Here is a 144179-nt window from a genome sequence, read left to right as displayed (position 1 = left end):
TACAATTTAACATCTGCATAATGGCACAGAATTTTATAAACTTTACCGTGGGAAAGATGATATGTTGATGGCTTCAGTTTGCTGCCATATGACTGGTTTCACATTTGTCTCCAGCAATTATAAGGTAAAATATTTTTTTTTGAAGTACTAATTTACCTAACTCTTATCAATAGCTCTTTCAAGTTTTAAATTACAGTGCACGGAGAATGGTGTTATTTCTATCGGAACTAAATGAAGTAGATGCTTTTTCCACTTGGAACCGGTAGGTTCACAAGACCCTATTCATGGTTTACTCGCTCGTAAAGGTGATGGAATTACTAGGGAATTATGTCAAGGGCAGAATATGGCGTATCTATAGACACACCTCCACCACACCTTCATTTATTCAATCTCCACCCCAAACAAATAGCAGATAAAAAGCATGATATTCTCATTTGTATTTGTATTTATTATGGATCCCCATTAGTTCCTGCCAAGGCAGCAGCTACTCTTCCTGGGATTCAACAAAATTAGGGCAGTTATAAACTCAGCAAAAAAAGAAACATCCTCTCACTGCCAACTGCGTTTATTTTCAGCAAACTTAACATGTGTAAATATTTGTATGAACATAACAAAATTCAACAACTAAGACATAAACTGAACAAGTTCCACAGACATGTGACTAACAGAAATGGAATAATGTGTCCCTGAACAAAGTAGGGGTCAAAATCAAAAGTAACAGTCAGTATCTGGTGTGGCCACCAGCTGCATTAGGTACTGCAATGCATCCCCTCCTCATGGACTGCACAAGATTTGCCAGTTCTTGCTGTGAGATGTTACCCCACTCTTCCACCAAGACACCTGCAAGTTCCCGGACATTTCTGGGGGGAATGGCCCTAGTCCTCACCCTCCGATCCAACAGGTCGTAGACGTGCTCAATGGGATTGAGATCCGCGCTCTTCGCTGGCCATGGCAGAACACTGAAATTCCTGTCTTGCAGGAAATCACGCACAGAATGAGCAGTATGGCTGGTGGCATTGTCATACTGGAGGGTCATGTCAGGATGAGCCTGCAGGAATGGTACCACATGAGGGAGGAGGATGTCTTCCCTGTAACGCACAGCGTGGAGGTTGCCTGCAATGACAACAAGCTCAGTCCGATGATGCTGTGACACACCGCCCCAGACCATGATAGACCCTCCACCTCCAAATCGATCCCGCTCCAGAGTACAGGCCTCGGTGTAATGCTCATTCCTTCGACGATAAACGCGAATCCGACCATCACCCCTGGTGAGACAAAACCGCGACTCGTCAGTGAAGAGCACTTTTTGCCAGTCCTGTCTGGTCCAGCGACGGTGGGTTTGTGCCCATAGGCGACGTTGTTGCCGGTGAAGTCTGGTGAGGACCTGCCTTACAACAGGCCTACAAGCACTCAGTCCAGCCTCTCTCAGCCTATTGCCTAGTGACTTGACACGATGGGCCAAGTAAGCTGTACAAACAAAACGGAAATGACACAGGACGTCTTATTTAATGAAAGGGGTTGCAGTCTGCCGTGAAGCGGTCATCCATGTATACGGGTAAGAGTCTAGCTACATTTTCAGATATTATATGTTTCTAATTTTGTCATAAAGTTGTTTTCATTGCAAGTTAAAACCTCTTGAAGCTAGGGGGCAGAATTTTTATATTTGGAAAAAATAACATTCCCAATGTAAACTGCCTATTTCTCAGGCCCAGATGCTAGAATATGCATATAATTTACAGATTAGGATAGAAAACACTCTAAAGTTTCCAAAACTGTCAAAATATTGTCTGTGAGTATAACAGAACTGATTTTGCAGGCGAAAACTTGAGGAAATCCAACCCGGAAGTGCCTCTTATTTTGAAAAATCCCTGTTCCATTGCCTGCCTTTCCTTCATTTAAAGGGATATCAACCAGATTCCTTTTCCTATGGCTTCCTCAGGGTGTGAACAGTCTTTAGACATAGTTTCAAGCTTTTATTCTGAAAAATGAGCGAGATTTATCAAAACGCGTCAGTGGATAGCTGAGTGTCCTTCGATTAGTTCATGCGAGCGAAAGTTTTAGCTCAACATTTTCTTTATCTCTTTTATTGAATAGTTTACCGTCCGGTTGAAATATTATCGATTTTTTTTGTTAAAAACAACCTGAGGATTGATTATAAAAAACTTTGACATGTTTCTACGAACTTTACGGATACTATTTGGAATTTCCGTCTGCCCTTCATGACCGCTCGAGCCTGTTGATTTCTGAACATAACGCACCAACCAAATGGAGGTTTTTGGATATAAAAATCATATTTATCGAACAAAAGGAACATTTATTGTGTAACTTGGAGGCTCTTGAGTGCAAACATCCGAAGATCATCAAAGGTAAGCGATTAATTTTATTGCTTTTCTGACTTTCGTGACCAATCTACATTGCTGCTAGCTGTTCGTAATGTTTTGTCTAGTGATCGATAAACTCATAAACGCTTGGATTGCTTTCGCTGTAAAGCATATTTTCAAAATCTGACACGATAGGTGGAAAAACCTCTTAGCGCTAGGGGTCAGAATTGTGTTTCTTTTTAAAAAAATAACGTACCCAACGTAAACGGACATTTTCTCTGGCCCAGATCGTAGAATATGCATATAATTTACAGATTAGGATAGAAAACACTCCAAAGTTTCCAAAACTGTCGAAATATTGTCTGTGAGAAAAATAATACTAATTCTGCAAGCGAAATCCTGAGAAAAAGTAACCCGGAAGTGATATTTATTTAAAAATATATTTGTTTCCTGACCTGTCTAACCTCCATTTAAAGGGGTACCAACCAGATTCTTTCCCCAATGGCTTCCTCAGGCTGTGACCAGGCTTTAGACATAGTTTCAGGCTTTTATTTTGAAAAATTAGCGAGATGTTTCAAAAGAGGTCAGGTGTCCTCTGAATATTTCCTACGCGCACGGGAGGAGCTCACCATTTTCCTTTTCTCTCTTAATGAATAGGTTATGCTCCGGTTGAAATATTATCGATTATGTTTGTTAAAGACAACCTGAGGTTTGATCATAAAAAACATTTTAAATGTTTCTACGACCATTTCGGATACTTTTTGGGATTTGTCGAACGGAACACGGCTTTAGTTTTCACAGCATAACGCGCAACCCAAATGGCGTTTTTTTGTGATAAAAGTAATATTTATCGAACAAAAAGAAGATTTGTTGTGTAACTGGGAGTCTCGTGAGTGGAAACGTCCGAAGATTATCTAAGGTAAGCGATTCATTTTATTGCTTTTCACACTTTCGTGACCATGCTAATTTGGGGCTAGCTGATGTAGCATTGAAAGCTACACTCACAAAAGCTTGGATTTCTTTCGCTGTAAAATATATTTTTGAAATCTGACACCATAGGTGGATTAACAACAAGCTAAGCTGTGTTTTGGTAATTTTCACTTGTGATTGCATGAATTTGGCGCCCTGCAATTCAGCGGTTGTTTAGGAAAGTGAACCCGTATTCGGTATCCGTAGATCAGAGAAGTTAAAGGAAAAAGCTTATTCCAGCTCGTGGTGAGTAATCGCTGTTCTGATGTCCAGAAGTTATTTTTGGTAGCAGCAACATTATGTACAAAATAAGTTTAAAAAATAAGTTACAAACAACGCAAAAAAAGAACAAAATTACACAGTTGGTTAGGAGCATGTAAAACGTCAGCCACCCTCTCCGGCGCCATTCTATTACTTTGGAGAGCCTGTTTCTGCAATGCACTTGACTTTGGTGCAGGGCATATGATGTCCATAGCCTCTTCGTCGCAAAAATTCCTGATCTAAGTTTGTCTAGCTGTGTCCAGTCCATGTGGTGCTTGTACAAGCAGACCAACTACGGGAGGAAGGATGTCAGCGTTGCGCAGCAGTTGAAACCTGGTCCCGACTGAGTCCAAACGCTCCTTGGCGACAACAACACCAGGCTCCAGAGCATCGAAGCTGTAAAACAGGAAATAACAAAAAATATGATGTGAGATCAATAAAAGTTGTGCAAGTCATGTTGGAGGTAAATTAAATAATCAAAAGTGTTGTTTATGCTTTACATACCAATTGTTGTCATCGATTCCTTGTAGAGACGCCACACTGATGCTTTTGTCACATGGGATAGCAGCAGCTTTCCACCAAGTGTTTGTGTCCTGGGTGGCGTTCTGGTAATACTATTGCATTATCCTCTGCGTATTAAGTTCACAACTCACTGCAAGTCCTCATACTTCAGGTGTAACCTGTGCTTGCTTGGGCCAGCTCTTTTTTTGATGGGAGGCATTAGACCATTCTCCTTGTATGACTGGTGAAGAAGAGTCAGGCGTTATTATAAAATAGATTTAAAAAAAATATATATATATTTCAACTTTATTTAACTAGGTAGGCCTGGATAGCCGTAATCACTGTCAGACACACTTGGCTAACTTGATGGGTCATGTAATTATCTGGCGAAGTGGAGTATTCTGTTTAGAAATGCTAGCTAAACAATTAACCATAATCCTAATCCATAGAGAACTAGCAACACAAACCGATTGTCATAGCTAGCTAAAGTTAACCAAATAGATTCAATGTTAGCCAGTTAGCTAGCTAACATTAGGCTATAACTAGCAATGCAAATGGCATTCTTAGATAACATTACTACACAGATCATACACATAATGTTAGCTAGTGAGCCAGCCATCTAACGTAAGATAGCTAGCTAACAGTAAGCTTTAACTTGGTGTCTTTTGTTTAGACATGTAGCTAGCTAGCTAAACAATGAACCATAATCCCAATCCATAGAGTACTAGCAATACAAACCGATTGTCATAGCTAGCTAAAGTTAACCAAATAGGTTCAATGTTAGCTAGTTAGCTAGCTAACATTAGGCTATAACTAGCAATGTGAAATGGCATTCTGCGATAACATTACTACACACAGATCATAAACGTAATGTTAGCTAGTGAGCCAGCCATCTAACGTCAACTAGCTAACATTAAGCTTTAACGAGTCCGACGTGAAGGATATATTGCTTTCCCTGGAACAGGCCCAAATCCACGTAATTTGCACGAAGAGAAGACAGAGAAAAAGAGGGTGGAGGTTGGGCGGCCTTCTGAGAATTCGTAGATGAGCGAGTAAGCCCCCACTGCCATCCGTCCTATTGGCCAACGTGCAATCATTGGGAAATAAAATTGATAACGTACGAGCAAGATTAAACTACCCACAGGACATTAAAAACTGTAATATCTTTTTTTTTCAGAGTCGTGGCTGAACGACGACATGAAGAACATACAGCTGGCGGGTTTTACACTGTATCGGCAGGACAGAACAGCAGCCTCTGGTAAGACAAGGGGTGGCGGTCTATGTATATTTGTAAACAACAACAGGTGCACGATATCTAAGGAAGTCTCTAGGTTTTGCTCGCCTGAGGTAGAGTATCTCATGATAAGCTGTAGACCACACTATCTACCTATTTTTTTTTTGGAGCTGTCTACATACTACCACAGACCGATGCTGGCACTAAGACCACACTCAATGAGCTGTATACCGCCATAAGCAAACAGGAAAATGCTCATCCAGAGGCTGCGCTCCTAGTGGCCGGAGACTTTAATGCAGGGAAACTTAAATCAGTTTGACCAAATCTCTACCAGCATGTTAAATGTGCAACAGAGGGAGAAAAACTCTAGACCACCTTTACTCCACACACAGAAACGCGTACAAAGCTCTCCCTCGCCATCCATTTGGAAAATCTGACCATAATTCTACCCTCCCGATTCCTGCTTACAAGCTATAATTAAAAGCAGGAAGCACCAGTGACTTGGTCAATTAAAAAGTGGTCAGATGAAGCAGTTGCTAAAATACAGGACTGTTTTGCCAGCACAGACTGGAATATGTTCCGGGATTCTTCCGATGGCATTGAGGAGTACACCACATCAGTCACTGACTTCATCAATAAGTGCATCGATGTAACGGTCGTCATAGTCGTTCTCCTCCTCAGACGAGGAGGAGCATGGATCGGACCAAGACACAGAGTGGAAAGTGGTCATTATTTAATGAACGTAAACTGAACACTTACAAATACAAAAAACAACAAACGTGACAAAACCGAAAACAGTCCCGTGTGGCACGAACACTGACACGAGATACAAACACCCACAAAACACACGTGAAACCCAGGCTGCCTAATTATGATTCTCAATCAGGGACAACGATTGACAGCTGCCTCTGATTGAGAATCATACCAGGCTGAACACAAAAATCCCAACATAGAAAATCAACCATTGACAAACCCACCCAACTCACGCCCTGACCAACTAAAATAAATACCAGACAAAAGAAAACAGGTCAGGAACGTGACATAACCCCCCCCCTTAAGGTGCAAACTCCGGGCGCACCAGCATAAACTCTAGGGGAGGGTCTGGGTGGGCGTCTGTCCACGGTGGCGGCTCTGGCGCTGGTCGTGGTCCCCACCCCACCATAGTCAATCCCCTCTTCCGTAGCCTCCTCCAAATTAACCCCACTAGATTAAGGGGCAGCACCGGACTAAGGGGCAGCACCGGACTGAGGGGCAACACCGGACTGAGGGGCAACACCGGACTGAGGGGCAACACCGGAATGAGGGGCAGCTCCGGAATGAGGGGCAGCTCCGGACTGAGGGCCGGATCCTGGCTGGCTGGCTGGCTCTGGCAGATCCTGGCTGGCTGGCTCTGGCGGATCCTGGCTGGCTGGCTCTGGCGGATCCTGGCTGGACGGCTCTGGCGGATCCTGGCTGGACGGCTCTGGCGGATCCTGGCTGTCCGGCTCTGGCGGATCCTGGCTGGCCGGCTCTGGTGGATCCTGGCTCTGGCGGATCCTGGCTGGCCGGCTCTGGCGGATCCTGGCTGGCCGGCTCTGGCGGATCCTGGCTGGCCGGCTCTGGCGGATCCTGGCTGGCCGGCTCTGGCGGATCCTGGCTGGCCGGCTCTGGCGGATCCTGGCTGGCCGGCTCTGGCGGGTCCTGGCTGGACGGCTCTGGCTGGTCCTGGCTGGACGGCTCTGGCTGCTCCTGTCTGGCGGAAGGCTCTGGCTGCTCCTGTCTGGCGGAAGGCTCTGGCTGCTCCTGTCTGGCGGAAGGCTCTGGCTGCTCCTGTCTGGCGGAAGGCTCTGGCTGCTCCTGTCTGGCGGAAGGCTCTGGCTGCTCCTGTCTGGCGGAAGGCTCTGGCTGCTCCTGTCTGGCGGACGGCTCTGGTTGCTCCTGTCTGGCGGACGGCTCTGACGGCTCGGGACAGACGGGCAGCCCTGACGGCTCGGGACAGACGGGCAGCTCTGACGGCTCGGGACAGACGGACAGCTCTGACGGCTCGGGACAGACGGACAGCTCCGACGGCTCGGGACAGACGGACAGCTCCGACGGCTCGGGACAGACGGACAGCTCTGACGGCTCGGGACAGACGGACAGCTCTGACGGTGCTGTGCAGGCAGGCAGCTCAGACAGCGCTGGGCAGGCAGACAGTTCAGACAGCGCTGGGCAGGCAGACAGTTCAGACAGCGCTGGGCAGGCAGACAGCTCAGACACTGGCTGCGCTGGAGAGGAGGAAGGCTCTGACAGCGCTGGACAGGTGGGAGCAACCGGAGAGAGAAGACGGAGAAACAGCCTGGTGCGGGGGACTGCCACCGGAGGACTGGTACGTGGAGGTGGCACCGGAAAAACCGGACCGTGAAGGAGGACACGCGCTCTTGAGCACCGAGCCTGCCCAACCTTACCAGGTTGAATGGTCCCCGTAGCCCTGCCAGTGCGGCGAGGTGGAAAAACCAGCACTGGGCTATGCTGGCGAACCGGGGACACCCTTTGTAAGGCTGGTGCCATGTACGCCGGCCCGAGGAGACGCACTGGAGGCCAGATGCGTTGGGCCGGCTTCATGACACCCGGCTCGATGCCCAACCTAGCCCGGCCAGTGTGGCAAGGTGGAATAGCCCGCACTGGACTAAGCACGCGTACTGGGGACACCGTGCGCTTTACCGCATAACACGGTGTCTGACCAGTACGACGCCCTCTCACTCCACGGTAAGCACGGGGAGTTGGCTCAGGTATCCTACCCGGCTTTGCCACACTCCGCGTGTCCCTCCCCCCAAGAAATGTTTGGGTCTGACTCTCGGGCTTCCGTGCTAGGTACCTTCATACCGCCGGTTCCTCTCTCCGGTTGCCTCTGCTCTCCGAGCTGCCTCCAGCTGTTCCCATGGGAGGCGATCCTTTCCAGCCAGGATCTCCTCCCATGTGTAGCAACCCTTGCCGTCCAAAACGTCCCCCCATGTCCAATTCTCCTTTTTGCGCTGCTGCTGCTGCTGCTGCTGCTGCTGCTGCTGCTGCTGCTGCTGTTGCTGTCGCTGCCCTTTTACACTCCGCTTGGTCCTTTTTTGGTGGGTGTTTCTGTAACGGTCGTCATAGTCGTTCTCCTCCTCAGACGAGGAGGAGCATGGATCGGACCAAGACGCAGCGTGGAAAGTGGTCATTATTTAATGAACGTAAACTGAACACTTACAAATACAAAAAACAACAAACGTGACAAAACCGAAAACAGTCCCGTGTGGCACGATCACGATCACTGACACGAGATACAAACACCCACAAAACACACGTGAAACCCAGGCTGCCTAAGTATGATTCTCAATCAGGGACAATGATTGACAGCTGCCTCTGATTGAGAATCATACCAGGCCGAACACAAAAATCCCAACATAGAAAATCAACCATAGACAAACCCACCCAACTCACGCCCTGACCAACTAAAATAAATACCAGACAAAAGAAAACAGGTCAGGAACGTGACAATCGATGGCGTCGTCCCCACAGTGACTCTATGTACATACCCCAACCAGAAGCCATGGATTACAGGCAACATCCTCACTGAGCTAAAGGGTAGAGCTGCCGCTTTCAAGGAGCGGAACTCTAACCCGGAAGCTTGTAAGAAATCTCGCTATGCCCTCCGAAGAACCATCAAACAGGCAAAGCATCAATACAGGACTAAAATCGAATCCTACTACACTGGCTCCGACCCTCGTTGGATGTGGCAGGGCTTGCAAAGCACAGCCGAGAGCTGCCCAGTGACACGGGCCTACCAGACGAGCTAAATTATTTCTATGCTCGCTTTGAGGCAAGTAACACTGAAACATGCATAAGAGCATCAGCTGTTCCAGACGACTGTGTGATCACGCTCTCCGCAGCCGATGTGAGTAAGACCTTTAAACAGGTTAACATTCACAAGGCCGCAGGGCCAGACGGATTACCAGGACGTGCACTCCGAGCATGCGCTGACCAACTGGCAAGTGTCTTCACTGACCTTTTCAATCTCTCCCTGTCTGAGTCTGTAATACCAACATGTTTCAAGCAGACCACCATAGTCTCTGTGCCCAAGAACACTAAGGTAACCTGCCTAAATGTGCTTTGAAAGGTTGGCAATGGCTCACATCAACACCATTATCCCAGAAACCCTAGACCCACTCCAATATGCATACCGCTTTAACAGATCCACAGATGAAGCAATCTCTAATGCACTCCACACTGCCCTTACCCACCTGGACAAAAGGAACACCAATGTGAGAATGCTATTCATTGACTATAGCTCAGTGCTCATCACAAAGCTAAGGACCCTGAGACTAAACACTTCCATCTGCAACTGGATCCTGGATTTCCTGACGGACCTCCCCCAGGTGGTAAGGGTAGGTAACAACACATCCGACATGCTGATGCTCAACACGGGGGCCCCTCAGGGGTGCGTGCTCACTCCCCTCCTGTATTCCCTGTTCAGGCATGACTCCTACACCATCATTAAGTTTGCCGATGACACAACAGTGGTAGGCCTGATCACCGACAACGATGAGACCTGGCCGTGTGGTGCCATTACCACAACCTCTCCCTCAACGTGATCAAGACAAAGGAGGTGATTGCCCCCATTCTCATCGACGGGGCTGTAGTGGAGCAGGTTGAAAATTTCAAGTTCCTTGGTGTCCACATCACCAACAAACTAACATGGTCCAAGCACACCAAGACAGTCATGAAGATGGCACGACAAAACCTATTCCCCCTCGGGAGACTGAAAAGATTTGGCATGGGTCCTCAGATCCTCAAAAAGTTCTACAGCTGCACCATCGAGAGCATCCTGACTGGTTGCACCACTGCCTGGTATGGCAACTGCTCGGCCTCCGACCGCAAGGCACTACACAGGGTAATGCGTCTGACCCAATACATCACTGGGGCCAAGCTTCCTGCCATCCAGGACCTCTATAACAGGTGGTGTCGATGGTTCCAGCCACTCTAGTCATAGACTGTACTCTCTGCTACCGCATAGCAAGCGGTACCGGATTGCCAAGTCTAGGTCCAAAAGGCTTCTTAACAGCTTCTACCTCCAAACCATAAGACTCCTGAACAGCTAATCAAAGGGCTACCCAGACCCCTTTTTTTATGCTGCTGCTAATCTCTGTTTATTATCTATGCATAGTCACTTTAACTCTACCTACATGTTCATATTACCTGAATTACCTTGACTAACCGGTGACTCCGCACATTGACTCTGTACCAGTACACCCCGTATGTAGCCTCTCTGTTGTTATTTTACTACTGCCGTTATTTGTTACTTTTATTTTCAATTTTTACCTATCTATTTTTTACTTAATAACACTTATTTTTCTTAAAACTTCTTAAAGCATTGTTGGTTAAGGGCTTGTAAGTAAGCTTTTCAATGTAAGGTCTACAGACCTGTTGTATTCGGCGCATGTGACAAATAAAATTTGATTTGATTTGAATATAGATTATCTTTTTCATGCGTGATTAGGGTGGACCAGTTCATCACTGGGGGCGAGTTCCCAGTCATCAGCACTATCTGCAGTGCCTCTATTCAAATGACTTTCTCCTATTACACAAGTTGCTGCTACTGTGCATTTTTATCCTGCTGCTGAGCCACTTTACCCCTGATTGTATGCATATAACTACCTCATCAATCACTGATATCGTTATTGTTCTTGTACATACTGTATATTTTTTTATTTATATTGACACTGTTTCTGATGTTGCTACTATGAAGGTAATCATTCTGCTGTACCGTTTACACCTTCTGTAGAGACCCATCCACTTAGCAAGATGTGATAGCATTTCTTTCACATGACCCATCAAGTGTGTCTGGGTAAGTGTCATCTCATATTTAAAACATATTTTTATCTGGAGACTTTCTGTTTACCTGGAATTTTTCCTTATTGTAGTCTACTACCATTTTTAGTCTTAATCTTTACTACACTACTCACTGTTTAGCACATGACCTCACATGTGAACCCTTAAAGAGATGGGTGGGGCTGGCTTAAGAGGGTGTGAACAATACCGAATGGGTGTAGACAAAGGAGAGCTCTCCAGTAGGTACCAAAATATTCAAAGGCCATTTTGTCAAAACTGAGGTTACAAGTTTATCAACTTTCAAAGCAGAATTACTTTCCCATTGTTCCTCAAATGCACTGTATGATATATCATTTTGTAACTCTGTGTCTGTGCTTTTATCCATAGTAAAAAACACAATTTTAAATGTTGCTACATAAGACCGAATCAAGGCGGTCGGTCACAAATAACTTGGGTCAGAATCGGCCCCATACGGAATAGCCTACTGTCACGCCCTGACCATAGAGAGCCCTCGGGGTTCTCTATGGTGGTTTATGTCAGGGTGTGACTAGGGGATGTTCTAGTCTGTATTTTCTATGTTGGTATATTATGTTGGTCCCGTGTGGCTCAGTTGGTAGAGCATGGCGCTTGCAACGCCAGGGTTGTGGGTTCATTCCCCACGGGGGGACCAGGATGAATATGTATGAACTTTCCAAATTGTAAGTCGCTCTGGATAAGAGCGTCAGCTAAATGACTTAAATGTAAATAAAAAAATGTAAATATTAGTATGGTTCCCAATTAGAGGCAGCTGTTTATCATTGTCTCTAATTTGGGATCATATTTAGGTAGCCCTTTTTCCCACCTGCGTTTGTGGGATATTGTTTGTGGGATAATACGTTCGTATTATGTTTGTTTATTGTTTTGGTAGTTTCACTGTATAATAAAGTATGTGGAATTCAACTCACGCTGCGCCTTGGTTCGCTCATTACGACGAACGTGACACCTACATCGTAATATGAGAAGAATGCAATTGCTGAACTTATGTAGATATTCTAAAGATAACTTTAACGTGCAACAGTTCCATGTAGAATAAACCATCCTTCACATTATACAGTAGAAGCAGTGTTCTGCTAATATAAATAATTGTCTTTCATCTTTTGTTGTCATTCACAGCCGATGCAGATACTGTACCTATCAGCCTGGTGTTGCTGGGGCTACCTTGCCAAACATGTCAGTAGTCATAACTTCCTGTATGGTGTCCCCCCCCTGTTTATAGTACCATCCGATTCAATAATGACAAAAGTAATAGATGTGTCTTATATCATTTTCATGCTGAGTACTAGGTCTTTACCAATTCAGACATCAGTATCAACCCATCTTTCAGTAAGAGGACTCCATGACCAAAGCATCTCACCTGTCCTCGATCTGTAGAAAAACGAGGTAGAGTTGATGAGTGAAAGGGTGGTGTTATCTTGTCAGTATATTCCGCTTATTGTCTGTCTGTATATTCAGTTTATTGTGGCAATATTTCAGTTAAATTCCTGTACATGCAAATGTATTTGGTATTACTAAACACTTGTGATGTCCTGTCTTATTAGTAATAAGCTTTTGTCCCTTCTGAGGTGTTTGCAAGCGCCAGTAAATCAGCTCAAGGCCCCTCTCGTCACAGATAATGGTCATGAAGGAGCCTGACTTACCGATCAACTCAGCTCCTACCACAGAGAAAAGTTTTATCTTAATTTTAATTCATTAGGATCCCCGTTAGCCGACACCAATGGCAACAGCTAGTCTTACTGGGGTCCAACACATAATGAAAAATACATTACAGACAACAGACTTTACAATTGACATACATTTAAAAACATGAACATGTAGGGTGTGTGTGCATCTATGAGTTACACATACATGTCAGTACATACACACAACAAGTAGGTCGCATGGGGGAGAGGCATTGTGCCGTGAGGTGTTGCTTTATTTGTTTTTTGAAACCAGGTTTGCTGTTCACTTGCGATATATGAGATATGCAGTGAGTTCCATGCATTCATGGCTCTGTATAATACTGTACATTTCCTTGAATCTGTTCTGGACCTGGGGACTGTGAATAGACCAATGGTAGCATGGCTGGTGGGGTAAGTGTGTGTGTCAGTTCTGTGTGTAAGTTGACTAAGTAAACAATTTGGAATTTGCAACACATTCATGTTTCTTATAAAAACAAGAAGTGATGTAGTCAGTCTTCCCTCAACTCTTAGCCAAGAGAGACTGGCATGCATAGTATTAATATTAGCCCTCAGATTACAACTAAGAGCAAGAGCTCCCACTCTGTTCTTCTCCAGCTGCAGCTTAACAATGTTAAGCACTTGACCGTATTACCGGACAGTAATCAAGATAAGATAAAACTGCAGCCTGGCGGACTTGCTTTGAGGCGTGTGATGTCAAACAAGCAGAGCATCTCTTTCTTACAGACAGATCTCTCCCCATCTTTACAACCATTGAATCTATACGTTTTGACCATGGCAGTTTACAATCTAAGGTAACACCAAGTAATTTAGTCTCCTCAACTTGTTCAACAGCCACACCATTCATTATCAGATTCAGCTGAGGTGTATAACTTATATAATATATAATAACCTTCGTTTTAGAGATGTTCAGGACCAGTTTATTACTGGCCACCCATTCCAAAACAGACTGCAACTCTTTGTTAAGGGTTTCAGTGACTTCCTTAGCTGTGGTTTCTGATGCATACATGATTGAATCATCAGCATACATGGACACACATGCTTCGTTTAACGCTAGTGGCAGGTCATTGGTAAAAATAGGAAAGAGTAGAGGGCCTAGAGAGCTGCCCTGCGTTACACCTCACTTTACATTTTTGACATTAGAGAACCTTTCATTAAAAAAAACTCAGTTCTATTATATAAATAGCTCTGAATCCACGATATGGCAGAGGTTGAAAAGCCATAACAGATAAGTTATCAACTGTTTTATTTATTTCAACCTATCATCAGTCATTTTATGTCAGTGCATTACATGTTGAGTGCCTTTCTTTAACTTTTACTGCCTCAGAAACCCGGATCCGGGAGCACCCCCCACCCCCCACACACTGATTAGCATAGATAGCATAGCTTCAGAAGTAGATAGTAGCATCTAAATATCATTAAATCACAAGTCCAAGACACCAGATGAAAGATACAGATCTTGTGAATAAAGCCACCATTTCAGATTTTTAAAATGTTTTACAGGGAAGACAAAATATGTAAATCTATTAGCTAAACACGTTAGCAAAATACACCACTATTCTAACTCCATCAGTTTCTTACTCCTTCAGGTGCTATCACCAATTCGGCTCAACTAAGATATTGATAGCCAATAACCTATAAAAAAAACCATCAGATGACAGTCTGATAACATATTCATGGTATAGGATAGTTTTTGTTAGAAAAAAGTGCATATTTCAGGTAGAAATCACAGTTTACAATTGCACCGACCATCACAAATCCACTAGAATTACTAGATAGAGCAACGTGTATGACCAATTTACTCATCATAAAACATTTCATAAAAATAGACAAAGCATAGCAATGGAAAGACCCAGTTCTTGTGATTTCAGACCATATTTCAGATTTTCTAAGCGTTTTTCAGCGAAAACACAATAAATCGATAAGTTAGCATACTACATGTTCCAACGTTACCAGAGCATCGATTCCAGCCAAAGAGCGCTATAACGTAACCACCGCCAAAAGATATTAATTTTTTCACTAACCTTCTCAGAATTCTTCCGATGACACTCCTGTAACATCATTTTACAACATACATATACAGTTTGTTCGAAAAGGTGCATATTTAGCCATACAAAACCGTGGTTACACAATGAAAATACTAGGAAATCAAGCCTCAATATGTCTGACGTCATCTATCAGAGTGATCTAGTTTAATTAAAAGCTAATCATATACTTGACTAAAAAATACAGGGTTGACAGGAATCGAAAGACAAATTAGTTCTTAATGCAACCGCTGATTTACATTTTTAAAATTATCCTTACTTTTCAATACAGGGTTGGCCAAGTGAAGCTATACCAAACAAAATGGCGATGTATGCGTTTAAAATATTTCGACAGAAACACGGTTTATCATATTAAATATTGCTTACTTTGAGCTGATCTTCCATCATATTCTTGGGCAATGTATCCTTTCTATGTTATAAACGTCTTTTGGTCGATAGATGTCCTCTGTCCTTCGAAATGTCCATCACCAACGACCGACACCCTAAAGCGTGTCCAAACTTTCAGAGTGCACGACAAAGAAATTCCTCAAAATCGCACTAAACGGATATAAATTGATATAAAACGGTTAAAATTCACTACATTATGATGTTTTTAACAACTATAACGACTGAAAACATGACCGGAGAAATACTGCTGGTTAGAAAACGATTTGGAACGAGGCAGGTCCGATGGCCTTCACGCTTGAGGCGCACGTTGAGAAAGAGGGGTCTCTGTACATTTTTGTCATTTATAATGGCTGTGAACGTCCCATAGACTTCATTGAAAACGTGATGACGTACAGACACCCAGAGGAAGACGTAGGTAGTGTCGGTTTCTTCATAGCATTCACTGTGGCCTTATAAACAGACCCCAGATCAGAGGTAAAAATTTCTGAAATCTGAACCCTGTCATGAAAAGTGCTGTAGAAATTGTTCTGTACCACTCAGAGACAAAATTTCAACTCCTATAGAAACTATAGACTGTTTTCTATCCAATAATAACAATAATATGCATATTGTACGATCAAGAATTGAGTACGAGGCAGTTTAATTTGGAAATGTAAAAAAAAAAATAATGCTAACAGCTCCCCCTATTGACAAAAGGTTAAAAGCATACTGACAGTATGTTGTTCATTTGTTTTACAGAGAAATAGCATTGTATTGGGTCAACATTTTTTCCCAACTGTTTTCCAAGAGCAGGCAGCAAGCTGATGGGTCTGCTTTTAAAACCAGTTAAGGCCACTTTACCATTCTTGGGTAGCGGAATGACTTTGACTTCCCTCCAGGCCCGAGGACAAAGACCTTCCTCCAGATAGGAGTGGCTATAGAGTCAGCTACCATCCTTAGTAGCTTTCCATCTAAGTTGTCAATGGCAGGAGGTTTGTCATTATTGATCGAAAGCAATAATTTTCCCACCTATCTTTGCAAAATTCAAACTTAAAATGTTTTTCTTTCATTATTAGTTTTTTTATGCATGAGTACGATGGCTCACTGTTCGTTGTTGGTATTTCCTGCATTTGTTTGGCGACTTTGCCAATGATGTAATCATTAAGATAATTTGCACCATCAAATTGTTTTGTGATAAATAAGCCATCTGATTCGATGAAAGATGGAGTTGAATTTGTCTCTGCCCATAACTTCATTTAAATACTCCAAAGTTTTTCTCCATCGTTCTTTCTATCATTGATCTTGCCTCATAATACAGTTTATTCTTCTTTGTGTTGAGTTTGGTCACATCATTTCTCAATTTGCAGTAAGTCAGCCAGTCAGATGTGCAGCCAGACTTATTAGCCACTCCTTTTCCCCCGTCTCTTTCAACCATACAGTTTTACAATTCCTCATCAATCCATGGAGCCTTAACTGTTTTAACAGTCCGTTTCTTAATAGGTGCATATTTATCTATAATTGGAAGAAGCAATTTCATAAATGCATCAAGTGCAGTGTCTGGATGCTCCTTATTAATCACATCAGACCAACAAATATTGTTATTATAATCCACATCATTTTTTATGATCTCTTATATACTGTTTTAGGACCAGCTTTTGGAACTTTGGCTTTCCTGGATATAGCCACTATATTGTGATCACTACATCCAATGGATACGGCCACACCTGTTTTAGAATAAAAATCTACAGTATTAGTAAAAATGTGATCATTACATGTGCATGATCTTGTTCCCATAGTGTTTGTTTAGCTGTTGATGCATTTTATCGTTAACTGTGCACTGATAGCTGGGGTCATTCATTGTAAATTGTAATATATAGCTTTGAGTAGCATATGTAATTACACTACTATGGTGGGTATTCTGTGATGTGTTGGACAAATTAACAATTTGGTGATTTTTACATACCAGGTATGTCATTTGTACTATTCTTTTTGAATAGCTGTAGTTATGTATTGGTTTAATGGAATGAATATGGAATGGGAAAACATGGGAATGCAATTTTTTTAACTATTTATTTTTGTATGGATATTGAGAATGAATGATACTGTTGACCCTGATAGTTGACCCTGTTGCAACTTTTATAAGTTTTTTAAATTAAATTCAACTGAGAGAAGACCAAATCCAATTTCTCTGTCTCATTATTTTTCCTGTTTTACAGGATCACTACTGTCAGATCTCCTCAAGGAGATGTGGGTGTAGAGTCAGGTGCAGGAGAATCGAGTTCCAAAGAAAGGGCGTTTTATTTTCACAAGCTCAAAAGAAAACCAACAGGACTCAGGGCTACAGTAAAATACACTGGATAAATCCCCCACTCAGACACAGTCCAGGGAAAACCCCCCGTAGAACATGAGGGAAATAAAACACACCCCAACCTCACTGACAGTTCAAAGAAAATAATCCCGCACAATACCCCAAAGGAAATGTCAAATTAAATTAACCCCTAATTAACCAAAGTGAAACCAGGTGATACACAAAACAGACATAACCAAAAGAAAAGGAAAAGGGATCGGTGGCAGCTAGTAGGCCGGCGACCGCCGAGCGCCGCCCGACCAGGGAGAGGAGCCACCTTCGGTGGAAGTCGTGACAACTATCTGTTTTCTTGGTCTTATGCCAGAGGCCTGTAACACAAGCTGGCAACATGCATCAAACGTCATCAGGTTTGCTGCTTGATTATGAGCTAGTTAGCTAGCTAACGTTAGCTAGCAGGGATCAAACATGTCTTCAGGTTAGCTATGCAAATCTTCCTCTCACATTACACATTAAGGAGAGGCTATGTATTTAGCTAGTTACATCACAGTATCATAGCCTAGTATCATAGCGGCATACCCTATAAAATAATGACGTGTAACTAGCCAGCTGACCTAGCTATCTATAAACAAAATGTATCAACTTACCAACAACACAGCAGTCTCAGGTTTGATGGTTGACAGACCAAGTAGAAGCTAGTCGAATGTAATCCATTCCTGGCCATCTGGCAATGTTGTCCTATTTACCGAGTGAAAAGTGCATGCGTTGCACCCTTATGCAGACTTAAGAAATGTCCACATGGCAGCTGGCGGCGGGTTTTGTTTCTATGCTAGCCCAACTCACAGGAAGTTGGGCTATGTGTTGTCAACGTGTTGTCTGCAATTGGGCATCATTGGCAAAAGTGGAAATGGAAGTAATCCATAGCCAACTCTCCAGTAAGTTGTGACGAACTCACTTACAAAAATCTGGTTTTGGACGAGACGGGCTTTATGATCAAAATGAAACTATTTACACTTTAGACAATTTTAACACTAGAATGAATGTTGTGACTCATATCGGTGCCACATAGACTGTTTAAAACCAGAGAAGTTGGTTCTAATGGGCAGTTGACCTTTAACACATAAGCACTAACACAGCTGATTCAGATATAATCATCACAATCTATCATGATCCTTGTTCTGGGCCTTGATTACCTGAATCGGGTGTTGGAACTAAAACCTGCACAGTCAGAGTTGGAGACCTACATTATGACCTAGTCACTGTAATATGTATTCTATGTGTTCTGATTCTATGGTAGCCCAACTCCCAGAGTGGGTTCCCCATGGATGTCAGAGGTCAGAGGGAACATTGCTTTTGTTGGTAATTGTTTTATTTCCCTCGTCTGCTTTGTCTTGTATTTACATATTTAGAAGTGTCTTATTTATTCCTCATGTATGTTTTGGTTTACATATTAATTAACCAATTGTGGCATTGTGTTGTGTGACAAAACTGCACATTTTAGAGTGGCCTTTTATTGTCCCCAGCACAAGGTGCACCTGTGTAATGATCATGCTGTTTAATCAGCTACTTGATATGCCACACCTGTCAGGTGGATGGATTATCTTGGCAAAGGAGAAATGCTCACCAACAGGGATGTAAACAAATTTGTGCACAAAATATGAGGGAAACAAGCTTTTTATGCATATGGAACATTTCTGGGATATTTTATTTCAGCTCATGAAACATGGGACCAACACTGTACATGTTGCGTTTATATTTTTGTTCAGTATAGTATACTGTAACCCCATTTTAAACGAGAAAATATAATTAACGAACCATTCATTCTGACTGTCTGCCTCCTGCCTATGTCTGTAACCTGGTCTGAGAGCATTTCGTAGGATTTGGTATGTAAATATGACCCTCCATTTAGTATGATATATTACATTACATTAGGTTACATTATGAATGGAATAGTGGTCGCACAATATCATCTGAATTATAGGATGTATAGTATTATATGTCTTACCTGGTCGTACAATAGAATACGAATTGGATGTCGTAAGGGCTAGGCATCCCGTCAGCAGGATACCTGTCGACAACTTCCGATGAAATTGGAGGGCGCGCAATTCAAATAAATAATCATAAAGGTTATGGATATTAAACATCTAGGTACATACAAGTGTCTTATATCGGTTAAAAGCTTAGATTCTTGTTAATTTAACTGCATTGTCCGATTTTCAATAGGATTTACAACGAAAACTTGACATGCGATTGTTTTGAGGACGGCGCTCCACATCAAAATATTTTTCAACCAGCACAGGCTTCGTAAAATCACAAATAGCCATTAAATATTCACTTACTTTTTGAAAATCTTCCTCTGATTTGCAATCCCAAGGGTCCCAGCTACAACATGCATGGTCGTTTTGTTAGATAAAATCCTTATTTATATCCCAAAAAGTCAGTTTAGTTGGCGCATCGATTTGAGTAATCCACTCGTTCAACATGCAGAGAAGGGAATCTAAAAAGCTACCGCTAAACTTTGTTAAAACAAGTCAAAATACATTTCTATTCAATCCTCAGGTACCCTATAATGTAATTAAACTATAATATTTCACACGGAAAAAAGTATGTTCAATAGAAAAGCGAAATTAGCAATTGCACATCCTCTTACTGATTTCCAACTCTGACTCCCTGTACCAAAACTCAAAATTCTTCCTTGTTTGGGAAGAAACAAGCCTGAAACCTTGAACAAAGACTGTTGACATCTAGTGGAAGCCATAGGAATTGCAATCTGGGAGCTGGACATGCATAGGACCCATAGCTTTCCATTGAAAGAGCATGGGCTCTCTAATTGGTTTTTCTTTGGATTTTCTCCTACCATACCAATTGTGTTATAGTCTCATACATTATTTTAACATTTCTACAAACTTCCAAGTGTTTTGTATCCAATGGTACCAATTATATAAATATCCTGGCTTCTGGGCCTGAGTAACAGGCAGTTTACTTCAGGCACGTCAGTCAGATAGGAAGTGGAGCAAAATAGACCCTAGACTGAAAAAGATTTATCATACATCTTGGAGGAGGTATAGTATTGTACGTTATACGTCTTTCTCTGAGACCAGGTTGCTTGTTGCGTAGCAACAACAAAGGAGAATTTGGAGAGAACAATGGTGGTCAGGAGAACTAATGACAAAGGTTAGAAAAATGTCCGTAGCAGGGTATGCGAATTGGGTTACGGTTAGAATTAGGGTTAGGGGAAGGGTTAGCTAAAATGCTAATTGTCACCTCCAGGTGATGCATCTCAGTGTGTGTGTTCATTCATCTGTGAATGTCTGAGATGTGACTACTCTTCAGAGTAAATATGCCTATAAATCAGTCTCAGTTGATTTGAACTTCCAGGAAGTTCTGTAGGTCAATCAGTCTCATGACAGAGGGTTCGGGGTAATGTTGATCAGCTGCTTAGCGCTGACCGCAGTCCATTGTGTGTGTGTGTGTGTGTGTGTGTGTGTGTGTGTGTGTGTGTGTGTGTGTGTGTGTGTGTGTGTGTGTGTGTGTGTGTGTGTGTGTGTGTGTGTGTGTGTGTGTGTGTGTGTGTGTGTGTGCGTTTGTGTGTGAAATGTGCTGTATACTGTAAGAGGATCAGGTCTGGGTCCGAGGGTCTGACAAAACAACAGAGCCATTAACAACAACACTAATCTATCTACCAACTACAATACACGCCTGCGTTACCGATTGCTGTAGTCTCTGTTATACATACCGTACACTCGCTCACTCACACACAGCGCACACACAGCACGCGCGCACACACACACACACACACACACACACACACACACACACACACACACACACACACACACACACACACACACACACACACACACACACACACACACACACACACACACACACACACACACACACACACACACACACACACACACACACACACACACACACACACACACACACACACACACACACACACACACACACACACACACACACACACACACACACATACTGGAGAAAGGTTCAGACAACGGGTACACGTACACATCCATACGTCATACACTATAAAAGTGTGCTGGTAGATACCCACAGACTTCCAGTTATTGTGTTAAAGCTAGTTAGCGCTGGCTCACGAAACTACCTCCAACTTTCTTCATACTGGACACAGAGACATAAACATGGTATCAACACGTTCATCTGACTCCGGGAAAATAGATAAAGGTCTTCATTGGCAAAATCCTGAAGTATCTCTTTAATGAGGTTTACACAAGTGATTGAGTTCCATATGCCAATGTCTGGATATGTAAATAATACATATCTTAACATTGTATCTCAGGGTCGGCATATGTTAATAATAATGTGAAATTTAGATTAGAATATGTAATGTTGAAAAATATACAAGGGAAATTATAATTTGCAGTGTACAAATTTAACATTATGATCAGGAATTATGTTTACTCTCACGGGTGGCCAAAAATAACTAGTTGAAAGCTACGCCCCTAATAGGCCACGCTTCCTGAATATAACATATGGATTACATAATAAAAAACGCAGCTGCTGGGTCAACCCAACTGATGGTTAAAAAAACTACTGATTGTTAAATTAACAACAACTGATAGTGAAATTAACCCATGTTTGGCTAATCCAAAAAGCCTGGCTCAGTCAAAATAACTTGGCGTGTGTTCTGTCCACTGTTTAGCCAGCACTGGGTTACCAATTAATCCAAATTGGGTTGTTTTTAGCCCATAATTTTTTAGAGTGTAGCGTCTGTGGTTTGTTTGTGTTTTCTACAGACTCCCTACAGAGACAGAGGGGGGGGGGGAGGGGTGGAAGAGGGAGACTATTATTATTTATAATTGTGATTACTATTCCTTTCTCTTACAATTACTCTAGTTTAATTTAACTGACAGAGACAGCGGGGGGAGATATTAAATTAATCACCACATTCTGTATCGGTGAATCACAAAACACCGCCTAGCCCATACCAACTCGCTCAGAGGGCCCTCTGTTGTCACCTGTTGCTGACCAAAATCAGAGGATGACTTCAGAGTCAGAGAGTAGCGATTCGGGACACACTAGGTGTTTGAATGATGAAATTCAAGTTTCACTTTTAAATAGGAATAATACGGCATGAAATTCAAATGAACAAATCCCCCTTGTCGTTTTACAAGATATACACCTCAGTAACAGTTTAACATTTCATTTGGGAGGTATTTCATCTGTTACATGTATCAAGTCTCAAAATCTGACATAAACAAATACATGTGGCATATAATTAGGGATGCTTAAATTGTGCTCAAAAATAACCTCAAAAATAACATAATGCCTTATGGCAGGGTTCCCCAACTCGGGGCCCACGAGTGGTCTCATTTGGCTCCAAGTTTTCTGAGCAAAAAAATTAAATACAATTTATTTGTATTTTTTATTGTCGGACATAAAAGACTGTATAAAAACACCAGGAAATCAGCTCCAAGTGATTTTAATTTAATAAATATGTTCCCAAGTATTCCCACATGTAATCGAGAGACACATGATAATATACAAATGTATGCAAGGTTTTAAATTGTTATGTTTTAGTCAAATATTATATGTGTTTGGGCTTCTAGCGGTCAATTAGCAGTCTACAAATTATTTGTAATTTTGGATCGGTCCCCACCATCCACACATAAAAAAAAATCGGCCCTCAGCTGAATCTTGTTAATTATCCCTGCCTTATGGGATTCCACTTCGCAGTTGGCTGTATATAAGTGGCCATCAGAGAGTCTAGTCCTGGCTCCCTACATCATTTTCACATTTCCACAGCTTTGGGACATTTCTTCACATGGCGGAGGCGCACGTGAACGTGTAAATAGAGAGAGGGAGAGGGTGAAAGAGAGTGAGAGAGCGTTAGTGGGTGAATGTGAGTCCTTTCTCACTCCCTGGTCTCAGTCTGTTCTGTGTTTATGGGAGACAGGGTCGTGATGCTGTGGCTAAAGGACTGAAGCAGAGCACTCTACTACTAACGCGGTTTCCCTCCTCCCTTTCTGTCTCTATCTCTCTAGATTTTGACTGACACACTTGGCAAGAATGAGCTCGCGCTCGCCAGTCAAGGCGGACAGCATCCCCACGCAAGACCCGTCTCTCGCGCCTTGGAACATCAGCTCTGTAAGCGCGCATCGCCTGATGGAGCTCCCGCCCGCGTCCACCTCAGTAAGTTAACGGCAGACGCTACTTTGGCTGGATGACTGTTCAGTGATTTATTTAATCTAAGTTCTTTATCGTTTCTTTGGTTATTCTCTTTTAGGAGACCTGTCACTAGAAGGCAGTGATCAAACACGCGTTAGGCTACATACCATAACTTGCCTAGCCTACATACATAAAATCCACATCCTAAATAGAGGGGTTGATGCGGGATGCCCGTTCTCTGCGTGCACCGCTTGTCCGCTTGTATGTGGTGCGTTACAGTGTGTCCCACGGGCAGCTCTGGAGATTGGATTGTTTCTCGTTTTTTTGTTCATATTCTATTTGTTTATTTTGCACGGGTGATGGTTCTATGTGGAACAATCGTGATTTAAAGAATCCTTTGAGCCCTTCAATGGTTCTTAGCAGTTTTTAAAGGGATTTATTTTCTATTTTAGTGATAATTCAAATGTAGGGTCAAAGGTGGCTCAGTCGAATATTTAGGGGGGAGGTGGTGCTCGGCTCTTTTTGTGAGAGTGTTATTCCAGTTGATCTAATCGGTTGTGTTATGCCATTACATGATAAATGTGACAATGGCCAGTTGTGGTGTCTTGTGAAAACCTCAGGTATAGCCTTGTGCCAATGAACAACATAATAATAATGCCTAAGTAATGTTAACAATAGATTATGGCTAACCAGAACACCCCCCAAAAAACTATATTGTTCCTCAAAAGGATCTACGAAGAACCTGTGAGATTTATAGCACGTGTTTTTTTAATGTTATAAATAATAGCCTAAATATGGCACACTGTGGATTTACGGTATTTTAACATAATCATTCAAGTGATTCAATCAACTGTATAAATACTTAAGATAAATGTATTGGCTTACCAAATAACATGCAGACAATTCATGACGTTTATGCAAGTAGCCTATGTTTTGTTTTGTGAATGGCTCCAGCTTGACCCACATCTGGCAATCTTCATTCAGCTGCGCACCTGAATGAATGAACACCAGAGAGAGAGAGGGGGGGGGGGTAGTGGTGCCGGAAATCAGAGCCTAGGAATTATCCACGAGCGCACCGTAGGCCAATATACGCTCAACAAAATGCTGGGTAAATAGTGGACAGAACACACACTGGGTTATTTGAAACTTTTTTTAACATGGCAAGTCAGTTAAGAACAAATGATTATTTACAATGACAGCCTACCGGGGAACAGTGGGTTAACTGCCTTGTTCAGGGGCAGAATGACAGATTTTTACCTTGTCAACTCGGGGATTCAATCCAGCAACCGTTCGGTTACTGGCCCAACGCTCTAACCACTAGGCTACCTGCCGCCCCCTTAGTTGGGTGAGTGAGCTATGATCCACCGGGTCAGATCAGAAGACTGGATATTGGTTTGGCTTTTAGATCGTTCTTTTTGAACTCCCGTGAGAGTAAATGTAATTCCGGTTCACCTGTTCTGTTGTATTGGCAACACATGTTTAGGTTGAAAATAGACACTTTTGTAGCTTAATGAGGATTACTCAAGTTGAGTTTCTCAATGACCAATCTGTGTTTTCCAAATGATACACTACTGTTCAAAAGTTTGGGGTCACTTAGAAATGTCCTTGTTTTTGAAAGAAAAACACTTTTTTTATCCTTTAAAATAACATGAAGTTGATCAGAAATACGATGTAGACATTGTTAATGTTGTAAATGACAACTGGCAACTGGCAGCTTCATTAAATAGTACTCGCAAAACACCAGTCTCAACGTCAACAGTGAAGAGGCGACTCCGGGATGCTGGCCTTCTAGGCAGAGTTCCTCTGTCCAGTGTCTGTGTTCTTTAGCCCATCTTTTTATTTAAAAAAATCTTAAGGGTGGATCAGCTTAATATTGCGGAAAGAATGTTGCTTCCAATGTAATTGTCTGCATCATTTCCAATCCCCCGTATTTTTTGGGGTAAATATATATATCCATACACGCATGCATACATATACACATATATACATACACATACCTATATAGACATACATACTTTTTTAAAGAATATACCTTTTTTATTATTCCCCGCAAACCCTACCACCGATCCCCCAATTGGAGTAAACTAATAAACACTTCTGCTTTTACCTTCAATTTATACATCTTATACACATTTTACAGACACAGTCTACTTTACAATAGTTCTCTCATGTTTGTTCCTTCCTCTATTTCTGATGTCCATCCAGTTTGATTTCTATTTGTAACTGTGCTATTTCACAAAAGTTCCGAACCTATATACAGTGGGGAGAACAAGTATTTGATACACTGCCGATTTTGCAGGTTTTCCTACTTACAAAGCATGTAGAGGTCTGTAATTTTTATCATAGGTACACTTCAACTGTGAGAGACGGAATCTAAAACAAAAATCCAGAAAATCACATTGTATGATTTTTAAGTAATTAATTTGCATTTTATATGCAAAAGTGTTTTCTAATGATCAATTAGCCTTTTAAAATTATAAACTTGGATTAGCTAACACAACGTGCCATTGGAACACAGGAGTGATGGTTGCTGATAATGGGCCTCTGTACGCCTATGTAGATATTCCACTAAAAATCAGCCGTTTCCAGCTACAATAGTCATTTACAACATTAACAATGTCTACACTGTATTTCTGATCAATTTGATGTTATTTTAATGGACAAAACATTTGCTTTTCTTTCAAAAACAAGGACATTTCTAAGTGACCCCAAACTTTTGTACGGTAGTGTATAATCGATCAATGATGAACCAAATTAATTATATTATATGCTAATTAATGTAGAGAGGTGGTGCTTTCCCAGTACAGTCTGGTCCACTATTGACAGTGTGTGTGTGCCTGTGTGCGAAACCTGTGTTTGTACCCAAAGCCAACAGCAAAATGACCTTGAAAAAATGTATTAAACAACATCTCATGGAACGGTGGGGACTGTGAGGGGACACGCATACAACAACACGCGCACACTCTAACACAAACATGATTTTTTGGTTGTATTGTTTGTTCTTTTTTAGTGGTATTGTTTGAATGCCGTTGTGTTCTGAATTTGTGTAACTGTCTTTGTCTATCAGTGTATCAGCATTTTGTGGACCCCAGGAAGAGTAGTCACTGCTTCTGCAAAAGCGAATGGAAATCCTAATATACCAAATAAAATGAAAAGACCTGCGGCTGAGTTCTTTATTGATGTACTGTAATACAATACAATAACACTCATCTATCTACCAACTTCTACATAGTTAGTATGGACATGGCCTATAAACAGTCAGGGTTATGGGTGAATCCAGGTAATGCAGTCTGGGTCAGGTTTAAAACATGTTGTTTTTCATTTAATTTCATCAAATTAAATCAAATTGTATTGGTCACATGCACATGGTTGAAATAATGAAATGCTTGTGATCTAGTTCTGACAATGCAGTAATATCTAACAAGTAATCTAACAAATTACACAACTACCTTATACACACAAATGTAAAGGGATGAATAGAATATGTACGTATAAATATATGGATGAGCGATGGCCAATACAGTATATACATATGAGATGAGTAATGTAGGATATGTAACCATTATTAAAGTGGCGTTATTTAAAGTGACTAGTGATACCTTTATTAAGTCCATATATTAAAGTGGCCAGAGATTTGAGTCTGTATGTTGGCAGCAGCCTCTCTATGTTAGTGATGGCTATATAACAGTCTGATGGCCTTGAGATAGAAGCTGTTTTTCAGTCTCTCGGTCCCAGCTTTGATGCACCTGTACTGACCTCGCCTTCTCGATGATAGCGCTGTGAACAAGCAGTGGCTCGGGTGGTTGTTGTCCTTGATGATCTTTTTGGCCTTCCTGTGACATCGGGTGCTATAGGTGTCCTGGAGGGCAGGTAGTTTGCCCCCGGTGATGTGTTGTGCAGACCGCACTACCCTCTGGAGAGCCTTGCGGTTGAGGGCGGTGCAGTTGCCGTACCAGGCGGTGATACAGCCCGACAGGATGCTCTCGATTGTGCATCTGTAAAATAGTGTTTTAGGTGACAAGCCACATTTCTTCAGCTTCCTGAGGTTGAAGAGACGCTGTTGCTGTTGCGCCTTCTTCACTACACTGTCTGTGTGGGTGAACCATTTCAGTTTGTCCGTGATGTGTCCGCCGAGGAACTTAAAACTTTCCACCTTCTCCACTACTGTCCCGTCGATGTGAATAGGGGGATTCTCTCTCTGCTGTTTCCTGAAGTCCACGATCATCTCCTTTGTTTTGTTGACATTGAGTGAGAGGTTATTTTCCTGACACCACACTCCGAGGGCCCTCACCTCCTCCCTGTAAGCCGTCTTGTTGTTGTTGGTAATCAAACCTACCACTGTAGTGTCGTCTGCAAACTTGATGATTGAGTTGGAAACGTGCATGGCTACGCAGACATGGGAGTACAGGAGAGGGCTAAGAACACACCCTTGTAGTGGCCCCAGTGTTGAGGATCAGCGGGGTGGAGATGTTGTTTCCTACCTTCACCACCTGGGGGCGGCCCGTCAGAAAGTCCAGGACCCAGTTGCACAGGGCGGGGTTGAGACCCAGGGTCGCAAACTTAATGACGAGTTTGGAGGGTACTATGGTGTTAAATGCTGAGCTTTAGTCAATGAACAGCATTCTTACATAGGTATTCCTCTTGTCCAGATGGGATAGGGCAGTGTGCAGTGTGATGGCGATTGCATCGTCAGTGGACCTATTGGGGGGGGAAGAAAATTGGAGTGGGTCTAGGTTATCAGGTGGTGTGGAGGTGATATGATCCTTGACTAGTCTCTCAAAGCACTCCATGATGACAGAAGTGAGTGCTACGGGGCGATAGTAATTTAGTTCAGTTACCTTAGCTTTCTTGGGAACAAGAACAATGGTGGCCATCTTGAAGCATGTGGGGACAGCAGACTGGGAAAGGGATTGATTGAATATGTCCGTAAACACACCAGCCAGCTGGTCTGCGTATGCTCTGAGGACGCGGCTAGGGATGCCATCTGGGCCGGCAGCCTTGCGAGGGTTAACACGTTTAAATGTTTTACTCACATTGACCATGGAGAAGGAGAGCCCACAGGCTTAGGTAGCAGGCCATGTCAGTGGCACTGTATTGTCCTCAAAGTGAGCAAAGAAGTTGTTTAATTTGTCTGCGAGCAATACTTCGATGTCCGCGATGGGGCTGGTTTTATTTTTGTAATCCGTGACTGTAGACCCTGCCACATACGTCTCGTGTTTGAGCCGGTGAATTGCGACTCTACTTTGTCTCTATACTAACGCTTTGCTTGTTTGATTGCCTTTCGGAGGGAATAGCTGAACTGTTTGTATTCGGACATGTTTCCAGTCGCCTTGCCATGATTAAAAGCGGTGGTTCGCGTTTTCAGTTTTGCGCGGATGCTGCCATCAATCCACGGTTTCTGGTTAGGAAAGGTTTTAATAGTCACAGTGGGTGCGACATCTCTGATGCACTTGCTAATAAACTCGGTCACCGAGTCAGCGTATTCATCAATGTTATTGTCTGAGGCGATCAGGAACATATCCCAGTCCATGTGATCGAAGCAATCTTGAAGCATGGAATCCGATTGGTGAGACCAGCTTTGGATAGACCTGAGCACGGGCGTTTCCTGTTTTAGTTTCTGTTTATAGCTGGGAGCAACAAAATGGAGTCATGGTCAGATTTGCCGAAGGCAGTGCGCAGGAGGACTTTGTATGCATCGTGGAAGTAAGAATAGCAATGATCCATAATGCTACCAGCTCGTGTCGCGCATTCGATATGCTGATAGAATTTAGGAAGTCTTGTTCTCAGGTTAGCTTTGTTAAAATCCCCAGCTACAATAAATGCAAACTCAGGATGTATGGTTTCCAGTTTACATAGTAGTTTCGATGCGATGGGTGCAGATTGGGTCGTCAGTGGTGGTCCCTCGCAGTCAGACCCATTATGGTGGTAGTGTTGGTCTGTGATCCACTCCAAACTGTCAATGAATGAAAATTGTGTCGATATTTCAAGAAAACATTGTCATTACACATAACCATACCACAAGGCAGCTACTCTACCTGCTTCATTCATGATGAGAAAACTAACTGGAACTAAGTTAGCTAGCTAGCCAAGTTGCTAGTTAGTTAGCTAGCTAGTTCTCTTATATTAACCAGTAATACAAAATATGCCTAACCGTTTGAAAATGTTAGCTGTCACCTTGGGACTAGATAGGGTATAAATTATTGTTATTTATTGGCTAGCCAGGCTACCAGTTCACTTTTATCCCCCTATGAAGCCTAGCTAGCTGGCTATCCCTACTGGCTACTGGCTACTGGCCAAATTAGCTAACGTTCTTGATTCTAGTTACTCAGATAAATAAAACATCTCAATTAGCTACTCACTTTAGCGTTAACTTCTTTTAGGTATTTTCAGAACAGCTTCACACTTCTTTGTCTCTCCAGTTGTCAGTTCGACCACACCGTTTACATAGTTGGCAGTTGGAACTCCGCAGCAAGAAATATGTCATTATTGTTGCTAGGCTACCAGTTACAGTGCTTTTAGCTTGTGGTTTGTGCGAGTCCTTTATCCAAAGGGAATACAAAAATGATTGTGTCTGAAAGAATGAAATGGATTGAATATTTGTAAAATTATTGAGCATATCCTCAAAACTCAAGTAACTTATTTAGCATATCAAATTAAATTGAATTTGTCACATGCAAACCTTACAGTGAAATGCTTACTTAATTGGTTTAAGGCCTAAACCAACAATGCAGTTTTAAGAAAAATAAGTGTTAAGTGAAAAATAGATAAGTAAAACATTTAAAATAAAAGTAACACATAGTTAAACAGCAGCAGTAAAATAACAATAGCGAGGCTATATACAGGGGGTACCGGTACAGAGTCAATGTGCGGGGGCACTGGTTAGTCGAGGTAATTGAGGTAATATGTACATGCAGGTAGAGTTAAAGTGACTATGCATAGATAATAATCCGAGAGTAGCAGCAGTGTAAAATATTCATATCAAGATCCTATGTAGGCGTACTGTCAATAAGATGTCTACATAGGCCTACAGTATCTCAGGATATCTAATGAGTCAATATCCAGCTACACCATGTATCATATCCAGAGGGAATCCAAAAATGATTTGTGCATATATGTCAAATTATTGAGCATGTCCTGAAAACTCTGAAATGCATCAGAAATCGTCCTTATTTTCAGCATATCAAAAAGCATATCAAGATCCGGAAATGGACCTCAGCCAAGAGAAGCATTTCTAGAATCAATATAGCTTAATATCTTGAATGTGCTGAGAAAACACAGATACGTGATGTATACAGTAAGCATTTGTCAACATGAAGACAGACAATAGGATGTCGCATATCTCAGGATATCGAATGAGTCCATATCCGGCCATAGGAAATGTCCGTGTGTGATATTCGGAGTAATCCCAGTATCATATATGTCTAAAAGACACATCTGGATTCAGAATTTGTCAGGATATGGAGCATATCCATAAAAACCCAAAATATGCATTGGACATGTTCTGTATCCTCTAGAATATAAAAAACATGTCAAGTAAATATATCCCCGACGATGGACACTATTCACCCAGTGGGTGTTACAACACATCATGTACAGTTACAAAACATTTCAGGAGGATGTGTTTCAATACTCCATCAAAGTTAAGGTTCCGTCTCCTTTGTGTTGGTGGCACCTCACTTAGCAATAGTTTTGGTGTTAAAAAGTACTTACAAAATATGTGTGTGTGCGTTTTATTACACACACACGCACGCACACATACACACATACAAACACACACACACGCGGTTCACTGTGAGTTACTGACAGACTGAAGCCCTGCCGCATAGCTCGTCCCTCGGGCTACATTCACAGGTTGTGTGTGTGTGTGTGTGTGTGTGTGTGTGTGTGTGTGTGTGTGTGTGTGTGTGTGTGTGTGTGTGCGTGTGCGCGTGCGCGTGTGCGTGCGTGCGTGCGTGCGTGTTTGGCAACTTAACCTCAGGTTGATATTTGACATTCATCCAACAGACACAAACATTGGATTTTTGGAACAAAGAAGTAAGCTGTACCCAAAGGAACATGACATTTACTTGTAAAAAATAAGGCTTTCAGTGACGCAAGAACCTTGACGGGTTAAGATTGGGTCATAACCCATGGGCGGTGAAGGTTAGGGTAGGTGTTAGGTAAAGGTTAAAGAGGTGGGAGATGCAACAGTGTGACAGTAGAAATTCAGCTCCATCAATCATCATCCTCTTCCTCCTTCCTGCCCTACTTCCTACTCTACTTCCTGCTCCTCTTGTTCCTCCCTTTGTCTAAGCCAATTAGCATTTTGGCAGCTCACGCACTAACATTTACTACCTGCCGACAAGGAAAAACACACATGCATGCATTCACAGTGCACACAGACACAGGCAATCTCGCATACACAGGGTTAGGGAGTAACTGATTACATGTAATCTGATTACAAAAAACTGTAACTGCAATCAGTGAAATTACCAGCAAAAATATTCTAATCAGATTACAGATACTTTTGAAAAACTAGATGATTTACATCTTGGATTACTTTCAAATTGAGAAAGGATGTTTGCAGGGGGACAACATTGACAGCTTTTTGTTTTCTCAATGGCATTCAAATCAGCATTAAAAAAAGGTGCAAGTTTAAGTTTGTTCCACCTGAGAGAGTCTGACCACAAATCAGAGACCATTATGATGACACACCAAATAATGACCACCAATCAGAGACCGCTATGATGACACACCAAATGCTTTTGATGAATCCTTTTTGTCTTCTTCTAATTCCTCTTAAGGTAAAAAGGTAAAAGTAGTAATCGAAAAGTAATCAGATTACGTTACTGAGTTTGGGTAATCCAAAAGTAATCAGATTACGTTACTGAGTTTGGGTAATCCAAAATGAATCAGATTACGTTACTGAGTGGGTAATCCAAAAGTAATCAGATTACATTACTGAGTTTGGGTAATCCAAAAGTAATCAGATTACATTACTGAGTTTGCGTAATCCAAAAGTTACGTTACTGATTACAACTAGTAACTGTAACAGATTACATTTATAAATTAAATAAAGACACACAGACACACAGGCCCCCCACACAGGCCCCCCTGTAGTCTGTCTGGTGTATGAATATATAGTGTGGTCAGATGTATATATTTTCTTGTTTTTCTATCCTTCTGTGGACCTTGGGGGATTTCCGGTATCCATGACGATAGTAATACAAGCCCGCACACACACACACGCACGTTTGTTTTACTATCCTTTTGGGGACCAAATAATTTTTCCCCTAACCTTAATCCTAACCCTAAACTCCTTAACCATGTGTCCTCCAAAACACGAACCCGCAAACTTCATGACACACTGCCCGCTTAACCCAGAAGCCAGCCACACCAATGTGTCAGAGGAAACACCGTACAGCTGGCGACCGAAGTCAGCGTGCATACATGCACCCGGCCACCACAAGGAGTCGCTAGAGCGCGATGGGACCAGGACATCCCAGCCGGCCAAACCCTTCCCTAACCAAGACGACACTGGGCCAGTTGTGCACCGCTGAAGCCGGCTGCGACATAGCCCGGGATTGAACCCGGATCTGTAGTGACGCCGCTAGCACTGCGATGAAGTGCCTTAGACCGCTGCGCCACTTGTGAAGACCCTAACTCTAATACTAATTTAAACTAGCCTTGTTACTTGTGGGGACCAGCGAAATGTCACCAATTGCCCAAATGGTCCTTGTTTTACTATCCTGCAACTTAACACACACACATATACACACACACATTTGTTTTACTATCCTTGCGGGGACCAAAACAATTATTCCCATTAAAAATGATATTTTCCCTGACCTTAACCTTAACCCTAACCCTAACCCCAAGCCCCTAACCCTAACACTAAACCTAACCCTAAACTCCTAAACCTAATCCCTAACCCTAACCTTAATTCTACCTCTAATTGTAACACTCACACACACACACACACACACACACACACACACACACACACACACACACACACACACACACACACACACACACACACACACACACACACACACACACACACACACACACACACACACACACACATACACACACACACACACACACACAATCATTCCATTGTCTTTAGAGTTTCTACTGTGGGTTTAAAGGGGCATTCTACAGTTGCTACATCACATTTTGGACTGTTAAATAATGAATTATTGACATTGATTCTTGAAGAATATAACTTATAAATGCCTCATGAGCATAGTTCAACTGTCAAACCCAAAATATAAGCTTTTTTTTAATGTCAATGTTTCCAAACAAAGTCAACGTAAACTAACACTATAGCCTCAAAACAAAGTTAAAACTATAGTTTTGATCTCATGGATGGTCAGTCACTGCATCCACAGGTATGAATTTGAGAGGGGTTATATTACTCAAGCACCGACCCTGTTTACCAAAACAAATGATACAAATTTTTTATTGTATGAAGTGAAGGACACAGATGTGGGGCAGTTGACGATATACACGTGCATGCATGTGCACACCCTGTAGACACGCACAAACACACACACAGAGGGATTAAAGAGAGGAAGTGGGTGAGTTCCGGCTGAACTCCTAGATATTACAGAAAGCAGGGATTGTGTTGTCGACGGAATGGGAAAGAGGGCCAACAATAGTTGTCCTTGCCCCCACAGCCCCTTAGCTCTTCCTCAGACAAACACGTAGATATTGGAAATTGATTTCAGCACAGTCACAGCTGACCGACTCATTCACAGGCACCCTGCCTACTCTAGCACAGAAGAATGTGTATATGTGTTTACGTCTGCACTTGTGTGTGTGTGTGTGTATTCATGGAGAGAGAGGGCGTCGACCCTAGTTCTTACTAGAGGTTAGAACAGGTCAGCAGTGATTATGTTTTGGAAAAATTCCAGTCTTGTTTTCGTACCCACCAAAGCAAAGAGACGGTACTTTCAGATTAACACTGATGCTACAAATCTCTGTCTTCTACTCATTGGCTTAAATGCAGCTTTGCATACTATAGAATACACGCACAAGAGGGTTCCTCAGGGGTTCTTTGGAAAGGGTGATGGTTCTATTGGGAACCATACTGACTCAAATAACCTTTTGGGTTCTTTGGTCTTTTAGTGATAATAAAAAATGTGGGGGATTATAATAAATTATAATAAAATGTGTCTCTTTATAATATATGCGGGCATAGTTTGTTCACAGCACTTTTTGTGCAACCGTGAGTGAGTGTGTCATTCCATTTGATCTAATCTGTTACATTATTACATGTTGTATATGACTATAGCCAGTGACGGTGTCCTGTGAAAGACTCGTGTATGGCCTTGAGAACGGTTGACAAAATCAGTCTTAATTCTCTCGTCAGGATCAAAAGGCTTTACAAAGAACCTTTCAGATTGAAAAAGATTCTTTATAGAACCATTCTCCATAAATGTTCTATAAAGAACCATAAAAAAGGGTTCTACATAGCCCCAAAAAGGGTTGTAACCAGCCCCAAAAAGGGTTGTAACCATAGGGGAACCCTTTTCTTGGTGGTATTTACAGTATAACCTTTTTAATGGTTATTTATAGAACCTTAGGAAAGGGTTCTTTATAACATCATTATATATCACATATATCATATCACAAGCCAGAGAACCCCTATCTGGTACTATTTACAACCATCATTTTTTAGTGTGTAGATCATGGTATCCTCCTGGACAGACTAGAGAATTGGGTTGGCCTCTCAGGCTTAGTGCTGAACTAGTTTAAGACATATCTGACTGACAGAGACGATTTTGTTGCCCTGGGAGACCATGCCTCAGGAAAACTAGAGATCTCATGTGGCGTACCTCAAGGATTGATTTTGTTGCCCTGGGAGACCATGCCTCAGGAAAACTAGAGATCTCATGTGGCATACCTCAAGGATTGATTTTGTTGCCCTGGGAGACCATGCCTCAGGAAAACTAGAGATCTCATGTGGCGTACCTCAAGGATTGATTTTGGGCCCTGTACTTTTTAGTTTTTACATGTTATCCCTTGGCAGCATTATTAGGTACGCCAATGATACACAGCTGTATTACTCTGTGTCCTCAGATGGCGATAGCCCGATTAACACCCTGCTTGAATGTATCTCTGACATAAATATATGGATGGCACAAAACTTCCTACAGCTGAACAAAAACAAAACGGAGGCTCTGGTTATTGTTGCTAAGAGCCAATTCAGAGAACTTGACAGCACTTTTACAATCCCCTGGCACTAGATACAACCAACCAGGCTAAAAACCTAGTTGTGATTTTAGACTCTGACCTACATTTTGAGGCCCATTGTGCCCACATCTGTAATGCAACAAAATCAGCTTTTTATCACTTGAGAAATATTGCCAAAGGGTGTCTGTTTCTCTGCTGGGCCATCACTGAGAGACCAAAGCATGCTTTTATCACTAGCATGTTTGCAATGCTGTCCGGTCATCCCAAAAACAACATTAACCAACTCAATTCAGAGTTCAGCACCACGTGTCCTTACAAAGACCAGAAGGAGATCACACCTAACAGGTATTTTAAAGTCTCTGCATTGGTTGACTGTTAGTTTTAGAATTGATTTTAAAATTGCTATATCGATTTTTTTTAAGCACTATGTGGCCTTGCACCCAATGGCATATCTGCTTTTAAGATACAGTATATGCCCAGTCGATCCCTCAGGTCCTCTGGGTTAGGCCTTTTAGTCGTTCCAAAGGTCAGAAGAAGAATGTTTGGTGAGGCTGCCTTCAGCCACTATAGTTCTGGCCTTTGGAACAGCCTACCGGAGGATCTGAGTGCTTCAGAAACTGTCGACATGTTCAAGAATGAACAAAATGAATGAATAAAACACACCTTTTTAGCCGTGCTTTTACTTAGAGTGCTTTTAGTCATACTATCTCTTTTATTTATACTGTATCTTACTTATTTGTATTTATTTTAATGCATTAGTCTCTCAGTCTCTCTCTGTTGTTTTATTATTGTTTTACATTTTTCATTTGTCTAATTTAGGAAATATATTGTGTTTTTATCTTTTGCACCTTTAGGTATTTTATTTATTAAGCACTTTGAAATGCATCCTCTGTAAGAAATGTGCTCTATAAATCAATTTTGCTCTATAAATTAATTTGATATGTTTAATGACCTTTGACTCCTCAGACTGTAGAGGAGTGGAGGAGGAGGGTTCAGGTCATGTCGGAATACAATTGTATCTGAAGGTAATAGAACCCTCAAACGTCCACTGTGTTCTATTGGTTAGACAATGGAAGTAATATAAACCATTATACAACGGGTGGGTCTAATCCTGGACGCTGATTGGTTAAAACTGCGTTCCAGCCGTTGTCTATTCCACAAGTTACCATCGGCTAAAGCTATGACATTGAAATGCTTATTTACTCTGTTCCATCTCACTGCGCAATCCACTGTCTCATCAGCACAGCCAGGAATTTTCTAAACTTGATCTCCACTGTAAAAAGCATCTATACATTATCTCGCATTTCTTTTAGACTAGCAATTGGTTTTCAACAGCAGAGATGTGTATAAACCTTGCTTTCTGTCTCTCTGACATTTGCAACATTGTTTCAATATTGAAATTCGATCACCAGCTGTCCCATAGTAATGAACATAGGCAGGCAGCTTTTCTCAGCCAGTCGAAATCATGAATCAGCGTCATTTTATGGGTATAAACAAAGAAATGTCAATAGAAAACTGGCAAATCAAAACAAAATGCAGCTAGTTTGCTGTCTTTCCAGCTTCAGTGTGAAGTGATTGTGTTAGCTGTGTGGTTGGCTAGCTCCTCTGAACAACAGTGTCCTGACGAGAGAGCACATTTTCTATGCCAGGTGAAATCGCGCATCATTCGCTCATTCTTGTGAATCTATCCAAAATAAATGTCACTAGAAAACAGCTTAAACATGCAAATGCAGCTACTGTTGTTATTTTGTCTGCACTGATTGACGTGACTGTAAGTTAGCTGTAGTTGGCTAGCTAGCAAGCAAGGGATAAGAACGTTGCCAGCCAGTATGGCAATAGAACATTTAGAACGAACGACTGGCCCATAGACAAAAATGCTTAACGACTGGGTCGCATCTCTGGCTACCGAACCGACAGAACAAACGACCAGCCGGCTTGGGTAGCAACCCTAGATTTGTGTCAGGACAGTATCTCTTGGAAGGATAAAATCGTATGAATAAATTCATCAAAATAATGTTTTTAATGAAAATATGGCAATAATTATTTGAATATGTTGGTAACCTGGTGCATAAAAGTGGTAATGTTTTTGAAGGTTGTGTTTGGAGTATATATTGACACGGTTTGCCAGTATACACCAATATATCCTCCGAACACCAGCTTCTCGGGCATTATAAATTCACTGAGTTAATCAAGAGTCTTTCGAGGGAGAGAGAGACATAATGACAGTTTTTTGTTAAAAACGCTTTATAGATATGCCATTATTTGATATTTCACAGCTTTATAGTCATGTCATGATTTGATCATTTGATAATTCTCAGAAGTAGTGTGCACATATTCAACAATTTCCTGGGATCCCAGTTGCTGGGTATAAATATGTAATATAAAAGGAATATCAATTCTTAGAAATACATTAACATGGTTGTCTACGCTCCCGGCTAGTCTCCCTCTACAGACTCATGGTGCAGTGAGAGAGACTAGGTTTCAACTGCCTATACCTCTTTTACTATCAGCCTGACGAAGACCTACTGGGTGAAACGTTCAATTAACTTCAAGTAACTATATAGGAACATTCAACATATAGTACAGTAACTATATAGGAACATTCAACATATAGTACAGTAACTATATAGGAACATTCAACATATAGTACAGTAACTATATAGGAACATTCAACATATAGTACAGTAACTATATAGGAACATTCAACATATAGTACAGATTGGGGCTACTTTTATTGGTTTCATAATTACAATCACATCTATCTATCTATCTATCTATCTATCTATCTATCTATCTATCTATCTATCTATCTATCTATCTCTCTCTCTCTCTCTCTCTCTCTCTCTCTCTCTCTCTCTCTCTCTCTCTCTCTCTCTCTCTCTCTCTCTCTCTCTCTCTCTCTCTCTCTCTCTCTCTCTCTCTCTCTCTCTCTCTCTCTCTCTCTCTCTCTCTCTCTCTCTCTCTCTCTCTCTCTCTCTCTCTCTCTCTCTCTCTCTCTCTCTCTCTCTCAATTCAATTCAATTCAATTCAAGGGGCTTTATTGGCATGGGAAACATGTGTTAACATTGCCAAAGCAAGTGAGGTAGGTAATATACAAAAGTCAAATAAACAATAAAAATGAACAGTAAACATTACACATACAGAAGTTTCAAAACAATAAAGACATTACAAATGTCATATTATATATATGCAGTGTTGTAACAATGTACAAATGGTTAAAGGTTAATTAATCTCTCTCTCTCTCTCTCTCTCTCTCTCTCTCTCTCTCTCTCTCTCTCTCTCTCTCTCTCTCTCTCTCTCTCTCTCTCTCTCTCTCTCTCTCTCTCTCTCTCTCTCTCTCTCTCTCTCTCTCTCTCTCTCTCTCTCTCTCTCTCTCTCTCTCTCTCTCTCTCACTCTCTCACTCTCTTTCTCTCTCTCTCTAGGCTGCCATGTTGGTGCGATGGCCCTTCCCAACGGTGGATGTCCCAGACCACCACCACTACACCCTCGGGTCCGTCATCCTCGCCGTCGGCATCACGGGCATGGTGGGAAACTTTCTCGTCATGTACGCCTTCTGCAGGTATGAGATCGACAAATCAACCAATCAATCAATATGGGTGTTATATTCCTTTTTGCCGAGATTACCCTTCCTAGGGTTGTTATATAAAACAGGTACCTGCCTTCATAATGATGTTCATGCTTCTTTAAAGCCCGATAATGTTTGATTGAATGTGTTGTGTGTTCATACACATGAGTGTTCAGGCTACAACAGCAGTAACAGCAGGGCCATAACTGCTATTGCTAATGTAGTCCTTCCCTCTTAATTACATTCAATTCAAGGGGCTTTATTGGCATGGGAAACATATGTTAACATTGCCAAAGCAAATGAAATGGATCATAAACAAAAGTGAAATAAACAATAAATAGTGTTCCAAAAGAATAAAGACATGTCAAATGTCACATTATGCCTATATACAGTACAGTGTTGTAACGATGTGCAAATGGTTAAAGTACAAAAGGGACAATAAATAAACATCAATATGAGTTGTATTTACAGTGGTGTTTGTTCTTCACTGGTTGACCTTTTCTTGTGGCAACAGGTCACACATCTTGCTGCTGTGATGCACACTGTGATATTTCACCCAGTATATATGGGAGTTTATCAAAATTGGATTTGTTTTCGAATTCTTGTGTAATCTGAGGGAAATACGTGTCTCTAATATGGTCATACGTTTGACAGGAGGTTAAGAAGTGCAGCTCAGTTTCCACCACATTTTGTGGGCTGTGTGAACATAGCCTGTCTTCTCTCTCACTGACCATTCTCCCCCTCCTTCTCTCCTCTTTCACTCTCTCCATCTCCCTCTATCTCTCCGACTCTTCCACTCTACCCTCTGCTCCCTTGCCCCCCCTCTCTCTCCCCCCGCCCCTCCCTCCCTCCCTCCCTCTCTATCTCTCTCTCTCCCCGCCCCTCCCTCCCTCCCTCTCTATCTCTATCTCTCTCCACCCTCCCTCCCTCCTCTCTCCTCTCTCCTCTCTCTCCTCTCTCTCTCCCCACCTCCCTCCCTCCCTCCCTCCCTCGCCCTCCCCCCCTCACTCCCTCTCTCTCTCTCCCTCCCTCCCTCCCTCCCTCCCTCCCTCCCTCCCTCCCTCTCTCCCTTTCTCCCCCCTCCAGGAGTCGGAGTTTACGTACTCCAGCCAACATGTTCATTATTAACCTGGCGTTGACAGACTTCCTCATGTGTGTGACTCAGACCCCCATCTTCTTCATCAACAGCATGCACAACAGGTGGATCTTTGGAGAGAAAGGTAACCATAGAAATGAGATTATGGGAGAGAAGGGCAAATCACTTCCTAGAGGTTTAATGACAACTAATGAAGTCCATCCACTCCTGCAGCTTCGGCTGTTAATTTGTTTTGGAGTCTCTCTCTCTCTCTCGCTCTCTCTCTCTCTCTGAATGACATTGTGTTGATGGTATATAATTGGCCTCTCCACTCATCCTCAGCTGAATCGATCTGTGTTCCTTTGATGAAATTCATGCTGAAAGCCTCTTAATGCACCTTTTAGAGGAGAATACACACACACACATTTTTTTTTTAGCTCCAGTGCTCCCTGACGGGGTTAAGCAAGCTTGAAATAATTTGGACATGGGTTGTGCACGACTCATTGGGGTTTATTATTTTTTATTTATTTTGATGTGGTGCTTTGAAAATTTAATAATACACATTTTGAACCTTATGTATGTTGCCTTGATGGAGTCATTTCCTGTTTCAATTTGATTTAATGCATGGGAAAGTATATCCTTATACAATAGCAAAAAATCTATTATCATTCCATCTGAAGGTAATACCCTATTTGTCATCACCCTAGATAGTTTACAATATGGATTCTTATTGGAGATGCCCTTCTCACCTAACATCCCATGCTGTTGAGATATTCAACGTAAGTTAATATCGTGAGACTCAAATTCGAGCCTGGTGAGAGGGTTACACACACACACACACACACACACACACACACACACACACACACACACACACACACACACACACACACACACACACACACACACACACACACACACACACACACACACACACACACACTGTGTTTAGCATGAAGCTTATAAAAGGAGCACACACACAACAACTTCTGAACAGTATATTCAATTCATTCATTTGTGTCACCTTTCTGTAAGTGTTTCATCTATGAGACTCACATAGTCAGGTGTTCAGTCATCAGGTCAGCTCTGTAGGGATCTCCATTGACAGGATTAGACTCTAATCGTTAGGAAGGAGAGGAGAGACACACTGCTCTCACCTCTGTGAGTCGGCGTGACTTATACCATCTCACTCAGCAATGACAATTCACTTCTGAACAAACAAACACATACACACACACACACACATACACACACACACACACACACACACACACACACATTCCCAAGGCGCTGGGTGCTGTGATTACAAGGGTGTTTGTCTGTCTGTGTGTCTGCGTGTGTGTGTGTGTGTGTGCGTGTGTGTGCGTGTGTGTGCGTGCACGTGCGTGCGTGTGTCTGTGTGTGTGCGTGTGTGTGTGTGTGTTTGTGCGTGTGTATCCATGTGTGTGCTCGCGTGTCACCTTGTAAAACACAGAGAAGGACAGGTCACCTTGTAAAACACAGAGAAGGACAGGTCACCTTGTAAAACACAGAGAAGGTCAGATCACCTTGTAAAACACAGAGAAGGACATGTCACCTTGTAAAACACAGAGAAGGACAGGTCACCTTATAGAACACAGAGAAGGACAGGTCACCTTGTAAAACACAGAGAAGGACAGGTCACCTTGTAAAACACAGAGAAGGACATGTCACCTTGTAAAACACAGAGAAGGACAGGTCACCTTGTAAAACACAGAGAAGGACAGGTCACCTTGTAAAACACAGAGAAGGACAGGTCACCTTGTACAACACAGAGAAGGACAGGTCACCTTGTAAAACACAGAGAAGGACAGGTCACCTTGTAAAACACAGAGAAGGACAGGTCACCTTGTAAAACACAGAGAAGGACAGGTCACCTTATAGAACACAGAGAAGGACAGGTCACCTTGTAAAACACAGAGAAGGACAGGTCACCTTGTAAAACACAGAGAAGGACAGGTCACCTTGTAAAACACAGAGAAGGACAGGTCACCTTGTAAAACACAGAGAAGGACAGGTCACCTTGTAAAACACAGAGAAGGACAGGCCACCTTGTAAAACACAGAGAAGGACAGGTCACCTTGTAAAACACAGAGAAGGACAGGTCACCTTGTAAAACACAGAGAAGGACAGGTCACCTTGTAAAACACAGAGAAGGACAGGTCACCTTGTAAAACACAGAGAAGGACAGGTCACCTTGTAAAACACAGAGAAGGACAGGTCACCTTGTAAAACACAGAGAAGAACAGGTCACCTTGTAAAACACAGAGAAGGACAGGTCACCTTGTAAAACACAGAGAAGGACAGGTCACCTTGTAAAACACAGAGAAGGACAGGTCACCTTGTAAAACACAGAGAAGGACAGGTCACCTTGTAAAACACAGAGAAGGACAGGTCACCTTGTAAAACACAGAGAAGGACAGGTCACCTTGTAAAACACAGAGAAGGACAGGTCACCTTGTAAAACACAGAGAAGGACAGGTCACCTTATAGAACACAGAGAAGGACAGGTCATCTTGTAAAACACAGAGAAGGACAGGTCACCTTGTAAAACACAGAGAAGGACAGGTCACCTTGTAAAACACAGAGAAGGACAGGTCACCTTGTAAAACACAGAGAAGGACAGGTCACCTTGTAAAACACAGAGAAGGACAGGTCACCTTATAGAACACAGCGAAGGACAGGCGAGGAACTGATGATCAATACCTACAGTAGAGATTCTATCACCGTTCAATAGGCACTGATCTAGGATCAGATTACCCTCCCCACATCCTAACTGTCTGACTACAGTAAACTGTATAGAGATTACCTTTATATATAGCTTTGTTTGTATTAGGGGGAAAATACAAAAGTGACCTCAGATCATTTACATCTAAATGCATCATACTCTATAATCATGCTCATTGATGTTAACTTTCTCTCTCTCTCTCTCTCTCTCTCTCTCTCTCTCTCTCTCTCTCTCTCTCTCTCTCTCTCTCTCTCTCTCTCTCTCTCTCTCTCTCTCTCTCTCTCTCTCTCTCTCTCTCTCTCTCTCTCTCTCTCTCTCTCTCTCTCTCTCTCTCTCTCTCTCTCAATTCAATTCAATTCAATTCAAGGGGCTTTATTGGCATGGGAAACATGTGTTAACATTGCCAAAGCAAGTGAGGTAGGTAATATACAAAAGTCAAATAAACAATAAAAATGAACAGTAAACATTACACATACAGAAGTTTCAAAACAATAAAGACATTACAAATGTCATATTATATATATGCAGTGTTGTAACAATGTACAAATGGTTAAAGCACACAAGTTAAAATAAATAAACATAAATATGGGTTGTATTTACAGTGGTGTTTGTTCTTCACTGGTTGCCCTTTTCTTGTGGCAACAGGTCACAAATCTTGCTGCTGTGATGGCACACTGTGGAATTTCACCCAGTAGATATGGGAGTTTATCAAAATTGGATTTGTTTTCGAATTCTTTGTGGATCTGTGTAATCTGAGGGAAATATGTCTCTCTAATATGGTCATACATTGGGCAGGAGGTTAGGAAGTGCAGCTCAGTTTCCACCTCATTTTGTGGGCAGTGTGCACATAGCCTGTCTTCTCTTGAGAGCCATGTCTGCCTACGGCGGCCTTTCTCAATAGCAAGGCTATGCTCACTGAGTCTGTACATAGTCAAAGCTTTCCTTAAGTTTGGGTCAGTCACAGTGGTCAGGTATTCTGCCACTGTGTACTCTCTGTTTAGGGCCAAATAGCATTCTAGTTTGCTCTGTTTTTTTGTTAATTCTTTCCAATGTGTCAAGTAATTATCTTTTTGTTTTCTCATGATTTGGTTGGGTCTAATTGTGCTGTTGTCCTGGGGCTCTGTGGGGTGTGTTTGTGTTTGTGAACAGAGCCCTAGGACCAGCTTGCTTAGGGGACTCTTCTCCAGGTTCATCTCTCTGTAGGTGATGGCTTTGTTATGGAAGGTTTGGGAATCGCTTCCTTTTAGGTGGTTGTAGAATTTAACGGCTCTTTTCTGGATTTTGATAATTAGTGGGTATCGGCCTAATTCTGCTCTGCATGCATTATTTGGTGTTCTACGTTGTACACGGAGGATATTTTTGCAGAATTCTGCATGCAGAGTCTCAATTTGGTGTTTGTCCCATTTTGTGAAATCTTGGTTGGTGAGCGGACCCCAGACCTCACAACCATAAAGGGCAATGGGCTCTATGACTGATTCAAGTATTTTTAGCCAGATCCTAATTGGTATGTTGAAATTTATGTTCCTTTTGATGGCATAGAAGGCCCTTCTTGCCTTGTCTCTCAGATCGTTCACAGCTTTCTCTCTCTCTCTCTCTCTCTCTCTCTCTGTCTGTCTATACCCCACCTCTCTCTCTCTTAATCTATTTCTCTCTTTCTTTCTCTCTCTCTCTTTCTCTCTCTCTCTCTCTCTCTCTCTCTCTCTGTCTGTCTATACCCCACCTCTCTCTCTCTTAATCTTTTTCTCTCTCTTTCTCTCTCTCTCTCTCTGTCAATACTCCACCTTTCTCTCTCTTAATCTCTCCCCCCAGCATGTGAGCTGTATGCGTTCTGTGGAGCGTTGTTTGGGATGACCAGTATGATCACTCTGCTGGTGATCGCCGTGGACCGCTACTTCGTCATCACACGGCCGCTGGCGTCCATGGGTGTGATGTCCCGACGCCGGGCCCTCTACGTCATGGCTGCTGCCTGGTTCTACTCTATGTTCTGGTCCCTACCTCCCTTCTTTGGCTGGAGTGAGTCGGACGGACAGACAGACAGACACGCAGACACAAACACATGCACTCGCACACAAACACACTCGCACACAAAACACACACGGGCATACACACACAACAAGCATACACAATCTAAGTGTGTGTGTATGTGTGTCAGGTGCGTACGTCCCAGAGGGGTTGATGACGTCGTGTTCGTGGGACTACATGACGTTCACGCCGTCCGTCCGCTCTTACACCATGCTGCTCTTCATCTTCGTCTTCTTCATCCCCCTCTTCATCATCATATACTGCTACATCTGCATCTTCATCGCTGTACGCAGCGCCACGAGGTGAGCGCACACACACACACACACCATTGACCACATCCAATAGGCTACCCAGTGTATTAGTCAACCAGCTCTCACAGTCTCACGGCAGAATTAGACGTTCATCCATGTTTCTCAAAAGCACAATTTCAAAATTGTTCCAAATGTCAAATTTCAAAGTGTTTAAGTTTAATGTTAGGCATTAACTGTGAATGGTTAAGGTTAGGCATTAACTCTGAATGGTTAAGGTTAGGCATTAACTCTGAATGGTTAAGGTTAGGCATTAACTCTGAATGGTTAAGGTTAGGCATTAACTCTGAATGGCTAAGGTTAGGCATTAACTGTGAATGGTTAAGGTTAGGCATTAACTCTGAATGGTTAAGGTTAGGCATTAACTCTGAATGGTTAAGGTTAGGCATTAACTCTGAATGGTTAAGGTTAGGCATTAACTCTGAATGGTTAAGGTTAGGCATTAACTCTGAATGGTTAAGGTTAGGCATTAACTCTGAATGGTTAAGGTTAGGCATTAACTCTGAATGGTTAAGGTTAGGCATTAACTCTGAATTCTTAAGGTTAGGCATTAACTCTGAATTCTTAAGGTTAGGCATTAACTCTGAATGTTTAAGGTTAGTGTTAAGGTTTGGGATAGGCTTAAAACAAAAATATAAAAATTACTTTTTGTCGCTGGATTCGAACATGCAACCTATGGCACCAGAGGCAGATGCTGATTCTGATGTTCCACAAGATGGAGGGAAAGTTGAAGCAGAACTAACTGTTCCACAAGATGGAGGGAAAGTTGAAGCAGAACTAACTGTTCCACAAGATGGAGGGAAAGTTGAAGCAGAACTAACTGTTCCACAAGATGGAGGGAAAGTTGAAGCAGAACTAACTGTTCCACAAGATGGAGGGAAAGTTGAAGCAGAACTAATTACAGTTACAAGAAATGTACGCTTAATCCAGTATAAACTAATGTGTATAATTTATTATACAAGAGACAACATTCACAAGTTCTACAGCACAACGTCAGAGACATGTCTTTAATGTTAAACTAATAATGCCTTAATAATCTAGGCTTTCTGGGACCGCTATAACCTGTCTAGCCCGGGGTTCCGCTAGCGGAACTCCTCCCACATTCCACTGAAAAGGCAGAGCGCGAAATTCAAAAAATATTTTTGAGAAATATTTAACTTTCACACATTAACAAGTCCAATACAGCAAATGAAAGATAAACATCTTGTGAATCCAGTCAACATGTCCGATTTTTAAAATGTTTTACAGCGAAAACACCACGTATATTTATGTTAGCTCACCACCAAATACAAAAAAGCACAGACATTTCTTTCACAGCACAGGTAGCTTGCACAAAACCAACCAAACTAACCAAGAACCAACCAAACTAACCAAGAAACAACTTCATCAGATGACAGTCTTATAACATGTTATACAATAAATCTATGTTTTGTTCGAAAAATGTGCATATTTGAGGTATAAATCATAGTTTTACATTGCAGCTACCATCACAGCTACCATCAGAAATAGCACCGAAGCAGCCAGAGTAATTATAGAGACCAACGTGAAATACCTAAATACTCATCATAAAACATTTATGAAAAATACATGGTGTACAGCAAATGAAAGACAAACATCTTGTGAATCCAGCCAATATTTCAGATTTTTTAAGTGTTTTACAGCGAAAACACAATATAGCATTATATTAGCTTACTACAATAGCCAACCACACAACAGCATTGATTCAAGGCAACAGTAGCGATAGCGACAAAACCAGCAAAAGATATTAATTATTTCACTAACCTTCATAAACTTCGTCAGATGACAGTCCTAGTCCTATAACATCATATTACACAATACATATATGGTTTGTTCGAAAATGTGCATATTTAGAGCTGAAATCCGTGGTTATACATTGTGAGAACGTAGCAACTATTTTCCAGAATCTCCGGATATATTTCTGACACTCACCTATTCTGACCAAATAACTAATCATAAACGTTACTAAAAAATACTTGTTGTACAGCAAATGATAGATACACTAGTTCTTAATGCAATCGCCGTGTTAGAATTCTAAAAATAACTTTAGTACGACATGCAGCTTACGTTATAGCGAGAGAGCGCCCAAAATCTGGGCGGAAACTAATAGTAAACATTTTCGACAGAAATATGAAATAACATCATAAATGGGTCCTACTTTTGTTGAGCTTCCATCAGAATCTTGCACAAGGGGTCCTTTGTCCAGAACAATCGTTGTTTGGTTTTAGAATGTCCTTTTTCCCTCTCGAATTAGCAACCAAAACTTGCTAAGTGGCGCGAAGCTGTCCATCGTCACCAAACGCAGAGAACGGAACACGCCAAAACTCCCTAAAAAATTTCAATAATCTGATAAAACTATATGGAAAAAACATACTTTACGATGATATTATCACATTTATCAAATAAAATCAAAGCCGGAGATATTAGCCGTCTATAAGGAAAGCTTTTCAGAAGCCAAAGCTGATGTCCTTCCCGCGTCTTCCTGAACAAAGGAAATTGGGGTCCTGTCATTCCAAGACCTCTCTTTTGACCATAGATATAGCTATACACTCCATTTCTTCTCTCACTGCCTATTGACATCTAGTGGAAGGCGTATGAAGTGCATGTATAGTCATAAATTTCAAGCAAATTGATAGGGAGGCCCTGGAACAGAGCCTCGATTTCAGATTTTTCACTTTCTGACAGGAAGTTTGCTGCAAAATGAGTTCTGTTTTACTCACAGATATAATTCAAACGGTTTTAGAAACTTGAGAGTGTTTTCTATCCAATAGTAATAATAATATGCATATTGTACGAGCAAGAATAGAGTACGAGGCCGTTTAAATTGGGCACGATTTTTCCCCAAAGTGAAAATAGCGCCCTCTATCCTCAACAGGATAAAGTCCAGAAGATGTGGGCGGAACTAGAAAATTGTCTGTCAGAAGTATTACAATGTACTCTTGCTTTTAATCTGTCTGTCTGCATTTCAAGACATGGTACATGGTATATGGTATATGGTATATGGTATATGGTACATGGTATATGGTATATGACACAAGGTACATGGTGTATGGTACATGGTATATGGCACATGGCATATGGTACATAGTATATGGCACATGTTATATGGCACATGGTATATGGTATATGACACATGGTATATGGCACATGGTACATGGTATATGACACATGGTATATGGCACATGGTACATGGTACATGGTATATGGCACATGGTATATGGCACATGGTATATGGCACATGGTATATGGTATATGGCACATGGCACATGGTATATGGCACATGGTATATGGTATATGGTATATGGTATATGGCACATGGTACATGGTATATGACACATGGTATATGGCACATGGTACATGGTACATGGTATATGGCACATGGTATATGGCACATGGTATATGGCACATGTTATATGGCACATGGTATATGGTATATGACACATAGTATATGGCACATGGTACATGGTACATGGTATATGGCACATGGTATATGGCACATGGTATATGGCACATGGTATATGGTATATGGTATATGGTACATGGTATATGGCACATGGTATACAGTATATGGTATATGACACATGGTACATGGTGTATGGTACATGGTATATGGCACATGGCACATGGTATATGGTATATGACACATGGTATATGGCACATGGTACATGGTATATGACACATGGTATATGGCACATGGTACATGGTACATGGTATATGGCACATGGTATATGGCACATGGTATATGGCACATGGTATATGGTATATGGTAAATGGTATATGGTATATGGCACATGGTACATGGTATATGGTATATGGCACATGATATATGGTATATGGCACATGGTATATGGTATATGGTACATGGTACATGGTATATAGCACATGGTATATGGCACATGGTACATGGTATATGGTATATGGTATATAGCACATGGTACATGATATATGGTATATGGTACATGGTACATGGTATATAGCACATGGCACATGGTATATGGCACATGGTACATGGCACATGGTATATGGCACATGGTATATGGTATATGGCACATGGTACATGATATATGGTATATGGTACATGGTATATGGTACATGGTATATGGTATATAGCACATGGTATATGGCACATGGTACATGGCACATGGTATATGGCACATGGTATATGGTATATGGCACATGGTACATGATATATGGTATATGGCACATGGTACATGATATATGATACATGGTACATGGTATATGGTACATGGTACATGGTATATAGCACATGGCACATGGTATATGGCACATGGTACATGGCACATGGTATATGGCACATGGTATATGGTATATGGCACATGGTACATGATATATGGTATATGGCACATGGTACATGATATATGATACATGGTACATGGTATATGGTATATGGTATATGGTACATGGTACATGGTATATAGCACATGGCACATGGTATATGGCACATGGTACATGGCACATGGTATATGGCACATGGTATATGGTATATGGCACATGGTACATGATATATGGTATATGGCACATGGTACATGATATATGATACATGGTACATGGTATATGGTACATGGTATATGGCACATGGTACATGATATATGGTATATGGCACATGGTACATGGTATATGATACATGGTACATGGTATATGTTTTTCACTCATCTTGAAAAAACGTATGCTTAAAATCTTGGAAGTCAATGAATCTGCCATCGTTGACACAATGTAAAAATCGAAAGATTTATTATTTAAATATTTAAATAGCATGGCCGACCGAGAAAAACAAATTGGAACAATTTAAAGCCATGTGGCAAACAATAACGCAGGCAGTAGGGATGGGGGTGTGAGCATGTGGGTCTGGGCAGATGAGATGTAGTCGTTGTTTGTGTGGACGCCGAATACTGACTTGTATCACGGGTGAGTGAGTGGTACCAGTATTGATGTGGATACTCTTATACGTTATTGAGCCATACTTTCTGCTGATAATTCACTGATGGCCACTGTCAGTAATGGTCATATGTAAATGTGTGTGTGTGTGTGTGTGTATGTGTGTGTTTTTGTGTGTGTGTGTGTGTGTGTGTTGTAGGGCCGTGTGTAAGATAAACGAGGGCACCAGGGACTCAGTGAAGAGCATGCATAAGATGAGGACTGAGTGGAAGACGGCCAAGATCGCTCTCATCGTCATCCTGCTCTACGTCATCTCCTGGGCTCCGTACTCGTGTGTCGCGCTCACCGCCTTCGCAGGGTAGGAGGGTGTGTGTGTGTGTGTGTGTGTGTGTGTGTGTGTGTGTGTGTGTGTGTGTTTGGTGTTTGGTGTGTGTTTGTGTGTGATGTGTGTGTCAGGTCATGGTACCCCCTCTCTCAACTGTATGTCTGCCCCAGCTGAAGGAGAGTGTGTAAGGAAGTCTGCTGTTCTGAGTCATTTCTCTCTCTCTCTCTCCAGGTATGCTGACATGCTAACTCCGTATATGAACTCTGTTCCTGCTGCCATCGCTAAAGCCTCTGCCATCCACAACCCTATAATATACGCTATAACACACCCCAAATACAGGTACACCCATCACCATCACACACCCCAAATACAGGTACACCCATCACCATAACACACCCCAAATACAGGTACACACATCATCATCACACACCCCAAATACAGGTACACACATCACCATCACACACCCCAAATACAGGTACACCCATCACCATCACACACCCCAAATACAGGTACACCCATCACCATCACACACCCCAAATACAGGTACACACATCACCATCACACACCCCAAATACAGGTACACCCATCACCATCGCACACCCCAAATACAGGTACACCCATCACCATCGCACACCCCAAATACAGGTACACACATCACCATCACACACCCCAAATACAGGTACACCCATCCCCATCACACACCCCAAATACAGGTACACCCATCACCATCACACACCCCAAATACAGGTACACACATCACCATCACACACCCCAAATACAGGTACACCCATCACCATCACACACCCCAAATACAGGTACACCCATCACCATCACACACCCCAAATACAGGTACACCCATCATCATCACACACCCCAAATACAGGTACACACGTTATCATCACACACCCCAAATACAGGTACACCCATCACACACCCCAAATACAGGTACACACGTCACCATCACACACCCCAAATACAGGTACACACATCATCTTTAATAAACACATCTGCTGTATAGGCGGATGACTACTATCAATGGGCTGAGCTAGATTAAAAAGAGGTTCATTAAGCAGCTGCCTTAGCATCTGTCTGACTCATGATCCTTCTCTGTGTAACCGTAGTAACCTTATATGTGTGTGTCAGTAATGACTCAGTGAGTCCGAGCTGACCTCTAACCTTTAAATGAGACACAGACCCCATGTGGTTTGTTGACTATGCTTGTAACCCTTAGAGTGGCAACACACAGTTGACACAATAACAAAGTGTTTTCTCCGCCACTGGTTCGGTAAAAATCTGAGGGATGGGGCTGGAGAAGTGTTCATAGATAAAGCTATGGATGAAAAGACTGACCGTGTAAAGGTTTTCTTCCTGGGGTGAAGGAGAGGACCAAAATGCAGCGTAGCCAGTGCTCAACATGTTTAATTATAAGAACAAGTGAACACTACAAACAACTTACAAAATAACAAACGTGCAAAACCGATACAGACCTATCTGGTGCAGAACACAAACACAGAGACAGGTAACAACCACCCACAACGAACACAGTGAAACAACCTACCTAAATATGACTCTTAATTAGAGGAACGCAAAACACCTGCCTCTAATTAAGAGCCATACCAGGCAACCCTAAACCAACATAGAAACACACAACATAGAATGCCCACCCAAAACTCACGCCCTGACCATCACACACATACAAAACAACAGAAAACAGGTCAGGAACGTGACAGAACCCCCCCCTCAAGGTGCGAACGCCGGGCGCACCAGCACAAAGTCCAGGGGAGGGTCTGGGTGGGCATCTGACCACGGTGGTGGCTCAGGCTCCGGACGCTGTCCCCACACCACCATAGTCACTCCCCGCTTCTGTATCCCCCTCCCAATGACCACCCTCCAACTAAAACCACCTAAATGAAGGGGCAGCACCGGGATAAGGGGCAGCACCGGGATAAGGGGCAGCACCGGGATAAGGGGCGGCACCGGGATAAGGGGCGGCAGGTCCTGGCTGAGGAACTCTGGCAGGTCCTGGCTGAGGGACTCTGGCAGGTCCTGGCTGAGGGACTCTGGCAGGTCCTGGCTGAGGGACTCTGGCAGGTCCGGGCTGAGGGACTCTGGCAGGTCCGGGCTGAGGGACTCTGGCAGGTCCGGGCTGAGGGACTCTGGCAGGTCCGGGCTGAGGGACTCTGGCAGGTCCGGGCTGAGGGACTCTGGCAGGTCCGGTCTGGCGGAAGGCTCTGGCTGATCCGGTCTGGCGGAAGGCTCTGGCTGATCCGGTCTGGCGGAAGGCTCTGGCTGATCCGGTCTGGCGGAAGGCTCTGGCTGATCCGGTCTGGCGGAAGGCTCTGGCTGATCCGGTCTGGCGGACGGCTCTAGCGGCTCCTGTCTGGCGGACGGCTCTAGCGGCTCCTGTCTGGCGGACGGCTCTGTAGGCTCATGGCAGACGGGCGGCTTTGCAGGCTCATGGCAGACGGGCGGCTTTGCAGGCTCATGGCAGACGGACAGTTCAGACGGCGTAGGGCAGACGGGCAGTTCAGACGCCGCTGGGCAGACGGGCAGTTCAGGCGCCGCTGGGCAGACGGGCAGTTCAGGCGCCGCTGGGCAGACGGGCAGTTCAGGCGCCGCTGGGCAGACGGGCAGTTCAGGCGCCGCTGGGCAGACGGCAGACTCTGGCCGGCTGAGACGCACTGTAGGCCTGGTGCGTGGTACCGGAACTGGAGGTACCGGGCTAAGGACACGCACCTTCAGGCTAGTGCGGGGAACAACAACAGGGCACACTGGACTCTCGTGGCGCACTCTAGGCCTGGTGCGTGGTACCGGAACTGGAGGTACCGGGCTGAGGGCACGCACCTCAGGGCGAGTGCGGGGAGAAGGAACAGTGCGTACAGGGCTCTGGAGACGCACAGGAGGCTTGGTGCGTGGTGCCGGAACTGGAGGCACTGGGCTGGAGACACGCACCATAGGGAGAGTGCGTGGAGGAGGAACAGGGCTCTGGAGATGCACTGGAAGCCTGGTGCGTGGTGTAGGCACTGGTGGTACTGAGCTGGGGTGGGAAGGTGGCGCCGGATATACCGGACCGTGAAGGAGGACACGTGCTCTTGAGCACCGAGCCTCCCCAACCTTACCAGGTTGAATGGTCCCCGTAGCCCTGCCAGTGCGGCGAGGTGGAATAGCCCGCACTGGGCTATGCAGGCGAACCGGGGACACCACCTGTAAGGCTGGTGCCATGTACGCCGGCCCGAGGAGACGTACTGGAGGCCAGATACGTTGGGCCGGCTTCATGGCATCCGGCTCGATGCCCAACCTAGCCCTCCCAGTGCGGCAAGGTGGAATAGCCCGCACTGGGCTAAGCACGCGTACTGGGGACACCGTGCGTTCTTCCGCATAACACGGTGTCTGCCCGTACTCCCGCTCTCCACGGTAATCACACACCTCAGGGCGAGTACCGTGTATGCTACGCCAAACCAACATCTCTCTCTCTTCGCTCTCCCCCAATATCACCAACAACTCATCAAATGTCTCATAATCTCCCATCCTTTCACTTTCCTCCAATCTGTCCAATAACTCCTCCACATTCTCCGACTCGTACCTCAATTTAGCCCACTGCTCCTTCTGGTAAGCACGGGGAACTGGCTCAAATCTCCCACTTGACCCAGCCATACTCCCCGTGTGCCCCCCCCAAGAATTGTTTTGGGGAGCCTCTCGGGCTTCCAGCCACTCTGCCTTGCTAGCTCCCGCTGCTGCTGCTGCTGCCGCCGTTGCCTGTTGCCACGCTGCTTGGTCCGGGTTTGGTGGGTGGTTCTGTAAAGGTTTTCTTCCTGGGGTGAAGGAGAGGACCAAAATGCAGCGTAGCCAGTGCTCAACATGTTTAATTATAAGAACAAGTGAACACTACAAACAACTTACAAAATAACAAACGTGCAAAACCGATACAGACCTATCTGGTGCAGAACACAAACACAGAGACAGGTAACAACCACCCACAACGAACACAGTGAAACAACCTACCTAAATATGACTCTTAATTAGAGGAACGCAAAACACCTGCCTCTAATTAAGAGCCATACCAGGCAACCCTAAACCAACATAGAAACACACAACATAGAATGCCCACCCAAAACTCACGCCCTGACCATCACACACATACAAAACAACAGAAAACAGGTCAGGAACGTGACAGACCGTCTATGATATCAACATTATAGTTTTAACCATGTGTTGAGGAAATATAGTGTTTGTTTACATTAAAGGTCCAATGCAGCCGTTTTTATCTCAATATCAAATTATTTCTGGGTAACAGTGAAGTACTTTACTGTGATTGTTTTCAATTAAAATGGTCAAAAAGACACAAAAATAGCTTCTTAGCAAATAGCTATTTCCTCAAGCAAGAATTTAGCTAGGACTGTCTGGGAGTGGTCTGAGTGGGGCGGGGACAACTGAAAACTAGCTGTTATTGGCAGAGAAGTTTGGAACTCTCTTTCTTATTGGTCTCTTAGCTCATTTATCGCCTGGTGATGTCACCAGACATTCCAAAACTCCATCCCACCAAAACAGGCTGAAATGTCAGGTGGTCTTTTCAAACAGCTCCTTACATTAAAAGGGCATTGTCATCTTTTTCAAAATTTCACAACATTATTCCACCCTCATAGTGTGGAATTACAGTATATATAAAACATGTTTTTGGCTGCTCTGTGCTTTTAAAAAAACAAGCTTATATAATTTGGGTTCTGATGGGGTACGACAGTTAAAGAAAGCTCATGGGGCATTTTTTGGGGCAAGTTATATTCTTCAAAAATCAATGGGTAGATATCATTCAAGTATACGTCCAAGAATGGATATAGCAACTGCAGCTTGCCCATTGAAGTCTCCAACCTTTGATAGATGAACCACATCGGAGCATAGATTGCAGTGTGTGCGTACTTTCTCCTGAACATGTTCTTTAATCTGCAGCACCTGCTTAGAAACACTTAGTGTATGTATGTATCTAATCTGTTCCTAGAGTGACCTCTAACCTCTAAACATTTAATAGTCTTTACGATAATTAGAATGTCAGATGGATTTATAATACAGTACATTAGGCAACCTTAAACCTCTCATCACCTCTCTAGCTTAATGCAATTAACACTCTCTCTCTCTCTCTCTCTCTCTCTCTCTCTCTCTCTCCCTATCCAGGCTAGCTATCAGTAGGTACATTCCATTTATGGGTGTGTTGCTGTGTGTTCCTACCAGAGATCGTTATAGCAGCAGCAGCTTCATGTCCTCCACCCGTCGATCAACCCTCACCAGTACAACATCTGACCCCGGTAAGACTGGCAAGCCCCGCCAGTCCTCCCTGTCCGACAGCGAATCAGTGAGTCTTCCTGCCTTTCTCTCTTTAAACTTTTGGAGTCCTCTTGGCACTGCCACCCCTATGAGGGGCCAGCTCTGGCTCATCCCAGTCTAAGCTCTTCTTTGTCCTGGCGCCCCAAAGGTGGAACGAGCTTCTCCCTAACGTCAAGACAGCTGAGTCCCTGCCCATCTTCCGAAAACATCTGAAAACCTACGTCTTTAAACAGTATCTCAAATAATCCCACAACGCTCAAATAATCCCAGAAAGTCTATATAAATTGTGTGTAAATGAGGTAGGATAAGGGAGGTGAGGCAATAAATAGGCCATAGTGGCAAAATGATTACAGTATGGCAAATTTAACACTGGGGTGATAGATGTGCAGAAGATGAGTGTGCAAGTAGCGATACTGGGGTGAAAAGGAGCAAAATAAATAACAGTATGGGGGATGAGGTAGTTGGGTGTGCTATTTACAGATGGGCTATGTACAGGTGCAGTGATCTGTAAACTGCTCTGACAGCTGGTGCTTAAAGCTAGTGAGGGAGATATGAGTCTCCAGCTTCAGTCATTTTTGCAGTTCGTTCCAGTCATTGGCAGCAGAGAACTGGAAGGAAAGGCGTCCAAAAGAAGAATTGGCTTTGGGGGGTGACCAGTGACATATACCTGCTGGAGCGTGTGCTACGGGTGGGTGCTGCTATGGTGACCAGTGAAATATACTGGAGCATGTGCTACGGGTGGGTGCTGCTATGGTGACCAGTGAGCTGAGATAAGGCGGGGCTTTACCTAGCAACGACTTATAGATGACCTGGAGCCAGTGGGTTTGGCGACGGATATGAAGCGAAGGCCAGCCAACGAGAGCATACAGGTCGCAGTGGTGGATAGTATATGGGGCTTTGGTGACAAAACGGATGGCACTGTGATAGACTGCATCCAATTTGTTGAGTAGAGTGTTGGAGGCTATTTTGTAAATGACATCGCCGAAATCAGTGATCAGTAGCATAATCAGTTTTACGAGGGTATGTTAGGCAGCATGAGTGAAGGATGCTTTGTTGCGAAATAGGAAGCCGATTCTAGATTTAATTTTGGATTGGAGATGCTTAATGTGAGTCTGGAAGGAGAGTTTACAGTCTAACCAGACACCTAGGTATTTGTAGTTGTCCACATATTCTAAGTCAGAACCGTCCAGAGTAGTGATGCTGGACGGGCGGGCAGGTGTGGGCAGCGATCGGTTGAAGAGCATGCATTTAGTTTTGCTTGTATTTAAGAGCAGTTGGAGGCAACGGAAGGAGAGTTGTATGGCATTGATGCTCGTCTGGAGGTTAGTTAACACAGTGTCCAAAGAAGGGCCAGAAGTATACAGAATGTGGTCTTACCTACAGTAGATGACTGTGATATGTGGTTGTCTTACCTACAGTAGATGACTGTGATATGTGGTTGTCTTACCTACAGTAGATGACTGTGATATGTGGTTGTCTTACCTACAGTAGATGATTGTGATATGTGGTTGTCTTACCTACAGTAGATGACTGTGATATGTGGTTGTCTTACCTACAGTAGATGACTGTGAAATGTGGTTGTCTTACCTACAGTAGATGACTGTGATATGTGGTTGTCTTACCTACAGTAGATGACTGTGATATGTGGTTGTCTTACCAACAGTAGATGACTGTGATATGTGGTTGTCTTACCAACAGTAGATGACTGTGAAATGTGGTTGTCTTACCTACAGTAGATGACTGTGATATGTGGTTGTCTTACCAACAGTAGATGACTGTGATATGTGGTTGTCTTACCTACAGTAGATGACTGTGATATGTGGTTGTCTTACCAACAGTAGATGACTGTGATATGTGGTTGTCTTACCTACAGTAGATGACTGTGATATGTGGTTGTCTTACCTACAGTAGATGACTGTGATATGTGGTTGTCTTACCTACAGTAGATGACTGTGATATGTGGTTGTCTTACCAACAGTAGATGACTGTGATATGTGGTTGTCTTACCAACAGTAGATGACTGTGATATGTGGTTGTCTTACCTACAGTAGATGACTGTGATATGTGGTTGTCTTACCTACAGTAGATGACTGTGATATGTGGTTGTCTTACCTACAGTAGATGACTGTGATATGTGGTTGTCTTACCTACAGTAGATGACTGTGATATGTGGTTGTCTTACCTACAGTAGATGACTGTGATATGTGGTTGTCTTACCTACAGTAGATGACTGTGATATGTGGTTGTCTTACCTACAGTAGATGACTGTGATATGTGGTTGTCTTACCTACAGTAGATGACTGTGATATGTGGTTGTCTTACCTACAGTAGATGACTGTGATATGTGGTTGTCTTACCTACAGTAGATGACTGTGATATGTGGTTGTCTTACCAACAGTAGATGACTGTGATATGTGGTTGTCTTACCTACAGTAGATTACTGTGATATGTGGTTGTCTTACCTACAGTAGATGACTGTGATATGTGGTTGTCTTACCTACAGTAGATGACTGTGATATGTGGTTGTCTTACCTACAGTAGATGACTGTGATATGTGGTTGTCTTACCTACAGTAGATGACTGTGATATGTGGTTGTCTTACCTACAGTAGATGACTGTGATATGTGGTTGTCTTACCTACAGTAGATGACTGTGATATGTGGTTGTCTTACCTACAGTAGATGACTGTGATATGTGGTTGTCTTACCAACAGTAGATGACTGTGATATGTGGTTGTCTTACCTACAGTAGATGACTGTGATATGTGGTTGTCTTACCAACAGTAGATGACTGTGATATGTGGTTGTCTTACCTACAGTAGATGACTGTGATATGTGGTTGTCTTACCTACAGTAGATGACTGTGATATGTGGTTGTCTTACCTACAGTAGATGACTGTGATATGTGGTTGTCTTACCAACAGTAGATGACTGTGATATGTGGTTGTCTTACCAACAGTAGATGACTGTGATATGTGGTTGTCTTACCAACAGTAGATGACTGTGATATGTGGTTGTCTTACCTACAGTAGATGATTGTGATATGTGGTTGTCTTACCAACAGTAGATGACTGTGATATGTGGTTGTCTTACCTACAGTAGATGACTGTGATATGTGGTTGTCTTACCTACAGTAGATGACTGTGATATGTGGTTGTCTTACCTACAGTAGATGACTGTGATATGTGGTTGTCTTACCAACAGTAGATGACTGTGATATGTGGTTGTCTTACCTACAGTAGATTACTGTGATATGTGGTTGTCTTACCAACAGTAGATGACTGTGATATGTGGTTGTCTTACCTACAGTAGATTACTGTGATATGTGGTTGTCTTACCTACAGTAGATTACTGTGATATGTGGTTGTCTTACCAACAGTAGATGACTGTGATATGTGGTTGTCTTACCAACAGTAGATGACTGTGATATGTGGTTGTCTTACCTACAGTAGATGATTGTGATATGTGGTTGTCTTACCTACAGTAGATTACTGTGATATGTGGTTGTCTTACCTACAGTAGATTACTGTGATATGTGGTTGTCTTACCAACAGTAGATGACTGTGATATGTGGTTGTCTTACCAACAGTAGATGACTGTGATATGTGGTTGTCTTACCTACAGTAGATGATTGTGATATGTGGTTGTCTTACCTACAGTAGATTACTGTGATATGTGGTTGTCTTACCAACAGTAGATGACTGTGATATGTGGTTGTCTTACCTACAGTAGATGATTGTGATATGTGGTTGTCTTACCAACAGTAGATGACTGTGATATGTGGTTGTCTTACCTACAGTAGATGACTGTGATATGTGGTTGTCTTACCTACAGTAGATGACTGTGATATGTGGTTGTCTTACCTACAGTAGATGACTGTGATATGTGGTTGTCTTACCTACAGTAGATGACTGTGATATGTGGTTGTCTTACCTACAGTAGATGACTGTGATATGTGGTTGTCTTACCTACAGTAGATGACTGTGATATGTGGTTGTCTTACCTACAGTAGATGACTGTGATATGTGGTTGTCTTACCTACAGTAGATGACTGTGATATGTGGTTGTCTTACCAACAGTAGATGACTGTGATATGTGGTTGTCTTACCAACAGTAGATGACTGTGATATGTGGTTGTCTTACCTACAGTAGATGACTGTGATATGTGGTTGTCTTACCTACAGTAGATGACTGTGATATGTGGTTGTCTTACCTACAGTAGATGACTGTGATATGTGGTTGTCTTACCTACAGTAGATGACTGTGATATGTGGTTGTCTTACCTACAGTAGATGACTGTGATATGTGGTTGTCTTACCTACAGTAGATGACTGTGATATGTGGTTGTCTTACCTACAGTAGATGACTGTGATATGTGGTTGTCTTACCTACAGTAGATGACTGTGATATGTGGTTGTCTTACCTACAGTAGAGACGACCAGTTAGTGTAGTACCTACACTAACTGCATCTGCTAGCTGACAAAAATCTATATGTAAATGAGTGCTACATCAAATGTATGTCTCTGATTTGTGTCTGTCTGTCTGTCTGTCTGTCTGTCTGTCTGTCTGTCTGTCTGTCTGTCTGTCTGTCTGTCTGTCTGTCTGTCTGTCTGTCTGTCTGTGTCTGTCTGTCTGTCTGTGTCTGTCTGTCTGTCTGTCTGTCTGTCTGTCTGTCTGTCTGTCTGTCTGTCTGTCTGTCTGTCTGTCTGTCTGTCTGTCTGTCTGTCTGTCTGTCTGTCTGTCTGTCTGTCTGTCTGTCAGGCATTTACGGACACGGAGGCGCAACATTCCTCTCGTCCGGCCAGTCGTCAGGTGTCCAGTGATGTCACCCAGCTCCACCCCACCTTCTCCCAGAGGTCAAAAGGTCATAGCTCCCTGAAGCTGAAAGGTCGCGACTCAGGAGCGTTTGAGAAAGCAGCTTCTCAGTCCCCCTCTGACCCTGCTGTCTGCCGCCTGCAACACGTCACTGTGAGTGTCAGAATTTGTGTGTGTGTGTGTGTGTGTGTGTGTGTGTGTCTAGGTTCAATACAGATGTAGGATCTATATTTGATCACCTGTTGCAGGACATCTTTCCAGGTTTAAAAAGGCTTCTGAAGGTTCCACTTTCCAAATTTCAGACTTGAGTTTCCCTTACGAAAAATGTATCAACCCTGACAAAAATGTCCATAAATTATAATCCACAGAATTATTATGTTGCTGCAGGATTATCTTTCATGCTGTAGCAAACAGTCTCAAATTAAGATCCTACATCTGTACCTAGAGTTTAGGTATTGATCCTATGTTTACTGTGTGTTTCACAATCACAATAGCCCACTGAGCTAAAGCTCCCCACTAGTCTCTCTCACACTATAGTCAGTTTCTCTATTATAGTTTTCCTTATATGATCCACACACACACACACACACACACATTAACTAGTTGTTCTGTAATCTGGTAAACTGGTGTTTGTAATCCCCATGTGATACACTACATGCAGCTATCATATGACTATGCTGTTAAGGCCTTTGTCTCCTGCGTGTGTGTGTGTGTGTGTGTGTGTTTGTCTGTCTGTCTGTCTGTGCTGACCATGCTTCACCTTTCCAGACGCTGACAGAGCCAGAGGACATCTCTATGTCTGAGAATGTTGGTTTGACCAATATCCTTCCTGCTACTGTAAGTCTGTAAATAGCACACCCAACTACCTCATCCCCATATTGTTACTTATCATCTTGCTCTTTTGAACCTCAGTATCTTTACTTGCACATCATCATCTGCACATCTATCACTACAGTGGTAATGTTAAATGTAATTATTATGGCCTATTAATTGCCTTACCTCCCTAATCTTCTACATTTGCACACACTGTACATAGATTTTTCTATTGTGTTATTAACTGTACGTTAAAGTTATGTGTAACTTTGTGTTGTTGTTTTTGTCGCACTGCTTTGCTTTATCTTGGCCAGGCCGCAGTTGTAAATGAGAACTTGTTCTCAACTGGCCAACCTGGTTAAATAAAGGTGAAATAAAAGAAAAGTATCCTGGCCTGTCAAATGCATCTTCCCAATGCCCTGTACAATCCTGTAATGATAGTTCTGTCCAGGTGCCTGTCCCATTAGTGACTGCAGATGTATAGACTTGTACTGTATAGTTCAAACACGTCAATCAACCAGTCAATCAGCCAATCAATGAATCAATGTAACGGTATTATGCAGTAAGAATGACATCACACTGTCTCTCTCTGTAGCTGGATGACGTCAGAGAGGAGAGGTCGACTCAAGGTGTTAGTGGGCGTGGCTCTTCCACATGCCTAACCGACCTGATCCCTGCCATCGTACTCACGTCTACCTCTAGCCCCTCCTCCATCTCCCTGCTACAGAGACAAGGTTCCCGAGGCAACCCAGCCAATAACGGCAGTAAAGGGGCGGGGCTTGCTGTAAGAGAACCCGTGGATGTTGTGCAGTTGGACAATGTGTGACACAGCTGTGTGTGGGTCGCATCTTTCCTCTACGGGGTTCTACGCTACCACCTTGCTATCTACTGTAACTCATGCGCTGTGTGTGTGTGTGTGTGTGTGTGTGTGTGTGTGTGTGTGTGTGTGTGTGTGTGTGTGTGTGTGTGTGTGTGTGTGTGTGTGTGTGTGTGTGTGTGTGTGTGTGTGTGTGTGTGTGTGTGTGTGTGTGTGTGTGTGTGGGGGGTGTGGGTGTGTGGGTGTGGGTTAGTGTTTTGTATTTATGTATTTAGAGAAGTTTTCCATTGAAATGTAGAAAACAGAATGTGAAACAGTTTCAGTTGGTGACTCTTTCCTTTTTATTTCTTTAAACAATGAGGATTGTGAAAATGTGGTCCCCTCCATCCCCTCTTCCTCCCTTTCCCTCTCTCCTCCCCCTCTTCCTCCCTTTCTCTCTCTCCTCCCTCTCTTCCTCCCTTTCCCTCTCTACTCCCTCTCTTCCTCCCTTTCCCTCTCTCCTCCCTCTCTTCCTCCCTTTCCCTCTCTCCTCCCTCTCTTCCTCCCTTTCCCTCTCCTCCCCCTCTTTCTTCCTTTCCCTCTCTCCTCCCCCTCTTTCTCCCTTTCCCTCTCCTCCCCCTCTCCCCCCCTCTTTCTCCCTTTCCCTTTCTCCTCCCTCTCTTTATCCCTTTCCCTCTCTACTCCCCCTCTCCCCCCCTCTTTCTCCCTTTCCCTCTCTCCTCCCCCTCTTTCTCCCTTTCCCTCTCTCAATTGTGTTAATTGTCCTTTCAGCACCTTACATGGCCCTGCCCCAGTTTACTGTTTGTATGTGTGCCAGTGTGCGTGTCTGCACACATCAGACCCCTTCCGCAACACAGAACAATCCACAACGATTGAGCAACACTTGTTTTCCGAACGTCAATTCTTCCGTGATCACTGTTTTCCTGTCTGATCATCACGCGTCTTAAATGACACCGTATTCCCTAGATAGTGCACTACGTTCAACCAGAGCCTTATGTAGGGAGTAGTGAGCCATTTGGGACGCAGGGAGTGTATGTCATTGCTGAGTGTCGACTCTATGATTGTAGCGATCCTTCTGGTGTACTAACAGAATTTATTGTAGTTCTGAATATTGATGAACTGATTGATTTGTAATGTATTGATGAACTGATCAACTGTTTAACTGTTACATTATGGAAATATGAATCAAAATATATATATATGTTCTAAATTATGTGATGGTTTATTGTAGATTTGTGATGTATAAAGTTGTTTATTTCTGTTGATTTTATTTATTTTTCCAACTAAATGTGTTACTGACAGCGGTGTGTTGCTGTGGTCTATTTTCCATCAGCGGTGTGTTGCTGTGGTCTATTTTCCATCAGCGGTGTGTGTGGGTGTGGTCTATTTTCCATCAGCGGTGTGTATGGGTGTGGTCTATTTTCCATCAGCGGTGTGTGTGGGTGTGGTCTATTTTCCATCAGCGGTGTGTGTGGGTGTGGTCTATTTTCCATCAGCGGTGTGTGTGGGTGTGGTCTATTTTCCATCAGCGGTGTGTGTGGGTGTGGTCTATTTTCCATCAGCGGTGTGTGTGGGTGTGGTCTATTTTCCATCAGCGATGTGTGTGGGTGTGGTCTATTTTCCATCAGCGGTGTGTGTGGGTGTGGTCTATTTTCCATCAGCGGTGTGTGTGGGTGTGGTCTATTTTCCATCAGCGGTGTGTGTGGGTGTGGTCTATTTCCATCAGCGGTGTGTGGGGGTGTGGTCTATTTTCCATCAGCGGTGTGTGTGGGTGTGGTCTATTTCCATCAGCGGTGTGTGGGGGTGTGGTCTATTTTCCATCAGCGGTGTGTGTGGGTGTGGTCTATTTTCCATCAGCGGTGTGTGTGGGTGTGGTCTATTTTCCATCAGCGATGTGTGTGGGTGTGGTCTATTTTCCATCAGCGGTGTGTGTGGGTGTGGTCTATTTTCCATCAGCGGTGTGTGGGGGTGTGGTCTATTTTCCATCAGCGGTGTGTGTGGGTGTGGTCTATTTCCATCAGCGGTGTGTGGGGGTGTGGTCTATTTTTCCATCAGCGGTGTGTGTGGGTGTGGTCTATTTCCATCAGCGGTGTGTGGGGGTGTGGTCTATTTTCCATCAGCGGTGTGTGTGTGGGTGTGGTCTATTTTCCATCAGCGGTGTGTGTGGGTGTGGTCTATTTTCCATCAGCGGTGTGTGGGGGTGTGTTATGAGGAGTTGAAAATAAAATAAACGTTTGCTGGTTGAAAACACATCTTACCATCGCCACGGTGACCCCATCTGCTGGTACATGTCAGTACACACTACAATATGAGGGTTCTTTAGGAAGGCTGATGGTTCTATGCAGAACCATACTGGCCCAAAGAACCCTTTGAGCCCTTCAATGGTTCTTTGCAGTTCCCAATTATTATTTTTTTCTCTTAGTAATAATTCAAATGTGAGGACGGCAGCTCATTGGAATATTTTTGTGTGTGTGGTTTGCGCACAGCTCTTTTGGTGCAACCGTGGGTGAGTAAGAGTGTCATTCCAGTTTATCTAATGTGTTGTGTTTCCTTATTACATGTTGTATATGACTATAGCCAGTGATGGTGTCTTGTGAAAGACTCATGTATGGCTTTGTGTCAACTCCTCAGGGACCCACAGCTGTTTCAGAGATAGCACACCTGATTCAACTTCTTAATGAACACCATCATAAAACCTATGGAATTTAACAATATAATAAGTCTATTATACCAGAATAAATAAAAACCTGTATGGTTCCACAAAGAACCTTTGAGATTGAGAAAAGTTCTTTATGTGCATGGTTCTTTATAGAACCTTCAAAAAACGTTCTATAATGTATGTGAGTGTGTGTACGCTGTATGAGAATCAGCCTGTGTCCCTCCTCTCCATGTTAACCTGAATACATTTTAACACAAATTATAATCTCCCCCCATCTCACTCTCATTCTTACTCTCTATTTCTCTCTCCATCCATCCATCTCTCTCTCTCTCTGTCTGTAGTATTAGGGCAGACATATTTTCCACTCCTTTCAGATAGCTCCATGAGGTCACTGTGCATACTGGGGTTGCTGGTGCTTAGGTGACACCCAGAGTACCGGTGCAGTGTTTGTGTAAATGTGTGTGTGTGTGTTTAGCGTGTGTGTAGTGTGTGTGTATTCACTTTAACAACTGAAGACCTCTGACTCCTATACTTAGACATACATTGAGATTTAAAAATAAAGTGAATTGTATTACAAGTAATATTGTGGCCCTGTGTGGTTCTGTTGATAGACTCAATCTCAGCTCTGGACCTTGAATCCAGTTCCACTGCATTTTTTTCATTGTTCCTGTCTAATCAGGGTCTGATTTAGACCTGGGACACCAGGTGTGTGCAATTTCTTATCAGGTAGAACAAAAAAACAAAAATAAGATTTGAGTGCCCCTGGACTAGAGCATAGTGCTTATAATGCCAGGATCGTGGCTTCTATTCCCCTGGGGCCACCCATACAAAAATGTACGTAAGCACGATTGGAAGCTTTAGATAAAAGCGTCTGTAAATGGCATATAGTCTTTACCGTTATGCACCATGATCAATCCGTTTTATACAGGAAAGATTGGGACATTGGAGATTATTTTTTGAAAATCTCTTGAAGTCATTATTTAATTTTGGTAAGGTTTATCTGCTAATGTGTTGTTTTTGAGTCATTATTGGTTTTGAGGGGCATTCGTGTCCCTTGCCTTTGCAACCTTGAAAAACACCTTAAAATGATAAATAGTTACACATCATACATGTTTTTGTTTATATTGAACTGTTTATCAATGACAAAATGTATTGGAAGTCATTTATACTGCAAAACTTAATTTGAAAGCATTGTTTAAAATACTTGTAACATATTTTGGAGATTTAGACATATCTATCCACTATTTTGAATGCTAGAAAGTAAACAAAGGTATTTAATATATTGTATATAGATCACTTTTTTTTTACAAATATAATGTGTCCCTAAGTTTTATGTCATTGGTGATATTATTTTGAAAAATGATTAATTACAAAGATATACTGTACAAGAACCTTGAGCAATCACACCAGTGGCAAACTGTAGTTGGGGGAGGGGTCTATATTAAATAATATTATTAGCTAATCACACCATTTTTGTATGTCATCAATTTGAGGATCCCATTGCTTGGTGTGTCTAAATAAAACGTGTCATTGGTGTTTCTCAATTTAAATGAAAGGAAATTACATTGTGAGCAAAATGATTAATCATATCACTTTATTGTCAGTGACTTTTAAAGGGTTAACAACCTTAGATTTGAAAACCTGTGGCCTCCATTTATGAAAATCCTCAATTACCTAAACTGTGTCATTGGTGTTACGATCATTAGTGTTACTAATCTGACTGGTGGCACAATGTTATCATATTGGTAAAAATAATTAAATGTCATTAAGCTGCCATATTATTTGATTAAGAATGGGAAGATGTACCCAAATACATAAAAACATATATTTTTTAAATGCTGCCACAAGTCAAGGACTACCCTTTGTTTATTTTCTATATAAAAGTGTTTAAAGCATGTACAGTAATCCAACATGTACATGTTTAAATGTAATGGTTGAATATCCTAGCATACGGAACTGTCAGAAGTTGTTAAAAAAGCTTGACCTTTATCAGCTTGTTGATCATGGTGACTGTGTCTCCTGCTACAGGCCTTCTAGGAAATCAAACTTCAGACTTCTGTAGTGTGTCGCTTCCCCTTAGAGAGCTGGGACAGACAACACAGAGAGAGAGAGCGAGAGAGAGAGAGAGTGTGTTAGCAAGAGAGAGAGAGTCAAAGAGTGAAAGTGACACAGCAAAACTGACAAAAAAAATAGAATGAGGGAGAGAATGAGGGATTGATAGGCGAGAGCGACAGATAGAGGTACACTGGAAGACGTTTCTGTCATTTCAACAGTTAAACGCTGTAGAATGCACAGTAAAACATCTGTAAATGTGTTGTAAAGCACACCGTAAGACTTTTCTGTCATTTCAATGGTAGAAACGCTGTAGAATGCACAGTAAAATACCTTAAATGTGTTTTATAGAATTAATTATGGTGCATTGTGGGAAAATGTTTTGGGGGTGGAAGTTAGTCTCTGGCTCATTAACATATTTTAAAGTGATATTCCGGGATTTTCCCCAGAGTCAGATGAACTCGTGGATATCATTTGTATGTCTTCGTGTCCAGTATGAAGGAAGTTGGAGGTAGTTTCGCGAGCCAATGCTAACTACTGTTAGAGCATGATTGGAATGAATGAAATTAATTACATTTTATTTTCTTGACACATAAACAAACAAATAAGTACACAGCGTTGTACGAGATCTAAAGTTTCTTGGAAATTTCTCGCATGGAATAAGAACAGACAGAACAAGAACAGACTGATGAGTTTCAGAAGAAAGTGCTTTGTTTCTGGCCCTTTTGAGTCTGTAATCGAACCCACAAATGCTGATTATCCAGATACTCAACTAGTCTAAAGAAGGCCAGTTTTATTGCTTCTTTAATCAGGACAACAGTTTTCAGCTGTGCTAACATAATTGCAAAAGGGTTTTCTAATGATCAATTAGCCTTTTAAATGATCAACTTGGATTAGCTAAGGATTCCTCTTAAGGATTCGCCCCTTTTTTCAATTTCTGCCAAAAATGACATACCCAAATCTAACTGCCTGTAGCTCAGACCCTGGAGCAAGGATATGCATATTCTTGGTACCATTTGAAAGGAAACACTTTGAAATGTGTGGAAATGTGAAAGGAATGTAGGAGAATATAACACAATAGATCTGGTAAAAGATCATACAAAGAAAATACCAACCGTTCTTTTGTATTTTTTTTGTACCATCATCTTTGAAATGCAAGAGAAAGGCCATAATGTATTCATCCATTTTGGCCACTAGATGGCAGCAGTGTATGTGCAAAGGTTTAGACTGATCCAATGAACCATTGTATTTCTGTTCAAAATGTTGTTTCAAGACTGCCCAAATGTGCCTAATTTGTTTATGAATAACTTTTCATGTTCAAAATTGTGCACTCTCCTCAAACAATAGCATGGTATTCTTTCACTGTAATAGCTACTGTAAATTGGACAGTGCAGTTAGATTAACACGAATTTAAGCTTTCTGCCAATATCAGATATGTCTATGTCCTGGGAAATGTTCTTGTTACTTAAAACCTCATGCTAATCGCATTAGCCTACGTTAGCTCAACCGTCCTGTGGAAGGGACACCGATCCTGAAGAAGTTTTAATGGACAAAAAATGTGCTTTTCTTTCAAAAACAAGGACATTTCCAAGTGACCCCAAACTTTTGAACGGTAGTGTACATACACATTGGAAGTCTATGGGTTTCTACTAGTATAAACTTCAAACGGTAGGACTCTGGTTTCGCTTCATTACGCACAACCCTGCGTGGTGGAGGTTCTCTGGGGTTGTGTCCCTCTCTCTACTCTCTCACCATCCTTTTCTTTGGATGGACCAGAAGGCAGCAACAGTAACAGTGGCTTGAACATGGCTGGCTCTGTTTCTCTGATCCAGAGGACAAGGACGGAATCGCCGGGAGAACTTGGAAAGGTAACAATGGCTTGACCGCGGCCTGACCTGACTCTCCAGTCCACGAATCCAGATCCCGGTTTCCAGCACCAGTCCCAGCACCACACCAACAGACAAGGTGTGGAGGAGGGACTAAACACCAGACTTTCAACCTGAGCAAGCAGACCACAGGGAAGTACCACCATTGACCTTTGGTTCTAGGGCTTCCTTATGTGTCTGCTTGCTCCTCATGTTATCCTTCCTCCCCTCTATAGATCCTGACCCAGTTCCTGTTTCTCCCAGCCTCACAGTCCCCACACCAGACCCAGCACCAACCCCTGGTTTTTCCCGCCCTGGTACTGCACAATTTCCAACCTGGCCCTCACACCCAGTTTTTCCCAGTCTCAGCCCGAACACCAGTACCAACCCTGGACACAGCACCAACCAACCACAACTGCCATCTCCATCCAGCAACTGCCAGGCCAGACCCCATCTCTTCCCCTCCCGCAAAACAAAGACACAAAGACACCATCAACCACTCCACCAGACCAACCATGACTGACTAACTCATTGATTGTTACGTGTTTTTTTGTTTGAATTTATTTTTGTATTATTATCATTACTATTAAGTTCAATTGAATAGATTACTTATTATTCCGAATTTTTATTAAAGTTGATTTGAAATTTTAATTAAGTAACATGTCTCAAATAAAAATCTTAAGTTCAATGTGTTTCCATCACATTTTCATCTCTACCGATAGTTTTGTCAATAAAAACTGTTGCGTTAAATAGCAAATGTGCCAACTCTTGTCTTGGCGTGTTGCTCTGTCCAACAGCTCAGAGATACAGAGCGCTTAGGCTGTGTGGGTAGGCTGTGTGGGTAGGCTGTGTAGGTAGGCTGTGTGGGTAGGCTGTGTGGGTAGGCTGTGTAGGTAGGCTGTGTAGGTAGGCTGTGTGGGTAGGCTGTGTGGGTAGGCTGTGTGGGTAGGCTGTGTAGGTAGGCTGTGTGGGTAGGCTGTGTGGGTAGGCTGTGTGGGTAGGCTGTGTAGGTAGGCTGTGTAGGTAGGCTGTGTGGGTAGGCTGTGTGGGTAGGCTGTGTAGGTAGGCTGTGTGGGTAGGCTGTGTGGGTAGGCTGTGTGGGTAGGCTGTGTGGGTAGGCTGTGTGGGTAGGCTGTGTAGGTAGGCTGTGTGGGTAGGCTGTGTGGGTAGGCTGTGTGGGTAGGCTGTGTGGGTAGGCTGTGTAGGTAGGCTGTGTGGGTAGGCTGTGTAGGTAGGCTGTGTGGGTAGGCTGTGTGGGTAGGCTGTGTGGGTAGACTGTGTGGGTAGGCTGTGTGGGTAGACTGTGTGGGTAGGCTGTGTGGGTAGGCTGTGTGGGTAGGCTGTGTGGGTAGGCTGTGTGGGTAGGCTGTGTGGTAGGCTGTGTGGGTAGGCTGTGTGGGTAGGCTAGTCTTCATGATGAGATTATTGTGGATAAGAGCAAGAATATTTCTATTTTTCAAACGGCAGGCAACGTTCGATCATGATGTCACCACAATAATTGGAAAGCAGCATCAAGCTCATCACCGTGCACTTTCACCACCCTGTGAAGTTCATCATAATTGATTGAATCTGTAGCCTAATAAACTACATGGTTTCCCGAGTTGTAGTGGGAGGACCACACACCATATCATCGTGTGACAAAAAAAAATCTTTGATATGATGGTTAGTTTGGAAGCCTTTGTTTAGGCATCTAGAAGTGCGAGTGAAATAAAACACATTCATATGCTATAATTATACAAATGCCTAATAGACAACCAGCTAGCTCCAATCCCTTGTAATTACAGTAAAATATTGTAAAAAAAATCTTACAGTTTATTACTCACGTTTACAGAATTGTACTGTTTCATTGCTTTTCATTTATAATAATTTACAGGAAGCTGGCATCAAGTTACTGTGAATATCTCGGTAATGTATTGACACTATCCAGAGATAGAGACATAGAGTATCATAAGTTATCTTGTTGTAATTACAATTATTTTGAAGACCAGTGTATTGACTACGACAACGTTTTACTTGCTATGACTATGATACGTTTTCTTTATCAGCCTTGGTTGAATGCACCAACTGTAAGTTGCTAAGGACAAGAGAACCCACTAAATGACCAAAAAGTTCATGTAAATGTACAAATGAAAAGAACACTGGGTAATATGTCATTGTAATATACTGTAATTGTAATTGGTACTCTAAATTAGATCACAGTGACTGACTTGGTACTGTAAATTAGATTACAGTAACATGTTGGTACTGTAAAATTGATTACAGTAGTTGTACTGTAAAATAAGTTACAGTAACTCACTGGCCAATTGCTGTACTGTACATTTTACAGGAAATGTTTAACAGTGTAGAGATAGGGGACAATGTGTGGGGCTAAGAGGAGTCTATATCTGTCTGAGTGAGTAATGCAGGGTATCAGAGTGAGGCATGCTGGGGGTAGGGTTACAGGTCTTATAAGGCCCCTGTGTACTCCATCCCTGTCTCCGTCTCCACTCTGCTTGACTATTCTTGTCCCGTCTGTCCCTCACCTAACAGGCAAGACCTCCCCGTCAACCCTTTTAGACACTTTTAAAACTCAGGTTTTCGGCGTTAAGTTTAAACTAGGATCTGTTTTAGGTTGAATTAGTTCACTTTTATTTTATTGTATTTATTTAACCTTTATTTAACTAGTTCAGAGCTTGTGAGAAGGAGACAGAGGTCTGTGTTTGTGTGTGTGGGATCGCTCTGCTCCGCTCTGTGTCTCCTGTGTGTGTGGGATCTCTCTCTGCTCCGCTCTGTGGCTCCTGTGTGTGTGTGGGATCGCTCTGCTCTGTGTCTCCTCTGTGTGTGGGATCTCTCTCTGCTCCGCTCTGTGTCTCCTGTGTGTGTGGGATCGCTCTGCTCCGCTCTGCTCCGCTCTGTGTCTCCTGTGTGTGTGTGATCTCTCTCCGCTCCGCTCTGTGTCTCCTGTGTGTGTGGGATCTCTCTCTGCTCCGCTCTGTGTCTCCTGTGTGTGTGGGATCTCTCTCTGCTCCGCTCTGTGTGTCCTGTGTGTGTGGGATCTCTCTCTGCTCTGTGTCTCCTGTGTGTGTGGGATCTCGCTCTGCTCTGCTCTGTGTCTCCTGTGTGTGTGGGATCTCTCTCTGCTCTGCTGTGTGTCTCCTGTGTGTGTGGGATCACCCTGCTCCGCTCTGTGTCTCCTGTGTGTGTGGGATCTCTCTCTGCTCTGTTCTGTGTCTCCTGTGTGTGTGTGGGATCTCTCTGCTCCGCTCTGTGTCTCCTGTGTGTGTGGGATCGTTCTGCACCGCTCTGTGTCTCCTGTGTGTGTGGGATCGCTCTGCCCCGCTCTGTGTCTCCTGTGTGTGTGTGGGATCGCTCTGCTCCGCTCTGTGTCTCCTGTGTGTGTGGGATCTCTCTCTGCTCTGCTCTGTGTCTCCTGTGTGTGTGGGATCTCACTGCTCCGCTCTGTGTCTCCTGTGTGTGTGGGATCGTTCTGCTCCGCTCTGTGTCTCCTGTGTGTGTGGGATCGCTCGGCCCCGCTCTGTGTCTCCTGTGTGTGTGTGGGATCTCTCTCTGCTCTGTTCTGTGTCTCCTGTGTGTGTGTGGGGGATCTCTCTCTGCTCCGCTCTGTGGCTCCTGTGTGTGTGTGGGATCGCTCTGCTCTGTGTCTCCTGTGTGTGTGTGGGATCTCTCTCTGGTCTGCTCTGTGTCTCCTGTGTGTGGGGGATCGCTATGCTCCGCTCTGTGTCTCCTGTGTGTGTGGGATCGCTCTGCTCCGCTCTGTGTCTCCTGTGTGTGTGTGATCTCTCTCTGCTCCGCTCTGTGTCTCCTGTGTGTGTGGGATCGTTCTGCTCCGCTCTGTGTCTCCTGTGTGTGTGGGATCGCTCGGCCCCGCTCTGTGTCTCCTGTGTGTGTGTGGGATCGCTCTGCTCCGCTCTGTGTCTCCTGTGTGTGTGGGATCTCTCTCTGCTCTGCTCTGTGTCTCCTGTGTGTGTGGGATCTCGCTCTGCTCTGCTCTGTGTCTCCTGTGTGTGTGGGATCTCTCTCTTCTCTGCTGTGTGTCTCCTGTGTGTGTGGGATCACCCTGCTCCGCGCTGTGTCTCCTGTGTGTGTGGGATCTCTCTCTGCTCTGTTCTGTGTCTCCTGTGTTTGTGTGGGATCTCTCTGCTCCGCTCTGTGTCTCCTGTGTGTGTGGGATCTCTCTCTGCTCTGTTCTGTGTCTCCTGTGTGTGTGTGTGGGATCTCTCTCTGCTCTGTTCTGTGTCTCCTGTGTGTGTGGGATCTCTCTCTGCTCTGCTCTGTGTCTCCTGTGTGTGTGTGGGATCGCTCTGCTCCGCTATGTGTCTCCTGTGTGTGGGGGATCGCTCTGCTCCGCTCTGCTCCGCTCTGTGTCTCCTGTGTGTGTGGATCCTGTGCGTGCATGTGAGCGTGCATGTGTGTGCGTTTGTGTGTTTCTCACACCTGTATTTGTGTGTTTCAGAAGCTCCTAGGCACTTGCCCCCCCCCCCCCCCCCCCCCTAACGTGTTCGTCCCCATCGTCAGGAAATAACAGGTAAAGAACACAGGAACGCAACTAAAGGAGGGAAACAAGAAAACTAGTGCGAGAGGAAAAAATGTAAAACGTACTGTGAGTGAAGGGGGAAAGCGGTTTCAGGAGGACACTAAGGAAGTATGTGTGTTTTCTCCAAAGCTGAAGATGGTTACGTACACAGTTCACGCTCTACAACATTCGCAGAGTACGACACTGCCTCACACAGGAAGCGGCGCAGGTCCTAATCCAGGCACTTGTCATCTCCCGTCTGGATTACTGCAACTCGCTGTTGGCTGGGCTCCCTGCCTGTGCCATTAAACCCCTACAACTCATCCAGAACGCCGCAGCCCGTCTGGTGTTCAACCTTCCCAAGTTCTCTCACGTCACCCCGCTCCTCCGCTCTCTCCACTGGCTTCCAGTTGAAGCTCGCATCCGCTACAAGACAATGGTGCTTGCCTACGGAGCTGTGAGGGGAACGGCACCTCCGTACCTTCAGGCTCTGATCAGGCCCTACACCCAAACAAGGGCACTGCGTTCATCCACCTCTGGCCTGCTCGCCTCCCTACCTCTGAGGAAGTACAGTTCCCGCTCAGCCCAGTCAAAACTGTTCGCTGCTCTGGCACCCCAATGGTGGAACAAACTCCCTCACGACGCCAGGTCAGCGGAGTCAATCACCACCTTCCGGAGACACCTGAAACCCCACCTCTTTAAGGAATACCTAGGATAGGATCAAGTAATCCTTCTAAAAGAGTTAGATGCACTATTGTAAAGTGGTTGTTCCACTGGATATCATAAGGTGAATGCACCAATTTGTAAGTCGCTCTGGATAAGAGCGTCTGCTAAATGACTTAAATGTAAATGTAAATGTACTCTCAAAGGCTCCGCACCATGGGGCTTTAGACTACAAGGAGGAACGGACTTCAACATGCCACTAAGCATCTCCAGGGTAAGCGAACACACATGTTCACGTTGGTTTCTACGCTGTGTTAGAGTAGCTTCTGATGTGAGATATAGTGATTGTGGTGTGTGTGTGAGTGTGTGTGTGTGCGCGCGCTTGTGTGTATTATGTAATGACGTAACGATTTGTGACAGACGCTGAGCAGTGACCTGACAGAGACACTTCTGAAGTACACCTCTCTCTCTCTCTCTCTCTCTCTCTCTCTCTCTCTCTCTCTCTCTCTCTCTCTCTCTCTCTCTCTCTCTATCACTCCCCCCTCTCTCTCTCTATCACTCCCCCCTCTCTCTCTCTATCACTCCCCCCTTTCTCTCTCAATTCAATTCAATTCAAGGGGCTTTATTGGCATGAGAAACACATCTTAACATTGCCAAAGCAAGTGAGGTAGATAATAAACAAACGTGTATTAAACAATAAAAATGAACAGTAAACATTACACTCACAGAAGTTTCAAACGAATAAAGACATTACAAATGTCATATTATGTATTTATACAGTGTTGTAACGATGTACAAATAGTTAAAGTACAAAAGGGAAAATAAATAAACATAAATATGGGTTGTATTTACAATCGTGTTTGTTCTTCACTTGTTGACCTTTTCTTGTGGCAACAGGTCACAAATCTTGCTGCTGTGATGGAACACTGTGGTATTTCACCCAGTAGATATGGGAGTTTAGCTAAATCGGGTTTGTTCTCAAATTCTTTGTGAATCTGTGTAATCTGAGGGAAATATGTGTCTCTAATATGGTCATACATTTGGCAGGAGGTTAGAAAGTGCAGCTCAGTTTCCACCTCATTTTGTGGGCAGTGTGTCTTCTCTTGAGAGCCAGGTCTGCCCACGGTGGCCTTTCTCAACAGCAAGGCTATGCTCACTGAGTCTGTACATAGTCAAAGCTATCGCTCCCCCCTTTCTCTCTCTCTCTCTCTCTCTCTCTCTCTCTCTCTCTCTCTCTCTCTCTCTCTCTCTCTCTCTCTCTCTCTCTCTCTCTCTCTCTCTCTCTCTCTCTCTCTCTCTCTCTCTCTCTCTCTTTCTCTTTTTCTCTCTCTCTCCCTCTCTCTATCACTCCCCCCTCTCTCTCTCTATCACTCCCCCCTCTCTCTCTCTATCACTCCCCCCTCTCTCTCTCTCTCTCTCTCCCTCTCTCTCTCCCACTCCCTCTCCCTGTCTCTCTCTCTCCCTCTCTCTCTTTCTCATGTATGGCTTTGAGAATGGTTGACTGTCAGTAGTTCTCAGTTCTCTCCTCAGGGACCCACAGCTGTTTCAGAGATAGCACACCTGATTCAGCTTCTTACAGTTTTTCTCAATTGCTAAAACACAATTTCTGAAACCTTGCTCCATTTCCTGAAAACATTCAACACAAAACCTCATCTTCAAGCACTATTTACATAACCTCTGACCTGTGTTCAAAATCAAACACTGCTCTCAAATCATAAACAAAGTGATCAAAATGATATACACTCTCAAGCAGTCAGTAAACAATACACTGAAAAATAGAAAACACATTGTTCAAAACATACAATTCTCAGGGAGAAGTACATTTTTAATCTAAAAGAATATTCATATTTTACCGTCATTGTCTTTTGATGAACGAAAACATGTTCTATCATAGTAGCTCAAAATTGATCAGAAATTACTACTCTGCTTTGCTCTTTGCAATTTTGTTTTTTGTTCTTCCTCCTCCTTGTACCCCTATTTTTACAGTACTGTACCCTGCATCTCACAAATGTGTCCTTTGTCTCTGTGATACTGTAATTCTTGTTCTTTGTTGATATGAACCTGCAACCAGTCAAAATCTATTGAGCAGTCAGTACTGTTAATAAATGGAAAGCACAATGTTCAGGGCCATTGTAACGGCAGTCGTAATCCTCCTCCTCGGACGAGGAGAGGCGAGACGGATCGGACCAATACGCAGAGTGGCTAGTTTCCATAGTGATTTAATAATTAACAAAAACAATATACGATACAAAATAACTACCGTGACAGTCCTGTGTGGCGGAACACTGACACAAGAACAAACACCCACCAAACACACGTGAAACCCCGGCTGCCTTAGTATGATCCTCAATCAGGGACAACGATTGACAGCTGCCTCTGATTGAGAATCATACCAGGCCGAACACAAAACCCCAACATAGAAAATCACACATAGACAGCCCACCCCAACTCACGCCCTGACCAACTAAATAAATACAAGAAAAAGGAAAAACAGGTCAGGAACGTGACAGCCATACAATTTGTCCATTGTACAGTATACAGCCTACAATGCACTGTACTACAGTATACAATACTAAAAGGGACAAAAATCAAAGGAGTAAACATGTGATCAATGTGCTTCTTCTTGTCTTTGGGCTGGGTCAGGCCAGAGCACTTCGTCAACATCACAGGAAATATTGTCCCTCCTGAGGCAACGGGGGAAGAAGCCTCTTGTGTGCAGTATCCAGCCCTGACATGATTCCTCACCTATATCACCACAGGCTAAATCCATGGCTTGCAGCAGATTTACTCTGGTGTAGGGTTGTCTATCATACACTTTCCATCTCCAAGAGGAGAAGAACTCCTCCATCGGATTCAGGAAAGGCGAGTATGGAGGGAGGTACAAGTTCATAAACTGCCCATTGATGTTAAACCATTCCCTTACCTGAGCAGCTCGGTGGAAACTGACATTGTCCCACACTATCACATAGGTGGGAATGGGATTCTCATTTAGCTCTTGACCCTGCTGCTCTTGAACCTGCTGCTAAAATAAAATATATCTTAGATTGGCAATAAATCTTAGAAGGTGCTGGGTGTTATATGGCCCGAATGTAACATGGTGATGTAGAACACCATGGTTGCTGATAGCAGCACAGATTGTGACAATGCCACCTTGTTGACCAGGGACTTCAACAATGGCCCGCTGTCCAATCATGTTTCGGCCTCTCCTTCTCCTCTTTGTTAGATTGAAGCCTGTTTCATCGACAAAGATGAACTCATGGGGTGTGTCCAAGGATTCCAAGTCAAATATTGTCTGTGTAGAAATACAATATACTGTATGTAGGATTTTGTAAGTCGTACAGAGACAGTGCTATACTGTAGAGTACAATTAGGCTTCTGATTCACATACATTGTATGTACTGAAGAGTAATGTCATTCACATAGTATGTGTTAGTACTGTAGACAATCTGGATTACAGTAAATGTTTCTGAATGTACACTTACTTGCACATACTGAGCTCGCAGTTCTTTCACCCTTGGTGAGTTGCGCTCAAAAGACCACTCCAATACCTTGACTTTGTTGTCCTTAAGCCATTTTGCCACAACTTTGGAAGTATGCTTGGGGTCATTGTCCAATTGGAAGACCCATCTGCGACCAAGCTTTAACTTCCTGACTGATGTCTTGAGATGTTGCTTCAATGTATCCACATAATTTTCCTGCCCTATGATGCCATCTATTTTGTGAAGTGCACCAGTCCCACCTGCAGCAAAACACCCCACAACATGATGCTGCCACTCCCGTGCTTCACGGTTGGGATGGTGTTCTTTGGCTTGCAAGTCTCCTCCTTTTTCCTCCAAACATAACGATGGTCATTATTGCCAAACAGTTCCATTTTTGTTTCATCAGACCAGAGGACATTTCTCCAAAAAGTACAGTTGCAAACCGTAGCCTGGCTTTTTTATGACGGTTTTGGAGCAGTGGCTTCTTCCTTGCTGAGCGGCCTTTCAGGTTATGTTGATATAGGACTCTTTTTATTGTGGATATAGATACTTTTGTACCGGTTTCCTCCAGCATCTTCACAAGGTCATTTGCTGTTGTTCTAGGATTGATTTGCACTTTTCGCACCAAAGTACGTTCATCTCTAGGAGACAGAACACGTCTCCTTCCTGAGCGGTATGATGGCTGCGTGGTCCCATGGTGTTTATACTTGTGTATACTTGTTTGTACAGATGAACGTGGTACCTTCAGGCATTTGGAAATTGCTCCCAAGGATGGACCAGACTTGTGGAGTTCTACAATTTTGTTTCTGAGGTCTTGGCTGATTTCTTTTGATTTTCCCATGATGTCAAGCAAAGAGGCACTGAGTTTGAAGGTAGGCCTTGAAATACATCCACAGGTACACCTCCAATTGACTCAAATTATGTCAGTTAGCATATCAGAAGCGTCTAAAGCCATGACATCATTTTCTGGAATTTTCCAAGCTGTTTAAAGGCACAGTCAACTTGGTGTCTGTAAACTTCTGACCCACTGGAATTGTGATACAGTGAATTATGAGTGAAATAATCTGTGTGTAAACAATTGCTGGAAAAAATACTTGTGTCATGCACAAAGTAGATGTCCTAACCAACTTGCCAAAACTATAGTTTGTTAACAAAATATTTGTGGAGTGGTTGAAAAACTAGTTTTAATGACTCCAACCTAAGTGTATGTACATTTCCGACTTCAACTGTATATATATATATATATATATATATATAAATAAATGGTGGGACCAACAGCAATAATTATAGTAGAAGTGGACATGGGATTACCATTAGCAACAACTACAACAACAATATTAATCAGAACAACAATACATTAAAGCAACGGCAGTAGACCAGTGTCAACATGACTGAGAAGACACATGACATGGTATGAAAGACAAAACAAAACAAGATAGGAAATATTATCGACATTACATTGCTGGCTGACCCTCAGGTTACGGCAGGAGGACACATGTTTGGCTGCCAAAACTGCACATTTTGGCTTTCCACCCAATAAATATTAGATTTTTTTCTTCATCTTTTATAGACAACACGTATCCACTTATATCAGTACATTGATGACAGCCTAAACATTACAAAATGTATATTATATCATATAAACCTCCTGTAGCAAATTAGCATTTGCATTTTATGTTGACCAAATTCAACACTCTCTCATTGACCTCCATACTAAAAACTCCCTGCTTCCAATGCGGACAGATTTAGGGTTGGGGTGGCAAGAGCTCTGTCATGGAGGGTATTTTCTCCATTGTTTACACTTTTGTTGTTAGCTTGATCTGATTCAAAAAATATACATACAATAATTTTAAATCAATTTTTTTCCCCAATTGGTAGTTACAGTCTTGTCTCATCGCTGCAACTCCCGTACAGACTCGGTAGAGGCGAAGGTCGAGAGCCGTGCGTCCTCCAAAACACAACCCAACCAAGCCGCACTGCTTCTTGACCCAATGCCCACTTAACCCAGAACCCAGTCGCACCAATGTGTTGGAGGAAACACTGTACACCTGGTGACCGTGGCAGCGTGCACTGCACTCGGCCTGCCACAGGAGTCACTAGTGTGCGATGGGACAAGGACACCCCTGCCGGCCAAACCCTTCCTTAACCCAGACGATGCTGGGCCAATTGTGCGCTGCCCCATGGGTCTCCTGGTTGCGGCCGGCTGCGACAGAGCCTGGACTCGAACCAGAATCTCTAGTGGCACAGCTAGCACTGCGGGGCAGTGCCTTGGACCACTGTGCCACTCGGGAGGCCCGATCTGATTCATTCTAATGGGGTGTACTTCTTCCAAAGAATACATTAAGAGTTTTGGCTCTGAATTTCCATTTTTTCCAGACAGACAGAGTACGTTGTTGTGTCCCATGGCAATGCAGTGAATTTTTATCTAGTGTTGGATAGTAAGACCATGATTTGTCTGAAATTGTGTCGAGATGGATGACTTGTGCGTGTGTGTGGCTGGCTGATTCAGCATAAGCAGAGGAGGAGAGAGCAGATGCTGTTACAGAGAGAAATTATGTTGAGGTAAGTAGGGGAGGGGAAGGTTGAGGGAGTAGGGGAACGGGGTAGTTGGGATAGTAGGGGAGGGGGGTAGTTGGGAAAGTAGGGGGGTAGTTTGGGCAGTAAATGGAAGGCCTTTTTCAATAGCGCAATGGATTGGAATGCTTTAGGGGGGTGATCATGTGTGTTTTTGAGGGAGAGGTCCTGAGATTCGAGACTCAGTATGAGCTGAATCAGGAGGAAGCGTGACGTCCTTTACAATAAAACATATCTTTACTCAGTAGTCTATAATGCTCATTAGGTGTTTGTATCAAAGTTTTTCTCCGTTTTTTTGTTGCTGTTGGAATGAATAACTTAGTTCACATCAGCATTTTCTGCTTTAAGATGTTCTTGTATAACGGCCCGGTCTTGGCACTTCAAAGTTGGGTTTGAAAATGTTGCTCATTTGAATTATCTTCAAACGAACTAAAACTGTTTGGGATAAAAGTTGTTTTTCTTTTTAGTTGTTTTTAGAGGAGTCAGCAGTAGACATTTTCTGTGTCGGTCAGCATCAGTCCACTTCAACCACTCATCTGACTCCTGTTGCTGTGATTGCTGTGTTAGAAAGCGGTGTTTCTCTTGTCCAGCGAGCTTCTCACTGTGTATCTTAAGGAGTGTGACAGTTGAGTTCCATTACAATGTTGACTTGTCACTATTATGTACGCGTGCTAATCAATGTTGATCCATCCTGGCGTGCCCTAGTTCACTCCAGCCGATTATCAATTAGGCTGATTGGTTTGAACGACAACAGGCACTCGGTACATTTACCTTTAGATAATCACTGTCTCATTATTTACCTCATAGATTACCTGAAATATACAAGGCCTACGGCTTTTTGAATACAGTCTATAGTCACAGTACTATGAATGATGAAAAGGAAGGATGAAATGAAAACCTGCTAACTAGGTGGGTCTCCAGGGCAAGAGTAGAAATCCAGCTTATATTCATGAGCTCGCCTTGACTGACAACTCTTTGAAACTCAAGTGACTTGGCAGTGTTGCATATTCATGAGCCCGCCTTGACTAAAAACTCTTTGAAACTCAAGTAACTTGGTGCAGTGAGCAGTGTTGCATAAAGCTCATCTCGAGCTAATTTGGTGATGCACAAAGCAACTCAAACATTGAAATTGTATAAATGATTTGTTTATGCATCTCCCGTTTGGCATGTTTCTTGTGATGTGGTTCACAGCAGCACTGACAGGTGTGTTGATTTGAGAACTGAGTCAGAGTTTTGAAGGACCCTTACCGCCGCTTTGTTCCGTGCTGGCTGAAGACCTAGCTAGCCAGTAGTGCTGAGTGATTAACTCAAATGTTGGTTCTTTTTTGTTTTGTAAAACAAATAATTGACCGATGTCGGTTCAGTTATTTGAATTACATTTAGTTCGCTTTTTTCTTCTGTGAGCTCAATGTGCAAATTGCACAACACTTCTCGAGAGATAAATCAGATCCAGATTGAACTGTGCGATGTCAACTGAACAAAAATATAAACGCAACATGTAAAGTGTTGGTCCCATGTTTCATGAGCTGAAATAAAAGACCCCAGAAAAGTTCCATACACACAAAAAGCGGATTTCTCTCAGATTAAAATTGAAGAATAAAATTGTATTTTAGAATAAAATTGTATTTGTCACATGGCCGAATACAACAGGTGAAACCTCACCTTACAGTGAAATGCTTACTTGCAAGCCCTTAACCAACAATACAGTTTTAAGAAAACAAATTAAATAGAAATATAACAAATAATTAAGGAGCAACAATAAAATAACAGTAGAGAGGCTATATACAGGGGGTATCGGTACAGTCAATGTGCAGGTGCACCAGTTATTCGAGGTAATTAAGGTAATATGTATATGTAGGTAGAGGTATTGATAATAAACAGAGAGTAGCAGCGGTGTAAAATGGGGGCTGGGGTGGGTACAATGAAAATAATCCAGGTAGCCACTTGATGAACTGTTCAAGAGTCTTATGGCTTGGGAGTAGAAGCTGTTAAGAAGCCTGTTAAGAAGCCTTTTCTAGGTATCGCTTGCTTCACGGCAAGCGATACCTAGACTTGGCGCTCCGGTATCGCTTGCCGTGCGGTAGTAGAGAGAGCAGTCTATGACTAGGGTGGCTGGAGTCCTTGGCAATTTTTTGTGCCTTCCTCTGACACCACCTGTTATAGAGGTCCTGGATGGCAGCAAAGCCTGGCCCCAGTGATATACTGGGCCGTACGCACTAGCCTCTGTAGTGCCTTGCGGTCGGAAGCCGAGCAGTTGCCATACCAGGCAGTGATGCAACCAGTCAGGATGCTCTCGATGGTGCAGCTGTAGAACTTTTTGAGGATCTGAGGACTATTGCCAAATCTTTTCAGTCTCCTGAGGGGGAATAGGCGTTGTCGTGCCCTCTTCACAACTGTCTTGGTGTGTTTGGACCATGATAGTTTGTTGGTGATGTGGACTCCAAGGAACTTGAATCTCTCAACCTGCTCCACCACAGCTCCGTCGATGAGAATGGGGGCGTGCTCGTTCCTCCTTTTTCTGGAGTCCACAATCATCTCTTTAGTCTTGATCACGTTGAGGGAGGGGTTGTTATCCTGGCACCACACAGGCCCACCCATGGCTGCACCCCTGCCCAGTCATGTGAAATCCATAGATTAGGGCATAATGACTTCATTTCAAATCCTTCTATGAACTGTAACTCAGTAAAATCGTTGAAATTGTTGCATGTTGCGTTTATATTTTTGTTCAGTGTAGTAGGGAGAGGAAGTTTCCAACAGTCTAATATTCTGCATTGTTTAGCACAGTGGTTCCCAAACTTTTTACAGTCCCGAACCCCCCTTCAACCTCCAGCTGCATCAGCGCACTCTCAAATGTTGTTTTTTGCCATCATTGTAAGTCTGCCACACACACACTATACGATACATTTATTAAACATAAGAATGAATGTGAGTTTTTGTCACAACCCGGCTCGTGGGAAGTGACAAAGAGCTCTTATAGGACCAGGGCACAAAAAATTATATAATAATAGTCAATAATATTGCTCTTTATTTTGCCATCTTACATATAAAACCTTATTTGTTCATCAAAAATGGTGAATAACTCACCACAGGTTAATGAGAAGGGTGTGCTTGAAACGATTCACATAACTCTGCAATGTTAGGTTGTATTGGAGAGAGTCTCAGTCTTAAATCATTTTCCACACACAGCCTGTGCCTGTATTTAGTTTTCATGCTAGTGAGGGCCGAGAATCCACTCTCACATAGGTATGTGGTTGCAAAGGGCATCAGTGTCTTAACAGCGCAATTTGCCACGGCAAGAAGCTATGAGCGCAGCCCAATCCAGAAATCTGACAGTGGCTTCTGATTAAATTCAATTTTCACAGAACCGCTTGTTGCAATTTGGATGAGGCTCTCTTGTTCAGATATCAGTAAGTGGACTGGAGGCAGGACATGAAAGGGATAATGAATCCAGTTGTTTGTTTCGTCCGTTTCTGGAAAGTACTCACTCAAGTGCTTCGCTATATCACATTTGACATTGTCCGTAAGCTTGAGTTCATTTGCACACAGAAATCATACAATGATGGCAATACCTGTGCGTTGTCCTTGATAATGCAGACAGAAAATACCTCAAATGTCTTAATCATAGCCTAAATTTTGCCCCACACATTGAATATACAGTTGAAGTCAGAAGTTTACATGCACTTACGATGGAGTCATTAAAACTCGTTTTTCAACCATTCCACAAATTTCTTGTTAACAAACTATAGTTTTGGCAAGTCGGTTAGGACATCTACTTTGTGCATGACAAAAGTAATTTTTCCAACAATTGTTTAAAGACAGATTATTTCACTTATAATGCACTGTATCACAATTCCAGTGTCAGAAGTTTACATGCACTAAGTTGACTGTGCCTTTAACCTCTCTAGGGTATGTGGAATGGTAGCGTCTCACCTCGTCAACAGCCAGTGAAACTGCAGGGCGCCAAATTCAAAACAACAGAAATCCCATAATTAACATTCCTCAAACATACATGTATTTTACACCATTTTAAAGATACACTTGTTGTAAATCCAGCCACAGTGTCCGATTTCAAAAAGGCTTTATGACGAAAGCAAACCAAACGATTATGTTAGGTCAGAGCCAAGTCACAGAAAAACACAGCCATTTTTCCAGCCAAAGAGAGGAGTCACAAAAAGCAGAAATATAGATAAAATGAATCACTAACCTTTGATGATCTTTATCAGATGACACTCATAGGACTTCATGTTACACAATACATGTATGTTTTGTTCGGTAAAGTTCATATTTATATCCAAAAATCTGAGTTCCAAAACATCCGGTGATTTTGCATAGAGCCACATCAATTTACAGAAATAGTCATCATAAATGTTGATGAAAATACAAGTGTTATACATGGAATTTTAGATCCACTTCTCCTTAATGCAACCGCTGTGTCAGATTTCAAAACAACTTTACGGAAAAAGCAAACCATGCATTAATCTGAGTACGGCGCTCAGATGACAAATCAACCCAAAGAGATATCCGCCATGTTGGAGTCAACAGAAGTCAGAAATAGCATTATAAATATTCACTTACCTTTGATGATCTTCATCAGAATAAACTCCCAGGAATCCCAGTTCCACAATAAATGTTTTTTTTGTTCGATAATGTCCATCATTTATGTCCAAATTCCTCCTTGTTGTTCGCACGTTCAGTACACAATCTAAACTCACGACGCGCGGGCAGGTCCAGGCAAAAGTTCAGACGAAATGTAATATTACAGTCCGTAAAAACATGTCAAACGAAGTATAGAATCAATCTTTAGGATGTTTTTAACATAAATCTTCAATAATGTTCCAACCGGAGAATTCCTTTGTCTTCAGAAATGCGATGGAACTCAAGCTAACTCTCACATGAACGCGCAGGGTCAGCGCATGGTCAGCTCATGGCTGACCTTACTCAATCCCCTCTCATTCGCCCCCACTTCACAGTAGAAGCATCATACAATGTTCTAAAGACTGTTGACATCTAGTGGAAGCCTTAGGAAGTGCAACATGACCCCATTTCCACTGTATCTTGGATAAGCAAAGAGTTGAAAAACTAAAAACCTCAGATTTCCCACTTCCTGGTTGGATTTTTTCTTAGGTTTTTGCCTGCCATATGAGTTCTGTTATACTCACAGACATCATTCAAACAGTTTTAGAAACTGCAGAGTGTTTTCTATCCAACTCTACTAATAATAGGCATATCCTAGCATCTGGGACTGAGTTGCAGGCAGTTTACTCTGGGTACGCTTTTCATCCGGATGTGAAAATACTGCCCCCTACCCCAATGAAGTTAAACAGCTTGGAAAATGATGTCATGGCTTTAGAAGCTTCTGATATGCTAATTGACATACTTTGAGTCAATTGGAGGTGTACCTGTGGATGTATTTCAAGGCCAACCTTCAAACTCAATGCCTCTTTGCTTGACATCATGGGAAAATCAAAAAAAATCAGCCAAGACCTCAGATTTTTTTTTTAGACCTCCACAAGTCTGGTTCATCCTTGGGAGCAATTTCCAAATGCCTGAAGGTACCACGTTCATCTGTACAAACAATAGTAAGCAAGTATAAACACCATGGGACCACGCAGCCGTCATACCGCTCAGGAAGGAGACGCATTCTGTCTCCTAGAGATTCATGTACTTTGGCTTTTCCTGACACCACACACCGAGTGCCCTCACCTCCTCCATGTAGGCTGTCTCGTTGTTGTTGGTAATCAAGCTCACTACTGTTATGTCGCCTGCAAACTGTACGTACCTTGTACTTTATGTAATTTGTATGTATTTTGAAGACGTCAGACAGCGTCTCTATAGAGATGAGATGAAATAACACAGAACAGAGAGACGTGATCATGAGATGAAATAACACAGAACAGAGAGTCGTGGTCATATACAAATGTAAGCAAGATTTGAAATTATTATGTTTTAGTCAAATATTATATCTGTTTGGGCTTCTTGCGTTCAATTTTCAGTCTACAAATGATTTGTAATTATGTTCTGGGCCCCGACCATCCGCTCAAGAAAGAATCAGCCCTCAGCTGATTGTGGGCTGATTAGTATCCCTGTACTAAGGCAAGAATGTGTTCTGTACTAAGGCAAGAAACAAATGTGTACCCCTTGGGGTCCCCAATGCCGACTTTGGGAAACGCTGGATTAGTAATTCCGGGACTGGAAACCATTGGCTTGGTGCTGGGTCTGCTGTTGAGACTGGGGACCGGGAACCAGGAACTGGGAAGGGGAAAGGGGAGGAAGGACAACCTGAGGATCAAGCAGACACAAATTGGAGCCCTAGAACCAGAGGAACAGAGAGACGTGGTACTTTCCTGTGGCCTACTCGCTCCGGGTGAAGGTCTGATCTTTGGTCCCTCCACCACGCCTCGTCTGGCGCTCTGGTGCTGGGACTGGTGCTGGAAACCGGGATCTGGATTGGTGTTTATGCTGGGATTTGTTCTGGACCTGCAAAGGGGAGTGAGAACAACCTGAGGAGCGAGAAAACACACCTGGAAACCCAAGACCAGGAGGTGATGGTCCTCCCCTGTGAACTGCTTATACCGGGGAGTTGTCTAGATCTTTGGTCCTCCCCTGTGAACTGCTCGTGCCAGGGAGTTGTCTAGATCTTTGGTCCTCCCCTGTGAACTGCTCGTTCCGGGGAGTTGTCTAGATCTTTGGTCCTCCCCTGTGAACTGCTCGTTCCGGGGAGTTGTCTAGATCTTTGGTCCTCCCCTGTGAACTGCTCGTTCCGGGGAGTTGTCTAGATCTTTGGTGCTTCCTCCGCGCCTCTTCTGGTGTGATGATGAATGATTCCTGGTTCCAGACAGGTTCTGTGAGAGGGATGGAGAGGGAGCAGGGGGTGGGGTGGTGCAGAGTATGCCCATCAGCCTGGGCTGGTGCTGGAGGAGGAGCGATGTGGAGGCATGGCTGGACGCTGGAAGACAGAGGGAACAAACAGGGCAAGGCTCACCTGGCCATGGAGCACTCACAAATAGTTGGCAGGTGTGTTTAGTGTGAGTGCATCCATGGGGGCATTCTCTTTACGTACCTTATGGATGGATTCTCTAGTGGGGAGGCAACAATGAACAGCCAGAGTGTGTCTTTCTGATCTGAGTGTATTGTCAGTGTCATGGTGATGGGTTATTGGTGGGGTCCAGGTTCAGGGTTTGATCATTCCGTTGCAGACGTTGCAGAGGGTCTCTAGTGGATTGTTTGTGTTTTTGGGTGGTTCTTGGCTGTTCACATGTCTTGGCATGCCTCCCCACTGACTGCCTGCTGGCCCCCTGCACTGACTTGATGGTAGAATGGGGGGTACTGGGAGGGGTGAAGGCGGATTGTAGGGTTCGGGGGGTCTGGACTGAGGCTGACCGGCTTGCTGTTGTTCGGGATCAGGGGCAGGAAGAGCTAAGGGGGATGGATCTGGTTCACTAAGGAGCGGGGGGGGGGGGGGGTGTCAGGGGCAGTAGGGGTTATGGTAGTGTGGTCAAGGGCAGTTGGTGGTGGGAGGGGTGGATCAGGGACAGTAAGGGGCAGGGAGGAGCGTTCAGAGCAGGTAATGGACTGGTGGGGAAGGGGGTGGTATGATGAGGGGTCTAGGTTTCACAGAAGGGATAGGGAGTTTATGTTTGGAGAAAATCCAACAGAAAACATCACTGAGTAACTACATCCTTATTTTCAAGCATGGTGGTGGCTGCATCATGGAATGGGTATGCTTCACATCGGAAAAGACCGGGGAGTTTTTCAGGATGAAAAGAAGCGGAATGGAGCTAAGCACAGGCAAAATCCTAGAGGAAAACCTGCTTTAGTCTGCTTTACACCAGACACTGGGAGAGGAATTCACCTTTCAGCAGGACAATATCTTTCAACAAGCCAAATCTGCACTGGAGTTGCTTACCAAGAACACAGTGCATGTTCCTGAGTGGCCAAGTTACAGTTTTGAATTAAATCTGCTTGAAAATTTATGGCAATGTATGGCAAAAAATGTCTGTCATCACTGCCAATGGAGATTCTAACATGTATTGATTCAGGGGAGTAAATACTATATCTAATCAAGGTACACTATACATACAATAGTATGTGGACACCCCTTTCAATAGTGGATTAGGCTATTTCAGCCACACCCGTTGCTGACATGTGTATAAAATCGAGCACACCGCCATGCAATCTCCATAGACAAACATTGGCAGTAGAATGGCCTTACTGAAGAGCTCAGTGACTTTCAACTCGGCACCATCATAGTATTACATCTTTCCAACAAGTCAGTTCGTCAAATTTCTGCCCTGCCAGAGCTGCCCCGGTCAACTGTAAGTGCTGTTATTATGAAGTGGAAACAACGGTTCAGAGCAACAACGGTTCAGAGCAACAACGGTTCAGCCACGAAGTGGTAGGCCACACAACTTTACGGAACAGGACCAGTGAGTGTTGTAGCACGTAAAAACACACTACCGAGTTCCAAACTGCCTTTGGAAGCAACATCAGCACAAGAACTGTTCGTCGGGAGCTTCATGAAATGGGTTTCCATGGCCGAGCAGCCGCACACAAGCCTAAGATCACCATGCGCAATGCAAAGCGTCGGCTGGAGTGGTGTAAAGCTCGCCGCAATTGGACTATGGAGCAGGGGAAACAAGTTCTCTGGAGTCATGAATCACGGTTCACCATGTGGCAGTCTGATGGACAAATCTGGGTTTGGCGGATGCATAGTGCCAACTGTAAAGTTTGGTGGAGGAGGAATAATGGTCTGGGGCTGTTTTTCATGGATTCGGCAAGGACCCTTAGTTCCAGTGAAGGGACATTTTAACGCTACAGCACACAATGATATACTAGGCAATTCTGTGCTTCCAACTTTGTGGCAAAAACTTGGGGAAGGCCCTTTCCCGTTTCAGCATGACAGTGCTCCTATGCACAAAGCGAGGTCCATACAGAAATGGTTTGTCGAGATCGGTGTGGAAGAACTTGACTGGCCTGCATAGAGCCCTGACCTCAACCCCATCGAACACTTTTGGGATGAATTGGAACGCTGACTGCGAGCCAGGCCTAATCGCCCAACATCAGTGCCCAACCTCAGTAATGCTCTTGTGGCTGAATGGAAGCAAGTCCCCACAGCAAGTCCAACATCTAGTGGAAAGCCTTCCCAGAAGAGTGGAGGCTGTTATAGCAGCAAAGGGGGGACCAACTCCATATTAATGCCCATGAGTCCACATACTTTTGGCCATGAAGTGTATATTAATAGTGTATTTTTCATGTATAAAAAAAAATAATCTTCCACATTGATATTACAGAGTGTTTTGTGTAGATCGTGGACTAAAAAAATGCAATTAAATCCACTTTAATCCCACTTTGTAACACATGAAGAAATTCATTCTAAAGACACTGTACTTATGCATTATGTTATTTTTATGATAACATATTCACTTAGGATCTCGCTTGCGGAAGTCCATAAGCCAAAAAATGGATGACTGCAACAACCATGACTCTGTCACTAACAATCAGTCATGGTTGATATAACGTCACAATACACTCGAAAGGCACGCTGGGAAATATTTGAATAAGGTTTTACAATAAGCAGTGTATTAATTAAACACTGTTACTGTGTCTATATGGATCCACAAACTCAACACTTTCAGTTTTGATTTAACACCCCGTGTGGATTTATTCAAATCAAAATGTATTTGTCACATGCTTCGTAGCAACAGGTTTAGACCAACAGTGAAATGCTTTTACTTACAGGTTATTTTCCAACAATGCAGAGTTAAAGATACAATAGAAAATAGAAATAGTGACAAGAGGAATACCACAGTAAATAATGAAAATAAATAACCAGGGAAAAATAACATGGATATGTGCATACAGGGAGTACCAGTATCGAGTCGATATGCAGGGGTAATTTAAGTAGCTACGTACTGGACATATAGGTAGCGGTAAAGTGACTTGGCAACAGGGTAGATAATAGACAGTAGCAGCAGCGTATGTGAAAAAAAGTTAGTGGGTCAGCCATTTGATTAGCTATTTAGCGGTCTTGTTTAGAAGTCTCATGGCTCGGGGGTAGAAGCTGTTTAGGGTCCTGCAGGTTCCAGACTTTGAACAGTCTGTGTCTTAGGTGGCTGGAGTCTTTGACTATTTTTTGGGCCTTCCTCTGACACCGCCCGGTATAGAGGTCCTGGATGACAGGGAGCTTGGCCCCAGTGATGTACTGGGCCGTAAGCACTACTCTCTGTAGCGCCTTGTGGTCGGACTCCAAGCAGTTGCAATACAGCGAGCCAACACTGGAGAATTTGCTGTACTATTTTCTTCTGTGTGTGTGTGTGTGTGTGTGTGTGTGTGTGTGTGTGTGTGTGTGTGTGTGTGTGTGTGTGTGTGTGTGTGTGTGTGTGTGTGTGTGTGTGTGTGTGTGTGTGTGTGTGTGTGTGTGTGTGTGTGTGTGTGTGTGTGTGTGTGTGTGAGAGAGAGAGAATTTGAGCAGAGTATCTATGTCAGTGTCTCTTATATTACCATGCCTCTCTTACCCCCCCACCCCCCCCTCTCTCTACCCCTCTAGATAACTCCAGGCACTATAGCTGCAGAGGGCAGTCTAATCCAGGGTGACAACATTGTATCGATAGACGGTCTCAGTACAGAGGGAATGACGCACCTGGAGGCACAGAACAAGATTAAAATGTCTTCCAATAAACTGACCCTCACCATGCAGAAGTAAACACACACACACACACACACACACACACACACACACACACACACACACACACACACACACACACACACACACACACACACACACACACACACACACACACACACACACACACACACACACACACACACACACACACACACACACATGTACTCTTGCTCTTGCTCTTAAAATACTTAGAAGATAACATGCTCAACTACATAATGCTAAAAATGTGTTGTTGTGGTTCTGAATCTAGGTCGAAACGTCCCGTCCCTATTCCCATGGCAATGCCCAGAATGGACTCCCCCATGCCAGTTATTCCTCACCAAAAGGTAAACACACATAAATGTTTGTGAATTTCTGTCTGCGTGTGCACTTCTTTGAACAGAAGATGGGAATCAAGGCTGTGTGTTGGCGCCCTCTAGTGTTCCTGGCCGTCATGAAAAGGGGCATGAGGGACGCCCTACAATATTACTTTTTTCTAAGTAGTGATAATGCTAGAGAGCAGGCAATGTTGAATAGAAATCCTTAGACACGTTGTACTTTTCTTGAATGTAGTTTGGTAAATTGACTAAAACAAGCAGACAACAATAACATTTTTGCTGTGAGCCAATGGCGTAACCACAGGTTGTTTTCCCCACAGACAGGAGGGGTCTCAACTTTCTATCCCATACCGACTGGAACTATCAGAGGCTCATGCTCATCTATCGTTTCCCTCATTGTTAACCCATCCATCACTCTTTATTTCTCCTAGCCCCTCACTACCGGTGCATCCCAAAATCACTCCCTTCCCTTGGCCCTCCATTAATTAGACCCTCCGATAACCACTTCGGGCAAGGCTGCAGGCTTCAGAGCGAAGTGCTCTCCCGACCTGCGCCGCGATATGTTTGGAGTTGGCACAGTTTGATACAAAATAATGGAGAGTTATATGCCACAATTATACGCCACATGCATTTGTTTATGTCAGATTTTGAGACTTGACACATGTAACAGATTAAATACCTTCCAAATGAAATGTTAAACTGTTACTGAGGTGTAAAACGACAGGGGGGATTTGTTCAATTGAATTTCATGCTGTTTTATTCCTATTTAAAAGTGAAACATGAATTACATCATTCAAACCACCAGTGTGTCCCGAAGTTGATGGGTTTATTGATCCCTTCAACATTCTCTGGAAGTCACCCTCTGACTTTCGCAACATGTGACAACAGAGGTCCCTCCCGAGGGAGTTGGTAGGGGCGAGGGGGCAGTTTGGGATTCACCATATCTCTCTTGGAGGGTGATGATGTTAGAAGAAGAAGAAGAAGAAGAAGAAGAAGAAAAGCTGGAGGTGAAGAGGCCTGGGATTCTAACCTCCTAAAGCCTATCCCCTCGAATCCAAGATGGCGTAGCAGTCGGATGTGTGTTTGTATTGTCCTGTAGCGTGTAAATAGTAAATAGTAAATAGTCTTCGTATTTTTCGTATACATTTCGTATATATTTTAATTTCACTTTCCATCTAGGAACTGAATATACATTCCTACATTCCGCCTCACCCAATGTGGTACGGACCTGCTATTTTTTTATACTTTAGAACCGTAACCCCAAGCAGAAGCTAGCCAGATAACTAGCTACTAGCTAGTAGTCAGTTAGCCACTGCTGCGGTCTTCACCCTCAACTCGGACACAGCCAGCTTCAATACCGGGCCAATACCTGCCAGTCTGCAAGCGCGATATCAACCCAGAGCATATAGGACTGCTTTTTCTCTACCACATCACCGGATTCCTGACGCAAGCTCTGGACAATTACACCGTATCATCACAGCTAGCTAGCTGCAACCGAGTGGCTACTACTGGCTAACACCTCTGTCCCGAAGCAAGCACCAGTTAGCCTTGAGCTAGCCTCGAGCTAGGCCCATCTGCCGGCTAGCTGCAAGCGCGATATCAACCCAGAGCATATAGGACTGCTTTCTCTCTACCACATCACCGGATTCCTGACGCAAGCTCTGGACAATTACACCGTATCATCACAGCTAGCTAGCTGCAACCGAGTGGCTACTACTGGCTAACACCACTGTCCCGAAGCAAGCACCAGTTAGCCTTGAGCTAGCCTCGAGCTAGGCCCATCTGCCGGCTAGCTGCAAGCGCGATATCAACCCAGAGCATATAGGACTGCTTTTTCTCTACCACATCACCGGATTCCTGACGCAAGCTCTGGACAATTACACCGTATCATCACAGCTAGCTAGCTGCAACCGAGTGGCTACTACTGGCTAACACCTCTGTCCCGAAGCAAGCACCAGTTAGCCTTGAGCTAGCCTCGAGCTAGGCCCATCTGCCGGCTAGCTGAAGAGCTAGCGCCACTGCCACTGCCACGAAGCTAGCACCAGTTAGCAAACACAATTCTACAATTCACAACCTCTCTTTCGCCATCGCCATCTGGCTTGGATTCTCTGTCGACACAACCACGTCTGAGCAGACCCCCTCCGTCTGAGCAGACCACCCCCCGGGCTACTAACTTTATACGCCGCGTGCTAGCTTAGTGGAGGCCTCCTCTGCTCCATCTACGGCTGCCCCCTGGACACTATGATCACTTGGCTACATAGCTGATGCATGCTTGACTGTCCATTAATTCACGGTACTCCATTCTGTTTATTTGTGTTTTACCTGTCGGCTCTGTGCTTTAACTCAGGATCTGTGTGTAGTTAATCCGACCCTCTCTGCCTAGTCGTCGCCATTTTTACCTGTTGTTGCTGTGTTAGACTAACACCCTGTTATTGCTGCTGTTATCTTACCTGTTGTTTTAGCTAGCTCTCCCAATCAAGACCTGCAATCACTTTATGCCTTATTGTATGTCTCTCTCAAATATCAATATGCCTTGCATACTGTTGTTCAGGCTAGTTTTCATTATCATTGTTTTGGTTTGCAATGGACCCTGTAGTTCCACTCTCCGTACCTCTGATACCCCCTTTGTCCCACCCCCCACACATGCGGTGACCTCACCCATTGAGACCAGCATGTCCAGAGATACAACCTCTCTTATCATCACCCAGTGCCTGGGCTTGCCTCCGCTGTACCCGCGCCCCTCCATACCCCTGTCTGCACATTATGCCCAGAATCTATTCTACCACGCCCATAAATCTGCTCCTTTTATTCTTTGTCCCCAACGCTCTAGGCGACCAGTTTTGATAGCCTTTAGCCGCACCCTCATCCTACTACTCCTCTGTTCCTTGGGTGATGTGGAGGTAAACCCAGGCCCTGCATGTCCCCAGTCACCCTCATTTGTTGACTTCTGCGATCGAAAAAGCCTTGGCCTCATGCTTGTCAACATCAGAAGCCTCCTCCCTAAGTTTGCCTTACTCACCGCTTTAGCACACTCTGCCAATCCTGATGTCCTTGCCGTGTCCGAATCCTGGCTTAGGAAGGCCACCAAAAATTCTGAGATTTCCATACCCAACTATAACACTTTCCGTCAAGATAGAACTGCCAAAGGGGGAGGAGTTGCAATCTACTGCAGAGATAGCCTGCAAAGTTCTGTCATACTTTCCAGGTCTATGCCCAAACAGTTCGAACTTCTAATTTTAAAAATTTATCTCTCCAGAAATAAGTCTCTCACTGTTGCCGCCTGCTACCGACCCCCCTCAGCTCCCAGCTGTGCCCTGGACACCATCTGTGAATTGATCGCTCCCCATCTAGCTTCAGAGTTTGTTCTGTTAGGTGACCTAAACTGGGATATGCTTAACACCCCGGCAGTCCTACAATCCAAGCTTGATGCCCTCAATCTCACACAAATCATCAAGGAACCCACCAGGTACAACCCTAAATCCGTAAACATGGGCACCCTAATAGACATTATCCTGACCAACCTGCCCTCCAAATACACCTCTGCTGTCTTCAATCAAGATCTCAGCGATCACTGCCTCATTGCCTGTATCCGCCACGGGTCCGCGGTCAAACGACCACCCCTCATCACTGTCAAACGCTCCCTAAAACACTTCTGCGAGCAGGCCTTTCTAATCGACCTGGCCCGGGTACCCTGGAAGGATATTGACCTCATCCCGTCAGTTGAGGATGCCTGGTCATTCTTTAAATGTTACTTCCTCACCATATTAGACAAGCATGCTCCGTTCAAAAAATGCAGAACCAAGAACAGATATAGCCCTTGGTTCACTCCAGACCTGACTGCCCTCGACCAGCACAAAAACATCCTGTGGCGAACTGCAATAGCATCGAAGAGCCCCCGCGATATGCAACTGTTCAGGGAAGTCAGGAACCAATACACGCAGTCAGTCAGGAAAGCAAAGGCCAGCTTTTTCAAGCAGAAATTCGCATCCTGTAGCTCTAACTCCAAAAAGTTCTGGGATACTGTAAAGTCCATGGAGAACAAGAGCACCTCCTCCCAGCTGCCCACTGCACTGAGGCTAGGTAACACGGTCACCACCGATAAATCCGTGATAATCGAAGACTTCAACAAGCATTTCTCAATGGCTGGCCATGCCTTCCTCCTGGCGACTCCAACCTTGGCCAACAGCCCCGCCCCCCCCGCTGCTACTCGCCCAAGCCTCCCCAGCTTCTCCTTTACCCAAATCCAGATAGCAGATGTTCTGAAAGAGCTGGAAAACCTGGACCCATACAAATCAGCTGGGCTTGACAATCTGGACCCCCTATTTCTGAAACTGTCCGCCGCCATTGTCGCACCCCCTATTACCAGCCTGTTCAACCTCTCCTTCGTATCATCTGAGATCCCCAAGGATTGGAAAGCTGCCGCGGTCATCCCCCTCTTCAAAGGGGGAGACACCCTGGACCCAAACTGTTACAGACCTATATCCATCCTGCCCTGCCTATCTAAGGTCTTCGAAAGCCAAGTCAACAAACAGATCACTGACCATCTCGAATCCCACCGTACCTTCTCCGAGCCGGTCACGGGTGCACCTCAGCCACGCTCAAGGTACTAAACGACATCATAACCGCCATCGATAAAAGACATTACTGTGCAGCCGTCTTCATCGACCTGGCCAAGGCTTTCGACTCTGTCAATCACCATATTCTTATCGGCAGACTCAGTAGCCTCGGTTTTTCTAATGACTGCCTTGCCTGGTTCACCAACTACTTTGCAGACAGAGTTCAGTGTGTCAAATCGGAGGGCATGTTGTCCGGTCCTCTGGCAGTCTCTATGGGGGTACCACAGGGTTCAATTCTCGGGCCGACTCTTTTCTCTGTATACATCAATGATGTTGCTCTTGCTGCGGGCGATTCCCTGATCCACCTCTACGCAGACGACACCATTCTATATACTTCCGGCCCTTCCTTGGACACTGTGCTATCTAACCTCCAAACGAGCTTCAATGCCATACAACACTCCTTCCGTGGCCTCCAACTGCTCTTAAACGCTAGTAAAACCAAATGCATGCTTTTCAACCGTTCGCTGCCTGCACCCGCACGCCCGACTAGCATCACCACCCTGGACGGTTCCGACCTAGAATATGTGGACATCTATAAGTACCTAGGTGTCTGGCTAGACTGCAAACTCTCCTTCCAGACTCATATCAAACATCTCCAATCCAAAATCAAATCAAGAATCGGCTTTCTATTCCGCAACAAAGCCTCCTTCACTCACGCCGCCAAACTTACCCTAGTAAAACTGACTATCCTACCGATCCTCGACTTCGGCGATGTCATCTACAAAATAGCTTCCAACACTCTACTCAGCAAACTGGATGCAGTTTATCACAGTGCCATTCGTTTTGTTACTAAAGCACCTTATACGACCCACCACTGCGACCTGTATGCCCTAGTCGGCTGGCCCTCGCTACATGTTCGTCGTCAGACCCACTGGCTCCAGGTCATCTACAAGGCTATGCTAGGTAAAGTGCCGCCTTATCTCAGTTCACTGGTCACGATGGCTACACCCACCCGCAGCACGCGCTCCAGCAGGTGTATCTCACTGATCATCCCTAAAGCTAAAACCTAATTTGGACGCCTTTCCTTCCAGTTCTCTGCTGCCTGCGACTGGAACGAATTGCAAAAATCTCTGAAGTTGGAGACTTTTATCTCCCTCAACAACTTTAAAAATCTGCTATCCGAGCAGCTAACCGATCGCTGCAGCTGTACATAGTCCATCTGTAAACTACCCACCCAATTTACCTACCTCACCCCCCATACTGCTTTTATTTATTTACTTTTCTGCTCTTTTGCACACCAGTATCTCTTCTTGCACATGTTCATCTGATGATTTATCACTCCAGTGTTAATCTGCTAAATTGTAATTATTCGATTTATTGCCTACCTCATGCCTTTTGCACACATTGTATATAGATTCTCTTTTTTTCTACCATGTTATTGACTTGTTTATTGTTTACTCCATGTGTAACTCTGTGTTGTCTGTTCACACTGCTATGCTTTATCTTGGCCAGGTCGCAGTTGCAAATGAGAACTTGTTCTCAACTAGCCTACCTGGTTAAATAAAGGTGAAATAAATAAAATAAAAAATATTGAGCCGCCCTCCAAACCCTGTACATCCTCTCCCCTTGCCACTGCAGTGTCTCCCCCGAGCCAGAAGGGGCAATATAACTCCCTCATTGGCCTGTACTCTGCACACACTCAGAGAGATGGCCCTGCTGCAAGGGAAGGTGGCAGGAGAGGAGGCTGGGGCTGCCAGATTGGGTAGAGAGGGGGCAAGCAGCGGAGGGTCATTCCTGGGGTAGGTAGCCTGGGGGCGTATAGGAAATGGAACCCTGTTCCCCGTATAGTGCTCTAGTTCCCAACCACCACCTCCCACAACAAAACCTCCAAACTAACTGGGGAAAAACACTTCCTCCTCTCCCAACCACCACCTCCCACAACAAAACCTCCAAACTAACTGGGAAAAACACTTCCTCCTCTCCCAACCACCACCTCCCACAACAAAATCTCCAAACTAACTGGGAAAAACACTTCCTCCTCTCCCAACCACCACCTCCCACAACAAAACCTCCAAACTAACTGGGGAAAAACACTTCCTCCTCTCCCAACCACTGGAAACCCCTGGAACTAAGGCCTTGTTGTACTACCCCCATGTTTAATTTTGCTCGTCACTCTGTTCCTGTCCCCATCCCCTCCCCTGGTTATCTCCAGTCTGGGACAACTTGAGGGGGGGAGGGGTTAACGAGCACACACCCCTCAGAACATTCCGTGATTATCCCGGGAACACATTACGCTGGCTCACATTCGTGGTCGCCACCCGGAGTGGTAACGTGCACGCTCGGACACACACCTGGACTGTCTCCAGGTAACACAGCCCCACAGGGTCACACTGTTCGTGTGTACATGGCGACTACAGTCATTCCGCTGACAACGGGTGATTTAGCTCTTGGGCGCTGATGGCCTTTGAGGGAATGTTCTCTCACCTCATCAGTTCAACTAAGCTGGGCTGGGGGGTGAAGTTAAGAGGTTGTACTGATTGGCATACGTTAAATGTGTCCGGTAACGTGTCGGTAAGCCTGACCGTATATCCCTAGTTCGGTACAGGTGACCCTCTTTTTGTAAGCTGACACAAACAAACACCAGAACAGCTGCTCCTCGCCATGCTGGAATGTTCCGCTCTGGTTGAAGTGGATCCCAACCCCCCTCTCATGCAGTATCTCACACACACACACACACACACACACACACACACACACACACACACACACACACACACACACACACACACACACACACACACACACACACACACACACACACACACACACACACACACACACACACACACACACACACACACACACACACAGGGATAGATCCATATCTATATTCAGCACATAACCCCTAAACTGCTCCAACTATGTGGGTAGTGTGTGTACCTCGGGGGCTTGAGCTCAGAGTAAAAACACCAGTTTCTGTTCTCTCGAAGAAAATTAACAACAAAGTATTCTTCTTCTGTCTGAGTGTGTGTACGCGCACTTGTGCATGTCTGTGGGTTTGTGTGTGTGTGTCATGTGACTGTGGAGCTCCTGCTCCTGTCAGTCAGTCTGCTGGGTCGCAGGAATTCCGGGGAAATATCACAGTGATCACACACAACTATATATATATACTGTATATATATATATAAACACAACTGCTACTATAACACACAGAACGACTCCTAGAACTATCACCTTAATATCACTCTGATAATACCTTACTCTCTCTCTCTCTCTCTCTCTCTCTCTCTCTCTCTCTCTCTCTCTCTCTCTCTCTCTCTCTCTCTCTCTCTGTCTCTGTCTCTCTCTGTCTCTCTCTGTCTCTGTCTCTGTCTCTCATTCTCTCTCTGTCATATTGTTACAGATCATTGCAAACACGGCTGGAAAGTCAGTACCACCTGAAAGTGGATCATTTGCATGAACAATGTTGAAGAGTGTGTGTGCGCTTAGGTGTGTGTGCTGGCGTCTATTTCGTGAAATGGCATCTCGTGCGAGCACTGATCCATTCTCTGTTGAGGATGAAGTGTCTGTTCTCAGCATCTCTGTCAGAACCGTCGTGTCAGTGTGCTGCGTCCACGTGGCAGTCTGTTAATGCAGTACAAGGTCACACGGGTACTAACCCCGACTAGTGATGGGGGAAAGAAGCTTCCTGACACATTGAGCATTTCCAATTGTTATCGAAAATAGGTTCATTACCTGAGGCTTTGATCAACGCGTTGCACACTAGTGGCACCTGCTGGTCAAAAGAATTTAGAGCAGCCAAATTATTATAGATGACGTTGACCACGCTGTAGCACGAGTCTTGTACATTTTTGTCTTCTACCAAACCAATCAGGTGGTTGTTCGACGAAACGAAGCTGCGGTCGTCATTGATCACGTGCTTCTGATAAAGTGATACATGCATCGGCACACTGCTTCGATGTACACTGCTTAGCGATTTCGACGCATACGCATCAAACGTAACATCACTAAACCTAAACCTATATTTCATGAAGGGTTTCTATAAGTTTATAGACTATTCATTATTTATTCATTATAATTTATAAATAATAAGTAAACTGCTTATATACTAATGATGAACAGTCTAAATACGACTTATAACCCTGTTACCAACCCTTTATAAAGGAAAAGTGTTACCCAGTATAATGTACTGGGGTAATAACACTGTAGATGCTGAGATGACGTCTAGTGTTGATGAAGTCCAATTGTAATAACACGTATCAACGCTGTGGTGAAATGTTTAAAAAATGTAAATGATAAAATACTGCATTGTGTCATTTTCATCAGGATATACCGTACAGGTGTATGTGTTAGAGTGCTCATAGGTATGCATAAATGCATTTATGGCCAGTACATGTATGCCGGACTATGTGTGTTTATGTGTGGGTACTCATTCTGTATGTTTGCTGACGTGTGCATGTACGTGAATTAGTAGAATACAGTACGAACGTTAATAAGGCATCACTACTACCTAGGAATGTACAGTGTTCATGTTTGCAGTGTGCGTGTAGTGGTGGTGTTGTCTTTTACATCCAATTTACTATTAGCTAGCTTTGATTGGTTTAGTTTCCATTGCTTGTCTGTAGAATGTGTCAGAGATATTGTGTTTCTGGATCAGTGTGTTGGCGTGTGTATTTCCCTGACGTCAAGGCTCATGCTCAATGTCTTAGTCCTCAGTTGACATTAGAGTCAATGTATTACTAACACAAAGTCATTTCAGTTGTAGAAAAGGTTGTCACCTCTATCTGTTTAGAGAGAGAGACTAGGTACAATGTAATCAGTCATAGTGTACATGAGACAGACAGACAGACAGACAGACAGACAGACAGACAGACAGACAGACAGACAGACAGACAGACAGACAGACAGACAGACAGACAGACAGACTACTAGAGAGACAGACAGGTACTATATAATCAGTGTACTGGAGAGACAGACAGGTACTATATAATCAGTGCCAGTGTACTGGAGAGACAGACAGGTACTATATAATCAGTGTACTGGAGAGACAGACATGTACTATATAATCAGTGTACTGGAGAGACAGACAGGTACTATATAATCAGTGCCAGTGTACTAGAGAGACAGACAGGTACAATATAATCAGTGCCAGTGTACAAGAGAGACAGACAGGTACTATATAATCAGTGTACTGGAGAGACAGACAGGTACAATATAATCAGTGCCAGTGTACTAGAGAGACAGACATGTACTATATAATCAGTGTACTGGAGAGACAGACAGGTACAATATAATCAGTGCCAGTGTACTAGAGAGACAGACAGGTACTATATAATCAGTGCCAGTGACCTAGAGAGACAGACAGGTACTATATAATCAGTGCCCGTGTACTAGAGAGACAGACAGGTACTATATAATCAGTGCCAGTGGACTAGAGAGACAGACAGGTACTATATAATCAGTGCCAGTGTACTAGAGAGACAGACAGGTACTATATAATCAGTGCCAGTGATTATCATAATGTGGGTAAACACTGTAGTGCTGTTCAGAGTGTAAACCCTCAGAGAGAATACATTTAAGTTATGTCTCTGTCTCTATGCCTCTCTGTCTCTATGCCTCTCTGTCTCAGCCTCTCTGTCTCTCTGCCTCGCTGTCTCTGCCTCTCTGTCTCAGCCTCTCTGTCTCTCTGTTTCTCTGCCTCTCTGTCTCTCTGCCCCTCTGTCTCTGCCTCTCTGTCTCTGCCTGCCTGTCTCAGCCTCCCTGTCTCTGACTCTCTGTCTCTCTCTCTGCCTCTCTGCCTCTCTGTCTCTCTGCCTCTCTGTCTCTCTGCCTCTCTGTCTCTGCCTCTCTGTCTCTCTGCCTCTCTGTCTCTGCCTCCCTGTCTCACCCTCCCTGTGTTTCTGTCTTTACCTCTCTGTCTCTACCTCTCTGTCTCGCTGTCTCAGCCTCCCTGTCTCTGACTCTCTGTCTCTCTGTCTCTCTGCCTCCCTGTCTCAGCCTCCCTGTCTCTGTCTCTCTGTCTCTCTGTCTCTACCTCTCTGTCTCTCTCCTACTCCTGCTGCACCTCTCACCATCCTCCTCTCTTTTTATCTCTTTCTTTTCCCTCCTCTCTTTATATCTCTCTGGCCGTCTGATTCCCCTACAACCTGTGAACCCAAATATGGATCCGTATTGCCCCTTTATCCCACAAAACCCTACAAACCCTCCCAAAATTACCCTTTATCCCTGACCCTTGACCCTGTGACTCGACCCTATTCCCCTCCAGTCAGGAGTATTTGCCCAACTTTAACCCCATAGCTCTGAAGGACTCGGCTCTGTCCACCAATAAACCCATCGAGGTGCGCGGCCCGGGAGGCAAGGCCACTATCGTCCACGCTCAGTACAACACCCCCATATCCATGTACTCTCAGGACGCCATCATGGACGCTATTGCCGGACAGTCACAGTCCAAGGGCCATGACGGGTAGGAACACATACACACATTGCACACACAGACATATGCAAACACGCACGCACATGGATACAGACACACACACAGGCACGGGCGCGTAGACACAATGCAGAGACTACATTTTGTATTAAGAGTCACGCTGTATTTCTACACTCACACTTGTCATATTTCCTTCCTTCCTTCCTTCCTTCCTTCCTTCCTTCCTTCCTTCCTTCCTTCCTTCCTTCCTTCCTTCCTTCCTTCCTTCCTTCCTTCCTTCCTTCCTTCCTTCCTTCCTTCCTTCCTTTCTTTCTTTCCTTCCTTCCTTCCTTCCTTCCTTCCTTCCTTCCTTCCTTTCCTTTCCTTCCTTCCTTTTGTCTCTTCATCCACAACCAACCAATCAATCAACCACCCTGTGTCGTGTCACCCACCCCTAAACCTGCACCCCGCCCCCCTCTGATCACATAACCTCAGTGAGGATGTTCCTGCTGGCTCCCCCCTGGCGTAAGTATAAACCATTTACTTTTACACCCTACTACTCTCCTCTATATAATATGTGTCATTTATTAGCTTACTGTAATGAAGTAATATCAGGCTCATGTAATGAAGTAAAGCTCATGTAATGAAGTAATATCAGGCTCATGTAATGAAGTAATATCAGGCTCATGTAATGAGGTAATATCAGGCTCATGTAATGAAGTAATATCAGGCTCATGTAATAAGCAGTATCACATCTGTCTCATATGATATATTTACATTTGCATATATCATATGGATCTGATGTTTTCCATGTGGCTCTCTGTCCATGTGCCTAGCTATTTATCTGTCCATGTGCCTAGCTATTTCTCTGTCCATATGCCTAGCTATTTCCCTGTCTATGTGCCTAGCTATTTCTCTGTCCATATGCCTAGCTATTTCTCTGTCCATGTGCCTAGCTATTTCTCTGTCCATGTGCCTAGCTATTTCTCTGTCCATGTGCCTAGCTATTTCTCTGTCCATGTGCCTAGCTATTTATCTGTCCATGTGCCTAGCTATTTCCCTGTCCATATGCCTAGCTATTTCTCTGTCCATGTGCCTAGCTATTTATCTGTCCATGTGCCTAGCTATTTCCCTGTCCATATGCCTAGCTATTTCCCTGTCCATATGCCTAGCTATTTATCTGTCCATGTGCCTAGCTATTTCTCTGTCCATGTGCCTAGCTATTTCTCTGTCCATGTGCCTAGCTATTTCTCTGTCCATGTGCCTAGCTATTTCTCTGTCCATGTGCCTAGCTATTTCTCTGTCCATGTGCCTAGCTATTTCTCTGTCCATGTGCCTAGCTATTTCTCTGTCCATGTGCCTAGCTATTTCTCTGTCCATGTGCCTAGCTATTTCTCTGTCCATGTGCCTAGCTATTTCTCTGTCCATGTGCCTAGCTATTTCTCTGTCCATGTGCCTAACTATTTCTCTGTCCATGTGCCTAGCTATTTCTCTGTCCATGTGCCTAGCTATTTCTCTCGCCGTGTCTGTCTCATTTCCATGTTTCTGTAGTTTGCATCCAGTTTCTTGCATCCAGAGGTGAACTAAGGTGTTTCAGGGTTAAACTAAGGCGTTTCAGCATGTCTTCAGGGGTTAACTCTGGTGTTTCAAGGGTTAACTAAGGTGTTTCAGCATGTTTTCAAGGGTTAACTAAGGTGTTTCAGCATGTTTTCAGTGGTTAACTAAGGTGTTTCAGCATGTTTTCAGGGGTTAACTAAGGTGTTTCAGGGGTTAACTAAGGTGTTTCAGGGGTTAACTAAGGTGTTTCAGCATGTTTTCAGGGGTTAACTAAGGTGTTTCAGCATGTTTTCAGGGGTTAACTAAGGCGTTTCAACATGTTTTCAGGGGTTAACTAAGGTGTTTCAGCATGTTTTCAGGGGTTAACTAAGGTGTTTCAGCATGTTTTCAGGGGTTAACTAAGGCGTTTCAACATGTTTTCAGGGGTTAACTAAGGTGTTTCAGGGGTTATTAACTAAGGTGTTTCAGGGGTTAACTAAGGTGTTTCAGGGGTTAACTAAGGTGTTTCAGGGGTTAACTCTGGTGTTTCAGCATGGTTTCAGGGGTTAATCACCACCTTCCGGAGTCAATCACCACCGTTCGGAGACACCTGAAACCCCACCTCTTTAAGGAATACCTAGGATAGGATAAAGTAATCCTTCTAACCCCCCCCTCCCCCTTAAAAGAGTTAGATGCACTATTGTAAAGTGGTTGTTCCACTGGATATCATAAGGTGAATGCACCAATTTGTAAGTCGCTCTGGATAAGAGCGTCTGCTAAATGACTTAAATGTAAATGTAAATGGTTAACTAAGGTGTTTCAGGGGTTAACTAAGGTGTTTCAGGGGTTAACTAAGGTGTTTCAGGGGATAACTCTGGTCTGATTACATAAACAGAATGTTCTGAGTATCACTGGTCTCCCCCTCCTGTTCTAAACCCCCTAACACTAGACGAGGCTCCTAACCCTAACCCAGCCAACCATCCTCCCGGAGAGACCTACTCTCGCATGCCTGATCCAGCTAATCAGTTGCCCATCAAGAACTTGATAGAATCAGGTGTATTAGAGCAGGGGAGGAGCAAAAGCATAAATACCCAGTAACTGTCTATACGTACTAGTGCCAAATAAGGGTTATTTGGCTTGTAACCAGAGCAGAACCATTTTTGATGCTATATAAAACCTTTTTTGAAGGTTCTATAAAGAACCATGCTAACAAGATGTTAAATGGATCTTGTATGGCGCTATAAAGAACCTTTTCCTAAAGTCCCATTGAAAAGTTTCTACAGTGCATTCGTAATGTATTCAGACCCCTTGACTTTTTCAAATTTTGTTACGTTACAGCCTTATTCAAAAATGTATTAAATCATGTTTTTCCCTCATCAATCTACACACAATACCCCATTATGACAAAGCAAAACAGGTCTTCAGACATTTTTGCAAATGTATTAAAAATAAAACACAGAAATGGCTTATTTATGTACATAAGTATTCAGACTCCTTGCTATGAGACTCTATGAGAAATTGAGCTCAGGTGCATCCTGTTTCCATTGATCATCCTTGAGCTTTTTCTACAACTTGATTGGAGTCCACCTGTGGCTTACTGGGGCGTTACAAAAAAATGAACGCTGATACAACTCAAATCTGGACCCCCTAGAGCAGGGTTCCCCAACTGGCGGCCCCCTTTGGCCCGAGCGAAAATAAAAACATTTTTTTTTTTTTTTCATTGTTGGACATAAAAGACTGTAAAAACACCAGAAATCAGCTCCAAGTGATTTTAATGATCTGTTCCCAAGTATTCCCACACATAATATATACTGTACATGTGATTTAATACAAATGTAAGCAAGGTTTGAAAGGATGTTTTAGTCAAATATTTGATCTATTTGAGATTCTTGCAGTCAAGTTTCAGTCTACAAATAATTAGTAATTATGTTGTGGTCCCCCGACCACCCCCCCGGCTGAATCCAGTTGATGATGCCTGCCCTACAGGCTCACAGTGACTATCGGTTTGAGTAATGACTACAAAACCACTTAAGTAACTGAACTCAGATACATTAAGTGTAAGAGGTTTCCTCAACATTTTTATTGGAATCCAGACAGATTTAGAATATCCAACAGTTTACATTTTCATTCACCCTGCAACCTGCATTCATAATGACTGGCAGAGTATGGATAAACTTGGAGACTACCTAAGCCATTTAAAGTGGAACAACCACTTCAGTAACGGGTGTAAAAAACTAAATGATTGTATTAGTTTAGAAAAATGTATGTTATTTATCTTTGTGTAGCATAAGATTAATCAATTATTCAATGTACTGTAGAGCATGCTGGGAAAAAGGGAATTTGTTATCATAACTTTTTTTAAATGTAGTTGGGGATTTCTCATTTAGTTTTGAATCAGTACCACATAAACATTTTAAGTAATAATTACTTTTCATTGACTTTGAGTTCAACTTTCTCTAAGTATTTGAGGTAAAAATGCCTTGGGGGTTTGCAGTAATGGACTAGTTACTGACATCATGTATCCTGCCTGCAGCAGTTCCCTGCCTGTGAAGGACCCGGTGGTTGACAGTGCATCTCCAGTCTACCAAGCTGTGCTCCAGCAACACGACAGAGACGAGGAGATGGCCGAGTGGGCCAGACGGGCTGCCAATCTGCAGTCCAAGAGCTTCAGGATCCTGGCCCACCTCACCAACACAGAATACAGTCAGTACACCTCTACTCAACTCTCTCTCCTTCCCTCTTCATCCCCCTGTCGACTCTGTACCTCTGATGACTTCATGTATAGATGTATTTTCTTCATGTTTTATGCATCCTCACCTCTCTTCTCCCTCCCTTTCTCTTCTTCTTCTCCTCCCCTTCTTTTCTGCCCCTTCTCTGTCCTCAGTGCAAGACCCAGATGAGGAGGCCCTGCAGAGATCAAGGTGAGGCGCATGCACGCACACACACACACGCACACACACACGCACGCACGCACGCACGCACGCACACACGCACGCACGCACGCACGCACACACGCACGCACACACAGTCTTGTGGGGACACACAATTCATTCCCCATTCAAAATCCTATTTTCCCTAACCCTAACCTGTACCCTTACCCTAACCTTGACCCGGAAACCTAATCTTAACCCTAACACTAAACCTAAACCTAACCCTAAAACATTGACCCTCTGTCTCTCTCTTTCTGTCTTTCTCCCAGGGATAAGTTTGAGTCGGAGGTGAAAGGACTTCGCTTCCGCAAGCTGAAGAACTGGCACAACGGGCTCTCAGCTCAGATCCTCAATGTCCCTGAGACTCCCGTCTAATTGATCTGTCAGATCTATCCTTTACCTTTGGAATGTTTAGAATGTTTGGAATGTCTTTCCTTTGTTTTTCTTTTTGGTTGTTCTGTCTCTCCTAACTGATAGGGAACTGTACAAAAACATATTTAAGAGAAATTGTAAAAGTGATCATGTAAACACACACACGCTTGCGAACACGCACACATGCACACAATTATGTACGCATGCTAAATTAACAAAAATGCACAGACAAATACATAAGAATGTACAAACACCCACAAATTTAAAATGTACTATTATCAACGTGAATAAATATTTTCTTTAAAACAAATTAGCTGTGTGAGTGTTGGTCATGTGTCTCTGGTAGATTTTTCTCAACTTAAAGATATGGCCTCAGACACCCGGTGATCAACCATTTAAAAAATATATATTTATGTATTTATTTAACCTTTATTTTAACAGGGGAGACATATTGAGACCTAGATCTCATTTCCAAATGCGCCCTGTGTTATACAATGAACAAAAAACATAAACAAAAAACATTTACAGTACCAGTCAAAAGTTTGGACACACCTACTCATTCAAGGGTTTTTCTTTATTTTTACTATTTTCTACATTGTGTAATAATAGTGAAGACATTAAACTAGAAAATAACACATGTGGAATTATGTAGTAACCAAAAAAGTGTTAAACATATCAAAATATATTTTTGATTTGAGATTCTTCAAAGTGTCCACCCTTTGCCTTGATGACAGCTTTAAACACTCTTGGCATTCTCTCAACCAGCTTCATGATGTAGTCACCTGGAGTATATTTCAATTAACATGTGCCTTGTTAAAAGTTAATTTGTGGAATTTATTTCCTTCTTAATGCATTTGAGCCAATCAGTTGTGTTGTGACAAGGTAGGGGGGTATACAGAAGATTGCCTTATGGCAAGAACAGCTCAAATAACCAAAGAGAAACAGCAGTCTATCATTAGACATGAAGGTCAGTCGATCCGGATAATTTCAAGAACTTTGAAAGTTTCTTCAAGTGCAGTCGCAAAAACCATCAAGAGCTATGATGCAACTGGCTCTCGTGAGGACCGCCACAGGAAAGGAAGACCCAGAGTTACCTCTGCTGCAGAGGATAAGTTCATTAGAGTTAACTGCACCTCAGATTGCAGCCCAAATAAATGCTTCACGGAGGTCAAGTAACAGACATATGTCAACATCAACTGTTCAGAGGAAACTGTGTGAATCAGGTCTTCATGGTCAAATTGCTGCAAAAAAACACTACTAGAGGACACCAATAATAAGAAGAGACTTGCTTTCACCAAGAAACACGAGCAATGGACATTAGACTGTCCAAATTTCAGATTTTTGGTTCCAACCGCTGTCTTTGTGAGACACAGAGTAGGTGAACAGATGACCTCCGCATGTGTGGTTCCCACCGTGAAGCATGGTGGAGGAGGTATGATGGTGTGGGGGTGCTTTGCTGGTGACACTGTGATTTATTTAGAATTCAAGACACACTTAACCAGCATGGCTACCACAGCATTCTGCAGCAATACAACATCCCATCTGGTTTGGGCTTAGTGGCACTATTATTTGTTTTTCAACAGGACAATGACCCAACACACCTCCAGGCTGTGTAAGGGCTACAGTGGGGAGAACAAGTATTTGATACACTGCCGATTTTGCAGGTTTTCCTACTTACAAAGTATGTAGAAGTCTGTAATTTTTATCATAGGTACACTTCAACTGTGAGAGACGGAATCTAAAACAAAAATCCAGAAAATCACATTGTATGATTTTTAAGTAATTCATTTGCATTTTATTGCATGACATAAGTATTTGATCACCTACCAACCAGTAAGAATTCCGGCTCTCACAGACCTGTTAGTTTATCTTTAAGAAGCCCTCCTGTTCTCCACTCATTACCTGTATTAACTGCACCTGTTTGAACTCGTTACCTGTATAAAAGACACCTGTCCACACACTCAATCAAACAGACTCCAACCTCTCCACAATGGCCAAGACCAGAGAGCTGTGTAAGGACATCAAGGATAAAATTGTAGACCTGCACAAGGCTGGGATGGGCTACAGGACGATAGGCAAGCAGCTTGGTGAGAAGGCAACAACTGTTGGCGCAATTATTAGAAAATAGAAGAAAATAGAAAAAGTTCAAGATGATGGTCAATCACCCTCGGTCTGGGGCTCCATGCAAGATCTCACCTCGTGGGGCATCAATGATCATGAGGAAGGTGAGGGATCAGCCCAGAACTACACGGCAGGACCTGGTCAATGACCTGAAGAGAGCTGGGACCACAGTCTCAAAGAAAACCATTAGTAACACACTACGCCGTCATGGATTAAAATCCTGCAGCGCACACAAGGTCCCCCTGCTCAAGCAGGCGCATGTCCAGGCCCGTCTGAAGTTTGCCAATGACCATCTGGATGATCCAGAGGAGGAATGGGAGAAGGTCATGTGGTCTGATGATTCAAAAATAGAGCTTTTTGGTCTAAACTCCACTCGCCGTGTTTGGAGGAAGAAGAAGGATGAGTACAACCCCAAGAACACCATCCCAACCGTGAAGCATGGAGGTGGAAACATCATTCTTTGGGGATGCTTTTCTGCAAAGGGGACAGGACGACTGCACCGTATTGAGGGGAGGATGGATGGGGCCATGTATTGCGAGATCTTAGCCAACAACCTCCTTCCCTCAGTAAGAGCATTGATGATGGGTCGTGGCTGGGTCTTCCAGCATGACAACGACCCGAAACACACAGCCAGGGCAACTAAGGAGTGGCTCCGTAAGAAGTATCTCAAGGTCCTGGAGTGGCCTAGCCAGTCTCCAGACCTGAACCCAATAAAAAATCTTTGGAGGGAGCTGAAAGTCCGTATTGCCCAGCGACAGCCCCGAAACCTGAAGGATCTGGAGAAGGTCTGTATGGAGCAGTGGGCCAAAATCCCTGCTGCAGTGTGTGCAAACCTGGTCAAGAACTACAGGAAACGTATGATCTCTGTAATTGCAAACAAAGGATTCAGTACCAAATATTAAGTTCTGCTTTTCTGATGTATCAAATACTTATGTCTTGCAATAAAATGCAAATTAATTACTTAAAAATCATACAATGTGATTTTCGGGATTTTTGTTTTAGATTCCGTCTCTCACAGTTGAAGTGTACCTATGATAAAAATTACAGACCTCTACATGCTTTGTAAGTAGGAAAACCTGCAAAATCGGCAGTGTATCAAATACTTGTTCTCCCCACTGTATTTGACGAAGAAGGAAAGTGATGGAGTGCTGCATCAGATGACCTGGCCTCCACAATCACCCAACCTCAACCCAATTGAGATGGTTTGGGATGAGTTGGACCGCAGAGTGAAGAAAAAGCAGCCAACAAGTCCTCAGCAGGCGTCTTCAAGACTGTTGGAAAAGCATTCCTCATGAACCTGGATGAGAGAATGCCAAGAGTGCGCAAAGCTGTCATCAAGGCAAAGGGTTGCAACTTTGAAAAATCTAAAATCTAAAATATATTTTGATATGTTTAACACTTTTTGGGTTACTACATGATTCCATGTGTGTTATTCCATAGTTTTGATGTCTTCACTATTATTATATAATGTAGAAAATAGTAAAAATAAAGAAAAACCCTTGAAGGAGTGTGTCCAAACTTTTGACTCGTACTGTGTATATATATATATATATATATATATATATACAGTGGGGAGAACAAGTATTTGATACACTGCCGATTTTGCAGGTTTTCCTACTTACAAAGCATGTAGAGGTCTGTAATTTTTATCATAGGTACACTTCAACTGTGAGAGACGGAATCTAAAACAAAAATCCAGAAAATCACATTGTATGATTTTTAAATAATTAATTTGCATTTTATTGCATGACATAAGTATTTGATCACCTACCAACCAGTAAGAATTCCGGCTCTCACAGACCTGTTAGTTTTTCTTTAAGAAGCCCTCCTGTTCTCCACTCATTACCTGTATTAACTGCACCTGTTTGAACTCGTTACCTGTATAAAAGACACCTGTCCACACACAATCAAACAGATTCCAACCTCTCCACAATGGCCAAGACCAGAGAGCTGTGTAAGGACATCAGGGATAAAATTGTAGACCTGCACAAGGCTGGGATGGGCTACAGGACAATAGGCAAGCAGCTTGGTGAGAAGGAAACAACTGTTGGCGCAATTATTAGAAAATGGAAGAAGTTCAAGATGACGGTCAATCACCCTCGGTCTGGGGCTCCATGCAAGATTTCACCTCGTGGGGCATCAATGATCATGAGGAAGGTGAGGGATCAGCCCAGAACTACACGGCAGGACCTGGTCAATGACCTGAAGAGAGCTGGGACCACAGTCTCAAAGAAAACCATTAGTAACACACTACGCCGTCATGGATTAAAATCCTGCAGCGCACGCAAGGTCCCCCTGCTTAAGCCAGTGCATGTCCAGATCTGTCTGAAGTTTGCCAATGACCATCTGGATGATCCAGAGGAGGAATGGGAGAAGGTCATGTGGTCTGATGAGACAAAAATAGAGCTTTTTGGTCTAACTCCACTCGCCGTGTTTGGAGGAAGAAGAAGTATGAGTACAACCCCAAGAACACCATCCCAACCGTGAAGCATGGAGGTGGAAACATCATTCTTTGGGGATGCTTTTCTGCAAAGGGGACAGGACGACTGCACCGTATTGAGGGGAGGATGGATGGGGCCATGTATCGCGAGATCTTGGCCAACAACCTCCTTCCCTCAGTAAGAGCATTGAAGATGGGTCGTGGCTGGGTCTTCCAGCATGACAACGACACGAAGCACACAGCCATGGCAACTAAGGAGTGGCTCCGTAAGAAGCATCTCAAGGTCCTGGAGTGGCCTAGCCAGTCTCCAGACCTGAACCCAATAGAAAATCTTTGGAAGGAGCTGAAAGTCCATATTGCCCAGCGACAGCCCCGAAACCTGAAGGATCTGGAGAAGATCTGTAGGGAGGAGTGGGCCAAAATCCCTGCTGCAGTGTGTTCAAACCTAGTCAAGAACTACAGGAAACGTATGATCTCTGTAATTGCAAACAAAGGTTTCTGTACCAAATATTAAGTTCTGCTTTTCTGATGTATCAAATACTTATGTCATGCAATAAAATGCAAATTAATTACTTAAAAATCATACAATGTGATTTTCTGGATTTTTGTTTTAGATTCCGTCTCTCATAGTTGAAGTGTACCTATGATAAAAATTACAGACCTCTACATGCTTTGTAAGTAGGAAAACCTGCAAAATCGGCAGTGTATCAAATACTTGTTCTCCCCACTGTATATATATATATATACAGGGCTTTCGGAAAGTATTCAGACCTCGACTTTTTCCATATTTTTTTTACATTACAGACATATTCTAAAATTGATTAAATAAAACAATTTTCTCATCAATCTACACACCATACCCCATAATGACAAAGCGAAAACAGGTTTATAGAAATTTTAGCAAATGTTTTAAAAACTGAAATACCTTATTATTACTTACCTTATAAGTATTCAGACCCTCTGCTATTAGACTCGAAAATGAGCTCAGGTGCATCCTGTTTCCATTGATCATCCTTGAGATGATTCTACAACTTGATTGGAGTCCACCTGTGGTAAATTCAAATGATTGGCCGTGATTTGGAAAGACATACACACCGTTCTATATAAGGTCCCACAGTTGACAGTGCATGTCAGAGCAAAAACCAAGTCTTGAGGTCAAAGGAATTGTCTGTTTAGCGCCAAGACAGGATTGTGTCGAGGCACAGATCTGGGGAAGGGTACCAAAACATTTCTGCCGTATTGAAGGTCCCCAAGAACACAGTGGCCTCCATCATTCTTAAATGAAAGAAGTTTGGAACCACCAAGACTCTTCCTAGATCTGGCCACCCGGCCAAACTGAGAAATTGGGGGAGAAGGTCCTTGGTCAGGGAGGTGACCAAGAACCCGATGGTCACTCTGACAGAGCTCCAGATTTCCTCTGTGGCGATGGGAGAACCTTCCAGAAGGACAACCATCTCTGCAGCACTCCACCAATCAGGTGAATGTTCACCTTCCAACAGGCAAACAACCCTAAGCACACTGCCAAGGCAATGCAGGAGTGGCTTCGGAACAAGTCTCTGAATGTCCTTGAGTGGCCCAGCCAGAGCCCGGACTTGAGCGAACATCCCTGGAGACACCTGAAAATAGCTGTGCAACGACGCTCCCCATCCAACATGACAGAGCTTGAGGGGATCTGCAGAGAAGAATGGGTGAATCTCCCCAAATACAGGTATGCCAAGCTTGTAGCATCATACCCAAGGAAACTCTAGGCTGTAATCGCTGCCAAAGGTGCTTCAACAAAGCACCTTTGTGCTCCAATCTATTTTCTTTACTAATCTAAAGAGTCTGAATACTTATGTAAATGTGATATTTCCGTTTTTTGGGGGGGTTTTGCAAAAATGTATAAAAACCTGTTTTTGCTTTGACATTATGGGGTATCGTGTGTAGATGATCAGGATACATTTTTTAAAATCCATTTTAGAATAAGTCTGTAACGTAACCAAATGTGGAAAAAGTCAGTTAGTCTGAATTCTTTCCAAATGCAATATATATATATATATACAGTATATATATATACTGTATATACACACACATTAAAATACAAAAACACAGTCATGGTAAGCACAAATAAAACATCCCAAATCACCCATTGAGGCGGCGAAATAGAGGGAGAGAGGAGAGAGAAAGAGGTGTAGGAGATGCAAGAGGGTATTTGAGACAGAGGACAAGTGAATATGTTGCATCTTCTAATTTGGCTGTGCAAGTCCTTAGCGTCCATTTTGTGACAGGAATGGATTCCAAGGTACTGCTGCGTCATGATGCAGTGTGTATTATGGCCACTGGAGGGAGTGCCTCTACACAGACATATACTGTAGATAGATTTAATGGTCCAATGTAGACTTTTTTTATCTCAATATCAAATCACTCCTGTGATTGTTTCCAATTAAAATGGTAGAAACAAAATAGCTTCTTAATATAAGGCAATTTCTTAAGCAAGAATTTGGCTAAGACTGTCTTTGAGTGGTCTGAGTGGGGAGGGGAAAACTATAAATTAGCTGGGAAATGGGATACCTAGTCTGTTGCACAACTGAATGCATTCAACCAAAATGTGTCTTCTGCATTTAACCCAACTGAATCAGGGAGGTGCGTGGGGCTGCCTTAATCAACATCCATGTAGCAGTTGTCCTTGGTGATTACCTGCCTTGCTTAATTAAGGGCAGAACAGCAGATTTTACCACCTTGCCATCTCAGGGATTTGAACCAGTGACTTTTCGGTTTACGGTACCAAATGCTCTTAACCGCTAGGCTACCTGCTGCCCCAGTTATTAGCAGAGAGGCTTAGATCTCTCTTTCTTGTTGGTCTCTTAACTCATTTACCGCATGGTGATGTCACCGTGAAGGCCACAACTCCATCCCACCAAAACAGGCTGAAATTTCAGGTGGTCTTTTCAAACAGCTCTAACACTAAGGACATTATCATAATTTTCACAATTTAACAGTATTATTCCAACCTCATACTGTGAAAATATATATAAAACACAGAAAAATCACATTTTTGACTACACTAGGCCTTTAAGAGAACCAGTCATAAGGGGGTTGGGGGGGGGGGGGGGGGTGCAAAGAGGGGGTGCAGGGGTGAGTCAGCGTTTTGTCGTGCCACCGGTAGAAAATGGCCGTCGGAATCGAAGCTATTGTCTATGGTCAGTTTTCTCCTCTACTCCCCAAAGAATACACTTGCTCACCCCCCTTGTATGGATGTGAAAGGACTGGACGGACCCTCTTCGATTGGACTGGGTTAAAGAACATGGTGGAAGCTGAGTGAGGTCAGAGGTGATGTCACAGCAGACTTTCAGGAAGTGTAGATTCAGCTAATAATACGATGGTAAACTGATAATTATAACTGCAGCATCATCATTAATATTAATTACCTTCCCTTTTCAGAAACTCAGCCATCTCGACACAGCCATCTCAACAAGCGCTCCAATCTATTTTCTTTACTAATCTAACTGATTTTCAGTTTCATCACATACAGATACATATCTGACAGAGCAACCTGCGTATTAAATATGGAGTCAGCTAGCTTTGAGGTCGCTCTGCGTGTGTGAGCAATGAGAGAGAGAGAGAGAGAGAGAGAGAGAGAGAGAGAGAGAGAGAGAGAGAGAGAGAGAGAGAGAGAGAGAGAGAGAGAGAGAGAGAGAGAGAGAGAGAGAGAGAGAGAGAGGGGAGGGGTTGGCTGCAGCGTGACTTAAATATGCTGCAGCAACCAGCAGGTTCTGTCTTTCTGTCCATCGTTCTCTCCATCACATGCACACCTGCTTACTCTTAATTTCTCCTCACACTTTCTCTTCTCTCTCTGTCCGCTCAGTCTCTCTCTCCTCTTCTCTCTCAGTCTGCATCCTGTAGCCCTGAAGTGCAGTCCTCCCTCTCTCTCTATCGCTATCTCTCTCTCTCTCTCTCTCTCTCTATCGCTCTCTCTCCATCGCTCTCTCTGCACCACTGTTGGAGGAGGAGTCACTGACACACACACTCTCTTTCTCACACACAACCTCTCTCACACACAGTCTGTGTGACCAGCCCAGCCAGCAGCCAGCAGCCAGCAGCCAGCAGGCCCGTTTCAGAGCAGGGAAGCCCAGGAGAGACCTATCCCAGGATGGATGTACTGATGAAGGGGTTCAGCATGGCCAAGGAGGGGGTGGTGGCCGCTGCGGAGAAGACCAAGGCTGGGGTGGAGGGTGCAGCCGCTAAGACCAAGGAGGGTGTCATGTATGTAGGTAAGTGTACCCACAGCACCGCAATGAGTGTGTGAGTGTGTGTGGGAGCGCGATAAAGGGGTCCCATGGGTACACCAGTCTGGGACAGTAACAGTGAGGAAGGGGGAGGGGATGGGGTTGCCAAGGAACAGAGGCAGAATACTGCAGAACTGGTGCAGAGAGAACGAGGAGGAGAGAGGGACAGAAAGAAAGAGATGGGGTGTGGTAGAGACAAGGATGAAGAAAATAGTAAAGGGACAGAGGAAGACATGGAGTGAAGGAATCAGATTAAGAGAGGAGTATAGAGAGGAGAAGAGAGAGGGGGATAGAGAGGATAGATAGAATAGAGAGGAGGAGAGAGAGTGAGCGAGAGAGGATAGAGAGGATAGAGAGGAGGAGAGAGAGTGAGCGAGAGAGGATAGAGAGGATAGAGAGAATAGAGAGGAGGAGAGAGAGGGAGAGGATAGGGAGGATAGAGAGTAGGATGGAGATGAAAGAGAGAATAGAGAGGAGGAGGAGAGAGAGAGTGTGTGTGAGAGAGAGAGAGAGAGAGAGGGGGGGGGGGATACAGAGGAGGAGAGAGATGATAGAGAGGATAGCGAGGAGGAGAGAGAGAGAGAGAGAGAGAGAGAGAGAGAGAGAGAGAGAGAGAGAGAGAGGATAGAGAGGATAGAGATGATAGAGATGAGGAGGAGAGAGAGAGGATAGAGATGATAGAGAGAATAGAGAGGAGGATGAGAGAGAGGATAGAGAGAATAGAGAGAGGAGGGGAGAGAGGGGAAGATGTAGTGTGACATTGGTGGGACTGCAGCCGTTCATAAGAGCGCTATAACATGTTATAACCTAGATAAGACCATGCCAAGGCTGCTACCACCAGACAATTAGACAGGGTCCACAGTACTGTGAGAGGTTGATTCTGTGAGAAGGGATTCACCAGTGTGTGTGTGAGTGTGTATGTGCGTCACTGCTCAAGGTTAGCCTGTGTGAGGGCCAAAGGGTTTGCGCTAGGAACAGGGTACACACACACAGGCTTGTGCATCCCTGACCCCTCAGTCTGACAGCTAAAGCTAACACTACAGAATAACGGGATGGAACCTGGTGGAACATGTGTGTGTGTGTGTGTGTGTGTTTTTATTATTTGTGAGTGGCAGGGTGGGGGGGGCAAGGATCAGCTGAGCATGCAGCAATCCTCTCTTCCTGGTGTGTGTGTGTGTGTGTGTGTGTGTGTGTGTGTGTGTGTGTGTGTGTGTGTGTGTGTGTGTGTGTGTGTGTGTGTGTGTGTGTGTGTGTGTGTGTGTGTGTGTGTGTGTGCACACGTGCGTGTCCGCGTGCGCGCGTGTGTGTGTCCACGCATGCTGCAGGCCAGTGTGTGACTGCTGATGACTAACTACCCTGCAGCCAGGGAACAGACAGAGGGAGCGACTGGAAGAGAGAAATAGAGGGGGGGTGCAATTAAATTTATTGGCTCAGTTCAATGTTCATACGTAGCCAAATCAATGACGATTTATACTGAACAAAAATATAAATGCAACATGCAACAATTTCTACGATTTTACTGAGTTACAGTTCATAGAAGGAAATCAGTCAATTGAAATTAATTCATTAGGCCCTAATCTAAGTATTTCACATGACTGGGAATACAGATATGCATCTGTTGGTCACAGATACCTTGTAAAAAATGGGCCTCACAATTACCCTCAGGAACTCATCACGGTATTTCTGTGCATTCAAATTGCCATCGATAAAATGAAATTGTGGTCGTTGTCCGTAGCTTATGTCTGCCCGTACCATAACCCCACCGCCACCATGGGGAGCTCTGTTCACAACGTTGACATCAGCAAACTGCTCGTCCACATGACGCAATACACGTGGTCTGCCATTGTGAGGTCAGTTGGACGTACTGCCAAATTCTCTAAAACGACATTGGAGGCGGCTTATGGTAGAGAAATTAACATTCAATTCTCTAGCAACAGCTTTGGTGGACATTCCTGCAGTCAGCAGGCCAATTGCACGCTCCCTCAAAACTTGAGACATCTGTGGCCTTGTGTTGTGTGACAACACTGCACATTTTAGAGTGGCCTTTTATTGTCCCCAGCACAAGTGGCACCTGTGTAAGTAGCATGCTGGTTAGTCAACTTCTTGATATGCCACACCTGTCAACTGGATGGATTATTTTACTAACGAGAAATGCTCCCTAACAGGGATGCAAACTAATTTGTGAACAAAATTCTAGATACATTTCTGGAATCTTTTATTTCAGCTCTTGAAACATGGAACCATCACTTTACATGTTGTGATTATCTTTTTGTTCTGTGTACATTTAAAAGAGCGAGAGAGAGAGAGAGAGAGAGAGAATAGACCCTGGAGTTACGTCATTGAGCTGGCTGCTTCCCACCCCATAGCTTAGAGATGAACAGATGGAGAAAGAGATGGATAGATCGAGAGAGGTTCGGTGAAGGGGGTGCTTACATTTGTGTAACCTGTACAAGTGTGTGGTGAGGAAATGTATTTTGTGGATATCCCACTCCGAGAGATCAGCCATTATTCAGCAATTAGGGTTAAGTACCTTGCCCAAGGGCAGATCGACAGATTTATTTCACCTTATAACTTCACTAGTGACCTTTCGGTTACTGGCCCAATACTCTTACCGCTATGATACCTGCCTGTTCATGTTCCTGAAAACCTACTGTATCTACACACTAAAAAAAGACAGTTCCTCAAGTGGAAGGGTGATGGTTCTCTGTGGAACCGTAATGACTCTTTTAGTGATAATTAAAATGTAGGGCCAACAGCTCAATAGAATATTTTGGGGCGTGGTTTACTCAAGCTCTTTTTGTGCACCCGTGAATGAGAGTGTCATTCCAGTTTATCTAATGTGTTGTGTTATGCTGTCAATCGTCATGTAAGTTTATGGCTATTGACAATGTCCTGTGAAAGATTTGCATATGGCTTTGTGTCAATAACGGTTTCTTTATTGCATCATACAAGTTCCATTTAGAACCTTATGTGCAAGGTTCTTTATAGAACCTTCAAAAAAGCGTTCTATACAGTGCCAAAAATGGATGCGCTATGGTTACAAGCCAAAGAACCCTTATTTGGCACTATGTATGTATATATATATTTATTTTAACTTGTGTGTGTAATCTATCAACTGAGACTGCAGATGTCAGCAGAGAGTGTGTGTGTGTGTGTGTGTGTGTGTGCGTGCGTGCGTGCGTGCGTGCGTGCGTGCGTGCGTGCGTGCGTGCGTGCGTGCGTGCCAGCGCGCCAGGACCCAGTGGGAGCTGAGTTGATCCAATCAAAACAAATCATGTATGGATTATTACTTCTATCACAAAATGCAATGCAATTTTACCCAGAATGCAACTCCTCTCTAACTAGGTCATCCACTCAAAGCTTACTGGAGCAGAAGTGTGCATGTGTGTGTGCGTGTGTGTGTGTGTGCGCTCATATGCGTATGACCATTTCACAGGGCATTGGCTGCAGAGGTGCTCTCTTTCAGGGGTATACCCTGCTGCTAAACAGCTAGAAAAAGAACACTGTATTGGTCTGGATACTGTAGACTAGGGATGGGCAACTAATGGGGGTGGGGGCCACAAAAAATCTGAACTCATCATGAGGGTCCGCAATATGTACCCAGATCCATACCCACACATAAAGTCAGCGTTTGGGGGCCCCAGATCCATACCCACACATAAAGTCAGCGTTTGGGGCCCGAAGTTCAATCTTGTAAAACATTTCAGCGGCCCCCCTCTTGACAGGGAGAAAAAACATTAACATGTTAAAGTTCATTTCCTGGAATTCTACTCATTTTGCCAATGGGCTGGAGATAATGTTTTCATTTTGCCATGGGCGGGAGACAATGTTTTCATTTTGCCATGGGCGGGAGATAATGTTTTCATTTTGCCATGGGCGGGAGATAATGTTTACATTTTGCCATGGGCGGGAGATAATGTTTTCATTTTGCCATGGGCGGGAGATAATGTTTTCATTTTGCCATGGGCGGGAGATAATGTTTTCATTTTGCCATGGGGTGGAGATAATGTTTTCATTTTGCCATGGGCGGGAGACAATGTTTTCATTTTGCCATGGGCGGGAGACAATGTTTTCATTTTGCCATGGGCGGGAGACAATGTTTTCATTCTGCCATGGGCTGGAGATAATGTTTTCATTTTGCCATGGGCTGGAGATAATGTTTTCATTTTGCCATGGGCTGGAGATAATGTTTTCATTTTGCCATGGGCTGGAGATAATGTTTTCATTTTGCCATGGGCTGGAGACAATGTTTTCATTTTGCCATGGGCTGGAGACAATGTTTTCATTTTGCCATGGGCGGGAGACAATGTTTTCATTCTGCCATGGGCTGGAGATAATGTTTTCATTTTGCCATGGGCGGGAGACAATGTTTTCATTTTGCCATGGGCGGGAGACAATGTTTTCATTTTGCCATGGGGTGGAGATAATGTTTTCATTTTGCCATGGGGTGGAGATAATGTTTTTCATTTTGCCATGGGCTGGAGATAATGTTTTCATTTTGCCATGGGCTGGAGATAATGTTTTTCATTTTGCCATGGGCTGGAGATAATGTTTTCATTTTGCCATGGGCTGGAGATAATGTTTTTCATTTTGCCATGGGCTGGAGATAATGTTTTCATTTTGCCATGGGGTGGAGATAATGTTTTTCATTTTGCCATGGGCTGGAAATAATGTTTTCATTTTGCCATGGGGTGGAGATAATGTTTTCATTTTGCCATGGGCTGGAGATAATGTTTTTCATTTTGCCATGGGCTGGAGATAATGTTTTTCATTTTGCCATGGGCTGGAGATAATGTTTTTCAGTTTTGAACATAATATCTGCCTTGGTCCTCCTTTCTTTTTGATGACCAATTTACCCCTTTTACCAAAGAGCACCTTCTGTCTACCAAAATGTACTATTGTGTACCTTAGTAGCGCTTCCCTTCCTCCTCTCTCTTCATACACATCACGTTGAACCATCACCGCACCATCATATTTATCTGATGAGTAGTGCATAATAAGACTGAGATGAATCCTGCTGGAAAACACCAACAAGTAATAAGACTGAGATGAATCCTGCTGGAAAACACCAACAAGTAATAAGACTGAGATGAATCCTGCTGGAAAACACCAACAAGTAATAAGACTGAGATGAATCCTGCTGGAAAACACCAACAAGTAATAAGACTGAGATGAATCCTGCTGGAAAACACCAACAAGTAATAAGACTGAGATGAATCCTGCTGGAAAACACCAACAAGTAATAAGACTGAGATGAATCCTGCTGGAAAACACCAACAAGTAATAAGACTGAGATGAATCCTGCTGGAAAACACCAACAAACACCACATGACGTAGAGCGAACACAGCAAGTTCTCCTGTGTTCAAAAAAACACATTAACACAGTGTTAAATCAACACTGAAATAGTTGAAACTGTGGACCTATATAGACACAGGAACGGTGTTAAATTAACACACTGCTTAGTGGAAAGCCTTATTTAAATACGCCTGGCTTTTCGAGTACATTGTAGAGTTACCACCAATGACTTTATTTGTTAGTGACAGACAGAGGAGACTGGTGGGAGAAGATATAGGAGTTGGTTTTATATGTTTGATACCGTTCCATTTATTCCATTCCAGACATTACAATGAGCCCCTCCTGCTATAGCTCATCCCACCAGCCTCCAATGGTGACAGACACATGGTTATTGCGTTCATCCACTTTCAGTCCTATGGAGTTCACCAGGTGAGATCCTAAGCAAACATCTTATCATAAAAAATATAGATATTTAAAACAATACCATACCTATTTCATAAGGCCTTATTTTGAGGGCCTACTTTTACGCTAATAGAGGGGCCTGAAACTTCAACTCTAACTAATTGATTGGATTAGTTCAGAAACATTTACAGTACCAGTCAAAAGTTTGGACACACCTACTCATTCAAGGGTTTTTCTTTATTTTTACTATTTTCTACATTGTAGAATAATAGTGAAGACATCAAATCTATGAAATAACACATATGGAATCATGTAGTAACCAAAAAAGTGTTAAACATATCAAAATATATTTTAGATTTGAGATTCTTCAAAGTAAACATCTTTTGCCTTGATGACAGCTTTGCACACTCTTGGAATTCTCTCGACCAGCTTCACCTGGAATGCTGTTCCAAAAATCTTGAAGGAGTTCCCACATATGCTGAGCACTTGTTGGCTGCTTTTCCTTTACTCAGCGGTCCAACTCATCCCAAACCATCTCAATTGGGTTGAGGTGGGGGGATTGTGGAGGCCAGGTCATCTGATGCAGCACTCCATCACTTTCCTTCTTGGTCAAATAGCCCTTACACAGCCTGGAGGTGTGTTGGTTCATTGTCCTGTTGAAAAACAAATAATAGTGCCACTAAGTGCAAACCAGATGGGATGGCGTATTGCTGCAGAATGCTGTTGTAGCCATGCTGGTTAAGTTTGCCTTGAAGCCTAAATAAATCACTGACAGTGTCACCAGCAAAGCACCCACACACCATCACACCACCTACTCCATGCTTCACGGTGGGAACCACACATGCAGAGATCATCCGTTCACCTACTCGGTGTCTCACAAAGACAGCGGTTGGAACCAAAAATCTCAAATTTGGACCTATCAGACCAAAGGAGAGATTTCCACCAGTCTAATGTCCGTTGCTCATATTTCTTGGCCCAAGCAAGTCTCTTCTTCTTATTGGTGTCCTTTAGTAGTGGTTTCTTTGCAGCAATTTGCAGCAATTCAACCAAGAAGGCCTGATTCACACAGTCTCCTCTGGACAGATGATGTTGAGATGTGTCTGTTACTTGAACTCTGAAGCATTTATTTGGGCTGCAATTTCTGAGGCTGATAACTCTAATGAATTTATCCATAAAGCAGAGATAACTCTGGGTCTTCCTTTCCTGTGACGATCCTCATGAGAGCCAGTTTCATCATAGCTCTTGATGGTTTTTACGACTGCACTTGAAGAAACTTTCAAAGTTCTTGAAATGTTCTGCATTGACTGACCTTCATGTCTTGATGAAAGTAATGATGGACTGTAGATTCACTTTGCTTATTTGAGCTGTTTTTGGCATAATATGGACTTGGTTTTTTACCAATTAGGGCTATCTTCTGTATACCACCCGTACCTTGTCACAACACAGTGATTGGCTCAAATCCATTAATAAGGAAAGAAATTCCACAAATTATCTTTTAAAAATTTCATTGGGATCGGGGTCCCTTCCACGGGATGGTTGAGCTAAAGTAGGCTAAAACGATTAGCATGAGGTTGTAAGTAACAAGAAAGTTTCCCAGAACATAGACATATCTGATATTGGCAAGAAGATGGCAAAAAAGATTAAATTCTTGTTAATCTAACTGCACTGTCCAATTTACAGTAGCTATTACAGTCAAAGAATGCCATGCTATTTTTTGAAGAGAGTCAACAATTTTGAACATGAAAAGTTATTAATAAACAAATTAGGCACATTTGCGTAGTCTTGATACAACATTTTGAACAGAAATGCAATGGTTCATTGGATCAGTCTAAAACGTTGCACATACACTGCTGCCATCTAGGGGTCAAAATCTAAATTGCACCGGGGCTGGAATAATACATGATGGCCTTTCTCTTGCATTTCAAAGATGATGGTACAAAAGAATACAAAAGAACGGTTGGTTTATTCTTTGTATTATCCTTTACCAGATCTATTGTGTTATATTCTACTACATTCCTTTCACATTTCTATAAACATCAAAGTGTTTCCTTTCAAATGGTACCAAGAATATGCATATCCTTGCTTCAGGGCCTGAGCTACAGGCAGTTAGATTTGGGTATGACATTTTAGGCGAAAATTGAAAAAAGGGGCTAATCCTTAACCAGGCCCACCTGCTAATTGAAATGCATTCCAGGTGACTACCTCAAGAAGCTGGTTGAGAGAATGCCAAGAGTGTGCAAAGCTGTCATCAAGGCAAAGGTAGGCTACTTTGAAGAATCTCAAATATAAAATATATTTTGATATGTTTAACACTTCTTTGGTTACTACATAATTTCATAGTTTTGATGTCTTCACTATTATTCTACAATGTAGAAAATAGTTAAAATTAAGAAAAACCCTTGAATGAGTAGGTGTGTCCAAACTTTTGACTGGTACTGTATTTTACGTATCAAATCAAATGTTATTTGTCACACGCGCAGAATACAACAGGTGTAGACCTTACGGTGAAATGCTTACTTAAAAGCCCTTAAACAACAGTTCTTTAAGAAGTTAATAAAAAAATAAAAAATAAGTGTTACGTAAAAAATAGATAAATAGAAAATAAAAGTAACAAATAATTAAACAGCAGCAGTAAAATAACAAGCGAGACTATATACAGAGGGTACCGGTACAGAGTCAATGTGCGGAGTCACCGGTTAGTCTAGGTAATTGAGGTAATATGTACATGTAGGTAGAGTTATTAAAGTGACTATACATAGATAATAGACAGAGAGTAGCAGCAGCATAAAAGAGGGGTCTGGGTTTCCCTTTGATTAGCTGTTCAGGAGTCTTATGGCTTGGGGGTAGAAGCTGTTTAGAAGCCTTTTGGACCTCGACTTGGCACTCCGGTACCGCTTGCTATTCGGTAGCAGAGAGAACAGTCTATGACTCGGATGGCTATAATTTTTAGGGCCTTCCTCTGACACCGCCTGGTATAGAGGTCCTTGATGGCAGGAAGCTTGGCCCCAGTGATGTACTGGGCCGTACGCATTACCCTCTGTAGTGCCTTGCGGTCGGAGGCTGAGCAGTTGCCATACCAGGCTGTGATGCAACCAGTTAGGATGCTCTCGATGGTGCAGCTGTAGAACCTTTTGAGGATCTGAGGACCCATGCCAAATCTTTTCAGTCTCCTGAGGGGGAATAGGCTTTGTCGTGCCCTCTTCACGACTGTCTTAGTGTGTTCGTGTAGCATAAGATTAATCAATCAATCAGTGTACATGCACAAACATAGATATTGAAACAAACAACTCTGAAAATCAACCTGCAATAAAGCATGCTGGGAAATTGATAATGATAGGTGTGGTTTTTGGTTTAAAGTGATGTGTATGAGTTTCAGTCCCCTGTATTGATGTTAAATATGTATGGTATTGCATAAAATGTTCAAATAAATAACATATTCACTTAGGATGTAATTTGGTGAAGTCTTCAGGACTGTAAATGGATGAATGCAACAAGCGCTAACAAATACAGTCATTGTCACGATCGTCTTGCTGAGAGAAAGTGGACCAAGGCGCAGCGTGTGCAAAATACATTCTCTTTTATTGTAGAGAAAGGGAAAAAACACGCAACAAACACTATAACAAACTGAAACAAAACAACAAACGAATCGTGAAGCTAATGACGCAAGTGCACACACACACAGGCTACAAACGTACAACATAGACAATTACCCACATTAACCTAGTGCCTATGGCTGCCTTAAATATGGCTCCCAATCAGAGACAATTAATGACATCTGTCTCTGATTGAGAACCATTCAGGCAACCATAGACACAGCTAGACACCTATATTTGTCACGTTCCTGACCTATTTATGTTAGTTTTTGTGTGTTAGTTGGTCAGGACGTGAGGTTGGGTGGGCATTCTATGTTTTCTGTTTCTGTGTTGGTTTTGGGTTGCCTGGTATGGCTCTTAATTAGAGGCAGGTGTTTGGCGTTCCTCTAATTAAGAGTCATATTTAGGTAGGCGTTGTCACAATGTTCGTTGTGGGTGATTGTCTCCTATGTCTGTATGTATGTTCGTACCACATGGGACTGTAGCGTTTGTTTGTTTCGTTTCGTTTCGTTTCGATGTCGTCCGTTTCCTGTACGTAAGTTTATGTTTAGTTATGTAAGTTTATGTTCAGGTTTCGTTCAACGTCGTTTTCTTGTTTTGTAGTTTGAAAGTGTTTTGTTTCGTTTCGTGTTGCCATCATCGTTGTTAAATAAAGATGGCTTATTTCCCAAAGCCTGCGTTTTGGTCTGAGGATCCTTCTCTCCTCACCTCGTCACCCGTTACAGAATCACCCACCAAGCTAAGACCAAGCGGCAAAGGGAAACTAAACAGAGTAAGGGACAGGATAGAAAGGATTTCTGGACATGGGAGCAAATAATGAATGGAGAAGGTCCCTGGGCTAAGGCAGGAGAAAATCGCCGTCCCAAAGCTGAGCTGGAGGCACGGAGGAGAGCAGAGGCTACCGGGGAGAGGAACCGGAGCTATGAGGGAACGCGTCTGGCACGGAAGCCAAAAAAGCCCGTGAGTAATTCCCAAAAATTTCTTGGGGGGGGGCTAGGAGATAGTGGGCCAAGGGCAGGTAGGAGACCTGCGCCCACTTCCCAGGCTTACCGTGGAGAGCGGGAGTACGGGCAGGCGCCGTGTTACGCAGTAGAGCGCACGGTGTCTCCTGTACGAGTGCATAGCCCAGTGCGGGTTATTCCACCTCCCCGCACTGGTAGGGCTAGATTGAGTATTGAGCCAGGTGTCATGAGGCCGGCTCAACGCGTCTGGTCTCCAGTGCGTCTCCTCGGGCCGGCATACATGGCACCTGCCTTACGCATGGTTTCCCCGGTTCGCCTACATAGCCCGGTGCGGGTTATTCCACCTCCCCGCACTGGTCGGGCAACCGGGAGTATTCAACCAGGTAAGGTTGGGCAAGCTCAATGCTCAAGAGTGCCAGTACGCCTCCACGGTCCGGTATTTCCGGCACCACCTCCCCGCCCCAGCCTAGTACCTACAGTGTCTACACTACGCACTAGGCTACCAGTGCGTATCCTGAGCCCTGTTCCTCCTCCACGCACTCTCCCTGTAGTGCGTGTATCTAGCCCGGTGCCTCCAGTTCCGGCCCCACGCACTAAGCTACCAGTGCGTCTCCAGAGCCCTGTACACACTGTATATTCTCCCCCTACTAATCCTGATGTGCTTGTCCTCAGCCCGGCGTCACCAGTGCCGGTACCACGCATCAGGGGTAGAGTAGGCTTTGAGAATACAGTGTGCCCTGTCCCTGCTCCCCGCACTAGTAGGAAGGTGCTTATCATTAGCACGGTGCCTCCAGTTCCGGCACCACGCACCAGGTCTACAGTGCGCCGTATCCGGCCAGAGCCATCCGTCTCCCCAGCGCCATCTGAGCCATCCGTCTCCCCAGCGCCATCTGAGCCATCCGTCTCCCCAGCGCCATCTGAGCCATCCGTCTCCCCAGCGCCATCTGAGCCATCCGTCTCCCCAGCGCCATCTGAGCCATCCGTCTGCCAGGAGCCTGCAAAGCCGCCCGTCTGCCATGAGCCTGCAAAGCCGCCCGTCTGCCATGAGCCTACAGAGCCATCCGCCAGACAGGAGCCGCTAGAGCCGTCAGCCAGACAGGAGCCGCTAGAGCCGCCCGCCAGACAGGATCTGCCAGAGCCGCCAACCAGACAGGATCTGCCAGAGCCGCCAACCAGACAGGATCTGCCAGAGCCGCCAACCAGACAGGATCTGCCAGAGCCGCCAACCAGACAGGATCTGCCAGAGCCGCCAACCAGACAGGATCTGCCAGAGCCGCCAATCAGACAGGATCTGCCAGAGCCGTCAGAGAGCCATGAGCAGCCAGAGCCGTCAGAGAGCCATGAGCAGCCAGAGCCGTCAGAGAGCCATGAGCAGCCAGAGCCGTCAGAGAGCCATGAGCAGCCAGAGCCGTCAGAGAGCCATGAGCAGCCAGAGCCGTCAGAGAGCCATGAGCAGCCAGAGCCGTCAGAGAGCCATGAGCGTTGAGAGCCGTCAGAGAGCCATGAGCGTCGAGAGCCGTCAGCCTGCCATGAGCGTCGAGAGCCGTCAGCCTGCCATGAGCGTCGAGAGCCGTCAGCCTGCCATGAGCGTCGAGAGCCGTCAGCCTGCCATGAGCGTCGAGAGCCGTCAGCCAGCCATGAGCATCGAGATTCGTCAGTCAGCCATGAGCTGCCCTTCAGCCTGAAAAGGCTGGATACCCAGAACTGCCCATCAGTCCAGAGCTGTCTCTCTGTCCGGAGCTGCCTTTCAGTCCGGAGTTGCCCCTCTATCCTAATCTCCCTCTCTATCTTCATCTATCTCTATATTCTTATCTATCCCTCTTTCTTGATTTATCTCTCTGTCCCGGGGTTGTCCCTATTAGATATGTTGTTAAGGGAATTTTGTGGGGGTCAAAAGAGGGTGGACATTCTTGGAGGGAGGAAGTTAGGATGGATTATGGTGGGGTGGGAACCGCGCCCCGAGCCTGAACCACCACCGTGGTTAGATGCCCACCCAGACCCTCCCCTAGATTTTGTGCTGGTGCGTCCGGAGTTCGCACCTTGTGGGGGGGGTACTGTCACGTTCCTGACCTATTTATGTTAGTTTTTGTGTGTTAGTTGGTCAGGACGTGAGGTTGGGTGGGCATTCTATGTTTTCTGTTTCTGTGTTGGTTTTGGGTTGCCTGGTATGGCTCTTAATTAGAGGCAGGTGTTTGGCGTTCCTCTAATTAAGAGTCATATTTAGGTAGGCGTTGTCACAATGTTCGTTGTGGGTGATTGTCTCCTATGTCTGTATGTATGTTCGTACCACATGGGACTGTAGCGTTTGTTTGTTTCGTTTCGTTTCGATGTCGTCCGTTTCCTGTACGTAAGTTTATGTTTAGTTATGTAAGTTTATGTTCAGGTTTCGTTCAACGTCGTTTTCTTGTTTTGTAGTTTGAAAGTGTTTTGTTTCGTTTCGTGTTGCCATCATCGTTGTTAAATAAAGATGGCTTATTTCCCAAAGCCTGCGTTTTGGTCTGAGGATCCTTCTCTCCTCACCTCATCCGAGGATGAGGAGAGCGTCACCCGTTACAATATTAAACACAAACCCATCTACTCTATTTAACCCTCTAAACCATACAACTACCCTAGACACTACAAAAACACATACATTCCCCTGACCTAACTAAAATAATAAAGAAAACAAAGAATACTAAGGCCAGGGTGTGACAGTCATGGGAGATAACTACAATTTACTTGAAAGGTACTCTGGGAAATATTTGAATAATGTTTTACACTAAGCAGTGTGTTAATTTAACAATGTTCTGGTGTCTATATGGGTCCACAGACGCAACACTTTCAGTGTTGATTTAACACTGTCAATGTTGTTTTTTACACTGGAGAATTTGCTGTGCACAAACACACGTAATAGATAGAAGCTGTACCCAGGAGGGGTGCTCCTCTGACTCAGAGAAGGAGACTTTGTTCCAGCCATGCTGCAATGTGTGTGTGTGCCACTGCGTGTTGGTGTGTGTCTGCTGTAGCACTGCGCAGCCCGTCACGTGGCTCACAGAGAGCGAGAAGCGTGCAGGGAGAAAGAGAGAGAGGGGTATGACAGAAAGAAAACAAGAGAGAAACGGTAGATAGATGAAGTGAGGCATCTGCAGTTCTGGGAGAGTGTGGAGGAGAGAGAAAGAGGGCGGGAAGAGAGAGAGGTACTGTAGAGAGAGAACGTGAGACTACTCATATCCAATCAACTGTGTGCTATGGAACATGTGTTTTTGTATGTGAAATAGATGTATAATTGTACTGGTTATGTGAAATAGACGTATAATTCTACTGGTTATGTGAAATAGATATATAATTATACTGGTTATGTGAAATAGATATATAATTATACTGGATATGTGAAATAGATGTATAATTGTACTGGTTATGTGAAATAGATATATAATTATACAGTTTTTTGCTGGATTTGCTCGTGCATCATCCCTGTAGGCTCTCTCTTTCTCTCCATCCCCCCTCCCTCCATCTATTTTTCTCTCTATCCCTCCCTTTTTCTTCCCCTCTATCCAGCTGGTTGCATAACGACTATTTAATCAGCCTAGGAATGTATAATACTGTAACGTCAGAGAGAGAGACAAAGAGAGAGAGAGAGGGGGAGAGAGAGGGGGGAGAAGCAGAGAGAGAGAGACAAAGAGAGAGAGGGGGGGAGAGATAGAGAGGGGGTTGGAGAGAGAGGGGGTGAGAGAGAGGGGGGAGAAATAGAGAGAGAGGGGGTTAGAGAGAGGGGGAGAAAGAGAGAGAGAGACAGAGACAGAGAGAGAGAGGGGGAAGAGAGAGAGAGAGAGAGAGGGTTGGAGAGAGAGGGGGTGAGAGAGAAAGAGGGAGAGAGAAAGAGAAAAGGGAGATAGAGATAAATAGAAAAAGAGAGATAGGGGGTTGGAGAGAGAGAGAGAGAAAGGGTTGTAGAGAGAAAGGAAGGGGGGAAACTGATATTATGGAGCAGAGGAATCATAAGATAATATCATCCTTTTGGATTTTAAAGTGAGTGACATACAGTGTGCTGCTACTGGGTGGCCAAAAACCTCCTCACCAAATAACTATAATACTTGAAGATTCCAACAGATTTCTGTTTACTGCACTCATTAACACAGTAGTTCGTTCCTAGTCTGTGTTTACATAGTATATCACAAAACTGATGCCTGATCATTCTTCACATATCAATTGCAATATGATTGTAATATACTGATGTGTTGTAATGTCTTTCTGTCCTCAGGTTCAAAGACAAAGGAGGGAATGGACGCAGGGGTAAACATAGGTAAGACACACACACGGACACACATACACACACACACATTATTTTGGGATCTGATTGATTGATTGATAAATTGATCTCTGTGTTGTTAGTTGCTAACCGCGACCAGGCGAACATCGTCGGGGACCCCACTGCTGCTGGAGCTGACCTCTTACAGGGAGACATGGAGAATACCGGACAAGCGGTGAGTTACTATGACAACAGATGAAAGAATGATCAATTATTAGTGGCTGACAGGTCAATGTGAACAAGAATATACAAGTGATCAATGAACACAATAACTGGTAAGGAATGGCAGATTAGGACCGTTGACATAATACTAGACACAATAACTTGACCTTATCAATCAGGTAGCCTCTGAAAGCCCAGGCTTCAGGCCTCGCGAGATTATCAATCAGGTAGCCTCTGAAAGCCCAGGCTTCAGGCCTCGCGAGACTATCGATCAGGTGACACAGCACCCTTTTTCAGTTGAAGGCATTCAGTTGTACAACTGACTAGGTATCCCTCTTTCCCTTTCCCCTTTGAAAGAATAAGAAATGCAATGAGGTTGAGTAACAACAAGGTTGAGTAACAACAAGATTGAATAACAACATAATTGAGTAACGACATGAATGCAGACTCAAAAAGCATAACAGTCAACATCCTTCAGTCGGTGTCAGATGGTCGTGCCATGATGACGCCACAAGAGCAGTCTGTTGTTTGACCACTTGGTGTCGCTATTTCCCACAGTACCGCAGCTCTGATAGAAAGACGGACGGGTGGACATATGGACAGAGACAGACAGACAGACAGACAGACAGACAGACAGACAGACAGACAGACAGGGGAATGGCAGCTCCTTTAATAGCCAGTGGTTCAGAAATTCAGGCAGATTAGGTTTGCTGGTAGCTCTATAATGGTAGACCTGTAACTCACTCCACATTCTCCATATGAATATGTGTTGGTGTTGTGTTGCTAACCCTTTGTTGTCATGTTGGTGTTGTGTTGTGTTGTGTTGTGTTGGTGTTGGTGTTGTGTTGATGTTGTTGTTGTGGTGTTGTGCTGTTGGTGTGTTGGTGTTGTGTTGTGTTGTGTTGGGTTGTGTTGATATTGTTGTTGTGGTGTTGTGTTATTGGTGTTGGTGTTGTGTTGTGTTGTGTTGGTGTTGTGTTGTGTTGTGTTGGGTTGGGTTGGGTTGGGTTGTGTTGTGTTGTGTTGTGTTGGTGTTGTGTTGGGTTGGGTTGTGTTGGGTTGTGTTGGGTTGTGTTGGTGTTGTGTTGGTGTTGTGTTGGTGTTGTGTTGGTGTTGTGTTGGGTTGTGTTGTGTTGTGTTGTGTTGGTGTTGTGTTGGTGTTGTGTTGTGTTGTGTTGTGTTGTGTTGTGTTGGTGTTGGGTTGTGTTGGTGTTGGGTTGTGTTGATGTTGTTGTTGTTGTTGTGGTGTTGTGTTGTTGGTGTTGTGTTGTGTTGGTGTTGTGTTGGTGTTGTGTTGTGTTGTGTCATGTTGGTGTGGTGTTGTGTTGTGTTGTGTTGTGTTGGTGTGGTGTTGGTGTTGTGTTGTGTTGTGTTGGTGTTGTGTTGTGTTGGGTTGTGTTGTGTTGTGTTGTGTTGGTGTTGTGTTGGGTTGGGTTGGGTTGTGTTGTGTTGTGTTGGTGTTGTGTTGTGTTGTGTTGGTGTTGTGTTGGGTTGTGTTGTGTTGTGTTGTGTTGTGTTGTGTTGGTGTTGTGTTGGTGTTGTGTTGTGTTGGGTTGGGTTGTGTTGGTGTTGGTGTTGGTGTTGTGTTGTGTTGTGTTGGTGTTGTGTTGTGTTGGTGTTGGGTTGTGTTGATGTTGTTGTTGTTGTTGTGGTGTTGTGTTGTTGGTGTTGTGTTGTGTTGTGTTGGTGTTGTGTTGGTGTTGTGTTGTGTTGTGTCATGTTGGTGTGGTGTTGTGTTGTGTTGTGTTGGTGTGGTGTTTGTGTTGTGTTGGTGTTGTGTTGTGTTGGTGTGGTGTGGTGTGGTGTGGTGTTGTGTTGTGTTGTGTTGATGTTGGTGTTGTGTTGTGTTGTGTTGTTGGTGTTGTGTTGGTGTGGTGTTGTGTTGTGTTGTGTTGATGTTGGTGTTGGGTTGTGTTGTGTTGTTGGTGTGGTGTTGTGTTGTGTTGTGTTGGTGTGGTGTGGTGTTGTGTTGTGTTGGTGTGGTGTTGATGTTGATGTTGTGTTGTGTTGTGTTGGTGTGGTGTTGTGTTGTGTTGTGTTGTGTTGGTGTGGTGTTGTGTTGTGTTGGTGTGGTGTTGATGTTGGTGTTGGGTTGTGTTGGTGTTGTGTTGTGTTGGTGTGGTGTGGTGTTGTGTTGTGTTGTGTTGGTGTGGTGTTGTGTTGTGTTGTGTTGTGTTGTTGGTGTGGTGTTGTGTTGTGTTGTGTTGTGTTGGTGTGGTGTTGTGTTGTGTTGTGTTGGTGTGGTGTTGATGTTGGTGTTGATGTTGGTGTTGGGTTGTGTTGGTGTTGTGTTGTGTTGGTGTGGTGTTGTGTTGTGTTGTGTTGTGTTGGTGTGGTGTTGATGTTGGTGTGGTGTTGTGTTGTGTTGTGTTGGTGTGGTGTTGGTGTTGTGTTGTGTTGTGTTGGTGTTGTGTTGTGTTGGTGTGGTGTGGTGTTGTGTTGTGTTGTGTTGTGTTGTGTTGGTGTGGTGTTGATGTTGGTGTTGGTGTTGTGTTGTGTTGTGTTGTGTTGATGTTGGTGTTGTGTTGTGTTGTGTTGTGTTGGTGTGGTGTTGATGTTGGTGTTGTGGTGTTGGGTTGCTAACCCTTTGTTGTTGTTGTGTTTTTTCCCTCTGTGTTCCGTTGGTAGGCGGAGCCTCAGCCTGTATACGAGGTGCCTATTGGACAGGAGAGGGAAGGGCGGGTCAGATGTTCTAGGTTATAGTGGGGTGGCTGGCTAGCGAATGCTGCATGATTCAGCCTAACATATAGTTCCTAGGTGCATATATGAACGGCGAATGTGCTTTCAAACACTGACTGGCTAGCGTCCTGTTAGGACCTAAACCATGTTCTAAACCATCTCCAAACCCTCTCCAAACCCTCTCCTAACCCTCTCCAAACCCTCTCTCCATAACCATCTCCAAACCCTCTCCTAACCCTCTCTCCATAACCATCTCTAAACCCTCTCCTAACCCTCTCCTAACCCTCTCCAAACCCTCTCCTAACCCTCTCCTAACCCTCTCCTAACCTTCTCCTAACCCTCTCCAAACACTCTCCTAACCCTCTCAAAACCCTCTCCGAACCCTCTCCAAACCCTCTCCTAACCCTCTCCTAACCCTCTCCTAACCCTCTCTCCATAACCATCTCCAAACCCTCTCCTAACCCTCTCCAAACCCTCTCCTAACCCTCTCCTAACTCTATCCATAACCATCTCTAACCCTCTCCTAACTCTATCCATAACCCTCTCCTAACCCTCTCCTAACTCTATCCATAACCATCTCCAAACCCTCTCCTAACCCTCTCCAAACCCTCTCCAAACCCTCTCCTAACCCTCTCCAAACCCTCTCCTAACCCTCTCCTAACTCTATCCATAACCATCTCTAATCCTCTCCTAACTCTATCCATAACCATCTCTAACCCTCTCCTAACTCTATCCATAACCATCTCCAAACCCTCTCCTAACTCTATCCATAACCATCTCCAAACCCTCTCCCAACTCTATCCATAACCATCTCTAACCTTCTCCTAACCCTCTCCTAACTCTATCCATAACCATCTCTAATCCTCTCCTAACTCTATCCATAACCATCTCTAACCCTCTCCTAACTCTATCCATAACCATCTCTAACCCTCTCCTAACTCTATCCATAACCATCTCTAACCCTCTCCTAACTCTATCCATAACCATCTCCTAACCCTCTCCTAACTCTATCCATAACCATCTCTAACCTTCTCCTAACTCTATCCATAACCATCTCCTAACCCTCTCCTAACTCTATCCATAACCATCTCCCAACTCTCTCCATAACCATCTCTAACCATGCTGTATCTATAGATAATAACACAGCTTAAGACTGTCTCTATGCATCTCTGGCGTAGCATAGGCATAAACTTACCCTGCGTGGATCTCTCTGGTCTAAGATGCACAGTCAAAATAACAGAGCTTGCTCCTGTTAATAACCGCTGCCTACAAAAATAATGCCTCTGGTTGGGTGGGGGCAACAGTACTTCAGGCCTCAAGGAGGGTGACATCACATCTACTATGCTAGCTATGCCATGCTAACCTCTGCTTCATTAGACACTTCAGCCCAGAGACTGGAACTGAATGGCCCTGTGCCGTACTCAACCCTATCATAAGCCTGTCATAAGCCTGTCATAAGCATGACATAAGCGATAATGTGCTTGATGTAGCTGTGACCTACTCAGTGAGCTAAAGCCTAGAGACCAGGTCTAGGAGCTAACCCAAGTCTTCAGGTCTCAGGCAAGGTTACTCTAATGTAAAATGTCTCCCTCTGTAGGCAGAATATGGAGGAATGGAGCAGGGAGGAGGAGGAGGAGAGGTAAGTGACAAGCAACCACACTATTTCTGTTTCCTTTATGCTGAAGATGGTGATATCATGACATCATTATTGATTATTTCTCTCTCTCTCTCTCTCTCTCTCTCTCTCTCTCGCTCTCTCGCTCTCTCGCTCTCTCGCTCTCTCGCTCTCTCGCTCTCTCTCTCTCCTCGCTCTCTCCCTCCCCCTTCTCTCTGTCTCTCTCTCTCCCTCTCTCTCTCTCTCTCTCGCTCTCTCTCTCTCTCTCTCTGACTCTCAGGGCTCTCAGGGCGGCTACTAGTCATTCCAGGGACCTCTTCTCCCCAGCCCTCCCTTGGTCCCTTGCTCCCCTCGCCCTGCTGTTCCAGACTTCCAGATGTTCTACTTATTGTGACTTTATGGAGCCGAACCAGATACAGACTCTTCCAGATAACTCTATACGCCTCCTGATACCCCATGAGACCCTCTTCTGCCCCCCCACTGTGTTCTGCCCCGTGTAGCTCCCCGCCTTTGTGTCGTTGCTGTCATGTTGTTACCCCTGGTGTTATATTCTCCCTCACACCTCCCAATACCCTAGGGACCTGCACACACACACACACACACACACACACACACACACACACACACACACACACACACACACACACACACGGTAGATGTTAGCAGCCGATGGCTAGAAATAGACGTCTGAAAAGGACCCAGGTGTGTGGATGTCTGCCTTCGTTGGTGCTCATCAAAAGAGAAGAAGAAGGATTGACCAGATCTGGGCGTGACCTTGTGATGCTCAGAGCGTGCGGTTCAGATCACTACGTCACCACAATTCACAATGTTCCAGCAAGCCGCGGAATTAATGCGGCAAAAATAGACGTTCATCCATAATACGTCGAAATCCAAAAGGAAACTCCAGCCAGCAGACAGCTGCAATGATTATTCAGGATGACAGAACCACAGAGAGATCATATCTGATTGTAGTGTGTGTGTGTGTGTGTGTGTGTGTGTGTGTGTGTGTGTGTGTGTGTGTGTGTGTGTGTGTGTGTGTGTGTGTGTGTGTTAGACTCGTCAGGTAGTAGGGCAGTTCAGGAGTGTTCTGTCCACAAGAGGCTGCTGTAGGGACCCGTGCAATGAACAGAGTGTGTGTGTGTGTGCATTTGTTGGGTATGTGTGTGTTAGAGTGTGTTTGAGACATGCCAGAAAGCAATACACATGTTCTGTTAGTTAATGTGTCCCGTGTTAGAAATTACATAGTCTGAGAGGAAGAAAGTTCCTGCAAAGACTGGGAATCACACAACAACAGAAGCTATCAATATACACAGTACTTTACAGTGGATTTGGTCTAGCCTGGGTTAAGTCTGGGTCTAGTTCTGGCCTGGGTCTGCTGGCAGGGTTGGAAGGGATGAAAGCAGAACGTGATATCTGTGGATCCTGATGTTGTGAAGGGAAAAAACCTTGTCATAGTAATACCACCGAGCAATAGTCAGACAGACGGGGGGTTGTCATAGTAACACCACCGAGCAATAGTCAGACAGACAGGGGGTTGTCATAGTAATACCACCGAGCATTAGTCAGACAGACAGGGGTTTGTCATAGTAATACCACCGTGCAATAGTCACACAGACAGGGGGTTGTCATAGTAATACCACCGAGCATTAGTCAGACAGACAGGTGGTTGTCATAGTAATACCACCGAGCATTAGTCAGACAGACAGGGGGTTGTCATAGTAACACCACCGAGCAATAGTCAGACAGACAGGGGGTTGTCATAGTAACACCACCGAGCAATAGTCACACAGACAGGGGGTTGTCATAGTAACACCACCGAGCATTAGTCAGACAGACAGGGGGTTGTCATAGTAACACCACCGAGCAATAGTCAGACAGACAGGGGGTTGTCATAGTAACACCACCGAGCAATAGTCAGACAGACAGGGGGTTGTCATAGTAACACCACCGAGCATTAGTCAGACAGACAGGGGGTTGTCATAGAAGAGCATCCCACACAGGGAACGATTTTTGATTCCCACAAAAAGAGTCAATGGTTAACGACAGCTGCTCCTGTCGTCAACCATCTCAGCCCCTCAGAACAGGCCTGGGACAGAGTGTGTGTGTGTGTGTGTGTTATTTCTTTGAGACCAATGGAAACTAATGACTGCATGTTGCCTTATTCTGCACTCAAATTCACACACACACACACACACACACACACACACACACACACACACACACACACACACACACACACACACACACACACACACACACACACACACACACACACACACACACACACACACACACACACACACACACACATAAAGCACACAAACAAAAACATAAACACTCCCACACCACGTTTTAGTTGGCATCGAAGCGGACTTGCTGATTTTATAAACAGTACCAGTGAATTAAAGACGGTTTTGTTGAAATCCAAACTTCCGTGTCGTCTTCATTTCTCCATTTGAGTGACTAATTATGATGCAGTTTATAATAGTATGTATGGCCTATGTTACCGTGGAGATATTGTGGTACCATCCTGGATATTTTTCTATGCCCTCTGCAAGTCCTAGCAATGTTTTCTGTGTGAGTGTTCGTGCACGCTCCCAGGGGTTTAGCCAAGCTCTTTGTTCTCCTCTACAGGTACACTATGAGGTCACTCCCTCCATCGGCATGCTGGGAGCTGACAGGGAGACAGAGGGGTCAAGAGAGGTCAGGAAGAAAACAAAAAGCCAACTTAGAACCTTAGAACCTTGCGTCAGTGTTCTAGAACTCCCAGTCTTAGTGATTTAAATGATCCTTCGGGACGACATATCACCAGCCCAATGTTCCATTCTAACCATGAGATTTCCAAACTGCTCTACACTCTCTGATCCAACGCCAGAGCACATTAAAACAGAGGAGTGTCTTGCCAGGGGTTTAATGGAGAAACACACACAGCCAACACCCCTATGGAATCCACACAAACACAGAGCAGCAATCTAGGGCCAACAACACAATGAGAGAGGGCTGTTGTAAGGAGTGCGTGCCATGTCAGATTTTGTGTCTTTGTGTCCACTTTTATAGCGGTGTTTTGACAGTGAGTCAGAAAGCTTGGTGACCTTTCAGGACATCACATCCAGTATTTCCTGTTTCCCCTGCATATACAGATGTAGGATCATAATTTGAGCCAGTTTGCTACAACATGAAAATACTCCTGAAGCAACAGGAAATGTGAATTATTATTATATTTTTTTGTACTTTACTATACTGTTTTTTATTAACATTTATATTAACCAGTTAAAAACATACACACACGAACAACAACTTACAGATGCACACGAACAACGACTACATCTCATCTGCCCAGACCCACATGTTCACACCCCCATCCCTACTGCCTGCGTTATTGTTTGCCACATGGCTTTAAATTGTCCCAATTAGTTTTTTTTCGGTCGCCCATACTATTTCAGTAATAAATCATTAGATTTTTCTATTGTGTTAATGATGGAGGATTGATTGATATCCAGGTTATTAGTATATGCTTTTTTTCTAGATGAGTGATGAGAAGAGAATCGCCCAGCCCGTTGGGTATATCACTACACTCCTATTCGCTATGTATTAAAATATCAAGACAGACGGATTAAAAGTAGGTTTACATTGTAATACTTCTGACAGCCAACTTTCTAGCTCCACCCATAACTTTTGGACTGTATAGCATTGACTCAATAATCCAAGCTTTCTGGGAATGCTGTAAAGTCCAAAAGAAAGGTGAAATATTATGTGGATTATTATAATTAACGACAATGGGGAAATTAAGACTGAAATTTCTAAGTGGAAATTACAAACTTCAGAAGCGTTTTTCAAACTTCAAATACACTACAGGTAAAAAATGTCACCCTGTTGCAGGAAAGTTCTCCTGCAACAGGGGGATCAAATGAAAATCCTACATCTGTAATAATGTACTGTATCATGTGCATCTTCATGTAATGGATAATTATGACCTGAATAAGGGTTGTGTGCCTATGTACTGCATGTATCTGTATATCATATTTGTTCTAACAGTGTTTAATTGAGGGTCCTAATAAAGTTATGAGGCTTCTCTCCCTCTACGGTATTTACAGTTCCACTGCTGGGTTTTTCCATACTGACACCAACAATAAAAGCGGCCTGCATCCTTAGGGGTGTGTGTGACTTGACAGGGGTGTGTGATGAAGGGGTGGCCTCTGTAAGCCTCTCTGCCAACCTCATATAAACCCATGCACACCCACACCCATCCACACACACGCACACTCTCTCACACACACACTCTCTCTCACACACACTCCGACAGAGTACAGAAAACACACAGAGATGGACTTTCTGAAAGGATCAGGGAAGCAGGTGGATGCAGTGATCGACAAAGCAGGTGAGAAAAAGATATCTGTAAGAGAAGTGGATGATGGTGTTTGTTTACTTGGTTGAATGATGGGGGTCATTCATGTGAAGCATTGATAAGTTTAAACCCTAAAGCACAGCAAAATGGGTTGTTATATGGACTAATGTATAGTTTGGCTTTAATTTAGTGTTCATTTTTGTGTTATCAGCCTTCAAAATGTTCAAACTGGGCATTGGAATTTTAAACGGCGCTGCAGTTGATGAGTCAACAACATTCTTAAACCAAATATGTTCATTTTTGAAAAAACTTGGCTCTGTACTTTTTGGCACTGCGCATACTTCTAAAATGAGTTATTTGGGTTTGTCTAGATTTCAAAGTAGAGGAGCTCATTTCTACCAGAAATTGAAAAATCTGCAAAGATTCTGTGGCATCACGTCATGACAGTTCTTGCTGATACAAGCTCCCTAACAAGACATAACAAGAGTAAATTCCACCAATTCTCTCATCATGTGGAGCCAGAAGTTGCAAGTGCATGTTTGACAGCCCCCCTCTCTCTCTCTCTGTCTAGCTGTTGTGGTGAAGGAGAAGGTGGGAGAGATGATCGGAGGAGGAGCTAAGGAGGAGAAGAAAGACGAAGGTGATCTGTCTATTCTGGGTTACCATGGACACTAAGTCACACAGACAAAAAGCCTCGCCTGTAACACGCTACCTACACACAATACACGCTACCTACACACAATACACACTACACACACACAATACACACAATACACGCGCTACCTACACACAATACACACCACACACACACACACAATACATTTCACACACAATCTACACAACACACTACAAACCAATTCAGTTTCTCCCCCCTCGTAGAGTAACAAATCACTTCTGCTCTATTCGTTGTCTTTCTATCTGCAGTCAGCCCGTTGCAGCCTGCCTAACGTGACACCGCTGTAAGAGATATAATGGTAGTGTGTTGCAGCCTGCTTAACGTGACACCGCTGTAAGAGATATAATGGTAGTGTGTTGCAGCCTGCCTAACGTGACACCGCTGTAAGAGATATAATGGTAGTGTGTTGCAGCCTGCTTAACGTGACACCGCTGTAAGAGATATAATGGTAGTGTGTTGCAGCCTGCCCAACGTGACACCGCTGTAAGAGATATAATGGTAGTGTGTTGCAGCCTGCCTAACGTGACACCGCTGTAAGAGAAATAATGGTAGTGTGTTGCAGTCTGCTTAACGTGACACCGCTGTAAGAGATATGATGGTAGTGTGTTGCAGTCTGCTTAACGTGACACCGCTGTAAGAGATATAATGGTAGTGTGTTGCAGCCTGCTTAACGTGACACCGCTGTAAGATATATAATGGTAGTGTGTTGCAGCCTGCCTAACGTGACACCGCTGTAAGAGATATAATGGTAGTGTGTTGCAGCCTGCCTAACGTGACACCGCTGTAAGAGATATAATGGTAGTGTGTTGCAGCCTGCTTAACGTGACACCGCTGTAAGAGATATAATGGTAGTGTGTTGCAGCCTGCTTAACGTGACACCGCTGTAAGAGATATAATGGTAGTGTGTTGCAGCCTGCCTAACGTGACACCGCTGTAAGAGATATAATGGTAGTGTGTTGCAGTCTGCTTAACGTGACACCGCTGTAAGAGATATAATGGTAGTGTGTTGCAGCCTGCTTAACGTGACACCGCTGTAAGATATATAATGGTAGTGTGTTGCAGCCTGCCTAACGTGACACCGCTGTAAGAGATATAATGGTAGTGTGTTGCAGCCTGCCTAACGTGACACCGCTGTAAGAGATATAATGGTAGTGTGTTGCAGTCTGCTTAACGTGACACCGCTGTAAGAGATATAATGGTAGTGTGTTGCAGCCTGCTTAACGTGACACCGCTGTAAGATATATAATGGTAGTGTGTTGCAGCCTGCCTAACGTGACACCGCTGTAAGATATATAATGGTAGTGTGTTGCAGCCTGCCTAACGTGACACCGCTGTAAGAGATATAATGGTAGTGTGTTGCAGCCTGCTTAACGTGACACCGCTGTAAGAGATATAATGGTAGTGTGTTGCAGCCTGCTTAACGTGACACCGCTGTAAGAGATATAATGGTAGTGTGTTGCAGCCTGCCTAACGTGACACCGCTGTAAGAGATATAATGGTAGTGTGTTGCAGCCTGCTTAACGTGACACCGCTGTAAGAGATATAATGGTAGTGTGTTGCAGCCTGCCCAACGTGACACCGCTGTAAGAGATATAATGGTAGTGTGTTGCAGCCTGCCTAACGTGACACCGCTGTAAGAGATATAATGGTAGTGTGTTGCAGTCTGCTTAACGTGACACCGCTGTAAGAGATATGATGGTAGTGTGTTGCAGTCTGCTTAACGTGACACCGCTGTAAGAGATATAATGGTAGTGTGTTGCAGCCTGCTTAACGTGACACCGCTGTAAGATATATAATGGTAGTGTGTTGCAGCCTGCCTAACGTGACACCGCTGTAAGAGATATAATGGTAGTGTGTTGCAGCCTGCCTAACGTGACACCGCTGTAAGAGATATAATGGTAGTGTGTTGCAGCCTGCTTAACGTGACACCGCTGTAAGAGATATAATGGTAGTGTGTTGCAGCCTGCCCAACGTGACACCGCTGTAAGAGATATAATGGTAGTGTGTTGCAGCCTGCCTAACGTGACACCGCTGTAAGAGATATAATGGTAGTGTGTTGCAGTCTGCTTAACGTGACACCGCTGTAAGAGATATGATGGTAGTGTGTTGCAGTCTGCTTAACGTGACACCGCTGTAAGAGATATAATGGTAGTGTGTTGCAGCCTGCTTAACGTGACACCGCTGTAAGAGATATAATGGTAGTGTGTTGCAGTCTGCTTAACGTGACACCGCTGTAAGAGATATGATGGTAGTGTGTTGCAGTCTGCTTAACGTGACACCGCTGTAAGAGATATAATGGTAGTGTGTTGCAGCCTGCTTAACGTGACACCGCTGTAAGAGATATAATGGTAGTGTGTTGCAGTCTGTTTAACGTGACACCGCTGTAAGAGATATAATGGTAGTGTGTTGCAGTCTGCTTAACGTGACACCGCTGTAAGAGATATAATGGTAGTGTGTTGCAGCCTGCCTAACGTGACACCGCTGTAAGAGATATAATGGTAGTGTGTTGCAGCCTGCTTAACGTGACACCGCTGTAAGAGATATAATGGTAGTGTGTTGCAGCCTGTTTAACGTGACACCGCTGTAAGAGATATAATGGTAGTGTGTTGCAGTCTGCCTAACGTGACACCGCTGTAAGAGATATAATGGTAGTGTGTTGCAGTCTGCCTAACGTGACACCGCTGTAAGAGATATAATGGTAGTGTGTTGCAGCCTGCTTAACGTGACACCGCTGTAAGATATATAATGGTAGTGTGTTGCAGCCTGCTTAACGTGACACCGCTGTAAGAGATATAATGGTAGTGTGTTGCAGCCTGCTTAACGTGACACCGCTGTAAGAGATATAATGGTAGTGTGTTGCAGCCTGCTTAACGTGACACCGCTGTAAGAGATATAATGGTAGTGTGTTGCAGCCTGCTTAACGTGACACCGCTGTAAGAGATATAATGGTAGTGTGTTGCAGCCTGCCTAACGTGACACCGCTGTAAGAGATATAATGGTAGTGTGTTGCAGCCTGCTTAACGTGACACCGCTGTAAGAGATATAATGGTAGTGTGTTGCAGTCTGTTTAACGTGACACCGCTGTAAGAGATATAATGGTAGTGTGTTGCAGTCTGCTTAACGTGACACCGCTGTAAGAGATATAATGGTAGTGTGTTGCAGCCTGCCTAACGTGACACCGCTGTAAGAGATATAATGGTAGTGTGTTGCAGCCTGCTTAACGTGACACCGCTGTAAGAGATATAATGGTAGTGTGTTGCAGCCTGTTTAACGTGACACCGCTGTAAGAGATATAATGGTAGTGTGTTGCAGTCTGCCTAACGTGACACCGCTGTAAGAGATATAATGGTAGTGTGTTGCAGTCTGCCTAACGTGACACCGCTGTAAGAGATATAATGGTAGTGTGTTGCAGCCTGCTTAACGTGACACCGCTGTAAGATATATAATGGTAGTGTGTTGCAGCCTGCTTAACGTGACACCGCTGTAAGAGATATAATGGTAGTGTGTTGCAGCCTGCTTAACGTGACACCGCTGTAAGAGATATAATGGTAGTGTGTTGCAGCCTGCTTAACGTGACACCGCTGTAAGAGATATAATGGTAGTGTGTTGCAGCCTGCTTAACGTGACACCGCTGTAAGAGATATAATGGTAGTGTGTTGCAGCCTGCCTAACGTGACACCGCTGTAAGAGATATAATGGTAGTGTGTTGCAGTCCCATGTCTTTGTATGTACAGTATTGTTGAAATGGTGTCTGATGTTGTGGTTGTTCCTCCAGGTGTTGGTGGCATGGTGTCTGATGTTGTGGTTGTTCCTCCAGGTGTTGGTGGCATGGTGTCTGATGTTGTGGTTGTTCCTCCAGGTGTTGGTGGCATGGTGTCTGATGTTGTGGTTGTTCCTCCAGGTATTGGTGGCATGGTGTCTGATGTTGTGGTTGTTCCACCAGGTATTGGTGGCATGGTGTCTGATGTTGTGGTTGTTCCTCCAGGTATTGGCGGCATGGTGTCTGATGTTGTGGTTGTTCCTCCAGGTATTGGTGGCATGGTGTCTGATGTTGTGGTTGTTCCTCCAGGTATTGGCGGCATGGTGTCTGATGGTGTGGTTGTTCCTCCAGGTATTGGTGGCATGGTG

General features: G+C 43.9%; 3 protein-coding genes across 4 annotated transcripts; all 3 read left to right on the top strand.

Moving 5' to 3' along the window:
* Positions 1 to 23343: 23343 nt before the first annotated feature.
* On the top strand, positions 23344 to 65853 carry LOC139570071 (melanopsin-A-like). Its single transcript, XM_071391568.1, has 11 exons — positions 23344 to 23720; positions 39303 to 39439; positions 40532 to 40665; positions 45076 to 45279; positions 45419 to 45590; positions 50710 to 50868; positions 51067 to 51174; positions 56002 to 56179; positions 60912 to 61118; positions 61734 to 61802; positions 62374 to 65853. Exons 1-11 carry the CDS (start codon positions 23598 to 23600, stop codon positions 62602 to 62604), a joined length of 1722 nt encoding a protein of 573 aa, XP_071247669.1. The 5' UTR covers positions 23344 to 23597; the 3' UTR covers positions 62605 to 65853.
* Positions 65854 to 69111: 3258 nt separating this feature from the next.
* LOC139569759 (LIM domain-binding protein 3-like) lies at positions 69112 to 107532 on the top strand. The gene is made up of 12 exons (XM_071391133.1): positions 69112 to 69174; positions 69408 to 69488; positions 69969 to 69999; positions 74554 to 74621; positions 90947 to 91098; positions 91338 to 91413; positions 97599 to 97759; positions 102226 to 102423; positions 102865 to 102894; positions 106439 to 106608; positions 106790 to 106826; positions 107105 to 107532. Exons 1-12 carry the CDS (start codon positions 69112 to 69114, stop codon positions 107208 to 107210), a joined length of 1173 nt encoding a protein of 390 aa, XP_071247234.1. The 3' UTR covers positions 107211 to 107532.
* Positions 107533 to 115737: 8205 nt separating this feature from the next.
* On the top strand, positions 115738 to 136673 carry LOC139570070 (alpha-synuclein-like). 2 transcript variants are annotated; one of them, XM_071391566.1, is made up of 6 exons: positions 115738 to 116018; positions 130527 to 130568; positions 130658 to 130749; positions 133365 to 133388; positions 135013 to 135054; positions 135311 to 135680. In XM_071391566.1, exons 1-6 carry the CDS (start codon positions 115898 to 115900, stop codon positions 135329 to 135331), a joined length of 342 nt encoding a protein of 113 aa, XP_071247667.1. In that variant the 5' UTR covers positions 115738 to 115897; the 3' UTR covers positions 135332 to 135680. The 2 variants fall into 2 exon arrangements, with proteins under 2 accessions (XP_071247667.1, XP_071247668.1); XM_071391567.1 differs by lacking the exon at positions 133365 to 133388 and having other exon boundaries at positions 135311 to 136673.
* Positions 136674 to 144179: the final 7506 nt, after the last annotated feature.

Source organism: Salvelinus alpinus, chromosome 3, assembly GCF_045679555.1.
Source record: "Salvelinus alpinus chromosome 3, SLU_Salpinus.1, whole genome shotgun sequence".
NCBI lineage: Eukaryota > Metazoa > Chordata > Actinopteri > Salmoniformes > Salmonidae > Salvelinus > Salvelinus alpinus.
This window is presented reverse-complemented; position numbering and strand designations above follow the sequence as displayed.

What these genes read in the sequence shown, in the direction of transcription:
- LOC139570071 (XM_071391568.1), top strand. Translation starts at nt 23,598, where the DNA reads ATGAGCTCGCGCTCGCCAGTCAAGGCGGACAGCATCCCCACGCAAGAC. An exon ending in GCTGTACGCAGCGCCACGAG is followed by an intron (nt 45,591 to 50,709) that starts GTGAGCGCACAC and finishes TGTGTGTTGTAG; the next exon opens with GGCCGTGTGTAAGATAAACG. An exon ending in CCCTGTCCGACAGCGAATCA is followed by an intron (nt 56,180 to 60,911) that starts GTGAGTCTTCCT and finishes TCTGTCTGTCAG; the next exon opens with GCATTTACGGACACGGAGGC.
- LOC139569759 (XM_071391133.1), top strand. Translation starts at nt 69,112, where the DNA reads ATGGCTGGCTCTGTTTCTCTGATCCAGAGGACAAGGACGGAATCGCCG. An exon ending in CGCCGGGAGAACTTGGAAAG is followed by an intron (nt 69,175 to 69,407) that starts GTAACAATGGCT and finishes TCCCCTCTATAG; the next exon opens with ATCCTGACCCAGTTCCTGTT. An exon ending in CCCTGGTTTTTCCCGCCCTG is followed by an intron (nt 69,489 to 69,968) that starts GTACTGCACAAT and finishes TCTGTCCAACAG; the next exon opens with CTCAGAGATACAGAGCGCTT.
- LOC139570070 (XM_071391566.1), top strand. Translation starts at nt 115,898, where the DNA reads ATGGATGTACTGATGAAGGGGTTCAGCATGGCCAAGGAGGGGGTGGTG. An exon ending in GGAGGGTGTCATGTATGTAG is followed by an intron (nt 116,019 to 130,526) that starts GTAAGTGTACCC and finishes TTCTGTCCTCAG; the next exon opens with GTTCAAAGACAAAGGAGGGA. An exon ending in AGGGAGGAGGAGGAGGAGAG is followed by an intron (nt 135,055 to 135,310) that starts GTAAGTGACAAG and finishes TCTGACTCTCAG; the next exon opens with GGCTCTCAGGGCGGCTACTA.